The 144,179-nt window shown below is 35.5% G+C and overlaps 4 protein-coding genes across 7 annotated transcripts; 1 reads left to right on the forward strand and 3 right to left on the reverse strand.

The window, feature by feature from the left end:
• Positions 1–5,335: 5,335 nt before the first annotated feature.
• On the reverse strand, positions 5,336–71,658 carry LOC109179003 (receptor-like protein 12). 3 transcript variants are annotated; one of them, XM_019328563.1, is made up of 13 exons: positions 71,246–71,658; positions 70,958–71,104; positions 69,425–69,508; positions 69,247–69,321; positions 67,722–67,862; positions 67,468–67,533; positions 65,892–66,032; positions 14,875–14,940; positions 9,811–9,951; positions 9,587–9,652; positions 8,980–9,132; positions 8,722–8,871; positions 5,336–7,575 (listed from the first exon to the last, which is right to left on the reverse strand). In XM_019328563.1, the coding sequence occupies exons 1-13, from the start codon at positions 71,604–71,606 to the stop codon at positions 5,369–5,371; spliced, it is 3,798 nt and encodes a 1,265-aa protein (XP_019184108.1). In that variant the 5' UTR covers positions 71,607–71,658; the 3' UTR covers positions 5,336–5,368. The 3 variants fall into 3 exon arrangements, with proteins under 3 accessions (XP_019184108.1, XP_019184109.1, XP_019184110.1); XM_019328564.1 differs by lacking the exons at positions 5,336–7,575; positions 8,722–8,871; positions 8,980–9,132; ... (1 more) ...; positions 9,811–9,951; positions 14,875–14,940 and adding exons at positions 55,685–58,007; positions 59,316–59,465; positions 59,572–59,723; ... (1 more) ...; positions 60,614–60,754; positions 65,706–65,771; XM_019328565.1 differs by lacking the exons at positions 5,336–7,575; positions 8,722–8,871; positions 8,980–9,132; ... (1 more) ...; positions 9,811–9,951; positions 14,875–14,940 and adding exons at positions 55,685–58,007; positions 59,316–59,465; positions 59,572–59,721; positions 65,706–65,771.
• Positions 17,078–18,522, reverse strand: LOC109179006 (polygalacturonase inhibitor-like). The gene is made up of 4 exons (XM_019328568.1): positions 18,315–18,522; positions 17,811–18,005; positions 17,511–17,710; positions 17,078–17,172 (listed from the first exon to the last, which is right to left on the reverse strand). Exons 1-4 carry the CDS (start codon positions 18,490–18,492, stop codon positions 17,140–17,142), a joined length of 606 nt encoding a protein of 201 aa, XP_019184113.1. The 5' UTR covers positions 18,493–18,522; the 3' UTR covers positions 17,078–17,139.
• On the forward strand, positions 45,470–48,915 carry LOC109179004 (probable LRR receptor-like serine/threonine-protein kinase At3g47570). Of its 2 annotated transcripts, none has more exons than XM_019328566.1 (2): positions 45,470–48,181; positions 48,323–48,915. In XM_019328566.1, exons 1-2 carry the CDS (start codon positions 45,661–45,663, stop codon positions 48,739–48,741), a joined length of 2,940 nt encoding a protein of 979 aa, XP_019184111.1. In that variant the 5' UTR covers positions 45,470–45,660; the 3' UTR covers positions 48,742–48,915. The 2 variants fall into 2 exon arrangements, with proteins under 2 accessions (XP_019184111.1, XP_019184112.1); XM_019328567.1 differs by having other exon boundaries at positions 48,329–48,915.
• A 57,464-nt stretch (positions 71,659–129,122) lies between the features above and the next one.
• On the reverse strand, positions 129,123–131,771 carry LOC109178921 (heat shock factor-binding protein 1-like). The gene is made up of 5 exons (XM_019328471.1): positions 131,640–131,771; positions 130,479–130,529; positions 130,256–130,279; positions 130,112–130,154; positions 129,123–129,513 (listed from the first exon to the last, which is right to left on the reverse strand). The coding sequence occupies exons 1-5, from the start codon at positions 131,640–131,642 to the stop codon at positions 129,371–129,373; spliced, it is 264 nt and encodes an 87-aa protein (XP_019184016.1). The 5' UTR covers positions 131,643–131,771; the 3' UTR covers positions 129,123–129,370.
• Between the last annotated feature and the right edge of the window lie 12,408 nt (positions 131,772–144,179).

A 144,179-nucleotide genomic window follows, 5' to 3' on the forward strand; every position in this document is an offset into this window, starting at 1 on the left:
AGTACCTTATCTAGTCTCTCCTCCAACCATTGATCCGTTCCACTATATTTTTCCCATGTGAACTGATACCCCCTCATAGGTAACTGACGCAATCCACACTCATCCACAGCTTCACTGAAACCCCGGAGAAAGTTATCTGGATGTGGATTGGTTCCCCTTTTCTCATGCTGGAATAAAAGATCATTAAAATCTCCTATTACAACCCACGGAAGCGGAGATTTCCCCACCAAAGATTTAAGCAACTCCCACGAATCTCGCCTTTGACTACTCTTAGGGAAGCCATAGAAACACGTCATGCGCCATGTCTCTCCTGATGTCATTCGGACCTCTATATCCACATGGTTTTTCGAATAGCCCAGAAGTGTAGCTGTATTATTCTTCCTCCATAACAAAGCCAGTCCCCCACCATTCCTCACACTATCCACATAGAACAAGCCTTCAAAACCTATCCTCACACGGAGCCTCTCCGCATGATCTCGTTTCACCATTGTTTACATCAGAAATACAAAGTCAGGCTTTTTACCAGACACAAGGTCCACAATCTCTCGAACTGTACGTGGATTGCCCAAGCCACGACAGTTCCAACTTATCGTACTCATGATGATGGGCGGGACTGGGCTCCAGTTCCCGCCGCTCGCAAGTTTTTTGACACATCGGTCATTGCCACATCCTCTCCTTCACCCTCAACTCCCCGGCGGCGCTTGACATTTGCCACCACTCCCTCCACCCTCTCCCCAACCCCTATTCTACCCTCCCTTATCTCCCCCTCTTCCCGCCCCCCTGTACTGCCACCTTCCACACCCTCCCCCGCCTCCTCCCTCACCCTTGGTTTCGGTTTCCCCCCAACCGGCACTAGCCAATTTTCCCCCACCGCCCTTGGCGCCCCCCTACTCCCCCCCGCCCGTAACCCTAGAAACGGGTGCTTCTCAACCGGTGTCGGCCTCTCACGTGCTTTCAGACAGAACATGTGAACATGACCCAACATCCCACAAAACGAACAATGTTTGTGCAGACGTTCATACCGAAAAGTTATCCAACTTACCGACTTATCCCGTTTCACCAACTTCATGCCACGCCTCAACGGCTTCCCAACCGCAATAGCTACACGGATTCGGTAGAATGTAAGCCATGGTGCCCCCGTGAACCTCTCATCATGTTTCACAAACTTGCCTATAAAATTCCCAGCCTGCTCAAGTACTGTATCCGACGTATATCCCATCGGCAATCCATGCAACTGAACCCATATATCAATTGAATTCGGCTCCACCTCCCCCGGTACTGCTCCGGCCACTACCTTGCGGCAAACCAAGGTATTATTCTCGAAACCCCATGGACCCCCATCCAAGACGTAATCTATGTCCGTCTTATGATAAAAGACAAACAAGAAAAGTCCCGGTTGAATCTCCGTAACCTGCACCCCCCTCACCGGTTGCCATACGGATGCCATAACTTGCTTCATAAATTCCAATTTTACCAGCTTCGTAGTTAGGAACCTGCCCACAACAGCCCATGTCTCCTCATCATCAACGTGGAGTTCACCGACTCCTTCCCCCACCGGCACGAACTCATCCTCCAAATCAAACCCCTCCCACTGTGCTGTCAACCGTTCGACGTCGCTGTTCTCCTCCGCCATGCCTGTCGCGCTCCGTCTGCCTTGCTTCACGTCAGAAAGCAGCTAGCGCTCCTTGTCACAGAAAACCGACTACACTTGCCGTAGATAACGATCGGAAAAGGCGCAAGAAAACTAGGTTCCCCTAGAGAAAGCCGAAACCCTAGTTTTACCCTAGAGAGAGAACGACTTCAGTTCCCCTTTTACAGGGTGTTTGGTTGGAGGGATTTTAAATTTCCTTCCCACTTAATTCCCACCTAATTCCAAAGGCCATTAAATTCCGTAGTTTGGTTGGAGGGAATTGCAATTCCATGGAATTGCAATTCCCCCATTTTCATGGAATTAAAATCCCATGTCCCCCCTGGGATTTTAATTCCTGGGAAAAAAAGATAGTGATGAGTCAAAATTACCCCTTCATTTTTTAACCTAAAATTAATGTATAACAACAATAATGGACATTTTTGACTTTATACTACTTATTCCCTTTCAATTCCCATGTATACCAAACATTGGAATTGAAATTCCCAGTAATTCTATTCCTGTCAACCAAACACTGGAATTTAAATTCCACTTTATTCCCAGTAATTCAACTCCCATGGAATTACAATTCCTTTCCCACATAATTCCCCCCCCCCCCCCTCCCCCCCCCCCCCTCCAACCAAACGCCCTATTAAAGTGGGAGAAGTCAAGTTACATATGTATGTACTTACCCTTTTTTTCTTTTTCTTTTTCTTTTTTTTTTGAAATGATACTTACCCCGTTGTTGTTTAAGAAGGATATGAAACTAACAGTTTTACCCTTCATTTTAACACTCACTTAACACCAAAGCTAACAAATGACTATTTTAGTTTAAAATTCAATAGTTGGAAGATCATTTTGGATGCAATTAAAAGTCAAGGAACCAATTTGAGAAAAGACCATAGTCGGAGGACCATTTTGATAATTAACTCTATTTGAAAATGATAATTTTACTCTTAAAATAATTCACTTGCTCGAAATTTTTTCATTGGTAGCTGTAATTTAGGAATGTGACAATGATTTAAAAGACGTGGGACCAAATCTAGAAATTTGAATAGTCGGGGACCAAATGTGTCAATGATTTAAAAGTCATGGGACCAAATCTAAAAATTTTAATAGTCAAACACCAAATGTTGAAATGAACTCATACTCGTGCGACCAAAAGTATAAATAACTCAAAAGACTAAAATATTCTCGTATTTAACTTCATTTAAATAGGTTTGTTACCGGTAGACAAAAAATGATCATGTCGCAATAATATTATGATCAACGGCGGATGTTCTGAAAAATGATTAAAATGAAACAACACCTATAAAATTACGGAAAAAATGAAATTAACTTTATTTTAGAATTTAAAAAATAAATAAATAAATTTACAAAAAAATCTCACGAATAGAGCTGTCAAACCGGGCTTTGCACGATGGGCCGGGCCATCTCACCCCTACTTAGGTAGGGGTGAGTTTTGAAAATAGCAGCCCCTCAAGGAGTGGGCTTTTTTGAAATAAATAAAGAAAAAATAACACTTTTTCCCCTTGAATTATATACTTATAGCACTTTTTCTTCCTAAATTATTCAAGTGGACGTTTTTTCCCCTGAAATGTTAAACGGACACATTTACCCTAAAATAAATATTTCATTTATTTTTCTTCTCCAACAAATTATGACCACTTGATTCAAACCGAACAGACATTATAACAACCAAACCGAAATATTCCAATTAGAATTTAGAAGTGAAACCCGATATTTAGAGTTTATTAAAATCGCGAACCAGAACAGTCGGTTCATGTTCCGAACTGAAAAAATACATTTATTGTTGAATTTAGACTATTTTAAAATAAAGACGGTTCAAAATCGCCAACCGGATCTGGAACCGCCGGTTTACGGTTCAGGATCCAGTTTTTTTGATTCATAATTTTAATAAACTGAAATCCAAATATTGGGTTCTGATCTGAATCATAACCGAAAACTTTCAATTCGATTGATATAGTGTTCGGTTCAGTTCAAACCGAACCGTGGTCATCCCTACGTATACACGATAATTTGTTGGAGAAGAAAAATAAATAAAATGTTTTTACTTTAAGGGTAGAAATGTCAATTTAATATATCAATGGGGAAAATCGTCACTTTTAGAATAATTGAGAGGGCTAATGTGCTTACATGAATAATTCAGGGGGTAAAAGCGCTATAAGTATATAATTCAGGGGGAAAAAGTGACACACACACACACACACATAATATTCTATTGTCCGAGAAAATTGTGTTTGGCGCAGTCGGAAAAATAAATTTACAAAAAAATACATCTTGAACTCCTTTTTTCTTGAAATTGTTTTTGAAGAACCTACACTTATATAACTTGATATTCATAAAAAGTTTGTGTTGAAAACATGTTCCAGTAATTACAGAAATTCAGTTAAGTTCTTGGCTGTGTGTTGTCCAGAAAAATTCGGTCTAACGCAGTTTAAGGGAAAAATTCGAGACTTGGATTGATATGAAAATTTTTGTGTATGTTCTAGATTTGCTGAACTTTATATTTGGAGAAAATTGTATCAAAATTCGTTACCAAATATTTCCATAAATTTTCACAATCTAGGTAAACAATTTCTAAATTTTCTGCCAGTTCTAGTTTCTTGTATATATATAATATTTTATAAAATTTAACTATAACCTAATAAGTAATAATCATAACCCTAGTTTAATATGCTGTTATCAATCACTTTGTGTTGGATAGTATTTTTGCCCTTATATAAGTGAACATGATCTCGTTATGATTTATTCACTCTCAGTAGAGCTGTCAATACGGGCTGGCGGGGGACAAAAAGTCCGTTCCTTGGCGGGCTTGTTTTTAGCTTTTGTACACTCTAAAAATAATTAAAATAACTTGTTACATAAAGACATAGCTCATCAAACATTTTTTGCATAGCTATAAAACGAACCCAATGAAACATAGCTTGAAATTGTTTTTGGAGAACCTACACTTATATAACTTGATATCCATAAAAAGTTTGGGTTGAAAACATGTCCAGTAATCACAAAAAGTTTCGTTAAGTTCTTGGATGTGCGCTGTCCAGGAAAATTCGGTCTAACGCGGTTTAAGGGAAAAATCCGAGACTTGGATTGATATGAAATTTTTTGTGTATGTTCTAGACTTGCTGAGCTTCATATCTGGAAAAAATTGTATCAAAATTCGTTACCAAATACTTCCATAAAATTCCACAATTTAGGTCAAAAAATTTTGAATTTTTTGCAAGTTCCAGTTTCTTGTATATATATATATATATATATATATATATATATATATATATATATATATATATATAATATTTTATAAAATCTAACTATAACCTAATAAGTAATAACCATAAACCCTAGTTTAATGTTTTAAAATTTTATACTATGGACTTTATAATTATTGTTTGTATTATGTAGTGTCTAATGTTTGATGAACTATGTCTTATGTTAGTTATGTAACAAGTTATGTTAATTATTTTTAGAGTTTACAAAAGGTAAAACTTAAAAAAGTATCAAACTAACAACTTAGATGTTAAGGAAAAAAAAATAGCGGGGGCCGCCTAGCCCGTGGGGCGGGCTAGGCTAGTAAAACCCAGGCCCGTCAAGGAGCGGGCTTTTTGGCTTGCTAGCACGTATGAACAGCTCTACTCACGAATGCATCTAAGGAAAATAAGAGTCATTTTCTAAGAGTGAATAAATCAGATCATGTTCACTTATATAAGGGCAAATATACTATCCAACACAAAGTGATCGATAACAGGACATTGCATAGAACCCAATGAAACTAAACAAAGCCCTCCTCCAATATGGATTTATGCACAGTACTACTACCACTGTTAGCAACATAATTGTGTAGGATATGAGAAAACTAATGTAGAATGATTCCAAGTCCATGAAATTTTCTTCATCATTGTCATTGTCGAGTAACAACACCTGTGGGGACAAATCATTCTGGGTGCAAAGGGTGCTGAGTGGAGAACCACAAAGGAGAGCATTTCCTTCATAACTGCTTTCATCAAAGGTTGCAAATTGAGCTTTACGATCTGGAATGGGACCGCTTAAATTGTTGTGAGCTACACTGAAAACTTCCAAACAATTGAGTTCAACTAATTGAGCAGGAATTCTCCCCATTAACATGTTGTAGGAAAGATCCAAGCTCTCGACATTCGCAAGTCCAGATAAAGTAGTTGGGATTGCTCCGGTGAGATTGTTGTGTGAAAGGTTCAAAGCATGAACTTCGCTTAAGTTTCCAAGACCAAGGGGAATGCTCCCGATCAATTGATTGCAAGATAGATCAATACCCGTCATCAAATCCAACACGATCCCCTTAAAAAAACGCGGTTGCAACTTTGTAGTAAATTCTGCCATGACGTGATCATCCACAAAGAAATCCGCGCCATCAAATAATCTATCTAAAGGAAGGTGAAATGCCTTTGCCAGTTTGCTTGAGTAGTAAAAGTAAGACATTTCTGTTTGGGTCATTGGCTGTTCTAGTAATATACTAGTAATAGATTTGCTGTCAAAATACTTAGCTATAGCCATTTCACCCAAACAATGAGGGATTGATCCACCAAGATTATTGTAAGAGAGATCTAGAATGCTTAGTTTGCTCAATTGGCATAGTTGGTCAGGGATAATGCCTTCAAAATAATTTCCCTTAAGGAGAAGAATGCTTAGTACACCAAGGCTACCAATCCATTCTGGAATTCTTCCGGTAAAGTTGTTGTCACTGAGGTCCAGTGTCACCAGAGAAAAATTATCATCAAATGCATGTGTGAGTTGACCTCCAAACCAATTTTTGCTTAGATGAAGATGTCTTAACATTGAAGGGTTGAATAAGCAAGCCGGAATTGAGCCCGATAGCCTGTTGTTTGACAAATCCAAGAGCTCAATTCTATTTGACTCGCAAAGCTCTATAGGAATTGGACCTTGAAGCTGATTGTTGGACATGGAAAGATGGGCAAGACTTGTCATATTACCTAGCCACTTTGGAACTTCCCCATACAAATGGTTGTTGCTAAGGTCTAGGGCAATTAGAGAAGAAGAAAAAGAGATGGTAGAGAGACACCCCACAAAATTGTTGTGGTCAAGTTGCATGAATGTCAATTGGTATGTATTTAAAGCCACCCCTGAAAATATTTGTCCTTGGAACTTGTTATTGGACAGTTTCAAATGGATTAAAGAGAGACAACCAGTTGCTAATTTCTTTGGCAATTCCCCTGTCAAGTTGTTGTTAGACAAATCCAGATATGCTAAGGATTTGAGGTCACCAAAACTAGAAGGTAAGCTACCAACAAGGTTATTCCAAGACATGTTTAGTGTAACTATGTTTGGAAAAACAATATTAATGTCTTTTGGGGTTTCTCCACCTAAATTGTTCTCAGAGATATCAATAGTGTCCATGTGGAAATTAGGGTTTTGTGGAAACTTGAGGTCTCCTTTAAAAACATTGCCACCCATGTAAAAGCCTTCTAGTTTTGTGTTATTTTCCAACAACCAAATGGGAAAATCACCTCCAACATTATTATGTGACAGATCAAGAATCCTTAACTGATTTTGGTAAAGTAGAAAGCTTGGTATTCTAGGATATCCTACACAGTTTGATAGACTAAGAAACTCAAGTTGAAATGATGGAACAGTGTTTTTTAAACTAGATTCCAAAATCGCTTCATTGTTGCTAGCAAGTATGACTTTGAGATTTGAGTGATTGCTAAATGACTCAAAAGAAATGGGGAGTTGGAAGTGGTTATATGAAATAGCTAAATATTCAAGTGAGGTTAATCTAGACAAGGGGGAGACTGCTATGTTGCCGGAGAATTGATTAGAGGAAAAATCAATCAACCGAAGAGTAGTCAAGTTTCCAAGACATGGGGGAAGCACACCTTCCAACTCATTGCTACTAAGGCTTAACTCTTGAAGGTTTTTAAGCTCACACCAACCTGCAAAGAGTGTTTATATATAAATAAATATCTTACTCGTATAATTTTGAGACACTTGAATTAACTAAATTAATTACAAGGCATAGTCATTGAGAAACAAAATATATATATATATATATATATATATATATATATATATATATATATATATATATATATATATATATATATATATATTGTTGGGTTGGGTTTCCCTCCTATGTGAAAAACAGTCCATGTTTGGACCAAGCCTTTTTTGTATCCACTCTATTTTTGTTGAGCCCTAATTATTATTATATTATATATAATAATAATATTTTAGGGAATATAAGAAGTTGGAGTGATGGAAGAGTAATGTTGCTCTTTAAAGCATGCATGTGAAAGGTTAAAAGAATTTATTTTCTTTATCCCTTCACATTCCCATTTTGGTAGTATAAAGACATTCTTCTCCAACACTACTACACACACATGATATTGATTCGGCAGTAGTGCAAGACAGTAGAGAGCAGTGAAACAAAGCCAAGTTTCTTTTGCTTCTTTTTGTCTCCTTGGCCAGTCTTGTGAGGACATTCTCCACTACTTTTAGCGGCACGACGGCAGCGTGTTCGGCGGTTTTGTCACACGTTTGATGGATTTGTCGTGAGGTTTGCCGAAGCTCTTGGGTGCTTTAATTTATTCATCAATACTTTTTGGAGGTCAGCTTGTTTGTTCCAGACATCTTTTGAGTATTCTCGTAGTATTTGTATTCTTTTTATCTCTTGTAGTAATTGAATATTTGAAGTACGAGATATTATTCGTTTTACGCTTGTGGAACATAATAGAAGTCTTTGGCCTAGAGTTGTTGTATTGTGATGATTTTTGGATGTTTGGCTCGGGTGGTAGCCAGAAACTTTGTACCCAAGATTTGTGATAGTGGAAACTTTGGTTGTGGTGGTCCGTGGTTTTTCCCCGTGATTTTGGGGTTTTCCACGTAAATCTGATGTCCCTTGCATTGTTATTTATTTTGGGCTATTGTGTTATCTCGTGTTTGTGGACCATGTCGGGGTCTGTGATTTTTAATGTCACAGAAAGTGGGATTTTTCCCAATATATATATATATATATATATATATATATATATATATATATATATATATATAAAGTGCAAAAGCATGTGAATGTTATATACCTTGATTAGGTAAGGTTCCTTTTAGTCCACATCCATAAAGTGAAATAACTTTGAGAGACATCATCCCTTGGATGTTGTTAAGAACATTTTTGTCAAGACCGTTAGAATCATCCAAGATCAGACTTTCCAATTTGCTCAGATTGTTCAAGTCTAAAAATTAATATAAACCATAGAATTAGTATTTACGGTTCCATGTATGTGGCAATTAATTAAAAGGCTTAAATGGGAAGGTAACAAGTAATTTAAAAATAAACTTACATTGAGTTTCAATTGGAAAGTCGTTTTGTTGAAAATAGAGGGTCTTGAGTGATGAGAAAAATGTTAAAGATTGTAGCAAATTGCTATAGTTGGAGGTTGATGTATCCATTTCATCTAGATGTAGCACTTGAAGATGGATTGCATTTGCACTGCCTGATTAGACATGATAATAATTCATCAATTCTACTCTTCCAGTAACATTCTCATTCATAAATAAGTACTATCAATATTCATCATCAATACAATGTTCATTGAATTTCTATTAAATAATAATCATAATAAATAATATTATGCTATGTTTGATAGAACTTATAGCTTATTTTAAACTACAAATAAACTATAAGCTATGTTTAGTCAAACATGAAGAATTTAAATTAATAATTTATTTTGAAATGCTATCTAAATAGCGTTTCAAATACAGTAAGCTAGTAGCTGTTAGTTTTTAACCTTTCAGCTTTAAACTAGCTTAGAGCATTAATCATGATTGATAAAGATGTTTGACTAATAAACTCTTAGCATATCATTTAGTACAACTAAATTATTGCATGAACCATATGAAATTAGAGACAACTACAATTTTTATTAATTAAGATTCATGTGAACATACCTATAGTGGTGATAAATGTGTCAACTCCAGTATAACTTAAATCCAATTCATTCAAAGCAAGTAGCTCTTAATAAAGTAATAGGAAAACAAGAAAAGAAAAGTGAGTAAACAAGAAAGATATAATATAAATTGACAAATTAAAAACATATTGGAAATAATTGATGGAGAAATGTGACGATAGTAAAGAAGGTATAACTTTAAAAATTGATTTGTTGCAAACTAACCATTTATTTGTACCGATCCATTTATAGCTTTATTTCCGGAGAGGTCTAAGAACTTGAGTGATGGAAATCGTTCAAGACTTGAAAATATGCTATTATTGAAGCCATTATTTCCAAAATGAAGAATTTCCAAATTTGGTAAGCCTGTCAAAGTATGTCAAAATCATTATCTTTATCTATCTCCTCATATATGTATATGCATTATATTAATTAACTTCCACTCATATATATAATACTAGTTTTTTACGCGCATTGCGATTGGGATAATGCCCAATGTTTTTCTTAAATAAGTATTTTTTTTTTAAGTATATCAAGACAAGATTATATTGGAATTGTTCATGCATAGATAATTGAATGTTAGATTTGCGTATTTAAATTGATAATTCTAAGTTTACAAATATGTAAGATAATATAGTCAAGATTGATTATAATTGTCAATAAAATAATTGTATGGGTATGGTTGAAACCAAATACGGGATATAAGGGAGAGCAAATAAAAATTAAAGCATAAAATATTAAATATATACTAATATTGTTTGAGGAGATTCCGGAAGTAGGAGCGTTATGCTGTGAGCACGTGCCCACCTTGCAAGGTGGGCACGGTTTCATATCCATAATTTATATACTGTAGATCCATAATTTCTATACTGTAGATCCATAATTTCTATACCGTAGATCCATAATTTAAATACAGTAGTAGATTCATAATTTCTATACTGCAGATTCATAATATCTGTACTGTAGATTCATAATTTCTGTACTGTAAATTCATAATTTCTAAACTGTATAGTTATCAATTATGAACATATAGTTCTCTGATTTGTGAAAACAGAGTTCAACAATTGGAATCTAAAGTATAAATTTTATGAATCTACAGTATAAAATTATGGATCTACAGTATAGAAATTATGAATATGGAACCGTGCCCACCTTGCAAGGTGGGCACGTGTTCACGGCATAATTTGCCGGATTTGTGGTTAGAGTTCTATTAAGACTTCAATATTAGAATTAGATTAATGTTGTAGTTATAATTATATATTAGACTTTAATATTAGAATTAGACTAACGGTGAATTAACGGTACTTAATGGAAAAGTTAACGGATCGAATAATCATATAATTAAGGATAAATTAGGAAATCTCAAGGAAAAATAAAATCTGAACAATCAGAACTATTCATTTGATTTAATAATTTGACGGTCATTTTTTCTACCCAATGTTTATAATTAAATAAATATTTGAAAGTATATCAATGCAAGATTATATATGAGAAGTTCAACATAACTAATTTAATGTCTAATTTGTTTATTTAAATATGTAATTCATAGTATATGAATACAATGTAATATAGGAGATTCATTATAATTGTTACTAAACTTTTTTTAAATAGTAACCAAGTATTTTTGTTGCAAAGGGTTTTAATATATTTAATGAATGCACATATATACAAGATCAATGAATGAATCAACGGTACCAATCATTTAGGTGTTTTGCTCAGTGTTCATTTAGTTCAACCATTATTGTTGAATACATTATTATGGATAAAGAAACACCTAATTTAAGGAATTTAGATGTAGTAAAATTTAAATTTTTTATAATTATAATATAACCCAAAGATATCGGACGATTGGTAAATATGATGTAACCCAAAGATCAAAATGCTAAAGAAAGTGTTTTGGTTATTTAACAGTTTGAAGCAACAATTTGTTCCAAACCACTGAAAATACAAACATTGAAATTTACAATATTTTCACTTAGCATTTTTGAGAATGATTTTCCCAAAACACATCTATATTTTTTTTAAAAAAATATTATTAAAACAATTATTATTATTATTATTATTATTATTATTATTATTATTATTATTATTATTATTATTATTATTATTATTATTATTATTATTATTATTATTATTATTATTATTATTATGCCCTTAGGTCATTTTAAATGTTAATTTAAACAGTTAATTTTTTAAATATCTTTTCACCAACCGTTGATATAATTCGCCGGTCAAATCCGCTAACGCTAACCGCTAACTGCTGATTGTCAAACAAGGACATTGCGAGGTAGTTTCTCACTTCAATTTGTTGTGTGATTTGAATACTCTCTTTGTCAACAAATCTCTCAAGTAGTTAATATAATTGGATTTATTAATTTAATTTTTAAAAATTTTTTCATGGTATTAATAAAATACTTGGTAAATAAATATGTAGCATTATTTTGTATTATAACTTTTATATTTAATTAAAAAATAATGCACAAAAAAATGATAATAGACAATGTAGTGAATATAATCAATTGATGAATTTGAATGTAAAGAATTTTTACATTGGAGAAAAATAAATACAATATAACTAATAAAATGATTTCTCTTAATTAATTTATTGATAATGAATAATTTTTTTTAATAAAGACATTGTAGGGACAATGTAGCGAATATAATCCATTGATGAATTTGAATTTTGAATATAAAGAATTTTTATATTGGAGAAAAATAATGACAATATAACTAATGAAATCATTTCTCTTATTTAATTGATTGATAATGAATAATTTTTTTTGAATAAAGACATTGTGGACACATAATTCTAAATTAAAGAATTGTATATGTATTATTTTTTGTTGTAGCTACTAAATTATTATTTTAATTTAATAAGAGTAAAATAGAATACTAATTATGCCAACTTTGATTGGGATGTGGTTCGAACCTAAGACCTTTCTTATCTTATTGAAATCAATGTGTAAGTTAACGGTGAACTAACAGAAATTAACGAAAAAGATAATATTTAACGAAAAAGTTAACGGATAATCATATTCATTAAGGATAAATTAAGAAATTTAAGGGAAAAATTAAAATCTGATCAATCTGAGCCATTCATTTGATTAAAAAATTTGACCGCCATTTTTTCTACCCATTATAGGCCTAACTCTCTTTGGCTCTTATTAGTATATATATATATATATATATATATATATATATATATATATATATATATATATATATATATATATATATATATAGTAGAATAGTAAATAATGCTTCCTCCCAAATGCTCTGTCTGGCCGGGGTGTGGGGGGCTCTTAGGGTTGGGGTTCAACCTTGGAAGAATATAATGCTTCCTCCCAAATGCTCTGGCCGGGGTGTGGGGGCCCTTAGGGTTGGGGTTCAACCTTAGAAGAATATAATGCTTATTGTAAAACAATAATAAACTATATTGCATTACAATTCCACATTTTTGAATTACTGTGTTGTTTTTTACTCAAATTAAATAATATTAATCGTGTTTGATAATGATATTTTTTTTCTTATTAAAAGCTTTAACTGATCGAGTAAATTGTACTTTGTAAATAAGAACATCAGGTTTTAGTATTTAGAAAAGTATAATCGTTTGTATATATATATATATATATATATATATATATATATATATATTGTAATTGCACAAGGTATATGTGTCCATTTTAATTTATAATTACCTGTGCACGCAAGCAAGCTTACCAACTTGTACAATTGCTTCATAAAATTCGTGAGCTAATATCCAATATAGTCATCGACTATAGTGATTTTATTCAATTTAGTTCTAAATGACTATTTGTGCTCAATTTAGTCATAGATTTTAATGATTTTACACAATTTAGTCATTTTGTTAAAAATTTTGTTAGCTTGCTGTTAGAAATAAGGTCTTAATGGTAATTTATCATCCGTATCCTATTTGGGTACGGTGATTCTTTCTTCTTCCCCTTATTAAGCAACATGCAGAAATGGAGATTTTCATTCCAAATCAACTTCAACACTAAATAACTAAATAAATATTTGTCTATAATTTTTTTAAATAGCTTTTTTAGTTGGATTTGGGCATGGTTGCAGTAGGCGCTAGGCGCTTATCGAGCGCCCGAACAGCGCCTAGCGTCTAGGCGGTCTAGGCGGGCGCCAAAAAAATAGTGGTAGACTTGCAGTTTGAAAATTTTAATGAGGTTGCTTTCAACATTTTTAATCAAATAACACATCCTAATAAATGAATTAATGATAATTCATAAGTCATAACATCAAAACAATGTTTTTCAAAAAAAAAAAAAAACATTAAAACAATATTAAAAATTAAAAATACTCAAATATGAAATACTCAAATACTTCAATCATCTAAAGATTCAAAGTATCAAACTAGTCTACAAGTGTATATATGTCATATTATATAAATGTATGTGCGCGCGCGCACGTGCGCGCACACACACACACACACACACACACACACACACACACACATATATAATAAAAAAAATAGGCCGAGCCGATCGGGTTAACTCGACCGAAATGGACGAGTTAACTCGACTAATTTAGACGCTAGGCGGCCAAATCGGCCGAGTTAGGCGCTTGGCGGACGCCTAGGTGGCCGGTAACCTAGGCGGGCGCCTAGAGGGGAAATCTCCACGGTCTAGAGGCGCCTAGACCGATTTTTACAACCCTGGATTTGGGTGCGAAGATTTGCATTTCTGCATGGATCTTAATAAGGGGAAGAAGAAAGAATCATCCCAAATGGGATGAAGGATGTGAAATTACCATTAGGACCTTATTTCTAACAGTCAATTAACAAAATTTTTAACAAAAAACTAAATTGTGTAAAACCATCAAAGTCGATGACTAAATTGAGCACAAAGGCTCTGTTTGGTAAAATATTAGCCTATCAGCCAATTTTGACTTATTTGACCACTATTAATTGTTTGACTTGGTTAAAAATTCAACCCCAAAATGTTAAAATTTAAAAAGCTGCTCAAAACAGCTTTTTCAATTAACTTTTTGAGAAAAGAAATTATACTAAACACCTTCCTACAATCAGGTAATATTATCTGCTAGTTATACTCTCTAATTAACTCAATCAACTAACAGTTAACAATCATTTACCAAACAGGGTCAAAAAGTCATTTAGGACTAATTTGAGTATAATCACTATAGTCACTATATTGAATATTAACTTTAAAATTCGTAGACATCTAAAATAGTTATTAATTGGAATTCATATATATATATATATATATATATATATATATATATATATATATATATGCGTACCTTTAGTAGCGACAAAGTTGTCAACTCCAGTGCCACTTAAATCCAATTCTTCTAAAGCAAGGAGCTCTTAAAGTTGTAGGAAAAAGAACAAAATAGAAAAGAGTAAACTAGAAAGATAAATATTGGCGTCATTGTAAGAAATCGAAAGCTGATATATTGCAAACTAACCATTTACTTGCACTGATCCATTTATGCCCTCATTACGAGAGAGATCTAAGAATCTGAGTGATGGAAGCTGCTTTAAACTTGTGAATATGCTTTTATTAAAGCCATTAACTGCTGCATGAAGAATTTCCAAATTTGATAGATCGACCTGCCAAAATACAGTATATCATTAACCAACACCCACTCATATATACTCTTTGTTAGTGAGTGTGATTAAACCACGAGATGTTTTGAATATGTCTTAAAAGGCATCTTTAAATTCGTATTATACCCGGACTAATTATCGTTCCCGTTCACACAGGGCAATGTTTGTTAGAGATTAACATATGCAATTCTTCTGTATTTCAAATACTGAATGGCTTTGATTGATAATTACTCCTCCTTGATCGATTTGAATTAAAATTAATTTTAAGCAAGAATTTTAATTTCAAACTTTTCCATTCTAACGGTCTAACCTTTTGAAACTATCTAGTTATACTATACCTATAATAATTTCAAAATTTTAATTTCATCACTAATCTAGGATTGAAAATGAAATTAACTCTAAAGATTATTTACCCACAGTTAACATATTATGTACATTCCGTTAATAAATTAAATTATGTACCTACTAGAATTAATATATTATGCATATACACTTAACATATTATGTACCTACAATTAACATATTATATATATGCAGCTAATACGCATTTAACATTTTATGTACATGCAATTAATAAATTATATATCTAATGTTAGCATATATATTATGTACCTTTAATTTATTTATAAGTACATAATTTATTAACTAAATGTACATAATATGTTAACTGCATGTGCATAATTTAAATGTCATTTCAGACCAGGACCCACAATGCAAGGTGGACTTTGGTTCATGGTATAATTTGTCATTCAGTGAGTGTATATACCAAGCAAATTATACTATGGATCGTAAAGTGAACTATGAATAAATGTTCATTTTTAATATATTAAAAGTTAATTTTTAATATTTTTAAGGTTCATTATTTGGTAGTATATCAAAAAGTAAACCTTAAAAAATGAATATTCAATATATTACAAATGAATCTTATGTTATTGAGTAATTTACTTTATAAAGTGAATCATAATCCATAATATAATGATTGGTATATACCGTGCATGGCCCAAAGATTCCGAATGTATTGCCTGTTATGTCAAGCTCCTTCAAATTGGTGAAATCATTTATACCTGCCCAAATAATTTTGCATTAAGACATTTAATATATAGCTACAATCAAGCACTTCTCGAGGAATTAAACTTGAAATTTACGTACTGAAAATTGATTGGACATTGCTCTCACTTATTCGGGTGCTTCGAAGTGATAATAACTCAAGCTTTTTCAAGCTTGAAAGTCTTTCATGACCTACGTTACAATAAAATTTATTAAATAATTATTGAAAACATTTATTATTCTTTACAAGAATAATATCTTATTCTATGAATTTACTAAATAGTTAAAAATTAATAATTTTATAATACTTTGTTGTAATTTTTTTTTTTGAAAGTGTATAATACTAATTAATTAACCCAACAGGGTAGCTCAAGTGGCAAATGAGCTCTCTTTGTGAGAGATAACCCGGGTTTAATTCCTACAAGTAATGATTCTCTCTGGGCCAGCTTTTGTTTCTCTCGGAGTGAATTGGGCAGACAGAGAAAGACCTGGACCATTAATTAAGCAATTGACTTATTTGGTACTTTTCAAATAATTGTGTACCTTGTTAACTAATTTTCAAAAACAATTTAATTAATTTGAAGAAATTTGATATCAATAAATTAAATAAAAAAGTTCTAGAATTATGTACTCCGTATCTTGCAACGTGGCACTATTTATACTAAGGCGGTTTTCTTAAAAAGATTTGTTTTTTCTTTTTAGGTTTTTTTTTTTTTTTTTAAATAAAAATAAAAAATCATTCCTTACCTTGACTTGACTAATCACATCACATATAAATGACATAAGAAAATTTCATAAAAAGACTTATGCAATACTGAAATGGAAAAAGAAAAATCTAATATAATGACAATCGTTATTTTATGAAGGGAATGTAGCAAAATTAGAAATTAAATATATAGGCATGAAACTCATAAAAATGCTACTTGATTAAAGAGACAAAAGTCATATTTGGTAAATGACAGTTAGCTGATAGTTGTTAGCTGATTGAGTTAATTATATGGTATAATTAATTAGCTGATAACATTAGCTTATTGTAAAAAGGTGTTTGGTAACTTAGCTGTTAGCGGATAGTTGTTTGGTATAATTTCTTTTATTAAAAAGTTAATTATATTGAAAAAGTTGTTTTGAACAGCTTTTTGAATTTTAGCATTTTGAAGTTACAAAAAAACTAATTAATTAAACACTTATATTGATTTTTTAACTAAGTCAAACAATTAATAGTAATCAAATAAGTCAAAATTGGCTGATAAGCTAACTATTTTACCAAACAGGGCCAAAAGATGATATTAATATGAACAAAAGTGTAACTAAAAATTGAAATCAGATTACGATTACCAAATCCATCTAAAGAATTGAGATCAAGATTGAGAGACTTAAGAGATTTGAGGTGACTGAGCGATAAAAGAACACTACGATTGAAGTTGTTCCCAGACAAATCTAGGACTTCCAGCTTACTTAATTCCGATAGTTTCTCAAATCCTGTACAGAGAACATACATCACAATTATATGCAATCATTTATTAAAATAATTATATATATACCCTATAATATTTTAAAAAGAATATAATATCAATCTCACCTTGATTCTCCACCCAACCAATCAAGCCATTCTGAGACAAGGAGAGAACCCTAAGCATTTTAAAAGGGAGGAAAAGAGAGGCATTGAAATGCCAATCACCTTGGATTTGTTGGACCCTAGTGTAATCAAGAGAGATTTGAACTACATGCTTTGTGGTAGTATCACAAATCACGTTTGACCACTCACAACAGTCAGGGCCGTATTTTAAATTTTGGTGGCCTGTTCTGGTAAATAAATGTGGCCCTACCAAAATCACAATTTTTAAAATTAATACATGCAAGTTTTGAACCTTTGACCTCCAAGTTAAAATACAATAAATACACATTTTTACCATCTCTTCATAGAACCTTTTAAGTTTAATTGAAAACTCTTAATTTTTATTTCTAAACTAGCTAGGTAAAAATTAAATATTGGACCTATAAAATTTGGGGCCCCTCTAAAATTGGGGGCCCTGTGCGATAGCCCAGCTTGCACAGCCTAAAATCCGGCCCTGACAACAGTCAGATCTATTATCATCTATCCATAATGGGAGAAGAAGAAGAGAATTTCCATTTGGATCGTTTAGGTTGGATTTAAGTTGCAAAAGTGCAAACCTTTCTTCTTCCCAACAACCATAGCAAAACCACCCGTTGGCTAGAAGTAGTGTGATGATGAGGAGGGAGCTAATCCAAAACTTGCCCATTTTGATAGACACTACAAAAGTAATCAATAATAATGTCATATGGGATATGATGGCCTTTAAAACAACAAATTAAATGGTTATTGAGAAAAGTCTTCGCAATTACGCATTATTTTCCATTGTTGACGGCTAGTACGTGAAGACCTTTAATTTAGCTTATTCGGAAGTATGTTCGAGTTACGTTGCTAATAATTAATGATGGAAAGGGATGGGATGAATGCTCTTTCCCGTTTGGTCGTAATAATTAAGACTTTAGGTCGAATTCATTTTCTATCAAAAATTGGCACAACTTTGATATTCTTCTCTCAAAAGGTTGAATAATCCCCAACCCTAAGAGCCCCACATTCCGACTCGACAAAGCATGTGAGAGGATGTAAATCAAGGTGACTCGAACAATTTTGATATTCTAAGCATATTTAATGCATACGGTGTCCGATTGGAATGATTCAAGATTCGTTATAAAGTTAAAGAAATTTTGCTACAATTTTCATATATGTTTTGAGCTTGTTAAGCAGATTCACATTGCATGATGATCAAAAGTTGGTTCAAAGTTATTATCTATGCAACCAACTTGGACATCGATTATTTCACTAAGTGGGTGGAGGACTGGAGGCCGAGCCATTGACCACGATTACTGAGTATCAGTGTCGACGATTTCTTTGAAAGAAAGTGATTTGTCGTTTTGGGCTCCCTGAGCATAAAGTCAGCGATAACGGTCGATAGTTCGATTGCCAACTTTTCGCCGAGTTCTGTCAGCGGCATAGGATCCGTCACACCAAGATGTCGGTTGCTTACCCCCAAGCCAACGGGCAAGTAGAAAACATAGATCGCACCATTGTGGATGGTATTCGAAAGAAGCTCGAGGATTTCGGCGGAAAGTGGGCTAACGAGTTGGAACGTGTGTTGTGGGCATATTGGACCACACAGAGACGGGCCACGGGTGAGAGTCCTTTCTCGCTGGCCTACGGTTTTGAAGCGAAGATCCCGTTGGAAGTCGTGGAGCCTACGCACCGAGTCATCCACTACTCGGATGGGGAGAATGAGGAAAACCTTCAGATTGAAAATAATTTTTTAGAAGAAAGAAGGGAGGTGGCACATGCAAGGATGGTCGAGTATCAACAATTCGTCAAGCGATATCGGGACAAATGGACTCGGATTCGACAGTTCCAGATAGGAGACCTGGTCTTGAGGGATATGCAAGCTAGCCGACCGACCGAAGGAGGCAAGTTCGCCATCAAATGAGAAGGCCCGTAGCAGTTATCCAGGTCGGCACTTATAAGCTAGAGACGTTGGAGGGAAGGCTCATCGATCAGACTTGGAACGCGGTTCATTTAAAGAAATACACTAGTAAAAGGTTAGACCCCCAATGTACTCCCGCTCCTTTTTGAAGAATCTTAAATGAAAGATATCGCGTGTTTACTTTAAGCATTGTCGACTCCTCGGTAAGAAGACCAGAGGGTCATCTAAAAAAAAAAAAAAAATAAAAAAGAAAGGGTTCGAACCCTTAGGAAATTCTAGAAAAGTCGTCGCCGAGAGTTGCCAGGCCCGCAGAAGGGGCTGATTGGCACAAAACGCGAATCTCAGGCGTTAACTGCAGGGTTGGCTAACGCGCCATAGGCAGGGAGTCGGCCCACATATAGTAACCAAGGGGTCGGCTAACACGCGATGAGCGCTGAGTTGGCTGACACGTAATCAGCGAAGGGTCGCTCAGTAGGTCGAACGAGGTTCACCGCGAATCCGGAGGAGGGGGTGAGGGGTAGCTCAGGACGAGCGCCGCCCATATCAGTACTAGAAAGTGAGGGACCAGTTGATGGGGTGCGGGCCCAATGGGCTAGAAGCCCAAAAAAGAATGGACCTACAGGATGGGCTCGCCGTAATAGGCCCAAAAGGGATAAGAGGAAATCTACACTGTGGGCCGTGGGCAGGCCCTGAGGAAAGCGCGACTGAGTGAAGAGCCAAGTTTAGGGAGTCGGCACCAACAAGAGTCGGCCCAGCCAGTGACCGTTGCTGCTTAAAGGCCCGCCATTAATGCGAGTCAATCCAGCCGTTGGGAAGGCCATGTAACGGCAACCCAACGACTCTTAGCCCTTTATCTTCCCATTATTGCACATTTAAATTAAATTTGTATTTAATCGTTAGGGGGTAGTCAGCTATAAAACGGGGGGCCCTCCCAAGTGTAGGAGGCAGCATAGCTCACAGAATACAAGAGGAATATTCAGAAATTATAGTGGAAAGTAGCCTATCTTGCTAGTTGCCTTTCTATTTTTCAAGAGATTTTACATAAGCGTATTTGACGGTGAATCCGCCAACCAACGGTTGTGTTGGACCTCCGTGGGCTCAAAAATCCTAAAACCAACAAATTCATTTACAAGTATTGAGCCATTGAATTCTGTAAGACGTTCTAAATTTTAATAGATTTGTAATATAATGATGTATTGGCCTCCCATGGCCTATCTCTGCTCCTGATCCAGAGTGAAGTCGTCCATTTATTCGGTGTTAGGCCGTCCGACCTATACGATTCCAGAGTTGAGGCCCTCATCTTGTTAAGACGTTCATCAATTCTTTTTCTCAATCAGTCTGCCTTAGCTGCCAGATTTCATTAGACTTCTTCTCATGCTAAGGTAGCAACCTGGCTGGGTTGTCCCGTGGACAATAATTTTTAATTGAAAGTAATATGATGTTTATTTTCTAAAAGTAGTAGGTGTACTATAGTTTTCAAATATTAAATTACAACATTTTTTTAAAAGAAGTAGGTGTATTATAGTTTTAAATGACCTGATATTAAATTTTTCATTGAATTCGTAAACCAACTTGAGCTGAAGCAACTAGTAAGTGCTAGTGTAATCGACTCAACCTGAAAATGATGCCATTGATTTTTTCTAACATGAGTCCTATTGAATTTTTCTAACATATATATGGGTCGGATCAATGACCGAAATGTGTAGATGGGCAAGAGAAATTCCAAAAATATGTGCTGGACTTTTTTTTGGACAAAAATATGTAAAATTCAGTTACCACTTGCGTTTTTGGAGTTGTCCCGGGTGTTTTTTTTTTTTTTTTTTCATTATTTACGTAAAACGCAAAGACGACTTGCGTTTTTCGTATTGTATACGTTAAACGCATCTGCCAAATGCGTTTTCATGTGACGTATAGAATACGTTAAAACGCATTTGGGAGATGCGTTTTACGTATAATCCTAAAAAATACGTAAAACGCAACTCCGAAATGCGTTTTTTACCATTATCTTCTTGCCCTTAGACATCAATGAAGCTCGTCGTCGCAACTATCTCGTGAACCTTGACTCACAAATGGTGTACAAGATAATCTCCGACGACGTCAACGCCGGCCACGTTTACGTGAAGAGCGGCCCTCAAATCATGCTGGGTTTCGCTGCCACGGTCTACGAACACCAAGTTTCCAATGTGGAATGTTCGTCTCACTCGGCGTTGCCGGCGACCCAGATTTCGACTTGGGCCGCCGCGCCGGAGGTGTACAATGGTGGGAATGGGAATCAGGCTGCAGACATTTGGCTGTTGGGGATCACCGCCCTGGAATTGGCTTATGGGGGAATCAGAGTTCTGAATCGAGAAGCACTTGAGGTTCTGATCAGGGGAATAATTAAAACCAAAAGGCTTCCCAAGAATTACCAGTTATTAGAAGAAGGACAGAAAAGAGGGAAAGAAAGACGACGAAAAGGGCAAGAAGATAATGGTAAAAAAAGGTGAGAGAGGAGAGGATTAGTGGGTTGAAGTGGTCCACCTTCAAATCACACTTGCGTTTTACCTATTCAAACCAAAAACGCATGTGCTAATTGCGTTTTGTGGTTCTAGCGGTTCTTCGCGGTCGCCGGAAAGTGCCGGTACAAAAAATCCAAAAAACGCAATTTACTTTTGCGTTTTCGGTATAATACGTAAAACGCAAAAGTAAGTTGCGTTTTTGCCTATACCGTATCCCCTAGAAAACGCATTTAGGTAATGCGTTTTACGTATACGAATACGTAAACGCAACTACCTCTTGCGTTTTACGAAAATACCGGAAAAAAAAAATGCCCGGACACAACCAAAAACGCAACTCCCAAAGGAATTTTGCATATTATTGTCAAAAAAAAAAAACGCCACACACTTTGGGAATTTCACGCTGTTGACCACACATTTCGGTCATTTATCCTATATGGGTCCTATTGAATTTTTCTAACATATATATGGGTCCTATTGAATTTTTCTAACATATATATGGGTCCTATTGATTTTTTCTAACATATGGGTCCTAGGTAATAAATTAATATCTAACTGAGAGTAGCACGACAAGGATTTCATGAAAACCCACTTTTAATCACATAAATCGCTGTTTTACAATGTAACAAAGAAGAAAAGTAATTAATAGATCGATTATTGATAATCGATCCATGTTCTATATCTACACCTATATCTATTTCTACAAACTTAATAAAAGCCAATAAAGTTAGATCTCTAATGGCAATTAAAAAAATATTGGTGTAATTATTTGTTAAAATTAATGATTCATATTATTTTAATTTTAATATTTTTTTATTATTTTTCTATTTTACCCTACATTATATCATTTAACTTTCTAAATACCTCTGCATTACGTCATGTAAACTTTATTAACTTTCTATTGGAGGTTCATAATATTCATTCTATATGTTCATAAAAATAAAGCTTAATGTACATAATATTTGTTCTATATGTCCATAAACATAAACATTAATGTTCATAAACACTAAACTAAATATATATCATATGTATTTACATTCACTCTATAGTAGTTTCATAAAGTTCATAAAAACAAAGTTTAATGTATATAAATATTACTATATACGCATCATGTTTAATAACATTCATCTCGTACTATGTTCATAATATTTAGAAAAATTTCACGTTTGGTCCCTTGACTATTATACATGAATCAGATTTGGTCCTTGACTATTAAAATTTTCTAATTATGTGCATGACTATGTGATTTGTATCATATTTGGTATTGTCGTTCAATTTCCCAGGTAATTATTGCCTGAAGTGCTGCATTTACTATTCCGGAATGACCACTTCTGGAATGAGCACTGCATGCATTTATTTATTCCGGAAGGAGCACTTCCGACAATATATAGTTGGCCAAAAAATCGGTTCTGGTGCGGGTGAACGCCTCAGGTGCGGTTGTGTGGTTTAATCTGAGTCATTCATCTCGCTTAAATCAACGTCCAAGATTACCAAAGTTAAAAAAAAATAAAAAAATAAAAAAAAAATAAAAAAATAAAAAAACTTACGGTAGCAATTTTGTAATTTTTGCATCTAGGTCAAAATTAAGGTGAGTGGTTTTGTGATTAATGTGCGTAAGGTGCGTGAGATTTGTGGTTAAGGTGCGTGAGTTTGTGCTTAATGTGAGTAGTTGTTAAAACTTAAAGTGTGGGCTTTTGTGCTTAAGGTGCGTGAGAATTGTTTTTAATATATGCGTGGAGTTTGTGCTTAATGTGCGTGGGTTTGTGCTTAAGGTGCGTGGGGTTAGTGATTAATGTCAGTAGTTGATAAAACTTAAAGTGTGGGCTTTTGTGCTTAAGGTGCGTGAGATTTGTTCTTAATATTCGTGGAGTTTGTGCTTAATGTGCGTGGGGTTTGTGTTTAAGGTGCGTGGGGTTAGTGATTAAGGTCTGTGAGTTAATACTTAAAGTGCGTCAGTTTAATGCTTAATGTGTGTGAGGTTTGTACTTAATGTGCGTGGATTTTGTACTTAATGTGCGTGGGTTTGTGCTTAATGTGAGACATTTTAAAATCTTAAATGTGTGAGTTTTGTGCTCAATGTGCTTTGTTCTGTGCTTAATGTGCATGGATTTTGTACTTAAGGTGAGTGATTTGTGTTCTTAAGGTGCTTTGTTTGTGTACTTAAGGTGCGTGCTGATTTGTGTATTTAAGGTGCGCCATGTTAATGCTTAAGGTGCGTCCAACCGCACAACCGCACGGGAAGCATCAACCGCACCTGAACCCTTCCATATATATATATATATATATATATATATATATATATATATATATATATATATATATATATATATATATATATATATATATATATATATACTAGTTTTTTACGCGCATTGCGCGATTGGAATAATGCCCAATGTTTTTTTTTTAAATAAGTACTTTAAAGTATATCAATGCAAGATTATATTGGAATTGTTCACGCATAGATAATTTAATGTTGAATTTGCCTATTTAAATAGGTAATACTAAGTTTGCAAATGCAAGATAATATAGTCAAGATTGATTATAATTGTCAATAAAATAATTGTATAGGTATGGTTAAAACCAAATACAGACATAATGGAGAGCAAATAAAAATTAGGGTATAAAATATTAAATATATACTAATATTGAAGTGCTAACTGCTGATTGCCAAACAAGAACATTGTCAAGTAGTTAATATGTTTGGTTTAATTATATTTTTTTTATTTTTTTATTTTTTAAAAACAATTATTATTATTATTATTATTATTATTATTATTATTATTATTATTATTATTATTATTATTATTATTATTATTATTATTATTATTATTATTATTATTATTATTATTATTATTATTATTATTATTATGTATACCCTTAGGTCATTATACATGTTAATCTAAATAGCTAATTTTTTCAAATATCTTTTTATCAACCGTTGATATAATTCGCTGGTCAAATATGCTAATATAATTCGTTAACGCTAACCGCTAACTGCTAATTGTCAAACAAGAACATTGTGAGATAGTTCTCACTTTAATTTGTTGCGTGATTTGAATACTCTCTTTGTCAACAAATCCATCAAGTAGTTAATATGATTGGCTTTATTTATTTTATTTATTTTATTTTTTCATGGTATTAATAAAATACTTGGTTAATAAATATATAGCATTATTTTGTATTATAACTTTGATATTTAATTAAAAAAATAGTGCACAACAAACATAATAGACAATGTAATGAATATAATCAATTGATGAATTTGAATGTAATATTTACATTGGAGAGAAATAAAGACAATATAACTAATAAAATTTCTCCTCTTAATTAATTTATTGATAATGAATATTTTTTTTTTTTAATAAAGACATTGTAGAGACAATGTAGTGAATAGAATCAATTGATAAATTTGAATGTAAAGAATTTTTATATTGGAGAAAAATAAAGACAATATAACTAATGAAATTATTTCTCTTATTTAATTTATTTAATTTATTGGTTCTTTGTGTTTCAGTAGGTTGAGAAAGTATATGAACAGATACTACAATGTAATAGAACCAGTAGCTTTCAAAAAAAAAAAAATAAATTTGTTTGAATAAAGACATTGTAGACACATAATTCTAAATTAAATAAATGCATATGTATTATTTTTTGTTGTAGCTACTAAATTATTATTTTTAATTTAATAAGAGTAAAATAGAGTACTAATTATGCCAACTTTGATTGGAATGGGGTTCGAACCTAAGACCTTTCTTATTGAAATTAATAAGTTAACGGTGAACTAACAGAAATTAACGAAAAAGATAATATTTAACGGAAAAGTTAACGGATAATCATATTCATTAAGGATAAATTAGTAAATTTTAAGGAAAAATTAAAATCTGATCAATCTGAGCCATTCATTTGATTAAAAAATTTGACCGTCATTTTTTCTACCCATTATAGGCCTAACTCTCTTGGTCTCTTATTAGTATATATATATATATATATATATATATATATATATATATATATATATATATATATATACTGGTTCAAATGCATCACACAGTATTCAAAAATGCACCACAATAGAATGCACCAATGCACCACAAAAAAAATAAAAAAAAAAATAAAAATTGTACCACATCTAATAGTACATTTCTGTGTAGAGCATTTATATGTACCTATATGGGAGTGATCACACGGGAAACACAGTTATATATTATGTGTGTCGAATTTTACTGCAGTGATTCTTAATTGAAAGTAAAGCGACTAATTTTTGTAAAAGGTTGTAGCGTTGTAGGTGACTTGTAGTCTTCGAATGACCTATGTTCAGCAACCGGGCGAGGAATACTGTTGAGCGGGAGCGAATAAGTAGGGATGGGTCCATAAATTTTTTCGAGTGAAGACGAAACATGAAAACGAATGAGATAATTTGAAAAATAAATAAATAAATTACCCAAGAAATATAGGTATAAATATTGTTGAATAGGGGTGAAAAATAAAACACATCAAAATTTTATAAAAATATTCATAACAAAATATTTGAAACATAATTAATTTGATAAAATAATTTAAATAGAGAACACATTATAATGTACACGTCTCATTATTAATATAAAAGAATGTTGTGTGTGTGTGTGTGTGTCAAAGCCATTAAAGGAGCAAAAAGAAACTTGAAACTGACAACAGAGGATTTGAAACCTAAATCTTCATTGTAACCAAACATGTGCATGCTTTGCTAACTAATCTAACTTACTTCTTGTTAACATTCATACTAATATTCAAACTTACACTACTTGAAATTATGGAATTTCTGACCACCTGAAAGTGATCTTAAATCAATTCGAAAGCAAAAAATGGTCAGAAATAGCTATAAAGATTTTTCCGGACACTAAAAGTGGTCGGAACAAGACCTTCGACTTGATTTAAGATCATTTTCAGGTGGCTAGAAATTCCTTAATTTTCAGCAATGTTGTACTATATATACATATATACATACAAAAATTATATATATATAAGGTGGGGATGGGGTGGAGGTGGAGGAAGGGGTAGGGGGCAACTGTCCCCTACCCCTTTGGCTCTGTCCCGCCTATATTAAATGTTCATTTAGTTTCCCAACTAATTTTGAGCTAATTTTTCGGTGGAAATAAATAAATTAAAAATATAATGTAATTGATTTTTACGAAACAACATGTCCCTCGCCTCACAATGACTAGACAAAAAATGCTACTCATTATTTATTTTGATTTTTTCAGTACGATTGAGCCATTTGATTGGAAAAAGTTTATAAGAGTAGTCTCATTTGGTGATGCTTTTATGGATTTTTTTTGTAAGTTAAGTAGGAGAGAGGAGGAACTGAGGAAGGACGTAGAAAAAAAAAAAAGGAATAGAAAAAAATTTCTGACATAAAAAGAAAAAAAAAAATTTACACGCTCAACCAACGTTGGCGCGTGCACGTACTGGGCGCAAGAGTTGTTACACACACGCAACTCTACACAATAACATTCCCCCTCCCCCCAAAAGTCGATCCCACTAAAAAACATGATATGTAAAAGAAAAAACTTAGCAAAAACCCCCTTTCTCATTAGATAAAAACGCAGTGACCCACCATTGATTTTTATTATGAAAAAAACAACTAATGGTGATACTTTAATGTTAGTTTTTTATTATTCATCAACTTGCTACCTATATATACTCAACTTATTGAGTTGTAGAGATTGAGCTGATCTGATGATGAAGATGTACCACGGGAAAATCCTCTCATCCACTTCTAAAGGAGCTGTCACTGGCCTATAAATATAGGACTAAAAATAAAATTAACTCTACTCTTTTGCACTAGTATAAAACTTACGTACTTGTAGTATAAGACTTATATGCACTTGAAACTCTTTGCTTTAGTGGTATAAACCTATGCGCTTATAATATTAAACTTAATACTCTTGTAGTATATAAAATTTTTGCACTTCAAAGTTAAAGAAAATTACAGAAAATGTCACAATTTTTTTTTTTTTTAATAATTTCCTTCCATTCTAAGCGTTGATTTGGACCAGATCAATTCCATAAAGTCCATTGGCGCCTCTTTTGTAGTATTACTTTTAATTGGAAGTAAAGCTATTAATTTTTTGTAAAAAGTTGTAGGTGTACGTACTGTAATCTTCCGGCAAATTATATCGTGCACCGCGGTGCAGCTTCTAAATGACGTCGTTTTGTTTAATGAAAAGAAACGGTATCCGTTTCGCGCCATTCCGCAAAAAAAAAAAAAAAAAATTAACTCTGTTATTCAGTTTCATTTTGTATACACTGCAGTTTCAGTTCAACACAACTACAGTTTCATTTCAATATAACAACAGTTTCATTTCAATATAACTACAGTTTCATTCGATATTTAATTTATACACTCAAATAAGTGAAAATGTTATTTAATTTTATTTTATATACACTATAGTTTCATTAAAACACAAATACATGATCATTTCGATATAACTATAGCTTCATTGCACAATATACACTTAAATATGTGAAATGTTATTCAGTTTTATTTTATATATACTACAGTTTCATTTCAACACAACTACAGTATCATTTTGATATAACTACAGTTTCGCTGGGTAGTATACATTCAAATATGTGAAATTGTTATTCAGTTTCATTTTGTATACATTGCAGTTTCATTTCATTCAAATATGTGAAATTGTTATTCAGTTTCATTTCAACACAATTACAGTTTCATTTCATTTCAATTGCAGTTTCACTTGATAATATAAAAATAATACGTGAGGCAGTGTCAGTTTAGATACACTGTAGTTTCAGTTGGTAATTAGTACACTAAACATACGCGCTCCGTTAACTGTAACGGCACGTCGTTTCTTTACTTAAAGAAATAACGCCGTTTTTTATCGCGGTGCACATGCACCCGGTCCACAGTATAATTGATGTACTCTTCCAATGACCTATATATTGATATTAGAATATTCATTTTAGCTCCCAACCAATTTTGAGCTGATTTATCGGTGGTAATAAATAAGTAAATTGAAAATATAATGGAACTGATATTTACGAAACAACATGTCCCTGGCCTCCCGTGTTGTAAAAATCTCATCTAGGCAGTAATTAATCGAGACCTAGGCAATAGACCGGCTGCCTAGGCATATCACCATAATTAGTGGATTAGGCAGACCCGCCCGACCCAATGAGTACATTGAGCTGGAACTGCCGTAGCTTGGGTAATCCACGGACAGTTCGGGAAATTGAGGACATAGTGTCCCGCAAGAAACCCGATTTTGTATTTCTGATGGAAACTAAGGTTAACCGAGATCATGCAGAGCGACTTCGGATTAAGCTTGGTTTCGAAGGCCTTTTTAATGTGGATAACACTGGATTGAGTGGAGGACTGGCATTGTTATGGAGAACGAATGATACTGCAAGAATAATTGGTTATTCTAATAATCACATAGATGTTGAGGTGAGTGTGCCAGGTTTTGATAAGTGGAGGATGACTGGTTTCTATGGCTTCCCGAAGCGTCCGCAGAGAAGGGAGTCGTGGGACCTTATTCGGTCATTGGCAAGTAGATCGGATCTGCCATGGGTAATCATTGGAGATTTTAATGATTTCTTATATCAGTATGAGAAACGAGGAAGAAATCCCCATCCAGACAGCTTGCTACGGGGCTTTGGAGAAACTATTGAGGAGTGTGGTTTGACACAATTACCAATGTCTGGATATCCCTATACTTGGGAGAAGGGAAAAGGCACGCCAAACTGGATAGAGGAACGATTGGATAAGGTTTTGGCTACTCGAACCTGGAGAGAGTTGGTGGCTTATGCAAATGTGCAGAATATATTAACCCGGAAATCAGATCATTCTTTCCTTTTCCTTGGGATTCTCAATCTTCGGGAAAGGAGGGGTGTTCTGAGAAGAGGTTTTCGTTTTGAGATGACATGGCTACATGATGAGGGGTGTAGGGAAGTGGTGGAAAAATCCTGGGGCGAAGGAAGAAGTAGGGGGTTGCAGGAGTGTGTCACTCTATGTGGTGATCGGTTAACACGCTGGGGTGGAGACCGATTCCATAAATTTGGTGAGAAAATATTGAACTTGCGTAAGGAACAGTTGCGCCTTAGGGGGTGTACGGATCTGGTATCCCTAGCCGGGTTTCGGAGACTAGATGAATGTTTGGCTCGTATTGAATTACAGGAGGATACGTACTGGAGACAGAGGGCCAAACAGCATTGGCTCAAGGATGCAGATGCAAACACCAGGTTTTACCACAGGTATGCTTCTCATCGAAAGAAAAAGAATGCTATTACTAAAGTTATGAATAATGATGGGGATTGGATTGAGGGGGATGCCATGAGGAATGTAATCTTGGATTATTATCGTGGTATTTTTAACTCGAGTTCTCCTACTGTTAATGATGATTTCTTTGGGAGTATACAATCACGTGTAACAGGCACACAGAATGAGAGTTTATTGCGCCCATTTGAAGAGAGTGAGGTTAAATCTGCATTGTTTTCAATGTATCCTGATAAAGCACCAGGCCCGGATGGTATGAACCCTGGGTTTTATCAGCACTTTTGGGATGTAGTGGGTACTGATGTTTCTTCTTATATTATGAATTGTCTGAATACTTGCTCAATGCCTGATAAATTGAATGAAACAAACATTATTTTGATCCCCAAGAAGAAAACCCCGGAAATGGTTTCTGATTATAGGCCAATTGCTTTGAGTAATGTCGTTTACAGAGTTATGGCGAAGATGATTACAGCCAGGATGAAACCACTAATGGAGAATATTATATCTGAGTCCCAGAGTGCATTTATATCTGGAAGGCTAATTACAGATAATATCTTGATAGCTGCGGAAGTTGGCCATTATTTGAACAGGAAGCAATGTGGACTAACAGGTTGGGGGGCTTTAAAGCTGGATATGGCTAAGGCTTACGACCGTATGGAATGGTCTTTTTTGCAAAAGATGCTAAGGGCACTGGGATTTGATGAAATATGGATAGAGTTATTGATGATGTGTGTAACCACTGTGTCTTACAGTGTACTGGTAAATGGTTCAAGGACTGATCAAATAACCCCGACTCGTGGTTTAAGGCAAGGTGATCCCCTGTTGCCTTATTTGTTCATTATTTGTTCTTTTAATAACCTATCTTAGTTCGTTTTATAACCCCGACTCTTATGTTCGTTTTATCCTATGTAATCTTTTTGGACACTTGGGTTGCTTCTTTTAATAACCTATCTTAGTTCTTTTTAAATAGTTGAGTTGTTTTGCCAAATAATAGCCAAAGGGAGAGTTTGTTAGTGTTTTTATGTTCAAAAACCCCATATTATAATTGGCAATATTATTATGGCATACTAAGATAGGTTTAGAGTCTGTCCGGTTGGGTCTACAGTTTACTGATCAAGCAGAAGCAACGACAGAAGAACTGACACTGAAGATCTGATTTAGTGAAGCTGTTTCCTTAAGAGTCTTACGCGGTATTATCAGCTCAGTATGGAAAGACGATCAACGTATCTTCAAAGAAGGTAATGGACCTAATCTGCTGAGATTACATTCCTCTTTTATAGTCCTACCTTCTACAATCAAAGATCTTTTATGGAGAGTGTTTATAGAAGGATCTATAAGTACCAGTTCTTTAAGGGAACTAGGGTTACACCAAAATAAGAAGAAGAAACACTCCATATCAGCTTGATGAGTCTAGATCTTTGATTGTTATACACCTTCTCAATACAACTTGTTCATGGTGATTAAGATGATGAACTTGAGAAGAGTTACTGCTGCTTAAACGAAAGGACACTAAGATCACACTGTTGTGGGAACAACATTATAGAGCGTCACTGAAGTGGACTGCATCAGAGCTGGCTCTCCAAGTGAAGGGATTTCATTGGACTTCTGTATGCATGGCTCTCCATCTTCAACAATCCACTAAACCTGTGTAGACTGGGTATGTACCTTGTGTGGGGCACTTGGGTAAGATTATTGTATATCTACCTTTGTACATTGGATTATGACTTAGTGGATTGGACGCCTATGTGATCGTCCCCCAGACGTAGATACACACTGTATCGAACTGGGTAAACATTGTGAGTGTTCGTTCTGTGTGTTTGTTTATTTTTCTCTGATGTTCGCTCCATGATCTATCATTACTAAGTAGGTGCTTAACTGAATCTATCAGTATTCTAAGTCAGCAAACTATTTCTGATAATTTTCGTAAAATGAGGAAATGCAAAATTACATGTGGTATCAGAGCTTTTAAGTCTACATAGTGACTTGATCCGAAGGGCTATCTTATTTTTGCATTCTCTATGTTTTTGTGGAAGTCTGTCTGTGTGTTCGTTGGCTGGTTGTTGATTTCAGGATGGACGCAAGTATCAAACCACCAGAACTAGATGGTCACAACTACTCTTTCTGGAAGGCTCGTATGGAGATATATCTTCAAGCACAAGGAACCAGGGTTTATCGCACCATCCTAACTGGGTGGAGTCGACCTACTACTCCGAATGCACAAGGAGTTGCTGAAGAAAAACCCATAGAGACTTGGACAGAAGATGAAATGAATTCCTCTGATCTGAACAACAAAGCACTAAACTCAATTGTTGGATCGCTACATGAATCTGTTTTTACGCTTGTTACAGGGGTAAAAGAGGCTAAACGGGTATGGGAGATTCTTGAAACCAGATATGAAGGAACCAGTGATGTCAAACAGTCAAAGTTGCAAATGGTTCTATCAGAATTCGAAGCTCTCAGAATGACTGAAGACGAAACCATTTCTACCTTCCATAGTAGGGTTCAGAACTTGATGAACCGAGCCTCAATTCTTGGGGAACCATTCACTGATGAGAGAGTGGTCAAAAAGATTCTCAGATCCTACCTAAACGTTTTCGAATGAAAGTAACGGCTATTCAGGAACACACAGGTTGGGAAAAGAAGACTGTCGGAGAACTCATGGGAAGCTTGCACACATATGAACTGGAAGTTCTTGCTGATGATGATGTTGGAAGCAACAAGAAAGGAAAGTCTGTAGCTTTTGTGGCTGAAGCTGATCGAGATTCTGACACAGACGACATAGATGATGAAGCCCTAGCTCTCCTAACCAAAAACTTCAAGAAAATCTTAAAAGGGTTCAACAGAAAGGGTCAAGGTCAGTCTACAAGAACACAATACAAAGGCAACAACCCTTCATATCAAAAGGTTGAAACAGCACCCCTCTCATAGAACAATCAATCTCAGACTGGGCGATCGAGACAAAACAGAAATAGTACTACAGACACAGGAAAACCCCTCAATCGGTCAGTGCAGTGTAGGGAATGTGAAGGATACGGTCACATACAGGCTGAATGTGCAACATATCTGAAAAGGAAAAAGGCTATGTCTGTAGCTACTCTTAGTGATGATGAGGAGGAAAATTCAAATGATCAATCAGATGATAATGTAGGAAACTTTGTAGCGTTCTTCACTGCCACAAACATTCAATCAGACGGAGATCAATCAGATGGAGAATCATACATATCAACAGATGATTTTGAAGAAAGATATATTCAACTTGAGGCAGAATTTAATTTGCAAAACTTGTCGCTAGCTGGGAACAACTTGTGAAAGTAAATAAAAATCTGAATGACGATCTAAAGCAAAAAGATGATCTTATAAAGAAACTGAATGCTGAATTGGTCATAAAAGAAGATCTCATCACTCAGATACGGTCCAGAGAAGGAAAATTAATCAAGGAGTTGGAGAGCTTGAAGAAAAATATACAGATGATGGACACCACATCTACCTTAGATAAAATTCTAGACTCTGGAAGAAACCCTAATAATAAAAAGGGTCTGGGATTTGAGCAAGGAGAATCTTCGAACAACACACCAAAGTTCATCAAAGAGGGAATGTCTAAAACCACAGCATATCACAGGTATGAACAAGGACAGTCATCTCAGTCAGTACAAATCAAGGAAGGGAGATACGGTACGAACACTGACCAGGACAAATCAACTTATGAATCTCATTATTCGAGATTCAAAAATAAGATTGTCAAAGTTAAATATTATACTCCCATTTGTCACTACTGTCACACAAAAGGTCATACGCGTCCCGAATGCTATTTTTTTTACAGAGATCAAAGGAAGGAAAAATATCAGAATAAGACTATTACACCTTTCACTAGACAGGTTTGGGTCAGAAAGTCAGAAGTTATCTGTTATCCCACCATTGTTCTAACTGCATCTACAACTGATGCTAGATGGTATTTCGACAGTGGTTGTTCCAGACATATGACAGGAAACATTAAATGTCTGATGGCTGTTCAACCTAGCAGTGGAGCTGTAACTTTTGGAGATGGACAAAAGGGTAAAATTGTTGGGAAAGGAGTCCTAAATGTTCCAGGTTTACCTCAGTTAGAAGAAGTCTTGCTAGTCAGTGGATTAAAAGCGAATCTTATTAGCATCAGTCAGTTATGTGATCAAAATTGGAATGTATGCTTCGATCGTAACTGCTGCAGAGTGAGTGACAAAGCAAATCAACTTGTCATGGAAGGAACTCGGTCTTCAGACAACTGTTATGTTTTGACAAATGAAACTGCTTGTCACCTATCCAAATCTGATGAATCAAAACTCTGGCATAGACGACTGGGTCACATAAATTTCAGAGATATGGATAAGTTGATAAAACTTGAAGCAGTAAAAGGTGTACCGAAGATCAGAATTGATCCAGGGAAAATTTGTGGCGCATGTGCTATTGGGAAACAAATCAGAACTCCACACAAAGCAGTAAGAGGTATCACCACTGAGAAATGTCTAGATCTTGTTCATATAGATCTTATGGGGCCAACACAGACTGAAAGCATTGGAGGAAAGAAATATATATTTGTGTGTGTAGACGATTTCTCCCGATACAGCTGGGTTTACTTTCTGAAAGAAAAGACAGAAGCCTTCAAGGCCTTCAAGACTCTGTGCATAAGAGTTCAGAAGGAAAAAGATGAGTCTATTATAAAAGTTCAGAGATTGAGAAGTGATCATGGAAAGGAATTTGAGAACTCACTATATTCAGACTTCTGCTCTGAGCATGGTATCTCACATGAGTTCTCAGCTCCTAGAACTGCTCAACAGAATGGAGTGGTGGAAAGAAAGAACCGAACGCTACAGGAAATGGCTAGAGTTATGTTACATGCCTCACATATGCCACAACGTTTCTGGGCTGAAGCTGTACACACAGCATGTCATATAAATAGGGTCTACCTTAGGCCAGGGACGACGAAAACTCCATATGAGATCTGGAAGGGAAAGAAGCCAAATCTGAAATACTTTCATGTGTTTGGGACAAAGTGCTATGTGCTGGCTGACAGAGAACAAAGAGGGAAGTTTGAACCCAAAAGTGATGAAAGCATCTTTCTTGGATACTCTCCGAACAGTCGTGCCTACAGAGTCTACAACAAGAGGACTCAGTCTGTGATGGAGTCAGTAAATGTGGTTGTCGATGACAATCCAGAAGAACCAGTGGACTCAACAGTGATAGAGTCACCTCTACGTGATTCAGATGCAAGTAATAGCAACAGTCAGCTCAAACCACAAGATTCATCAGATGAAGATCAAGAAAGTTCGGAACAAGAGATAGATCTCATGAATGATGTTGGTAAAGACAAACCCACCAGAACTCAGAAAAACCATCCATCAGATAACATTATTGGAGATCTGTCAGATGGAATGAAAACCAGAAGCAGAATAAGAAATAATCTGACAGAAATATCTGGGTCTTACTGCTATACCTCAAAGATAGAACCAAAAAATGTCAAAGAAGCTCTACAGGATGATCTGTGGATCAGTGCAATGCAGGAGGAGCTACATCAGTTTGAGCGGAATCATGTCTGGAATCTTGTACCAAGACCTGATGGTGTCAACGTAATAGGAACAAAGTGGATCTTTAAAAATAAAACTAATGAAGCAGGGAATATAGCCAGAAACAAAGCTCGGTTGGTGGCTCAAGGTTATACACAGATTGAAGGGGTTGACTATGACGAGACATTTCCTTCTGTAGCTAGACTTGAGTCAATTAGAATCTTGCTGGCTGTCGCTTGCATTTTGGGATTTACATTATATCAGATGGATGTCAAGACAGCGTTTCTAAATGGGTATCTCCATGAAGATATCTATGTGGCTCAACCTAAAGGTTTTGAAGATCCAGAACGTCCTTCGTATGTCTATAAGCTTCGAAAAGCTCTCTATGGCCTTAAACAAGCTCCACGGGCCTGGTATGAACGTCTGACACAGTATTTGCTCCAGCACGGATATAAACGCGGAAGTGTTGACAAAACACTGTTTGTCAAATCGACAGGAAGTCATGTAACCATCGCTCAAATCTATGTTGATGACATTGTGTTTGGATCAACCTTGCAGAAATACACTGATGAATTAGTACAAGTCATGGAGAAAGAATTTGAAATGTCCATGGTTGGTCAACTGACGTATTTCCTAGGTCTACAAGTCAAGCAAAGTTCTGAAGGATACTTCATTTCACAAGAAAAGTATGCTAAGAATCTTGTCAAAAATTTTGATTTGGAATCATGTAAACCATCCGGAACACCGATCTCCACTTCTACAAAAGTATCGAAAGATGAAACTGGTATATCAGTGGATAACACAGTCTATCGTAGCTTGATAGGCAGTCTGTTGTATCTAACAGCCAGTCGACCATACATAATGTTCAGTGTTGGAATCTGTGTAAGGTATCAATCTGACCCAAAGGAATCACATCTGATAGCAGCAAAACGCATTCTGAAATACGTGAAAGGAACGATACAGTATGGACTCTGGTATTCCAAGGATAGTGAATTGAATCTGGTTGCATATTGTGATGCTGATTGGGCAGGGAATGTTGATGATCGGAAAAGTACTTCTGGAGGATGCTTCTTTGTTGGGAAGAACTTAGTATCCTGGTTAAGTAAGAAACAGAACTCTATCTCACTAAGCACTGCAGAGGCAGAATACATAGCCGCAGGTGGTTGCTGTACTCAGTTGGTTTGGATGAAACAGATGTTTCTGGATTATGGTCTTACACAAGGAACAATGACACTCTTTTGTGACAATGTCAGTGCTATTAACATCTCCAAGAATCCTGTTCAACATTCCAGAACGAAGCATATTGACATCAGGCATCACTACATCAGAGACCTGGTTGAATCCAAGGAAATTGAGTTGGAATACATTCAGACTGACAAACAACTGGCGGACATTCTGACTAAGCCACTGGATGCTAATCGTTTTGAAATTCTCAGATCTGCTCTGGGAATTTGCAGAATTGACTGACTAAAGCAGTAGGTCCGTCAGAGAGGCGTTGGTTTAATACGGGTCAGTGTTATGACTTTGAATTTCCTTAAAGACTCTTCTTTTTTTATGTTAAGAAGATCATCTAAGCTTTTTCGTCTCAAAAGATATCTGAAAAGATCTCTATGTTTTTTGAATTTCAAATTCCCTTGGGTTCCGTTTCCTTCCTAAAAAGGAGATGTACCGTTGTGTCCATCAATCACTTCTGCATGATATTTTGACTTGCCGCATTAATTAGGGTTCATCACCCTTAAGACTATATGATACCGGGTCAAGAAGAAAGAAATCACCTCAGCTCTCATCTCTCCACTTCCCGTGCTTGTCTGCTATCGGTGCTCTATTCTTCTCCTCGCACTTAATCTTAAATGGCGGACCCCGTAAGAAACATCATCATTAAGCTTGGAAGCAAGGTACATCCTCCGGCGGCAGCCCTCAAACACATTCAGACGCTTCTACAGTTGGCTATGAAGAAGAAGCTCAAGCTTGATCCTCTGCTTCGCGACGAGATTTTGGTGATTGTGATGACCAACTATTTGGAGTTTTATGCTGAATGGTCGGCAGATGATGTAACTGAACTTCTTGTTTTGGTCGCCGAAGCCAGTGATGACGTCTCTCCAGTGTTTATTCCAGAACCCTTCGATGGAAATCGGGTCGGGGCATTCCTTCAATTTTTTGCTCAACGTGCCCTACAATCTGTTGAAGAAGCCCGACGTCGAGAGGAGTCCCAAGCTCTGTATCTTGAAGCTGCTAAGAGAGAAGCAACACACAGACAGGAGATTCTTCGACAACGGGTAAATGATTCTGAAACTCCTATTGAAATTTCTCCTGATAGACCTGTTGATTCTTTTATTCCATCGTCTGTGTCTGTTTTGCCTGAAAATCAATCTGCTTTGGGTTCCGAGAAGTCCCCTGTGAATGTTGATCTTCTATCTTTGCCTGTGACTAATTTTGCTGATGAAAAATCTGATGCGTTGCATGTGTCTGATGAGAAAACAAAGTCTTCTGATGAGCCAAATCCACTGAGTCTGGTTGTTTATGCTTCTGAGAATATTACTCTGCCTCCGTCTGAAACTGTTAATGTCTCTAAAGAGTCTTGTCCTGCTGTTGATCCTCCTGCCTTACCTACAACTGTTAAACCTGTTGATTTATCAAGTCCCCACAAGTCTGAGAAAACAGGTGGAGTTCCTGTTTACACTGCAACATCTTTAGGAGAAAGCCTGGAACATGTGCGACATTTTGCTGGGTTACCATCTGCTTCGATCCCTCAACCTTATCGAGTGATACACCCTTCCGAATCCTCCAGTGAAGATGATAAGATACTGGCTGAGGTGTATGGATCCCAAGCACCTTCCTCTGCTGCCCCTACTGTTGAGGGAACTGCTCATCCTGATTCCACAAATTTCCGAATTCGAGAGATATCAAATATTGTTGGGAGCTCATCTGCAAATGTTTCTGAGTCTAGTCACTCGGTCTCTCCTGTTCAGTCCCCATCCAGAGAAACAAGACGGACAAAAAGGAAGAATGTTCCAACCAAGGTTGTTGTTGAAACCAGTGCTGATAATGTTGATGTGGATCAGCCCGTGAAGAAGAGAAAATCGAGTGAGATTGCTAAGCCTGAAGGAGACCCTCCTATCCACCAAGTTTTCAAGACTCTACGTTCCTCTGTTAAGCAACAAGGAACCACTGCTGCTCAAGCTACTTCTGCACCAGCCCCCTCTGCCAGAAAAGGGAAACCTACTACAAGGTCAAGAGGTCGAAGTGTAACTCCGGAGGTTCCACCTATTGAAGGAATTGATACTACTGTTTACAAACCTCAGTTTGTATCACCTGCTGCACAAACAAAATGGGCCACTATGGTCAGAAGGGAGCTGATTGTTCAAAGAACTGTGGATGAAAATCAACTGAACTCCGTTTGTGATATTCTGCCCTTGCTGAATGAAGTTGGTCTTTTGAAAACTGTTACAGATGTTTGCCCTTACTCCAAGCTGCTCACATATGAGTTCTATTGCAATCTCAGTGATGAGATTGACAGTCTCACAGGGCCACGACCGATGCAAATCTTCATCAGAGGGAAGTGGTATGATTTTGGGCCAGATGTAATAAATAAATACTATGGCTTGCCTACAGTGCAAGAAGAAGCTGTTACTGAATGGGACGTGGTGGCCAAAACTCTTACCGGTGGACATACTACATCTTGGCCTACAGGAGATAAGGACTATTTGCTGAGCTCGCATCTCACGTCTAGATATGTCATTCTACATCGCCTGGCTCTGCATAACTGGCTTCCATCAGCTCATTTCAACACAGTTGGTAAGCTTCTGGCAGGGTTCCTATTTAGAATTGGAACTAAGATGCAGTGTGATCTGGGCAAATGGATTTTTTATCATGTTCTAACTCTGATTCATCCCCGGGAACAGAAGGTAAGACTACCGTTTCCAAATCTGATTTTTGGCATCCTTACCTCTCAGGGTCTTAAGCCTATGCCCAGCAAAGTAATCAGCCCGACGCTGCTGTATACTATTGATAAACGTCTTCTCTCTGGAGATCATATTAAGGATGTCGTTCCTGTGACTGCCCCATCCAATTCGGAACCTGATGCTGTGAATGATGAGTCTCCTCATGCTAAAGATGAGAAGCTTTCCGAACAATTGAAGGCGCGAGTTGCCGATCTTGAGACGGTGCACGGCATCATTGCCAAGCAACTGACTGGTGCGCGCACTGAGCTAGCTACTGTTCTTCTCCGCATGAGCTTGTCTGATACTGCTGCTGCTGCTGAGGATCCTGTGAAGTCTGACTGTGGCTCTCCCTCAAATGCTTAATCTTTGGCTACCATTGGCAAAAAGGGGGAGTAGTAAACTCAGGGGGAGTTTTTTTTGTGATCGAGTACCTTCTGGCCCTGGCTGGGCGTTATGTTTTGATATTGTTTGTTTTTGTTTTTAGACTTCTTTGGATCTTATGTTCGTTTTATCCTATGTAATCTTTTTGGACACTTGGGTTGCTTCTTTTAATAACCTATCTTAGTTCTTTTTAAATAGTTGAGTTGTTTTGCCAAATAATAGCCAAAGGGAGAGTTTGTTAGTGTTTTTATGTTCAAAAACCCCATATTATAATTGGCAATATTATTATGGCATACTAAGATAGGTTTAGAGTCTGTCCGGTTGGGTCTACAGTTTACTGATCAAGCAGAAGCAACGACAGAAGAACTGACACTGAAGATCTGATTTAGTGAAGCTGTTTCCTTAAGAGTCTTACGCGGTATTATCTGCTCAGTATGGAAAGACGATCAGCGTATCTTCAAAGAAGGTAATGGACCTAATCTGATGAGATTACATTCCTCTTTTATAGTCCTACCTTCTACAATCAAAGATCTTTTATGGAGAGTGTTTATAGAAGGATCTATAAGTACCAGTTCTTTAAGGGAACTAGGGTTACGCCAAAATAAGAAGAAGAAACACTCCATATCAGCTTGATGAGTCTAGATCTTTGATTGTTATACACCTTCTCAATATAACTTGTTCATGGTGATTAAGATGATGAACTTGAGAAGAGTTACTGCTGCTTAAACGAAAGGACACTAAGATCACACTGTTGTGGGAACAACATTATAGAGCGTCACTGAAGTGGACTGCATCAGAGCTGGCTCTCCAAGTGAAGGGATTTCATTGGACTTCTGTATGCATGGCTCTCCATCTTCAACAATCCACTAAACCTGTGTAGACTGGGTATGTACCTTGTGTGGGGCACTTGGGTAAGATTATTGTATATCTACCTTTGTACATTGGATTATGACTTAGTGGATTGGACGCCTATGTGATCGTCCCCCAGACGTAGATACACACTGTATCGAACTGGGTAAACATTGTGAGTGTTCGTTCTGTGTGTTTGTTTATTTTTCTCTGATGTTCGCTCCATGATCTATCATTACTAAGTAGGTGCTTAACTGAATCTATCAGTATTCTAAGTCAGCAAACTATTTCTGATAATTTTCGTAAAATGAGGAAATGCAAAATTACAGTGCTGAAGGGCTTTCAATATTATTAAAACAGGCACATGCAAAGGGAGAGATACATGGCTGTAGAGTGGCTAGAGGAGCTCCCTCCATTACCCACTTATCCTTTGCTAATGATAGTCTGCTTTTTTTCAAAGCAAATATTCAAGAGGCGGGTGTGGTTAAACGTTGTTTGTCGGAATATGAAAAGATGTCTGGCCAGGCAGTTAACTATCACAAATCGAATATTTGTTATAGAAAAAATACACGAGGTGAAATAAGGGAGGAGATTGCCGGTATATTGGGAGTTGTGCAGGCTCAGAATTTTGGAAAGTATTTGGGGCTTCCATCATTTGTGGGCAGGAATAGAAAAGTGGCGTTCTCTTATATTGAAGATAAGATAAGGCAGAGGATTAACTCGTGGAATAAGAAACTTTTGTCACAAGCAGGAAAAGAAGTTTTAATGAAAAGTGTGGCTCAGTCTATGCCTACCTTTTCGATGAGCGTTTTTCTACTCCCTACGACTCTGTGCACTGCTATTGAGTGAACCATGAATCGATACTGGTGGAGATCGAGAGATGACCAGGGTATTCATTGGAGAGCTTGGGATAAACTGTGTATCCCAAAAGAATATGGAGGATTGGGATTCAAAGAGTTGCGAGCCTTTAACCTTGCAATGTTGGGCAAGCAAGCGTGGCGCTTTCTGACACAGCCACAATCATTGGTTTCAAGAGTTTATAAAGCCAGGTACTATCCCACTAATTCTTTCTATGAAGCATGCTTGGGAAATAACCCAAGTTTTTGTTGGCGAAGTATTATGGCGGCACAAGATTTGATTTGTGGAGGGGTTAGGCGCAGGATTGGGGATAGCAAATCAACTTTGATTTGGGACCATCCATGGTTGCAAGATGTGATTCAGCCGAAAATATTAACAGAAAAACCACCCCAATTGGCACAGGCAAAGGTGATGGGACTGATGGATCAATAGATAGGAACCTGGGATCAGGATATTCTAACTGATATTTTTGACCCTGAGGATGTAGAGCGAATTTTAAAAATACCTGTGTCACCAGATTATGAGGATTTGTGGTATTGGTATGGGGACCCAAAAGGAGAATATTCGGTTAAAAGTGGCTATAGAACAATAGTAGGTAACTACACCCAACCGGTTGGGACCTTTGATAAATGGAAAGTATTATGGAAGCTTAAAGCCCCCCAAAGTGGAAAACATTTTTGTGGAGAGCTCTAAATGATATTTTGCCCACTACAAAGAACCTACTTATAAAGAGAGTTGATATTGATCCAACATGTGCCATGTGTGGGATTGGGCATGAAGATATTGTGCATTCTTTGATCACATGTGATTATTCGACAAACATTTGGGCACAATCCCACCTTCCAATCCCCAATAGTGTCACAAATATTTTCAGTGATTGGTTTAATGATTTGATGAATATTTTAGATAATGATGGAATTATTTATGCAGTGTCACTTTTATATTATATTTGGCGTGCAAGGAATGGGGTTGTATGGGATGCGACCTTGCCCAGACCTCGGAAGATAATTGCAATGGCATCATCAGCTGTGAATGCTTGGAAAGTAGCCCATCCCGGTCTGCGTCCGCCGGCCACCTCCGCGGCATCAAGCAGCCGGACTGCTCCCGTGGTGGACAGCCACACTGCTACGGCGGTCCCTTCGGCAACAACCAATACTATTGCTGTGCCGACTACACCACAGCTGCCAACGCCGAACATGGTACACCAAGCCACGCAAAACATGAGGGATCAATGTTACTTCGATGCGGCGTACGACCCACAGACAAACAAAGCAGCGGTGGGAGCCATTATTCTAAATTGGCAAGGACATTATGTTTCGGCTATGACTGCCCCTATGATAGACTGTTTTTCGCCCCTAATGGCGGAGGCCTTTGCGTGCAAGGAAGTTTTGTCGTGGCTAAGAAGTCGCGAAATAAAGTCTATTGAGCTCTTCACGGATTGTTTGGTGCTTCAACAATATTTATCATCTATGACACACTCGTCAAGATCGTACTTGGGTTATGCCATTGATAGTTGCAGGACTAGTATATTATCTTTTGATTATTGTTTACTTCATTATGTTCCTAGACTAGATAATTATTTAGTTCATACTCTAGCATCTACTGCAATTACTCAGTCAACTAGTATGTACTCGGACTATGATCCACCAGCATCTATTTCTGCATATTTTGAATAAATGCCGTACAGGCTCCTTTCAATAAAAAACTAGGTCGTCTAAGCGTCGTCTAGGCCTTCTAGGCACCGACTAGATCGCCTAATCAGGCGATCGATTAGCTATTATTTTTCCTTTCTTTTTTAAGTGTTTCACTCAAAATAATATTATTTTTTAGATAAAATAATCCTAAATTGCTCAAAATTTAGATGCTTTTTAAGTTAATATTTAATATTTTAATATTAACTATTAAAATATTAAATAGTTTATAATTATAAACTCTTCAAAAATTTTAAAAATTAAAAAATAAATAATAAATAAAATAAAAATATGCAGGCACCCAATTAATCACTAGGCGCCTTGGAGGGTCTAGTAGTTTTTCAACCAGTCGTTATATCATAGATCGCGGTGCACGTAAAAAACAGTGTCGTTTCTTTAAATAAAGAAACGGCATGCCGTTATAGTTAACGGAGTCTGTTTGTTTGGTGTATTAAACACCAACTGAAACTACAGTATATCTAAACTGACACTGCAGTTACATCAAAATGATACTTTAGTTATAGTGAAATGAAACTGCAGTGTATATAAAATGAAACTGAATAACATTTCACATATTTGAGTGTATATTGTACAATGAAGCTGTAATTATATCAAAATGATCATGTAGTTGTGTTTTAATGAAACTATAGTGTATATAAAATAAAATTAAATAACATTTTCACATATTTGAGTCTATAAATATCGAATGAAACTATAGTTATATCGAAATGAAACTGTAGTTGTGTTGAACTGAAACTGCAGTGTATACAAAATGACACTGAATAGCAGAGTTACTTTTTGCGAAAGGGTGCGAAACGACGAAAAACAAACACCGTTTCTTTTTATTTAATAAAAGGACGCGCGGTGCATGATTGATCATGCACCGTGGTGCATGATATAATTTGTAGGGATGGCAATGGGTCGGGTGTGGGTCGGGGAGGGCTACATCCATCACCCGACCCATCTTATATTTTCTCCACCCACCCCCACCTCCAACACGCATTAGGTGGACTTTTTCAAAATCCACCCCCACCCCCACCGGGTGCGGGTGCCCACTACGGATACCCACCACTTATCATCTTATTATGTTTTTTAAAAAATAATATTTAAATTACTTACACATAATAAAATAATAAAATTCATTAGTGATACTAAAACATTAAATAATACAAATATTTAAATATAATAACTAAATTGTTAATTTTTAAAAATAAACTTAGTAGTTTACATATAAAAAATAGTAAAAAGATATACGAAGTTATATAAACTTTTATAAATAACTACATACTAGTACTTATTTTACTATTATATATATACACAGACATGGTGGGTCGGCTGGGATTCTAGGCGGGTTTTGTATATAGAACCCGAATCCAACCAGACCCACCGCGAGTTTACTTTTTTAATACCCACCCCTGACCCATCACTCACCATCACCCAAAAAAACTCAATCCATGCGGGGTGGATTCGGGTGGATATCCACGGGGCGGATTGAAATGGCCATCCCTAATTAATTTGCCTTTTTCAACCATGTTGGCCACTTGGCCTCACAAGTCACAATTGAGTGGAAAAGCTGACTCTCTAATCCAGTGTTAGTTTATGATTATTCATCAACCTTGCTGGCTTATATAAACCCAGGCCAACTTATTGAGTTGTAGAGATTGAGCTGATCTGATGATGAAGATGAACCATAGGAAAACCCTCCCATCATCATCATCTGCATTCTTTTCTTTTCATCATCTTCTGTTTTGCCTAATAATTTGTAGTGTAACCTTTCCCATTATTCCTTCTGTATTGGCTACTCACTTCTCAAATGAAACTGATAAACTTGCCCTTTTCGATTTCAAACACCATATTACTTATGATCCACAGGGAGTATTACTCAACTCGTGGAATGAGTGGATGTATCATTGTGGGTGGCAAGGAGTGAGTTGCGGTCATCGACACCAACGAGTTGTGGCTTTGAGGCTTCCTGAGATGGGTTTGGGCGGAACCATATCTCCTCATATTGGAAATCTCACATTCCTCCGGGTTGTTCATCTTGGTGGGAATCGGCTGTACGGTGAGATTCCCAGACAAATTGGTGGTTTGCTTCGACTAAGATACCTCAACCTGTCTGTGAATACATTGACAGGAGAACTAGCTGCTCTTAATCTTAGCAACTGTCTACAACTCAGGCAACTCCAGTTATCAAAAAATGGCCTCCATGGGAAGCTCCCTACAGAGCTAGCTGATTTGAAGAAGCTACAAATCCTTTCTCTCAACACAAACCAGTTGACAGGTGGGATTCCTCCGGCATTTGGGAATCTTTCATCGCTTCAAGTGCTGCGCTTGGAATATAATCATTTGGAGGGAAGTATTCCGCATGAGATTACACATTGTTGGGGTTTAAATATGCTTTCACTTGGAGCCAACAATTTCACTGGTACACTATCTTCTGCTTTCTTCAATATGACTTCACTTACAGATTTTTCAGTAACGGAAAACTCACTTCATGGGACCATTCCAAGCAACATAGGAAACATCATGCCCAATTTGGTAAGATTCTATTTTGGTCTAAACAAATTCCATGGAACCATTCCTACTTCGTTTCCCAATGCGTCTAAGCTTCAATATCTTGAGGTATCAAGAAACTACCTTGTAGGCAAAGTTCCAGATAATATTGGAAAGTTAAAGGATCTTATTTATTTGAATCTTGAGAGCAATCTTCTTGGTAGCACTGGTCCCCCTCCCCTTGATGACTTGACCTTTATAAGCTCTCTCTCAAATTGTAGTAATTTGAGTGTGTTTTCTATTCATGATAATAAATTTGAAGGTAAATTGCCAAACACCATAGCTAATCTCTCATCCAAACTCCTTCATATGTTTCTAGGAGGGAATAATTTATTTGGAACAATACCAATGTCAATAAAAAATCTTGTTAGCTTGACCGCTTTAGCCCTTGGAGAGAACCTCTTGTCAGGTGTTATTCCCAGTGAGATAGGTTACTTGCAAAAATTACAACTTTTGAGTTTAGAACAAAACCAATTCTCGGGAGAAATACCATATACTCTGTATAATCTCACCTCTTTAGCAATACTTGATATTCGTTATAACAATTTAGATGGCAATATACCTTCAGATATAGAAAACTTTAGGAATTTAGATGTATTGCTCTTGTCCAATAACAAATTCAGTGGAACCATTCCTCAACAAGTTTTTGATTTGCCCTCTTTGTCTAAATACCTTGACCTCTCTGGTAATTCATTCATTGGCCCATTGTCTCCTGCCGTTGGAAAATTGAAAACATTAAATGCATTAGACATCTCTGGGAACAAATTGTCTGGCAAAATTCCAGAAACAATTGGGGATTGTTTGAGCCTTGAATACCTTTATATGAATGCTAATCTCTTTGATGGAAAAATCCCACATTCTTTGGTTTCCCTAAAGAGTAGTAAGGTTTTAGATATCTCAACCAACAAGTTGACTGGAGAGATACCGAGTGGAATCCAACACCTCCCTCTCTTGCAATATTTGAATCTTTCTTTCAATGATCTAGAAGGTGAGGTGCCAACAATTGGAGTTTTTGCCAAGGCAAACAGTGTATCACTGGTTGGAAACAAAAAACTTTGTGGTGGTATACCTGAGCTAAATCTACCTCGGTGTCCTGTCATAAAAAGAAAACATAAAAAGTTTCAAAAGCTTAAGATTGTTATCTTCACATGTGTTAGCGTGGCGGCGGCTCTGGTGTTTGCATCCTTTATTGTTTTTCTATCACTGCGCCGAAGGAAAAACAAATTGAAGGATTCTTCTGAGCTATCCGGTATTGAAAAGCTACCCAAGATTGCTTATAGTGATCTGCACCAAGCTACAAATGGCTTCGCTGACACAAATTTGATTGGTTCCGGTAGTTTTGGCTTTGTTTACAAGGGAACTTTTGAGCAAGGTGTGAAACAGATAGTTGCAGTAAAGGTACTTGACCTCTTAAAGAATGGTGCAACAAAGAGCTTCCTTGCAGAATGTAAAGTTTTAAGGAGGATACGCCACCGAAATCTTGTTCCAATTTTGACTTGCTGCTCAAGTTGTGATTTCGCAGGCAATGAATTCAAAGCTCTTGTTTATAAGTTTATGGAAAATGCGGACCTTGATATGTGGTTGCATACAAGTTCTGTTGACGATGCAAGGACAAATGTTCTAAGTGCTCTTCAAAGGCTAAACATTGCAATTGATGTAGCTTCTGCATTGCATTATCTCCATGAGGATTGTGACCCAACAGTCATTCATTGTGATCTAAAACCGAGTAACATTCTCCTCGACAAAGATTTAACTGCTCATGTTGGAGATTTTGGGATATCAAGGCTTTACTCATGTACAATTGAAGATTTAAATGGAGAACAGACTAGTACGGTAGGATTAAAGGGATCTGTTGGTTACATCCCACCAGGTAAGGATATTATCAATAAAACCATCAAATTTATGTATTGTATCCTCCTCTGTTTAAGAAGTTATTTCCCGAGCTATATTTTAAAAGATTCTGACCTATTCATTCCTATGTTTGATTTGTTTTTCTTCTCAAATGATTTCCATCTAGAATATGGGATAGGAGCAATGGCATCAACTTTTGGAGATGTATACAGCTTCGGAATCCTTTTGTTGGAAATGTTCACTGGAAGAAGACCCACAGATAATTTATTTAGTAGTGAATATAATAGTGTTTATGAGTATGTTGAGGCAGCTTTACCACAACAAGTGTTGAAGATTGTAGACCCATTCCTTGTAGCAAGCATAGAAAACAAAGATGGATTAAGAGCGGACGAACGGTTGGACAATGATGATGATGATGATATGGTGGAAATTAAAGAGAGCAAGATCCACAGCTTCTTCCGCTCCATCTTCATAATTGGGCTCACTTGTGCTTCTAGATCACCAATGGATCGCATGCATATGAATGATGTGAACAGGGAACTACACAAGATTAAGAAAGCTTTCTTGGCGTATCTATAAGCAAGAATGCCGGGTCAAGCGACATTACAACATCTCCCACGGTGATCGAACTAGCTAGCTAGAAGTTTATAAGAAAAGTTTGTTAGTTGTTCAAGTTGCATAATTTATGTTTCTCTACACTTCATCATTTGATATAAAAGTTGTCTTGGTTTCTTTGATGTTTGTTAATGAAGGCCGGGGAACAAGTACAGTTGTAAATATTATGTGTTCTTATATATTAAGTGTTGTGCTTTGGTTTAAATTTTGTTTATTTATTGCAACATATGATGTTTATTTAAAGCATGCAGTAAGACTTTAAATACAGCAGACTTCTGCATAGAAGTTTAAAAGTATGTAGTTGTTGTTGTCCAACAGCAAACCTATATAAACAGCAAAGCAAGACCAACAACAAAGAATTGCTAACACTGCACCAAAGATTTCTACAAGTACCAGAAGATGGTATAAAAAAGAGTGAATTCCATTTTTGGTCCTAATGTTATTGGGGTCATTCCAATTTTAGTCCACCATAATTATTTTTGTCACATTACGCCCACTGTCATGTTATCATTATCATTCCACTTTTAGTCCTCCGTTATATTGACTGTTTCTTGACTGTCTAATCTAGGGGTATTTTTGTCATTTGATGTTATGTTCTTCTTCTTCTGTTGACTATAACTGTACAACCAGGGAGCTCCTAAATACCAATGGTGGAAGTGCCTTCGCCATCCAGAATTAGACCCCGTTTAATGCTTGGTAGCTCAAATTACTGTTGATCCCCATCTGAATTGCCCAAAAGTAGGTAGCGGCGTTGAGAACCGTAGGAGGCAGCTTGTTCGGCAGCTCGAACCCCGAATCCATCTTCTTCCTCATCTTTACCAGCCTGTTGGAGATGGCGGTTCCCACCAGCTTCTCTCTGGGCTTACCAAATTATCAAACAAAAGTTGAAATAATAGGGTTCAATACCAGAATGGTGTTTGGTAAATTAGTTGTTAGCTTGTTTGGTATAATTTTCTTTCTCAAAAAACTAATTGAAAAAGTTGTTTTGAACAACTTTTTTATTTTTAGCATTTTAGAGTTACAAAAAGCTAATTGCAAAATAATTTTTTTATTTTTATCATTTTATATTGATTTTTTAACCAAATCAAAAAGTTAATAGTGATCAAATAAGTTAAAGTTGACCTATAGACTAGCTATTTTACCAAACAGGGCCATAGAAATACAAGAACATGAGATAAGAATTTACAAAGCAATCAAGCAATCTTACTTCATGTATTCTTCAAAGTCATGATCTAGTAATTCTAAAGACTTCAAGCGCTTCAAGCTGATCCAGTTTCATTTAAGAGTCTTTTAGTTGGAGGAAGAATCAACGTAACTTTGGATTAATAGTCATTGTACATATCTCTACATGTGATTGTAGAAAGAGGGAGAGTAGCAAACTCGTGGAGTGTTGTAAGCACTTAACAAATTTTGAGCTAATTTTTCTATCAAAGCACGAGTTTAGAATCACTTGTAATTATTTGTGTGGTCTACAAGATTACTAGTGAATTTTCTCATAGTAGAAAAAGAAAAGAGTAAAGTATAAAGTTAAACCATTTTCAAACCACAATAAATTACTTGTCTCTATTAGTACAGTTAATATTATAGAGTTAATAGTGTATGTGGTGTAGACTTATTCACCACAGTCTTAGCCTATTGTATAGGAACTTCCTAGTTGTTATATATCGTGTAAACTCTATTTGTTGGTTATTGAATTTACAACTGAATTCCCTAAACTCATCTGGTATCAGTTGGCCGCTTTTTTTTTTTTTTTTCTCTCTCTCTCTCTCTCCTTCTCACCGTCGACAATGTCGACCTTCGGCTCCGAGAGAACCCTCATGGCAACCACCACACCAACGCCGACTACCCCTACCTCCCTCAATGCCGCCCACCATTTCGTCTCACTGAAACTAACCTCCCGCAACTACCTCTTCTAGAGAACCCAAATAGTGCCATTCCTCCGAGGCCAAGGGTTGATCGGCTACATTGATGGCGCTACGCCATGTCCGCAGCCGATTCTTCAGGCCTCCACCGATGATGCCTCCGATGAAGCTGCGTCATCCACCGTCAATCCGGCGTATGGTGCATGGGTCCAACAGGACCAATCTATTTTATCACTCCTCATCTCCTCCTTATCGAAGGAGGTGATGTACTTAGCCGTAGGACAGACAACATCCCGGGGAGTGTGGCTTACCGTCTAGACTGCTCTCGGATCATCAACACGCGTGCGGTGCCTCAATTTGTTGGGGTAGTTCCAATCCCTGCGTCAAGGCGACATGACGCCATCCGAGTATCTTGGCCAAGCTCAGCTGCTAGTGGAAAACCTAGCGCTCGCCGGCCGTCCGATGTCACTGGAGGAGCAGAACCTCTATGTTTTTAAAGGATTACGCCCGGAGTTCCGAGCAATGGCCGCCACTCTCGCCATCTCAAGTAATGCGGTCTCTATTCCCAGTTATCCGATTACCTGCAGGCCCAACAATTTATCCACTCCAATGAGTATCCCACGGGGGTGGCGGTGTTACCGACTGGATCGCCGACGGTAATGTACACCGGAAGGGGCCATGGGCATTCTGGAAATGGAGGCGGTGGCCGTCACCATCGCGACGGACAGGGACGTGGTGGACAGTGAGGCCGCGGTGGCCAAGGCCGCAGTCGTGGAGCACCGCACTGTCAAATCTGTCGCTCGCAAGGTCACACCGTCGTTTACTGTTACCGGCGCTACTCCGATCAGTCATCGGTTCAGGCGAACGTTGCTGTTGCTAGAGATGCCGCGACGGAAACAGCAGCTTGGTACCCGGACACCCGGGCTTCGTCACACGCTCTGTCGGACGCCGAGATGCTCGGCCAGTTCGAGGAGTACACTGGCTTGGACGTCTTCCGTGTGGGTAATGGCACCGGTCTAGGTATTTCCCGTGTTGGTCATGCTATCATTCGGTTTGTGTCTAAATTGTTATGAGTGTCCAATATTTTACATGTTCCAGATTTGTCGGTATCATTATTATCTGTTAATAAATTTGCGAGTAAAGACATTTTTAGTCCTAGACTTATACTGGCTTGGACAATTTTAGTCCTTTATAAAAAATTTGCCATTTTATGGATAGAGTTATTGTGGCGAGGACATTTTTGGTCCTCCGTCTATATTTCTGTTAGATAACCATCTGAGAGAGGGGTAATTACGTCAATTTAGGCTATCTCCTTCTATCTATTAAATCTATGTGTGTTTTGTTTTCTTCTCGGTCATAATTCGAAGGAGTCGGAGAGTCCAAGTTGCAGTTGTACGAGAAATTGCCGGAGAATTGAAGCCGCCAAACAGGTTATTAATCAAAAAATTATATTATAAATTTGAAAATTCCCTATTTAATCTCTCTAGTTCTCTGATTTCTCGATCTCGTCTCCATTTTCCCATTTTTCCGACTATGAGAGAAATACTCTAGCTCTGGTTTCTTTCATTTCTCTCATCATCTCTCTAGTTCTCTAATTTCTCTCTGGTTTTCCGATTACTCCAGCTGGATGACCAGAGACTGGTGGTTACAATTAGTGACAAATAACGCAATTGGGCGAAGTGGGCTACTGACGGTCGTCCTACTGCTGCGAACCATCGACCATCGACCATGGACCAAGCTGTGACCACCGTCCATCACTCCATCAAAGGTAATCTTATTCGACCATCGACCAAGCTGTGACCACCGTCCATCACTCCATCAAAGGTAATCTTATTGCCAGCATCCATCGTCATTGATGCTCCCTGCGCATGCTTCAAATTGGGTTTCAATTGAATCTGTCTTCTCTGCGAATTAGGTCTTCCAATGGTTGGATTTGCTTCGCATTTGGTCTTCCACTTGTAGGATTGGAGTTTAATTTCGGTTATTTGTTTTTGCCACCCCTTAATTTCGGGTTCAATTTATGCTTTAACATGGGTTTCTTTGTCTTTGTATGTGCGATCAAATTGCAATATTTTTTTGTTTTTTTTTTTGTTTTAATTACTTCACGGTGTCATTGTGTTTAGGGACATGATCTATTCAGCTTGTAGTATGTATTTACGGATTTGTTGTTTCTGCCAATTTTGTAGATGAAAGAAGCAGACTTTCAGTTGATTAGGCCATGATTCCTTAAATATCCATATTTATTACTTCATTTGCAGTATATTATAAAGACTTGATAATTATTAATGGACACTTCATGTATTAAGAAGATGCAATTAAAATATTTTTCATTCATCTGTTAAAGATCCATTCTAACTTTCCATGCATGAATTGACTCTTTTTCTTTTCTGAAATTTGTTCCAATTTCAACTATTGGATTTGGATGAACATTTGCAGTTAGGGAGGAAGGCTCTATTCTTTAAGTTGTGCTGAGTCTGTTAAGGTTGATATGATTTTGAATGGTTTGGTGTAAGCTGGGCAGAGCATTTCGTAGTGCAAAACTACAAATAAATGAGGGTCAGAGTAAAGGCATGGTTAGGGGACCAAAATCGTCCATCTCAGAATAAAGAGATAGCCTAAATTGACGTAATTGCCCCTCTCTCATACGGTTATCTAACAGAAATATAGACGGAGGACCAAAAATGTCATCGCCACAATAACTCTTGTCCATAAAATGGCAAATTTTTTTTATAAAGGACTAAAATTGTCCAAGCCGCTATAAGTCTAGGACCAAAAATGTCTTTTACACTAAATTTGCTAACGATAATAATTGTTTCTTTGAGTTTCACCCAAATTACTTTGTTGTGAAGGATTTCCTCACCAAAACAACTCTTCTTAAGGGACCTAGCTCCGGGGGGTTGTACACCTTGTCAGTTCCACGGTCTCATTTCGCTTTCATAACAGCCCGGGCGTGTTCTGAAGTTTGGCATCGCTGGTTAGGACATCCACACAGTTGGGTTCTCCAACGTGTCATGCGTAACTGTCCGGTTGCACCAAATAATTCGAGTGTCTCGGCTATATGTCCATCTTGCCAGCTTGGAAAATCCTCCAGATTTCCTTTAGATAGGGTAGCTCGTTCTAGTAATAACGTATTAGATCATTTGTATACGGATATTTAGGGTCCGCGCCCGTTGTTTCTGCCGAGGTTTTTCGTTACTTTGTGCTTTTCGTATATGATCATACCCGTTATTGTTGGTATTATCCTCTACGTCTCAAAACTGACATCCATAAGGTTTTTGAGATTTTCTGGACTATGGTAAAACGGTTGTTTTCACGTTTTATCAAGTCCATTCAATCTGATTTAGGTGGCGAATATCGCCATTTGCATGCTGTCTTTAATTCTCTTGGAATTGTGCATAGGCAATCCTATGCCTATACACATGACAAAACGGTCGGGTAGAGCGACGCCATCGACACATTATTGAGACTGGGGTAGCTCTATTAGCCAAAGAGTTGACTCTGCATTAATTGACACACTTTTGAGCTGACTTGCGTCTACATTCAAAATCAAGGATCTCGAGTTACCAAACTTCTTTCTTGGCATTGAAACCATAGCTGCAGGTGATGGCATAATTCTGTTTCAGCGTCGTTACATGAATGATTTGTTAAACCGAGCAGGTATGATCGACTGCAAACCACTTGCCACTCCCGCCTCGGTAACACAAGCAGTGACCCACACCACCGAGCCATATGACAACCCAACTCAATACAGGCATTTGGCTGGTGCGTTATAGTATCTCACTATCACCAAGCCAGACCTATCTTATGCAGTAAATCGCCTCTGTCAGTTCATGCACACTCCGACTGAAGAACACTGGGGCCTTCTCAAACGGGTTCTACGGTATGTCAAGGGCACATTAGATCTTGGCTTACGTCTATCTCCGTCGTCGTTATTAGCGATTCATGCATTCTCCGCTTCGAATTGGGCTGGGTGCCCCGTTGACCGGAAGTCAACCAATGGATATGCAGTTTTCTTAGGCACTAATTTGGTTTCTTGGGTCTCCAGAAAGCAGCGGACAGTGGCTCGCTCTTCGACTACAAAGATTTCACCGACGTTTCCGCCGAGGTCACTTGGGTCGTTTCACTCCTACGAGAATTGGGCCTACACTCAGGTACACCGGCCATGCTATGGTGTGACAATCTGGGTGCTACCTATCTCTATGCCAATCCAGTGTTTCACGCCAGAACTAAGCATGTTGAAGTTGATTACCATTTTGCACGCGACAAGGTGTCCTCCGGTGATTTTCAGGTTAATTTTGTCTCGACGAAGGATCAGCTGGCTGACATCTTCACCAAACCACTGCCTGCTACGCGGTTTGGTGCCCTGAGAACCAAGCTCAACGTTGTTGCTATCGAACCTTGTGCTTGATGGGGGAGTGGGTATTAGTACTGTTAATATTATAGAGTTAGTGTATGTGGTGTAGACTTATTCATCACAGCCTTAGCGTATTGTATAGGAACCTCCTAGTTGTTGTATATCGTGTAAACTCTATCTGTTGGTTATTGAATTCCCAATTGAATTCCCTAAACTCATCGTCTCTTGTTCACTCCCTTGATGCACTTTAGTTCTTGCTTTTAACTATTTTTTTTTTATTCTTACAATAATGTGCTATTAAACCTTTTCCATTCTGCATTAAACTTTAATAAAGTTTTCTTAACTATATTGTTATGATATCAACATAACCTTTCCAAGTATTGTTAAGAGATTAACTTTTATAGTCAAACATTCAAGTTTGGTTTACTTATATAGTCAAAGAATTTCTAAAAGAGTTAATTTCCAAAATGGTCCTCCGAGTATGGTATTTTCTCAAATTGGTCCCTTGATTTTTAATTTTTTTAAAGTGATCCTCCAATTTTTAAATTTTAAGTCAAAATAGTCCTCCGTTAGTTTTGGCGTTAAGTTGGTGCTGAATGTCAAAACTGATGCAAATTTAAGGCGTGTAACACTGACGGTAAGTCCACAATTTCTTATTGTCTTGTTTCAGATCTCATATAATAATAAGAAAAAAGATTAACAAAAGCTCATATTAAAGTAAATCGTACAGTGATAATGTTTACATAAATACTTAGCATTCTTAATTTGAAATTAAGAAAAAACTATCCAATGCAAAGTGATAACAGGATATATTGCTTAAAACCCAATGATACCAAACAAGGTTCTCCTCCAATATGGATTTATGCACAATACAGCAATCACAGTTAGCAACATAACTATGTAAGATACCACAAAGCTGATGTAGAATGATTCCAAGTCCATGAAATTGCTTTCTTCTTTGCCATTGTCCTTGTCGGGTAACAACACTTGTGGGGCCGGGGGCGGTTCATTATTGTGGGTGCAAAGGTTGCTAAGTGGAGGTCCACAAAGGAGAGCATTTCCTTCATAACTGCTGTTATCAAATGTTGCAAATTGAGCTTTACTCTCTGGAATGGGACCACTCAAATTGTTGTGTGCTACAATGAAGATCTCTAAAAAATTGAGTTTAACAAGTTGAGCCGGGATTCTCCCATTTAACATGTTGTAGGATAGATCCAAACTCTCGACCTTCACAAGACCTGATAAGGTTGTCGGGATGGGTCCAGTGAGATTGTTGTGCGAAAAGTTCAAAGCACGGATTTCACTTAAGTTCCCAAGATTTAGAGGAATGTTGCCACTTAGTTGATTGCAAGATAAATCAACTGCTGACATGTATTGCAACACGATTCCCTTATAAGAATGTGATAGCAGCTTGGAAGTAAATTCTGCTGTGACATGACCATCGGTTAAGGGATAAAAATCATCATAAATCACAGCCAATGGAAGGTGAAATGTGGTTGCCAATTTGGTTGTTTTCAAGTACGACAATATTGCCCAAGTCATAGGACTGCTTGCTACTTCAATAGTAGAAGCTTTATTAAAATCGAAAAAAAGCATAGCCAATGTCATCTTATCCAAACAACCAGGAATTGAACCGCTAAGATTGTTGTAAGAGAGATCTAGCATACTCAGTTCACTCAATTGGCATAATTGACTTGGGATAATCCCTTCAAAATAATTCCCTTGAAGGAGGAGAATGTTTAGTTCTCTAAGCTTGCTAATCCATTTTGGAATTCTCCCTCTAAATTTGTTGTTTCTGAGGTCTAGTGTCACTAGGGAAGGCATATTAAAAAACGCACGAGTGAGTTGACCTCCAAACAAATTTTTTCTTAGATGAAGATGTTTCAACCCTTCAGGGTTGAAGCAAGATGGAATCGAGCCTGATAACCGATTCTCTGACATATCCAATAGCTTAATGCCATCTAACTTGCAAAGCTCTATAGGAATTGGGCCTTCAAGTAGATTATTAGACAGGGAAAGAACAATGAGGTTTACCATATTGCCTAAACACTTGGGAAGTTCCCCATACAAATGGTTGTTACTGAGGTCTAGTGCTTGTAGAGTGACAAAAATGGTAGAAAGATTATCAGGTATCGTGCCCACAAAGTTGTTGTTGTCGAGTTGCAAGACCGACAAGTGATATGTATTTAAAGCTCCTGGAAATATGATTTGCCCTTGGAAACTGTTGTTTGACAGTTTCAAATACTGTAAAGACAAACAAGAAGTAGCTAATTCCTTTGGTAATTCCCCCGTCAAGTTGTTGTTAGACAAATCCAAATATGCTAAGGAATTAAGGCCACAAAAACTGGATGGTAAGCTGCCAACAAGATTGTTCCAAGACATGTTTAGTACAACAATGTTTGGAAAGACAATATTTATATCTTTTGGGATTTGTCCACTTATGTTGTTCATAGAGATATCCACTGTCCCAATGTGGATATTAGGTTTCTGAGGAAATTTGAGGTCTCCATTAAAAACATTGCCACCCATATAAAACCCTTCTAGTTTTGTGTTGTTCTCCAACAACCAAACCGGAAAATCACCTCCAACATTATTATGTGACAGATCAAGGATTCTTAACTCATTTTGATGAAGCAGAAAGCTTGGTAATCTAGGATGATATTGTCCTACACAGTTGGATAGACTAAAAAATTCTAGTTTGTAGGATGGGAAAATGTTTTTTACACTGGTTTCCGAAATCACTTCATTGTTGGCAGCAAGAATGAATTTGAGATTAGAGTGATTGCTAAAGGACTCAAAAGAAAAGGGGACTTGGAAGTGGTTATTTGAAATAGTTAAAGATTCAAGTGAGGTTAGTTTATATAAGGGGGAGATGGCTATGTTCCCATAGAATTGATTAGTGGATAGGTCAATCAATCGAATAGAAGTCAAGTTTCCTAAACAAGAGGGAAGCATTCCATTCAACTCATTTTTACTCAGCCTTAACTCTTGAAGGTTTTTAAGCTCACACCAACCTGCAAAAAGTGTTAATATAATATTTTTATTTTAATATATATTATAGTCAAATATATATCTTATAACTTTGAGTCATACTTAGTGTGTGTTTGGTTCATGGGTTTACACAATATGAATGAGAATCAAAATCATAGTTAGTGTTTAGTTGACAACTTTTTAAACACAACTATGTGATTTGATTACCCGGCCCTTCAATTAAAATTTAAAAACTTCATACTTTAATTAAAAAAGGTATCATTCTATTTTATTGGTAATATGATTTTTAAGTTTGGATTATTAGTGCTTTTATATTTTTGTTTTGATTCTTTTTGTTCATATTGGTGTTTTGGATGTTATTATATTAGGATCAATTGACCAAGACTATGTGTTCTAATGGTATCCGGGTTAGACTTCCATTTGGAAGGTTATAAGTTCGAGCCTTAGTGGAGGTGTTTATTGGTTCTTTGTGTTGTAATAATAGAGCCAACAACATTAAAAAATATTAGGATCAATTGCCTTAATTTTTTGTTTTTGTATTTTTAAAACCTTTATTTCCATTATAGGGTCATAGATATATAACCAAACATCAATATTGTTAATTATTCCAATTCCACCCTACCACCAAATTCGCAAATTATGCCGTGGAAACGTGTTCACCATGCTTTGTGAACACGTTCCAAAACGGCGTCGTTTTTACGGAAAAAAAATTAGTTAATGTGCTGTTAACGGCGTTTTGCATTCTATGTTCAGATTATGAATTTACATTTATTGAATTATGAATTTTCTGTTATGAGATTATGAATTTACAGTTATGTAATTATGAATTTTCTGTCAATTCATAATCTCATAACAGAAAATTCATAATTTCTTAACTGCACATTCATAAATCCATGCCTGCACATTCATAATTTATGAGTGTTGAAGAAGCTTGCGCGAAGAGGAAGTGAAACCGCGAAATGTGAAAATGAAGAAGAAAAGTCACGATGTTAATTAAAAAAAAAAAAAGATTGGTGGAAGATAACGGTGCCACTTACGAGCACCGTTACCGTTTGGGACCGTACGTGTTCACCATGGATAGTGAACACAGTTCCATAGTATAACGATTGCACCAAATTAAACATGCAAAATGTTTTCACCAAAACTCATACCATTATCAAGTATTTGATTCCCATTCCAATTTCGATTCCCATATAGGAACCAAACACATCCTTACTAAGTTAACTAAAAGGCATGTTGTATACATACCTTGATTAGGTAAGTCTCCAATAAGAAAAGGAAAAAAAATTTACTCGGGTAAGTGGAAAAGCTTGAGAATGTTGTTTACATACCTTGATTAGGTAAGTCTCCACTGAGTCCACATTCAGAAAGTGAAATAACTTTGAGAGACAACAACCCTCCAATGTTGTTAAGGATATTTTTGTCAACATGATTGGTACCATCCAAGATAAGATTTTCTAATTTGCTCAGATTTTTCCAGTCTACAAATAATTAATATAAACCATAAGTTATTTGAGACTTGATGACACCATAAATAATTAAAACACATAAAGGAATTGAAAATTAAAAAGTAACAAGTAAACTTGCCATGAGTGTCTAGAAAGCTGTTATACTGAAAATAAAGGGTCTTGAGTGACGAGAAAACTGTTAAAGATGGTAGCAAATTGCTGAAGTTGGAGATTGATGCATCTAGCTGATCTAGATGCAACACTTGAAGATGGCTTACATTTGCAATGCCTGATAATAAATTATTATTTCAAATTAGACATCACAATTGATCAATTCTCACTACAACAAAACATTAAAATAACTATATATTTAGTAATGGATTAAATAATTATGGCTTAAATACTTATGAATTTCAACGTTTTACTTACAAAAATTCGTTGCTAAATTAACTACTTATGGATTATTCCAATAATTTACTTACAAATTTTTCATTAACAAATTTATTTTTTCTTAAGAAAATGTTATTTACCCTTACATATGTCGCTCACGAACTAGCTATTCCCTGATGTGACAAGTTTTAATAGGTTTAATTTATTTAATTTTCTTGTTTTTCTTTTTAATTTTAAATTTCAACCAATTAAAACTTGTCACATCAAGAAATGACAAATTTGTGATCCAGTGATAATGTAGGGGTATCTAGTCCTTTTTCTTATATATACATAATTATAATTTTAAAGTAAATTCTACTAAAGTTATATTATATTATTCATATATATGATAATCAATTTTTAATGTAATAAATATTATCAATTGCAGTTGATAACGATGTTTAATTTGAGTAAACTCCTAGCACTGGAGTTATACTATAAATGAATGCATGCATTCACCATGAAATTCATAGACATAACTAAAATATTTATTAATTAAGATTTATATAATTATACCTTTATTTAGTGGTCACAAAGTTGTCAACTCCCGTATAACTTAGATCCAATTCTTGCAAATTCGTCAAACCATGTAGCTCTTAAAGTAATAAGAAAAGAAGAAAATAAAAGTGGAGTATTTAAAAAAAAAAAAAAAAAAGTGGAGTGAAAGATAAACAATATATTACTATACGACAAGTATTGCAAATAATAGGGAAATGTGATGATAGTAAAGAGGGTAGAAATTGTAAACTAACCATTCACTTGTATTGATCCTTTTATAGCTTCATTAACAGAGAGATCTAAGAACCTGAGCGATGGAAGCTGTTTAAGACTTGAGAATATACTAGTATTAAAGTGATTTTGTCGTAAATGAAGAATTTTCAAATTTGGTAGGCCTGTCAAAATATATCAAAACCGAAATATTAGATCATATATATATAATGTTTATTTTAAGGTAAAAATTGTGTAACATCGTCTCACCGTGAGCGGGTCGGGTCAAGATGAAAAATGTAATACTTATACGTACAAATATATATAATACTAATTAGGAATAAAATGCTTATTATTATGTGGGAGCATGTAATACTTTTACATTTTTATTTAAAAGTATTACATTTTTTCTCACAAGTATTATATTTTTCGTTATAAGTAACAAACACTCGACAACATTATTTATTACGAAAAATGTAATACTTTTGATGGATCAAAATATAAAAATATTACATTTTCCCATATAATTAACAAACATTTTATTCTTGATTAGTATTACATTTAAACATATAAGTATGACATTTGCGCATATAAGTATGACATTTGCATGTTGATCTCATCCCGACCTGACTTATCTTACAGATAAGGATTCGTAAGACGGTCTCACAAGTGTAACCCTTATTTAAAGGACTTAAGAGTTAATTTCATTTTTGGTCCTACTGTTATAGGATGAATTTCAATTTTAGTCCACCATTATTTGTCTTGCCACATTGCAACCACTCTTATTATAAGTGTTCCACTTTTGGTCCACCGTTAAAAATTCTGTCTCCCAGCCATGTAATCTAGGGGTATTTTCGTCATTCTATTTTTAAGCTTCTCCTCCACGCTTTCTTCCCATCTGAGACCATGTTTGACTAAGAAAATTAGACTATTAAACCTAAAAGTGTTGAGCACAGAGAATGCATGCAAATAGATCAAACTGGCTTATGATTTTGCCGGCAAGTATTGATGGCTGAGATAGTGACGGCGCCGCCGTGATGACCGGCGGCCTGCAGCTGTCCGACGACCGGCCAGCCGCAGGACTTTGGAATTTCTCCAGATTGTACAAAAAATGTCGGCTTTCCATAGAATGATCAGAATCTCCAAACTGGAGAGAAGAATTTACAGAAAATACAAACTTGGGGGAAATGCTAATGAGGCTCCGATTGGGACTGGAATTTCAGATCAGATCAGGAACTTCATATACAATTGCGACTGGAACAAATCTGATAGTAACGCAAGGTGTGGATCGAGAGACGATTGCGACGAATGTTGGTGGGAGGCGATTGCTGGCGACACTGTTGCCTTCATACGCGGAGGTTTTGCGAAATCAAAGTTGCAAAGGACAGAGACTTGCGACTGGAAATCAAGGTACTAATTCTGGTAATCCTGATTCGATTTCACAGAAGAAACACGAAGGCAAACCTGTTGTAGCGATTAATGACTGGAAACCGCCGCCGCCGCCCCAGCTATTCCCACTGCCAAAGGCTCCATCGTCGTATCCCCCATCAAAGAAAAGGGAAAAAGACTAGAATGTGTAGAAATGGTTGAGAATTAGCCAAAATGTGTGCTGACTCTTTTTTTGACAGAAATATGCAAAACTCTATTGCGAGTTGCGTTTTTGAAGGTATTTAATCCGTATTTTTTTTCGTTAAATACGTAAAACGCAACTGGTAGTTGTGTTTTACGTATTGAATACGAAAAATGCATCTCCCAGTTGCGTTTTCACAATACGTATGGAATACGTTAAAACGCAATTGGGAGATGCGTTTTACGTATTATACTTTTAAATACGTAAAACGAGGATTGGGTGTTGAACGAAGGAATGGAGCAAGAAATCGGATTGAAGTAAGTGGAGAACGAAAAGGGTAAGAGTTTCACGGTGGTGTCTTGATCGTCGTGTAAAACCATCGGCGTCGACGGGCCAATGTTGAACGCCGCCGTGGCGGCGGCGTTGTTGCCGATTACTGGGTCGGCGGGGAAGAAGATAGTGGGCGTGTTGTTGTTTTTCTATTCGCCGGGTTTTTGATCAGCCGTGGCGGCGGGAGCTGACGTAATGGCGGCGGCGGCGGTAGGGTTGGGCGGCGTCTTGAGGCGCTTGTTTTTCCGGCTGCCGCCGACGGGGACGTTACGCAAGGTGCCCCCTTCCGTCCAGTGGCGCTTGCAGCCTTTACAGAAATGTCGAGGCTGGGACTTGTTATAGTTGTTGTAGTAACATAACTTGGTATTCGCCGAAGCACACCTCGGACACTTCAAAGGCTGCACCGCCTTTTGCGGCGGCTGTACGGCCGCCGGGAGATCCAACCTCGTACTCCCGCCTGTTGGGAGATTATCCCACTCAATAATCCCAGGTTGATGATCCCCGCCGGAAACCTGCTTAGTACTCAACCCCATACCAAGCTATTTCAATTCTGATCTTCAATTCGATCAATTCTCGCCGGCCTTCAAATTCGCCGGAAACGGCCAGTACAAAAAAATGACAAAAACGCAACTTCGTTTTGCGTTTTACGTATAATACGTAAATCGCAAACACAAGTTGCGTTTTGGGGGATACAGTATGCGCTGTAAAACGCAAGAGCGTATTGCGTTTTACGTATCGTATTCGTAAAACGCAACTGACTCTTGCGTTTTACAGAAATACATGAAAAATACTAAATACTCCAAAAACGCAACTCCGAAAGGAGTTTTGCATATTGTTGTCAACAAAAAAAATACGACACATTTTGAGAATTTCGCCTTGTTGACCGCACATTCTAGTCTTTTCCCCCAAAGAAAAATCCCAACTCCTCGCCGTCGTCATCCTAACGCGCCTTGTTTTGCGGGAAAGTCTCCGAGGCGCCGTTCTGATTCGAGTTGTTCTCACCAGCAGTGGAGCCACGTCGTCCGTAGGGGAGAACACCGTTGAAATCTGGACGAAGCCGGAGGCGGAGGACGGTAGTGATTGCTGATCATCAGAGAGAGACATGACATTGTTTGAGGTGAAACCATGCTGGCATTCAGAAGGAATTTCAAGCTGTGGGTGGAGGCCACCGCCGTTATCACATCAGAAAACACAAAAATTTCCATTGATTTGGGATCCGAACCCCGAATTATTGAACAAACTAGGGCTTCGAAGGAAAGGAATTGGTGATTTTCGTATGGAATTTCGCAAGGAAAGGGATAAGAAACCAGTTAAAAGAGTAAAAAGAAGCTAACACATGAATTGACGCAATTGTCCTTGGATTTCACGGTTATCAGATGGAAAAGTTAATGGTGGACCAAAAGTGAAACATTTAAAATAAGAGTGGTTGCAATGTGGGAAGACAAATAATAATGGTAGCCGGAAAATGAAATTCACTCAGAACATAATTAAACTATTGCTGCAAAGTACTTTCAACACGAATAGCCAAGCCAAACAACAAAATCATCATCATCAACAACAACAAGTCAACAACAACAACAGCAACAACAAATAGACAATATGGTTAACTTGTTGATGTATGGTTAAGTATGTAAATTGAACAAATTGATATTAGGTTTTGTTGATGTATGGTTAAGTATGTAAATTGAACAAATTGATATTAGGTTTTGATAATGTTAACTTGTATTATTAATTAGTATCAAATTGTGAGATTTATTACTTTTATTACTTGTTTCATTATAAATATTAGATTCTACATATTTTGCTGTGGTTGTGGTGCGCGCAATAATTGAACAGGTTTTGGTTGTGGTTGTGAGAAATTGAGCAGGTTTTGGTTGTGGTTGTGGTTGTGAGTAATTTGAGCAGGTTTTTGGGTATAAATGGACAAATAAACTGTATATTACAAAAAAAAAAAAAAAAAAAAAAAAAAAAAAAAAAAACAACATCGGCTAATTAGTACTAGCCGACGTTGTACGTTGTATATATTTTTTTTAAAAAATAAATACAGTTTACAACGTCGGCTAATACCAATTAACCGACGTTGTATATTATTTTTTAAAAAAATAAAATACCTACAACGTCAGCTAATTGGTATTAGCCGACGTTGTATAGTATATATAAAAAAAAAAAAAAATACCTACAACGTCGGCTAATTGGTATTAGCCGACGTTGTATAGTATACAAAAAAAAAAAAATAACTACAACGTCGGCTAATTGTTATTAGCCAACGTTGTATACTATTTAAAAAAAAAATGTTACAATGTCGGCTAATACCAATTAGCCGACGTTGTAGGTATTTATTAATTAAATTAAAAAATATATATAACGTCGGCTATTTAAATAGCCGACATTATATATAATATATACAACGTCGCCCAGAACAACTTCGGAGCTTAGCCGACGTTAAAAGCCTGCTGTGTAGTAGTGTTTAACCAAGAAAACAGTTTCTTTTGTATTTGAAAATGCAAAGTTATTGGAGTGCACATAAAGAGATCCAACATATATACTGGTGAAAATCTGAAGATTAGACAAAAAAAAAAAAAAAAAAAAAAAAAAAAAAGAAAGAAAGAGCCAAATGACTAATATTATTTTTTCCAATTAAAAGCTACTAATGAGTTAGTTTTACTTTGTAAATAAGAACATTTGTATTTATTTATTTATTTTTATTTAGAAAACTATACTTGTGTTTTTTTTTTTTTTTTTTCCCTCTAGAAACAAGTCTTTTAGTGAGACTTCTTATTTATTAGGTCAATCCCGCACATATTCCATATTTGTTTTGTTTTATTATTAGCAATCATTTTTGTAATCATTCATATATGTAGGCTCGAACCTCATGGTGGGGACTTAGATTTTTTGTGCTAAAAATATTTAAGAAAGTATAGAATAAATACTATCTTGTAAAGAATCATGAGTATTTAAAAAAAAAAAAAAGTCATTCAATCGAAGACAAATTCAAAAATATCGTTAACTGGGGGCGAAAGCAAAATTAAACTGAACACACATATATATATAATGAGGTGGGGAGGGAGAAGTGGGGCAAGTACCGCCATTGCCTCCCTCTGGATCCACTTCTGATTCCGTAAACATGTTACTATACACTTATCATATACCAACTATTTGTACAATTGCATCATAAAATTCATAGACACATGCAGCTAAAAATTTTATTAATTGAATTGAAACTCATATAACCATACCTTTAGTGGTGACAAAGCTACTAATCCCATTCCCAGTTAAATCCAATTCTTCCAAAGCAGGTAGCTCTTAAAGTAATAAAAAAGAACAAAATAAAAGTGGGTGAAAAAAAAAAAAAAAAACTAAACAAAGAGAGAGAGAGAGAGGGGCTAGGGTAGAAATAGGAAATTGATATATTGAAAACTAACCATTTACTTGTATCGATCCATTTATGGCGTTATTGAAAGAGAGGTCTAAGAATCTGAGCGATGGATGATGTTTAAGACTTGAGAATATGCTATTATTAAAGCCACTATTTCCTAAATGAAGAATTTCCAAATTTGGTAGGCCTGTCAAATTAAACTATATCAAAAATAGCATCTATTTCCTCATATATAATAACTAGTATTTATATGGGCGATGCGTAAAATTATGCGCCAACATTGATGTTATAATAATGTTAAAATTCTTATTACATTAAAATAATTTAAAAGTAATAAATAAATAACACAAACTCTATAATCTATATAATATTAAAACAATTAATCATTAACTCTTTTTTTTTTTTTTTTGAAAACATTAATCATTAACTTAATTGTTGTGTTTATATTAAGAAGATTTAATTTTTTTTTATTACATATATATTTGATCTATATGTCTTTCTTATAAAGATATGTTTGTCTAGATAAATATGTAAATGATACTCCATATATATAGTAAAATATATTTAGTTTAAGAGTTAATTTCATTTTTTGTCCTAGATTTATATGTGACAGTCCACTTTTAGTTTTTTTTTTTTTTATCAGAACATCCCCTTTTGGTTTTAGTATTATTATGACATGACCAATTTTATGTTTATTTTTTTGAAAAAAAAAAATCATAATTAAAGAGCGAAATGTCCATGTATTTAACGAAATTTCAATGATTTTGATAGAGGACCAAAATTGGTCATCTCACAATAATACTTGGACCAAAAATGAATGTTCTAATAAAAAATGACTAAAAGTATATTGATACCTATAAATCTAGGACCAAAAATGGAATTAACTCTTTAGTTTAATATAGTACAGAGTATTTAGCTAAGTAAACTATTTTGGTAAGCTAAGTAAACTATTTTGGTAAGCACAATACTACAATTAGATAAATGTGTTTAGTATTTAATACTTAACTAACATAATCATGTCAAGAACCTTATGCTTAGATGTCATGTAGTGATTTTTCTCATGTGGAAAGTCACGAGATTGAACCTTAGTAGAGGTGTTGTTGACTCTGTTTTGATTGAAAAATAAAATTACAATAATTTTAACATGTGGTACAATTTGCCAAGCACCTTGTACTTAAATGGCATGATTTTCACATATGGAAAGTATAGATGAAGAATACAGACATAATTCAGTAGTAACATAACTTGCATTAGCTCATTATTAATTAAGATATACATACAGTTATACACAAGCAATTTACTTCTTTACTATCAAGTGCATTTAATTTATTTTCTTTACTATAAATTGTTCATATTTTATTATTTTTTAGATGAGTTAATTTCATTTTTTGTCCTAAATTTATATGTGACAGTCCAATTTTAATCATTTTTTATTAGAACATGCATTTTTAGTCCTAGTATTATTGTGAATGACTATTTTTTATCCTCTATCAACAAATACAAGAGCATTTTAATCTTCAATTATTAACTTTTTCAAAAAAAAATAAACATAAAAATATAATGAGTCAACCTATTTTGTATAGGACAAAAAATGTAATTAACTCAACCTCATATAACCATACCTTGATTGGTGACAATGTTGTCAACTCCGGTACCCATTAAATACAGCTCTATCAAGGCAGGTAGCTCTTAAAGCAATCACAAAAGAAGAAAATAAAAGTGAGTGAACAAGAAAGATGTAATATATATATATATATATATATATATATATATATATATATATATATATATATATATATATAGTGACAAATATTGAAAATAATGGGGAAATGTGATGATAGTAAAAGAGGGTATATAGGAATTGTAAATAATTGACCATTCATCTCCACTGATCCTTTTATGGCTTCATTGTCCGAGAGATCTAAAAACTTGAGTGGTGGGAATTGTTTAAGACTTGAGAATATGCTATTATCGAAGCGATTAGAATATGCCTTCAACATTTTCAAATTTAATAGCCCTGCCAAATGGAAGTACAAAAAAAAAAACCAACATCTAGTCATATATAATAATTTTTTTTTAGTGATAGACCAGAGTCTACATTGCAATGTAGACATCGATTCAAAATAACTTTCAGGTTATGTGTCTGCAGTTAACATATTTTGTACCTGCAGTCATGGTTGCAGTAGGCACTAGGCGCTAGTCGAGCGCCCGGGTAGTGCCTATGCGGGCGCCAAAAAAAATAAAAAAAATAATAATGACAGACTTGTAGTTTGACAATTTTAATGAGGCTGTTTTCAACATTCAATCAAATAACACATCCAAAATAAATGAAATAATGATAAATCAGTCATAACATCATAATAATATTAAAAACAATAATTACTGAAAGACGACATCGGACGAAATCGGTCAAAATTAGGCGAAATCGATCAAAATCGGACGAAATCGACCGAGTTGGCCAACTCGGCCGATTTTAATGGCCGACTACACTCAAAAACGGCACAGCATGGCGGCGCCTAGCGCCTAGGCCGAGTTTTACAACCATGCCTGCAGTTAACCATTTATGTGCCTGCAAATAAATTGAAGTCACATAACATGTTAATACAGACATATAAAATGGTAACTGCAAACACATAATATGTTAACTGCAGACTGTGTCTATTGTTAACATATTTTGTACTTGTAAATAACAGTTTATGTGTCTATAGTTATCATTATGTGTCTATAATTAACATATTTATGTACTTTTAATTTATTTACAAACACAAATAGTTAATTGTAAGTACAAAATATAACAACTATAAACACATAATTTTTAGACTAAGTTAGGGTTCACAATGCAAGATGGACCATGATCCATGATATAACAAACTAAAAGTTGATATTCATTTTCTCCAAACTCCTCGGCAAATTATGCTGTGCATCCGTATGCACCATGCATGGTGCATACGGATGCAAAAACGACGTCGTTTTATTAAAAACGCACGTCTCCCCTTAAAAAAAATCAGGTTCGATTCCCAGCAACAACATATGAACTAAAATTCCAGAATCGATGAACTATAATTCCATAATCGATGAACCAAAATTCCAGAATCTAATCTATGAACTAAAAATTCCAGAATGAATGAACTAAAATTCCAGAATCTATGAACTACAATTCCAGAATCGATGAACTACAATTTCAGAATCGATGAACTAGAATTCCAGAATAAATGAACTAAAATTTCATAATCTATGAACTAAAATTCCAGAACGAATGAACAACATAATGTTGTTGCTAGGAATCGAACCTGATTTTTTTTTTTTAAGAAGAGACGCGCGTTTTTAATAAAACGACGTCGTTTTTGCATCCGTATGCACCACCGATGCATAACATAACTACTCAAACTCCTCATATATACCTTGCATGGGCCCAAAGCTTTGGAATGTATTCTGTGATATGTCTAGCACCTTTAAATTGGTGAAATCATTTATACCTGTTCAAATAAAGTTGCCTAGATAAGTTGAATGTTTGTATTATACATTTCATAGCTATAAAATGAAATACTTTTCGAGAAATTGAATTTCAGATTAACGTACTACAAACTGATTCAAAATCACTTATTCCAATGCCATCAAGAGATAGGAATTCAAGTCTTTTCAAATTTGAAAGTCGTTCGTGACCTACATCAGAAGAAAATTTATTAAATAGTTTTCTTTATATATATATATATATATATATATATATATATATATATATATATATATATATATATATATATATATATAAAGCATAATATTATAATGCTCCGAGATATACTCTATAGGTTAATCAAATAAGAAAAATGTCATAAAAGAGTTATGCAATAATCACATACATGCAAACAAAAAAAAAAAAATCTAATAGAATAATGTTGTGACTATTTTTTAAAAGGAATGGAACAAGATTTTAAAGTTTGTGTGTGTGTGTGTGTATATATATATATATATATATATATATATATATATATATATATATATATATATATATATATATATATAGAGGGAGAGAGAGAGAGAGAGACATAGGGGTCGTTTACTTCATTTTTCTGTTTTTCCATTTTCAGTTTTCATTTCTCCATTTCTCCAGTTTTCCTTCTCCATTCTTCCAGTTTTCCATTTCTCCAATTTTCTAATTTTCATCTCCTATCCCTCTAGTTTTTTATTTCTCTAATTTTTTAATTTCATTAAATTAAATACAATCATTACATATAAACATTTGTACATTTCTACAACAGAGATAATAATGACAATAATGATGATGATGATGATGATGATGATGATATAATAATAATAATAATAGTAACAATAATAATAATAATAATAATAATAATAATAATAATAATAATAATAATAATAATAATAATAATAAAGCAATAAAAACTGAAGAGAAGAGCCAAACCATCGAGGAAGAGGAAGAGGAATAATAATAATAATAATAATAATAATAATAATAATAATAATAATAAAAGTAATAAAAAACTGAAGAGGCAGCGCCAACTAGGAATAATAATAATAATAATAATGATATAATAATAATAATGATATAATAATAATAATAATAATAATAATAATAATAATAATAATAATAATAATAATAATAATAATAATAATAATAATAATAACTACTGAAGTGGAGGAATTAAAAATGGAACCGAAGAGGAAGAATAAAAAAAAGAAGAGGAAAAGAAATTGATGAGGAATAAAAAATAAAGAGGAAATAAGAAACAAAGGAATGCACCCAAGCCAAGATTCGAACACTGGACTTCAGGGTTAATATACACTATTCACGTGCATTTTTTCCAATCCTCTAAATGGAGAACTCAAAATTTCCTTTCTCCAAAATCATATAGAAACGGAAGAATGGAGATAGAAAAGGCATTTGGAAGAAGAAATTTAGTAAACAACTTCTCCAATTTTTATTTTTTTCATTCTCAATTTCTCCATTTTTCTGGAAAATCCTCCATTTTTCCAAGTTAGTAAACGACCCCATAAAAATTTTATAAATATGCTACTTGATTTTAAAAAAAAAAAGGTGAGAAATTTGAAAAAAAGATGTATAATTGAAATTGAAATTGATCATATTATGATTACTTGATCGGCCTTCTAGATGATTATGGCCAAGATTGAGAGTTTTAATAGATGTGAGGTGACTGAGCCATGAAAGAACACTATGATTGAAATTGTTCCCCCACAAATTTAGAACCTCCAGGTTACTCAGTTCTGATAGTTTCTCAAACCCTGCATGTAGAACATCACAATTATATTATGTGTAATTAATCATATATAAATAAAATATTGTAGTTAATATTATTGATCATATCCTGTGCAATATTTTTTTTAAAGATGAGAAAAAATAAAAAATAATTAATCAAACGTAACCTTGATTTTGGACCCATCCAACCAAGCCATTGGATGCCAAGGAAAGAGCCCTAAGCATTTTAAAAGGAAGGAAAAGAGAGGCATTAAAATGCCAATCACTTTGGACTAGCTTCCAAGTCTCAGTGGATTCTAGAGAGATTTGTACCACATGCTTTGTGGTAGTGTTACACACCACGTTTGGCCATTCACAAGTAGATTTATCATCCTCCCTCCATAATGGAAGGGAATTTCCATTTGGATAATTTACGCTGGATTTGAGCTGCAAAAGTGCAAACCTTTCTTCATCCAAACAACCATTGCAAAACCACCAGTTTGGTAGAACTAGTATGATGATGAGGGAGCTAATCCAAAACTTTACCATTTTGATGACACTACAAGATCAGAGTAGTCAATAGTGTATGTTGTGTGTTGAGATGTGTCCGATATGATGGTGGCCTTTAAACTTTAAAAGAAGGGGGAAAACGCGTGTTTTTCCATTGTTCATTAATTAATTGTCAAGTGGAAGACCATGACTTGGAAAACTCATATGCTGCATGTGTGAAATTTGTACTAGGTCAAACATACACTATATATGCCATTCATCTAATAAATTTTAGGAAAATATTTGGTGTACTCTCATTTTATACTCCCAACTTATACTTCCTTTCACATGCTTTATATGTAAACACTTTTTGAGGATCCACGTAATGAAAATAACCAATCCTGATTTCCACCTCAGGGACTATAAATGAGGGAGTAGAATTTGGGAGTCTATGTAGTAGAACTTTAAATTTTAACTCATGTCATTAAACCTTGAATTCACGCACATAACCGCTTTTTAAAATTTAATTAAGGTGCGTGTTTTTTTTTTAAGTGCGTGGTTTTTCTACTATGTGCTTAAGGTGCGCCGTCAGTTGTTGAAACTTAAGTGCGTCGGTCTAAAACTTTAGGTGTGTGATTTTCCTTCTTAAGAAGCGTGGTTTGTGTGCTTAAGATGCGTCAGTTGTTGAAATTTAAGGTGCGTCGGCCTAAAGCTTTAGGTGCGTTGTTTTCCTTCTTAAGGTGCATCTGTTTAAAGCTTTAATTAGGTGTTTTATTTTCCTCCTTAAGGTGCTTTGTTTTCCTTCTTAAGATGCATTGTTTTCCTTCTTAAGGTCTCATTTTGACAGTTTTTTTTTCACTCAACAGTACATTGGTGTTTTTTCAGTTTTGGTTCCAAAGTTCAAAATGACCTGATCCAAGTTTTGGTTTTTTCAATTATCTAATTGAAAAGGAAAAAAAATATTATAGCAATATAATAACCCATAGTAGAATTGTTATCTTTGGAGTAAACCTGAAGAAGATGGATGCATTAATTGAGGATGCACAGTTTTTTTTTTTTTTTTTAATTTCATTAATTTGAGTCATTGATCTAGATTTGATCAACGGTTCAGATTTAACCTCATCTTTCACCTGAGAGCATCTTCGCACCAGAACTCATCCTTATGTGTGTGTGTAGCCCATTAATTTATGTTTTTATTTTCTCTCAGTCAATCGTTATATGGTGGGCCATGACTCACACATATGTGTGGATTGGTGATACACCACATATATGTATATTATTAAATGAATTTGTATGTAGTAGAATTAAAATGATACTTTAGTATTGTTATAATGAACCTATAGTGTGTATAAAATGAAACTGATTAGCAGCGCTCATATATATATATATATATATATATGTGTGTGTGTGTGTGTGTGTGTGTGTGTGTGTGTGTCTTAGGAAAATAATATATGTGGCTCAAATTTATTGTAGAAGACCCACTCAACATGTAATGCATTTGTTGTTGCCGTAACTTTCTTCCTACGTAGCATGTCTGTACATGTTCTTCTACTTCGTGCCACTTAATTCTCTTCTTTTTGATTAGTATAAATAGCTTGTTTAGCTTTGTAATTAATGCATCAATTTGCATTCATTCATTAGCAATTTATTTTGCTTTCTTTTCTCCTCACGTAGAGTAGTACATATACATATATATATATATATATATATATATATATATATATATATATATATATATATATATATATATATATATATTTGCTTTGTATTCTCTATTTAGAGAGTAATATATATATTTTATAATCTCCCAAATTAGCTATTGTCTTATTCTGTTATTTACATATTTTCCCTATTATTTAACTTCTATAATTCTCAATTTTTTATTCTTCGCTTCCGCATTATTCCGCTTTATTCCTAACAAGTGGTATCAGAGCGGTTTAATTGAGAGTTATTTTCAAAGATGTCGACTGTTACTAAGTTCGATATCGAGAAGTTCGACGGGAAAATTAGCTTTTCTATCTGGAAGGTTCAAATGGAAGCCGTTCTAACCCAGAACGGTTTGAAGAAAGCGCTAGCTGGAAAGAAGAAGAAACCGGCTACAATGACAGATGAAACTTGGGAAGATTTGGATGACAATGCATGTTCAATCGTTCTTTTGTGCCTGTCTAAAGAGGTTCTACGTGAGGTAGTAAGTGAGACGACTACGTCAGATTTATGGTCCTTACATGGTCAAAACTCTGGCGAACACGCTACGCCTGAAGGAGCGTCTGTACACAATCCGTATGACGGAAGGTACTTCTATTAAATCTCACTTGGATGAATTCAATTTTATTTTATTGGACTTGGAGAATATCGATGTCATAATTGAAGATGAAGATCGTGCTGTTTTATTGCTTGTCTCTCTCCCTAATCATACAAGCATTTCAAAGAAATTATGCTATATGGTAATAGTAGTGATACCCTTACTTTCGACAATGTTAAGTCAAACCTATTGTCCAAAGAAAATTTTGACTTTGAAATTAAGTCTGAGGACAAAGGTGAAGGCTTGACTGTAAGGGGTGTAACACCCCGTGTTACGGTCTCTAACCCAAACTAATTATTTAATTGCTTACCATTAAAAGATAATTGAATTCCCTTAATTAATTGAGAAGGGTCCACCATGGATCATGGACCCTTATCCCTAAACCAAACCCTTAGTCCTATAAGGAATAGAATAAGCGAATCCCTATCTTTCAGACCTTAGTTAGGACTCTTAAATATATATAAGGACATAGGAGGCACCTAGAAATCACACCACAATAGATTCCACCACACAAGAATTCTCAAGAATTCCCCTATCACCAAACATAGGAGAAATCACGAAGAGGAGATCTTAGAGAAAGAACCTTAGTAGCCAAGGATTCTAATTAAGGCTGAGAGGTAACCCATGTCTCAACAAAACCTATTTTCCTTGCTATAATCTCCTTCATTGGCTCCTTTGATATGTGATTCTGTGTTTGCGTCTTGATAAGGCTTTTCCTGAGATTGATATGATGATTATGAGATAATCTTGATGTTTAAGAGATGATCTTGATGTTTATGTGTTGATCTTGATGCTTATGTGATAATCTTGATGTTCTTGTTTCTAAGATAAACTATATAAATGATCTTGTGTTTTAATTGACTAGAGCCCTAGGGTTAAAACGTGGATTTCGTATTGTGTTATTCTTGGTATGTTTGGGTGGGATTTTGTATGTTCGGGTGTTGAGTCTTGACATGTTTAGGAGTTGTGTTAAGATGTATTTGATGTGATCCTTGATTTTAATCCATTACTTGATTACGTGGTGTCGTTGTTGTGTTTAAATGTGTCTAGACATGATTTCGGGTTCCACGAGGGATCCCAGGACCGAGTTATTACATAGGAGCCAGTGGGGGTAGGTGGGGGCAGGGGTACCCGCCACCTACCCGCTTCCCAAACACCGCCTGGCAGCGGGCAGCCGGCGGGCAGGCGACTACCCGCCAGGCACCCGCTACCTCGTGACTCGCCACCGGCGGGTGGCCCTCCACCCGCCGGCCACCCGCTGGAATTTCGGTGTGGATTGTGGTGTTTTTCCCCGTTTAATGTTTCCCCGTGTCCCATTGTGTCCTGTTGTACCCCGTTTGTCGTATGTGAGTCTAGTTTGATGTATCGGGTTCAATTCTTAGGATAAAAGGGTCTTGTATATTGCATGCTAGTCGAATTGGTACCCCGTTGGCCTAGGAGGAAGGTACATGACTCCTTAGGCGTGTCTCTAGTAGTTTAATGTGGTTGACCACGCATAAGTAATATTAGGATAAGTGTTCCCCAATGATTCCCCCCTCCTTATGTGTTAATGTGGGTTGCATGTGCTAGGCTATGTGTTATTCGTGCATGATACCCCAATTGGTTGCGGTAAATTGGCTATACAGGCAGTTGGATGAGTTGAGAACCATCGGCTGTTAACCCGACCGGTTGCGATCGGTCGACTATACAGGCAGTTGGATGGGTTGAGAACCATCGGCTGTTATATATATATATATATATATATATATATATATATATATATATATATATATATATATATATATATATATATATATATATAGCGTTGCGGTCCATGATCTGGTTGCGATCAAACGTTATAAATGAGCTGCGGTTCACCAATTGGTTGCGATAAATCTCCTTGTGCTGCGGTACTAGCAAGGTGCTTCACGGTCGTATCAGAGCTATATGCGCTGACCCTCATGTATTGGCATGCGATTGGTCATGCGACATCACCAAATGTGTTTACGTGTTTTAATACTATTATGATTGATATGAAATAGTCTTGTGACCTTAGGGTGCATGCTAGTATCTTTATATGTGTGATTAATTCTGTTGAATGTGCCTACCCTTGCTTGATTGAGTCTATTCTCGGTTTTAATTAGAGTTTCATAAGTATATATATATTCCGGCTTCAAAATGGTTTTCCATATATATATATATATATATATATATATATATATATATATATATATATATATATATATATATATATATATATATATATATATATATATAGGGAGGGCTTCAAGTGAGAACTCATGTTTAGGTAGGAACATAAGAACTAATCTAAGCCTTTGAATTCCATCCAATCAATGGTTTTTATTAATTAATTAGTAATAAGGAGACCATTAGTATAAGTAATTTCAAGGGATACTAGGGTAATTTTCAGCACCCAATAATTAATAATTAATATTGTATTTGAAATTATCCCAAGAATATAGGAGAAGTAGATGATTCAGGACTCTATTCTTTTTCCTATTCCGCGAACGACACCACTGCGACAGGGACCTCTCCAACCAACGCATGTGAATCTCTACCAAACGTGTGCATCCTGAAGCAGCCAACGACGTGGACAAATTGATTTTCCCCGGTCGGAATAATGGCAACAGAATACCATGACAATAAGTTCCATATTTGAATACGTATCCATGGGTGTGTTCATAATTTAAATTCATAGAGTGTGTAATCATGCACTAATAGGCCAGTTTAAATCCCATAACAATGTGTGGAATCGCATGCGGCAACAGTAATGTTCATGCCCTCCCCAACTGTGTTCGGCCTACTAAACGGCACCCCCTACAATGCTGAAGTGCACACACTAGCCTCGGCATATGTGATTGTGTGCACCCACGTTTACGGGGCAGTGCACATACGGCACAAACAACACAATCTAAGTGCACACCCCAATGTTAACCGTATTTTCATACACACACTAATTCTGCATATAATGGCACACAGTGTGCCACCAAAGTGCACAAGCCCTCCTGCCACATCCACCTAGTTCATATGGGGTAATGAGTGTACCGCACAAGCCACAGGACCCTGTGTACATTCACACATCCCCTTCTCTGTAGTCGTGAATTTCGTGTGTGCACTTATGGGGTAATGAATGTGCCATAATGGCCAAGGAAGCCTTGAGCTCTTGCACCTCGATTGGTCCTAATGTTTTTAGAGCTTAAAACTCTTCTTTGGTGGTTATTTGAGAACTTCAAAACTCTCCTTTTGGTATCCATTTCTCCTATACGCTACTATGGGCATTTTGAAAATATGAGAAGTTTGGTTAATTGATTACGAAATGTTTTTCTCATGTGGTGTGCACTTTCATGAAAATGGTTGTGCCATAACGGTTGGAAAGACGAAACTAAAGTTGGTGTGCCCCTAAGTTATACTGTGTGTGCCAAAATGTACAGTGGTACTGACAGATTGTAGCCTCAAAAACTAGGATGAGGTGATGCACTATGGTGTGCACTTGAGTTTCCTTATGTGTGCCATACTGGCCGTGTTGAGTTTCTGGACGAAAAGGCATACAAGAAATTGGTGTGCATCTGCGTTAAACCATATGTGCCATAATGTGTAATATCAATTGGACCATGTTCTCGCGTGCACTTATGTTGATCTCGGTGAGCCATAATGTGTAAAATTATTCTAGTCTTGTACTGGCATGCACTTATGTTGTTCGTTGAGTGCCATACTGCCATTATATATTAAGATTGTAATAGATTGAATACACGTAAACCATGATGATTTTATACACTTCTTTGTTCACTTGCAAAAGAATGATGTAGTCATAACGTAGAATATGAGCGTGCCATAACATACAGAAAGGGCAACACTTATGTGGATCTCTGTGCGCCATAATGTGTAGAACTAATTTGACCTTGAACTGGCGTGCACTTCTGTTGATCTATATATGCTATTATGTGCACAAATTCAAATAGATCGAATACATGCAAACCATGCATGATGATGTTTTACACTTCTGTGTGCACTTGGATCAAGATGACGGTGCCATAACATAGAACATGAGAGTGCCATAACGTACGCAAGGAGCGTTTGGATGAACAAATGAAAAACAAATTAAAAGTGTAATCAACCAAGGATTAGCTATCAAATATCATAATCAGAATACATAAATTTACCCAAGTGAACTAAAGTAAAGTACTGATCAACTAGCTCCAAATGAGCACACGTAGCTACGAATGATCTTGAAATGAGCACATGTAGCCAACATTGATAATCCGTCTCATAGTATTCAATTGCGCTACGGATGTTCTTGGCTAAGTCATGCTAGAGGCCTCCTACGCCGAGCATAACCACCATCCATAGCTTGCTTCCCTGATTGCCCACCAACCTCAACATGAGGTTGCTCCCCTGAACAATACATTACAACAATAACTCAAAATAAGCAAACAAAGCCTAAACCAGGCTGATGTGACAAACTAGGGTGTGCACATAGGTTAGTCTATGTGTGCCATAACGTGCATAATTAATTTGTGTATGAAAAATGAAAACACTGTTATCAGATTCAAATACAGGAAAATATCAAGCATCAAAATTAATAATCTCTCTAAGGAATTATGTCGAACACATTATGGGTATTTGAAACATAGCATACCCCCTTCCCAAATCTGATGCTTTAATTCACCAAAGCCTATATTAAGAAAATTAATAGTCACCCACTACTTGTAAAAACACCAACAGCCGCCATAGATTCCGGCCACAAACAAGACCAAAACCCCTACACAACTATCCATTAACAAAACCGAATAGCACAATGAAATTCAAACCACAACAAAAAAAAAAAAAAAAAAAGCAAATAACCCTAAGAAGCAAAAATCGAAAGGGAAACATATGAAAAAAAAACAAGAAAAAAAAATCTGCCATTACCGCCGGCCACAAGCAACATCGACACCATACACATCTACACACCCACAACCGAATAGCGCATGGAATGCATTAAAATGCAAAGGAAAACTTTAAAAAAAAAAAAAAAAAAAAAAAAAAAAACCAACCTCAAACGGACGCCCTTGTGGCCAAACAAGAGCGTTTGGAATTCCGGCCATCTACCTGAGTACAGAAGCAATGAAACGATCGAGAGGATAGCGGGAATGGTCCGCAGCAGTCGAGCAATCCAAGGAGTCCGAATGAATTTGAAACTAGCGACTATCTGAGAGAGAAGACCGAGAATAACGCTGAAACACCACACGCCTTGTTAAAAACCTAAACTACCCCTAATTACCTTTAATAAAATTGTTCCGCGTAAAATAACATTAAATAACTTATTAAGACTACTAAAAATATGGACCATTGATTAATCAAAGATAAAAGGCTAAGATTAGTTCCTAAGTTCTCACCTAAAGATGGGTTCTTATATGATTCTAATTCTATATATATATATATATATATATATATATATATATATATATATATATATATATATATATATATATGTATGTATGTATGTATGCATGTATGTATATACACGCATGTATGTATGTATGCATGTATGTATATGCATGCATGTATATATATATATATATATATATATATATATATATATATATATATGTATGTATGTATGTATGTATGTATGTATGTATGTATGTATGTATGTATGTATGTATGCATGTATGTATAACATTCTTTTATATTAACAATGAGATGTGTAATTTGTAATTTTTTCTATTCTAATTATTTAACCATATTAATTATGTTTCATATTATATTATGAATAATTTTATAAAGTTGTGATGTGTTTTATTTTTCGCCCATATCCAACAATATTTATGGCTATATACTTTTACATGTTTTATTTTTTTCAAACTATCTCTTTTGTTTTAATGTTTGGCCCATACTGAAAAAAAATTTCTAGCTCTGATCTTCCCCTGGGCCTGGGGAAGGATGAGTTAGGCAACTGCATTCGTAAATTCAAGCGACTGGGCTTAATACTGGCTTCTTCTACAGATTATTCAATAAGATACATCCCATCCCTTGTGGTATTATTACTCTACTCTTAAACGAATGTTGGATCACATGCACATAAATAATGAATATTAATTTCTCTATAAACTTTTCAACAATTTTTTAACCAAATATGTAGCATTGTGTTGTGTTGTTAGTCATTATTTTATGCATGATTAAATGAAAACAGGTCAACATAGCTGAGCGGGACAACACTGAATTTAACCATGCATATTGGCAATTATTATTAGAGGAAGAAGGGCAAAAGGGTATTTTGTAATCATCCTAAATCCATTGTAACTGCCATCTAAGTATATAAAGATGGCAGTTTCCTTTCTGTTGAAGTTAAGTTCATTTTTCCAACCAACACACGTAATGCAGTGACACAACTCTCTTCCTTTTATCTTTTACGCTTCTCGTATTATCAGAGCCACGGTATGGCTCCTATGTCGTCGCCGTCTGCGGCGCCGACGAGGTCAATCAAGGAGGACATATTGAAATGCCGGTTAACCAATCGCCTATCAGCCAATCGGTGACTCCACCAGCTCCAAAAATGATTCCGCAGCGGAATCTGCGCCTTCACAAAGCTAGAGAAACTACAATACAGAGGATCTGGAAAATCCTCTCCACTTCAGTTCAAACGACAATCCGAGCCTCATTCTTGTGAGTCCTTCGCTGATTGGTAGCTCCAATTACAAATAGTTGTGCATTTCCATGAAAATAGCCTTGGAAGTGAAGAATAAGTGGTGTATAGTTAATGGTAGCCTCACTGCGCCGAACAGAGAAAGCAATCAATACTCAATTTGGAGACGATGCAACCTCATGGTGTGTTTATGGATCTTCAAGTCAGTGCATTCCTCAATCGCGCGCACAAAGTATCATGCATTTGGATAAAACCAGTGATGTATGGGATGATATCATAAGAAGGTTCGCACAATGCCACGCTTAGAGGATCTCAGCCCTATAAAATGATACTACAACTTGAAACAACGTAACCGGCCTGCCAGTGAGTGATCACTACACAAAATGTAGAGTAATGTGGGAAGAAATGAATACTTTAAGGCCGTTGCCAGTATGTAAATGCATTCCCAGGTGCTCATGCGATCTTGTCAACAAGATTAGAGAGGAGCGTCACCTTTGCCGGAGGTTTACATAGTCTATGTTATGGCAGAGAAAGTGACAGATCAACATGGCCAATCTGACGCAAGTAATCTTGAGATCAATCACGCCAATGTGTTGGAAAATAGTCGCAACGTCAACGCGCGATCTGGAAGCCGAAGTATTTTTCTCAGCTCTGATTTCTGGCAGAAGTATTTTTCTCAGCTCTCATTTCTGGTAGAAGTATTTTCTCAGCTCTGATTTCTGGCGGAAGTATTTTTCTCAACTCTGATTTCTGGCAGAGTATTTTTCTCAGCTCTGATTTCTGGCAGAAGTATTTACTCAGCTCTGATTTTTGACAGAAGTATTTTCTCAGCTCTGATTTCTTACAGAAGTATTTTCTCAGCTCTGATTTCTTACAGAAGTATTTTCTCAGCTCTAATTTCTTACAAAAGTATTTTCTCAGCTCTGATCAATATGCTTGGCTTCCAACTTTCAGTATGTCATTGTTTAACATATTAAACTTCAACAATTAATCAGGTATTGATGATTTGATGGTATAATATGAAAAGGACTAATTGATTTGTTGGAGGTTGCTTAGGGATTTCTGTTTACAGTTTTTTGAATGGTGTGTCGTCCTTTCACTCATTGCAGTCTTTCTTCCAAGATCGCAATGTTCCAGGGAAATGCAATATCTGCAAAGCACTATTCGACCGCGTGAGTACCCTGACAAAGCATGCAGTTTAAGTTACTTACTGTTCAGTAATCATAAAAATGTGAGTATGATTTTAAAAGAATTGTATATAATTGCTGGGAGTGCAAAGCAAAGGCAGAGACAGAAACAAAAGCAAAAGCTGCTGCAGCTGCAGCTAAGGAAAAGGAGAAAAATGAAGATACGGTAAGAAAAACGATAATATATATAGTTTTGCCATTTCCTATGCAAAACCCTACTTATATAATTTTTAACAACGGTCCTATTTGTAGAGTTTTTGAATGGAAGTTAGTTGCTTGATCTGTGTTTGCTAGTTCTATATGTGATGAGAAGATATATTTGGGGAAAGATGAAAAGATATATTATTATTATTATTATTATTATTATTATTATTATTACTATTATTATTATTATTATTATTACATTTTCACACCCTCACTCACTCAGTCACTTTTTCTCTTTCGCTCACTTTCTGTTTTTCTCTTTCACTCATAGAAGTCACTTTCTCTATTCCGAGATCGCATGACAAACAATCGCATAGGATATCCGAGCTCTCGATATACCCGGCAGAAGTATTTTCTTTTTCACTCAATCGCATTGCAAACAATCACATTAGTAAACCTAGCTAATTGCATATATCCCAGATTGTTTTTTCTCTCCTTACCTTTCTGTTCTCGGCCCTTTACTCTAACAGTTTTCATATAATTGTATCACTGATATATATCATCTCAGGATGCACGAAATTATTGTTGCAGAGGGAGATCGAAATCTCCTTGTGCAGCATGACTGATGATTCAGGTTGGACGCCGCTACACTATGCTATAAGATACATGCATAATGAAGTTGCCAGAATGATTTTTGCCGAAAACAGTTGTTCAGCTTATGTACAAAGGTGGTACACGGAGTCCGGTATTTCATATAGCAGCAAGCTATGGCAATGTTCAAATGATGAAATACATTTCAAAAAGCTTCCCAGATTGTTGGATGATGCTTAATAGCAAATTAAATCCCAAAATGTCCTTCACGAAGCAGTGTTGGGAAATAGATTGAATGCAATACAATTTGTTTTGAAGTATCCCAAACTGAACCACCTTATTGAGGGTAAAGATGAGGATGGCAATACACCGTTGGCCATGCTTTCTATTTCTAAGTCCAAACCTTGGAAGCGTATTGCTATGCAGGGTCTTCTATGGAAACATTTGGTCAGAAAGTGGGCAGTAAATAAACTTTACTACTTCTATATCATTATTTTATGCATGCCATATATATATACATAGCAGAGCTAAGAAAATACTTCTACCAGAAATATTTTTCTGAGAGAAGTATTTTTCTGGCAGAAGTATTTTTCTCAACTCTGATTTCTGGCAGAAGTATTTTTCTCAGCTCTGATTTCTGGTAGAAATACTTTTTCTCAACTCTGATTTCTGGCAGAAGTATTTTTCTCAGCTCTGATTTCTGGCAGAAGTATTTTTCTCAGCTCTCATTTCTGGCACAAGTATTTTCTCAGGTCTGATTTCTGGCGGAAGTATTTTTCTAAACTCTGATTTCTGGCAGAGTATTTTTCTCAACTCTGATTTCTGGCAGAAGTATTTACTCCGCTCTGATTTTTGAAAGAAGTATTTTCTCAGCTCTGATTTCTTACAGAAGTATTTTCTCAGCTCTGATTTCTTACAGAAGTATTTTCTCAGCTCTGATTTCTTACAGAAGTATTTTCTCAGCTCTAATTTCTTACAAAAGTATTTTCTCAGCTCTGATTTCTTACAAAAGTGTTTTCTCAGCTCTGATTTCTTACAGAAGTATTTTCTCAGCTCTGATTTCTAGCTCTGATCAATATGCTTGGCTTCCAACTTTCAGTATGTCATTGTTTAACATATTAAACTTCAACAATTAATCAGGTATTGATGATTTGATGGTATAATATTAAAAGGACTAATTGATTTGTTGAGAGGTTGCTTAGGGATTTCTGTTTACAATTTTTTGAATGGTGTGTCATCCTTTCACTCATTGCAGTCTTTCTTCCAAGATCGCAATGTTCCAGGGAAATGCAATATCTGCAAAGCACTATTCGACCGCGTGAGTACCCTGACAAAGCATGCAGTATAAGTTACTTACTGTTCAGTAATCATAAAAATGTGAGTCTAGTTTTAAAAGAATTGTATATAATTGCAGGGAGTGCAAAGCAAAGGCAGAGGCAGAAGCAAAAGCAAAAGCTGTTGCAGCTGCAGCTAAGGAAAAGGAGAAAAACGACGATGCGGCTAAGAAAAACGATAATATATATAGTTTTACCATTTCCCGTGGAAAGCCCTATTTATGATTTCTGCTTATAATTTTCAACAACGGTCCTATTTGTAGAGTTTTTGAATGGAAGTTAGTTGCTTGATCTATGTTTGCTAGTTCTATATGAGATGAGAAGATATATTTGGGGTAAGATGAGAAGATATATTATTATTATTATTATTATTATTATTATTATTATTATTATTATTATTATTATTATTATTATTATTATTATTATTATTATTATTATTATTATTATTATTTTCACACCCTTACTCACTCAGTCACTTTTTCTCTTTCGAGATCGCATGGCAAACAATCGCATAGGATTTCCGAGATCTCGATATACCCGGCAGAAGTATTTTCTCTTTCACTCAATCGCATTGCAAACAATCACATTAGTAAACCTAGCTAATTGCATATATCCCAGATTGTTTTTTCTCTCATTACCTTTCTGTTCTCGGCCTTTTACTCTAACAGTTTTCATATAATTGTATCACTGATATATATGATGCACGAAATTATTGTTGCAGAGGGAGTGTTAGGAATATATTGTAATAGATTTTGATATGCCAAATTGTATTTTAGAATCCCCAATTTTATTTGTTAAGTCTAGGCGTGTCATAGACCATGAAAGGAAAATTAACAAATATGAAGAAAGGGAAAAATACGAAGAAGAAGATGTATGCATATGATATATATACTAAAATAAGCCCACACGCCCAACTCAAAGAAGAAGTCATACTGATGAATCTCATACGAAGAAACGAGAAACAAACGAAATTTCATGAAGTTATCTTGAAGATCAAGCATCTATGGAAAGAAAGAAGTACATTAAAAAGAATGCTATAATGACCAATAATCTGTACATGCGAGATGGATGAAAGCTTGATGTACAAACCAGGAGCTGAGTTTTCAAAACTAAAAAGGAGATGAAGTAGGAGCTGAGGTTTCAAAACTAAAAAAGGATATGAAAACTAAAAATGAGATGAAGTAGGAGCTGAGGTTTCAAAAGAGGTTTCGAAATCAATTCAAGAGAAGTAGGAGCTGAGGTTTCAAAAGAGGTTTCGAAATCAATTCAAGAGAAGTAGGAGCTGAAGATTGAAAAGTGGTTTCGAAATTAATTAAATAATAGAACTTGGAGCTGAAGTAAGAGATGCGGTTAGAGCTGAATTAAGAGATGCAGTTTGCAAGTCAAAGATGAAGTTAGAGATGCAGTATGAGATGAAGTTTCATCAAGCTATATATAGTAAGAGCTGAAGTTAGAGCTGAAGTTTCAAAAACTATATATAGTAAGAGCTGAAGTTAGAGCAGAAGTTTCAAAGGCTATATATAATAAGAGCTGAAGTTTCAAAAGCTATATATAGTAAGAGCTGAAGTTGGAGATGAAATTTCAATCAAGGATTGAATTCTCACCATCAATATGAGACCCAGATCAAGAGATCTCATTGGCCGAAACACTTCATCAGTAGCCATACAGTGAGAATAAAATACACAGAAGATGAAAGTCCCAGAAGGCTTGATCTACACCAGAATTATTTTAAGAAGCCTTCACGTGAAGACAAGATCTGCATCAGAAATATTATAAGTCTCTTCACATGGACCAAGAGCTAAGCAACGGCCAAAACATCAGAGATATTATTTTTAATATGATATTCTGAGAAAGCTACAGATCTTCTACAAAAGGCTACAGGAATTCAAATCTGAGATTTGGAATTCAAATTTGAGATCTACAATTCAAATTTGAGATTGTCTTTTTGCAACGGACAACCTCTCAAGACCAGCTATAAAAGGATGAAGAATGAAGCAGCTCAACTAACTTCCAACGAGCCAAAAATGTGAGATCATACGAATCCAATCTGCTTGAAAAAGCTTACAAGTGAGAATATATTCAAAGTGAGAAAAACACTCAGAGCTCAAAGAGAAAATATTCAAGAGTGTTTAATTCTTCATCATTGAGAGACTTGCTGCATATTGAAGATCCGTTCAAGAAGTCTCAAAGTTGGAAAGTCAGTGAAACTTGTTTTTCTACAAACAAGTGAATCAACAGTGTTGGAGAACACTGGACGTGATTAGTGCGGGCTTTGTGATCAAAGCACTAGATCACGGGATACGTCGAAGACGGGGGGAAAGTAGCACGGAGTTGTGAAATCCTGGATTGTCACACGGAGCTGTGAGATCCGAAACAGCAGTGTCGGAGGCACTGGGCGTGATTGGTGTGGGCTTGGTGATCAAAGCACCAGATCACGGGATACGCCGACCGGATCGTGGAAGACGGGGGGAAAGTAGCATGGAGCTGTGAAATCCTGGAAAGTAGCACGGAGCTGTGAAATCCGAAGCAGCAGTGTTGGAGGCACTGGGCGTGATTAGTGTGGCCTTAGTGATCAAAGCACTAGATCACGGAAATTCATTGTATCTAGGAACCAAGAAGCGGTGGATATAGTGAATTGCTCTTGGACGATAAGAGCAAGTGGAGTAGGGGGATTACATCACCTCCGAACCACTATAAATTGCCTTGTGCCATTTACTGCTTTATTTACTTACTGCTTATCACGTTGATATACTTGACACAATCACACAACTCGTATTTATTTATTCCGCTGCGTACAAGACTCTAACAATCTAGTTAAGAGTCTTGATCTCTCTGTTGCCTTAGCAATTGTTGTATTCGCGAAAAATTTTAAAAGTCTATTCACCCCCCCCCCCCCCCCTCTAGACTTTTACCACACCCGTTTGGGACCAACAATTGGTATCAGAGCAAGTTGTCTATTTGGGTCAATTTGTTTCAAAGCAAGTTGGCTATTTGGGTCAACCTTGTTTCTGACTGCTAGACAGATCCATTTTACCAGTGTGTGATTAGATTATATTATTCTTTTCCCACGTGAAAATGAATAAAGATTTGGCACAGAATTTATTATTCTCACTTGATAAATTTGATGATTAGAAAGTTCGTATGAAGGTTCATTTATCGGCCTTACACGATGAAATGTGGGAAGTTATTTCTAATGGACCGATTGAAATATTGAAAGTCAATACGGCATTTCTTCTATCATCCGATGCTCAACAATATGTACCAAAGCCGAAACCGGAATGGTCATCAGACGATAGAAAAAGAAATAATCTTGACAACATTGCAAAAGATATTCTATTCAAAACCGTTGATGATACAATATTCCCAAAAATTCGAAAATGCACAACCGCGAAAGAAATTTGGGATACTCTCATCAAGATCGGTGAAGGCGATGAACAAGAAAAAGACAACAAGCTCACGATAGCTATGAAGAAGTTCGAAGATTTCAAAATGCTATCAAGTGAAAGCATTGTTGATATGGAAGCAAGAATGATCAAAATTCTTGGAGAGATTAATGATCTTGGCAAAGAGATTAGCCAAAAAGAAATTAATCTCAAAATTCTACAAGGCTTACCATCCGCATGAGACATGAAGGTTACGGCTATGCGAGATCACCAAGATCTAAGAACGTTGTCAACCGTCAAATTGTTTAGTGATCTTAAAGCATATGAGCTCGAAATGAAGGCCAAAAATGATGAAGATTATGAAGTTCGAAATCCTTCTCTATTGGCCGAACAACCGTCAACCTCCAGGTCAGTAGATAATATTGACTTTATGACTGATGAACAATTTGTTCTTTTTGTTAAAAAGTTCAGGAAATTCGTGCGAAAAGGAGACAACAAATATTCATCACGAAGAAATCAAAATTTCTTTCGTGGAAACCAAAATGTCGCATGGAAGCCGAATGAAGAAAAAGTTAATGAAATGAACGATCTATGCTACAACTACCGCAAACCCGGACATTTTAAAATAAATTGTCCGCATCCGATCGTTAGCAAATATCAAGGCAAAAACGTTGAATCTACACCGAATAAATTCGATAACAAAGATCGAAGATTCAAACGTGACAAAAGAAAGGCGCTTGTTAACATGAGTCCGACGAATCGTCATCAAGCGATGAAAGCTCAAGTTCAGAAAATGATAGAGCGCTAGTATGCAAATCAAATGAGTTGAGTACAAGTGAAGATTGTCTAATGGCTCTTGGAGCGGAGGAAGAAGAGGATACTTGGTACATCGATAGTGGCTGCTCCCGCCACATGACAAGAAATAAATCATATCTAGTAAATTTGAAGAAAATCGATGGACCAAAAGTGATTTTTGGAGGAAATCAAAATTATGGAATTACCAAAGGAGTTGGTACGATTGAAAGAAATGGAATAAAAATTGAAGATGTATCGTACGTAGAAGGATTGAAGTTCAAGTTGCTGAGTACTAGTCAATTTTGTGATAAAGGCTATCTTGTGGAATTTTCCAAAGATAAGTGCCTAATCAAAAATGAAACAACAAAGGAAGTAGTACTCACTGGAGCAAGGAAGAAAAATATGTACGTGCTACCAAAGCTATTGAAGCATCTACAAAATGAGAAGGATATGAAAATATCAAAAATCCGAACCAATCGTGGAACCGAGTTCGTGAATAGCATGATTCAATCATTTTGCGATGTACAAGGAATTTCTCATCAATTATCTGCCGCAAGAACGCCGCAACAAAATGGCGTAGCCGAAAGAAGAAACCGGACACTCAAAGAAGCCGCACGAGTGATGATCAATGCATCCGGTCTCCCAAAAAGATATTGGGGGAAGCTATCAACACTACTTGCTACACACAAAATAGAAGCATGATTCACAAGCAGTACAAGAAGACGCCATATGAATTATACAAAGGGAGAAAACCAAATATTAATTATTTTCATATTTTTGGATGCAAATGTTTTATTCATATTAATGATAAATTGCATCTAAAAGCTTTCGATGAGCGTGCAGATGAAGGAATTTTTCTAGGATATTCGACTACCAGCAAAGCATTCAGAATATTAAACAAAAGAACAATGGTGGTTGAAGAGTCCATACTGTTAGGAATATAGCGGAATAATGCAGAAGCGAAGAATCAAAAATTGAGAATTATAGAAGTTAAATAATAGGAAAAATATATAAATGACAAAGAATATAATAAAAGGGAAAATAATATATATATATATATATATATATATATATATATATATATATATATATATATATATATATATATATATATATATATATATATATATATATATATATATATATATATTATAACTCAAAAAGAGAATAAGAAAGAAAATATATATATGCTACGTAAGGAATGGATAAAGATGAATTCAAAATTGATGGTGTGAAATACTACTCCAAAGGCGCAAGAACATGTTGGAATATGTACACGCATGATGCCAACATCGGATAAATGGTCCATGTTTAATTTGAGCCACATAATTATGTCTAACAATCTCCAACTTGGATCAAATTTATCGTGGAAATTAACAACGTGAACAGCCGACTAAATTCAAACACTGCTTGAACTTAGCAACAGGAAGCGCCTCAGAATAGCAGGATGGATTACCATCAATCTCCTATGTGACTGAAAGAGCATAAGCAACCATGTTGGTTTCATCATCACTAGCATACCTAGCAAGTTTTTTGATTGTCCTCCTAGGACGATCCATAGCAATGGAATACTCTCGTAGTGGCTCGACGAGAGGTGTCGTGCTAGTAGACGCATCATCTTTAGTATTACCATCAGTGGTAGTAATATTGTCAATAGGCCTTAACTCAAACTCCACATTTTCACCAGTACTCTGCGTCTCACCTGTACTGGGAACTTTTCCAAAAGAAAGTAGTGCATTTTCGTCAAAAGTGATATCACGACTCAGAATGATTTTCTGAGAATCAGGAGACCATAGACGATACCCTTTTGACTTAGAGGCATAACCAAGGAAAATGCATTTGACAGCTCTCGGGTTTAATTTACCCGTACTGGAATGAGCATATGCAGGACATCCAAAAACTCTTAAGATAGAGTAGTCAACAGGATTACCTGACCAAACTTCCTCTGGAATTTTGAAATCAAGGGATGAATGTGGAGATCTATTTACCAAATAGCAAGTAGTAGAAACGGCCTCGGCCCAAAAATCACGCCGTTTCCATAACCCAGCATTAGAGAGCATACAACGAGCTCTTTCCAATAATGTCCTGTTTAGACGTTCGGCAACACCATTTTGCTGGGGTTTACCAGGCAAGGTCTTGTGCCTGGCGATTCCATTTGCCGCACAGAAGTCATTGAAATCTGACTCACAGAATTCCAAGCCATTGTCTGTCCTGAGCTTCTTGACCTTTTTCCATGTCTGAGTCTCAACAAGTATTTTCCACTTTTTTAAAATAGGAAAAGCCTGATTTTTGTGTTTCAAGAAATAGACCCAGACCTTACGATAAAAGTCATCAATAATAGACATGAAATATCTACAGCCTCCCATAGATTGGAATTTAGTCGGTCCCCATAAATCGGAATGTATATATTCCAATACATCTTTAGTACGGTGTGTAGTAGTAGAGAAACTAGCCCTCTTTTGTTTCCCAAAAACACAATGCTCACAGAATTGTAATTTACCCGTACCTGAATCACCAAGGAGACCTTTCTTGCTCAGGAGATGCATGCCTTTCTCACTCATATGCCCCAGACGCATATGCCATAATTGAGTGAGATCCGCATCAGACATTGATGAGGATACCGCAACTGAACCTGTCACAGTACTGCCATGCAAGACGTACAAGCTTCCAGAACGAGAAGCTTTCATGAGAACAAGAGAGCTTTTTATGACCTTCAGAACTCCACCTTCAGCTATGTACTTGCACCCCAGAGATTCCAAGGTGCCCAAGGATATCAGATTGCGTTTCAAATCAGGAATGTACCGAACATTGGTAAGAGTCCTGACAACATTATCATGAGTTTTAATCTGAACAATTCCAATTCCACTAACCTTGCATTGGGTATCATTACCCATCAAGACATCTCCACCATCAACCGGTTCCAGAGAGGCGAACCAGTCTTTGTGAGGACACATGTGGAATGTACAACCAGAGTCCAGAATCCACTCAGTTTTGCTCTGTTTGTCACCGGAGCTAACAGATAACATAACATCGCCTTCTGAATCACTTTCAACAACACTAGCTTCTGCAGACTTCTTTTCTCTCTCTTGCTTGTTTTTCAACTTGAAGCATTCAGTCACATCGTGACCCTGCTTCTTGCAGTACTTACAGGATTTGTTGAACTTACGTCCTTTGGACTTGGATCTAGATTTTTTATTGCTACTCTCTATTTCAAGTGAACGACCCCTTACAGTCAAGCCTTCACCTTTGTCCTCAGATTTAATTTCAAAGTCAAACTTTTCTTTGGACAATAGGCTTGACTTAACTTTGTCAAAAGTAAGGGTATCACTATTATTACCATACAGCATAATTTCTTTGAAATGCTTGTATGATTTAGGGAGAGAGACAAGCAATAAAACAGCACGATCCTCATCGTCAATTACGACATCAATATTTTCCAAGTCCAGTAAAATAGAATTAAATTCATCCAAATGAGATTTAATCGAAGTACCTTCCGTCATACGGATTGTGTACAGGCGCAAATTGTTCGCCAGAGATTTGGTCATATAAAGTGAATCCAGCTCAGACCATAAATCTAACGTAGTCTTCTCACTCACCACCTCACGTAGAACCTCTTTAGACAGGCACAATTGAATGGTTGAACGTGCCTTGTCATCCAAATCTTCCCAATCTTCCCAATCTTCATCTGTCATTGCAGTCGGTTTCTTCTTCTTCCCAGCTAGCGCTTTCTTCAAACCGTTTTGGGTTAGAACGGCTTCCATCTGAACCTTCCAGATAGAGAAGCTAATTTTCCCGTCGAACTTCTCGATATCGAACTTAGTGACAGTCGACATCTTTGAAAATAACTCTCAATTAAACCGCTTTGATACCACTTGTTAGGAATATAGCGGAATAATGCGGAAGCGAAGAATCAAAAATTGAGAATTATAGAAGTTAAATAATAGGGAAAATATATAAATGACAAAGAATATAATAAAAGGGAAAATATAATATAATATATATATATATATATATATATATATATATATATATATATATATATATATATATATATATATATATATATATATATATATTATAACTCAAAAAGAGAATAAGAAAGAAAATATATATATGCTACGTAAGGAATGGATAAAGATGAATTCAAAATTGGTGGTGTGAAATACAACTCCAAACAACCCTATTTAAACACTCAAATGAAGCTAATTAAGCGCCATGCAGAGGATGAGAGCAAAAGGCGCAAGAACATGTTGGAATATGTACGCGCATGACGCCAACATCGGATAAATGGTCCATGTTTAATTTGAGCCACATAATTATGTCTAACACATACACGTGGTGTTTGATGAAAAATCACACGTCAAAAATGTTGCACTGGACGTGGAGGACATGCAAAATGGTAACAGGTGTCAAATTGATTTTAGTGATATTAATGATACGTGTGAAGATGTTTTGCAGGGTTTGGATGAGCTGGAAACCAATTCTGTAGAAAATCCCATCTCTCATCCAGTAAGTGCAAGTGACACAATTAATTATAATATTAATAGAGATGAGATTGGAGATCCAATTGGAGAACCAATTAGAGATGAGGTTGTAGATCCAGTTGAAGAACCAATTAGAGATGAGGTTGAAAATCAAGCTGGAGACCAATGAATTAATGCAGAAATTCGAACAGATCCCTCCAATTCTCAACCAGCAAACCCATCCTGTATCATGCACCCATTTGAACTAGATTTAAGATGGCTCAAAAATCACCCTCCAGATTTAGTCACTGGAAATGTACGCGATGGCGTGAAGACAAGATCCTCAACCATGGAAGCATTGTTCACGTGTTATTTATCACAAATCGAACCAAAGGAAGTGGACAAAGCTTTAAATGATCCGAGTTGGATTGACGCCATGCAAGAGGAGCTTGATCAATTCAAACGGAGTGACATTTGGGAACTTGTTCCAAGACCATGTGATCATAATGTTGTAGGAACAAAATGGGTCTTCCGGAACAAAGCAAACGAAGATGGCGTAATTGTTAGGAATAAAGCAAGGCTCGTTGCAAAGGGATATTCGCAAGAAGAAGGAATAGATTTTGATGAAACCCTTGCACCCGTAGCAAGACTTGAAGCAATAAGAATTTTCCTAGCTTATGCCGCACACAAGGACTTCACCGTCTACCAAATAGATGTCAAGAGCGCATTCTTGAACGGATTACTTGAAGAAGAAGTTTATGTCGAACAACCCACAGGTTTTGAGGTAAAAGGCGAAGGTGACAAAGTCTACAAACTTAAAAAGGCATTGTATGGGTTAAAACAAGCACCAAGAGCTTGGTATGACACCTTGTCAATGTTCTTGATAAGCTGTGGATTCACCAAAGGCCAAGTTGACAAAACTCTCTTTAGAATTCAAGATGGTTAACATATTTTATTAGTGCAAATATATGTTGATGATATTATATTTTGAAGCACTAACAATTCTTTGTGTGAGAAGTTTTCAAAGCTTATGCAGAAAAGATTTGAAATGAGCATGATGGGTGAACTAAATTACTTCTTGGGCTTACAAGTTAAACAAATGAAAGAAGGAATTTTCATCAATCAAGCCAAGTACACCCGCGACTTGATCAAGAAGTTTGGCCTTGATGGGAAATCATCGATCAAAATTCCTATGAGTACATCATTGAGGCTAGACAAGGACGAAGATGGAAAAGATGTCGATCAAACGAAATATAGAGGAATGATTGGTTCACTTCTATATCTCACTGCAAGCCGGCCGGACATATCTTATGTTGTGGGAGTGTGTGCGAGATTCCAAGCAAATCCAAAAGAAAGCCACCTCACCGCAACAAAGAAGATCATAAGATATTTAAAAGGAATGATCAACGTAGGATTGTGGTATCCTAAAGGTACAGATTTTACTCTAACGCGTTTTTCAGATGCGGATTTTGCAGGTTGTAAAATAGACAGAAAAAGCACTTCCGGGACATGCCAATTCTTGGGGGAAAGGCTTGTTTCTTGGTTTAGCAAAAAGCAAAATTCCATCGCAACTAGTACCGCCGAGGCCGAATACGTTGCTGCAGGGAGTTGTTGTGCTCAAATATTGTGGATGAAGCAACAATTGAAGGATTATGGAGTAAATTGTGATGACGTTAGTATTTATTGTGATAATACTAGTGCAATTGCGATTACTCACAATCCGGTGCTTCACTCAAGAACCAAACATATCGACATTCAACATCACTTCATAAGGGATCATGTTGAAAAGAAAGATCTAAAAATCGAGTATATCCCTACGGAGAACCAAGTTGCAGACATTCTCACAAAGCCTTTATGCGAAACGGGATATGCTACCTTAAGGCATGAATTGGGAATGATCGAATTGAGCTAAGTATCACTGGACCTAATTTCCTTATCTTAATTGATACATGTGCTCAATTTAATTTATTTAGTATTGTTTGTTCATGACTTTGTTTGAAAATTACGTGAATAATTTTGCAATATGTGTTATCTATTTGTTTATATATTTGCATGTGTTATTTTACGTGTGTTTATGTGCCATGCAAAATTAATTTGAAAAATATGCAATTTTCGGAATTTTTGAGGTTAATCGCATGATGGTTTAAATCGTTACTTGAAATGCAAGTAAATCTTTCGTACATGTGTATTAATCTTCTTGAATGATTTATTTACATGCCTAATTGCTCTTAAGTTGATTTTAAATTATTTGTGGCATAATAAATATTTGTTACATAAATTGCATGTGTTATATGTGTTTAATTATTGTTTGTGTTGTTTTGGAAATTGCCATACGAAAAAGGTCTTTCAAAATTGGTATCAAGTTATTTTTGGTTTCTAAAATTTGTTTTTGGGAAGAAGTTACAAAATTTATTTATTTACCAAAATTTGTGTTGTTTATATATGTATTACCGTGTATGCGTGTATATATATATAAATATATAAATGTGATTGTTTCCTAATTGTTTTTGGTAACTAAATCCCAAAAGACATTTGATACCACCAAAGTGTTTAAATTTATTATTTTTATCGTATGATTGTTATTTTATTTAAAGAAAATTCAATTTCTGAAAGATGGAGATATTTTATCTGATTTTATTTTGTGAGAGAACTAACCTATTTGTTCGAGAATCCACCTCCTAAAAACGTCTCTCCAACCTAATCTCCTCTCAAATCCTAAACCTCCTCTCCTACTCAATCTCCACCTTATGTGTCCCTTCAGAAATCAATTACGTGCTTAAAAGATTTCTAAGAAACTGTGAGCATTAAATGCCGCTGTCTAAGTAATGATTGCATTCTCTCTCTCTCCTGACTCACCCTCACCAAAAAGACACATCTATCCTTAAAGAGTCACATCTGGAACCCTTACACAAAGGACTTAATCGTCCATACCCTCTCCCTCTCTCGTCTAACCGAGAAAAACCCTCTAAAACCCCCTCTCATTCAAAACTCTTCATCTTCCCTACCAAAAGAAAATCTCAGATCACTCAAAAAGCCTAAAATTCTCTCTCAACCGAATCAAGCATCATCCCTGTCGATCACAATGACGCAAGCAGAACAACCCAAGGATCTAACCGTGCTTGTGAAACAACTCACGGTGGGAATGGTTCTCAACGAAGAATATTTCATGAATGGAGCTCAAGACAAAGTTCTAGCAGCGAAGATCATCCAAGCCTTGAAAGCCAAAACATCAGAGATATTATTTTTAATATGATCTTCTGAGAAAGCTACAGATCTTCTGCAAAAGGCTACAGGAATTCAAATCTGAGATTTGGAATTCAAATTTGAGATCTACAATTCAAATTTGAGATTGTCTTTTTGCAACGGACAACCTCTCAAGACCAGCTATAAAAGGATGAAGAATGAAGCAGCTCAACTAACTTCCAACGAGCCAAAAATGTGAGATCATACGAATCCAATCTGCTTGAAAAAGCTTACAAGTGAGAATATATTCAAAGTGAGAAAAACACTCAGAGCTCAAAGAGAAAATATTCAAGAGTGTTTAATTCTTCATCATTGAGAGACTTGCTGCATATTGAAGATCCGTTCAAGAAGTCTCAAAGTTGGAAAGTCAGTGAAACTTGTTTTTCTACAAACAAGTGAATCAACAGTGTTGGAGAACACTGGACGTGATTAGTGCGGGCTTTGTGATCAAAGCACTAGATCACGGGATACGTCGAAGACGGGGGGAAAGTAGCACGGAGTTGTGAAATCCTGGATTGTCACACGGAGCTGTGAGATCCGAAACAGCAGTGTCGGAGGCACTGGGCGTGATTGGTGTGGGCTTGGTGATCAAAGCACCAGATCACGGGATACGTCGACCGGATCGTGGAAGACAGGGGGAAAGTAGCACGGAGCTGTGAAATCCTGGAAAGTAGCACGGAGCTGTGAAATCCGAAGCAGCAGTGTTGGAGGCACTGGGCGTGATTAGTGTGGGGTTAGTGATCAAAGCACTAGATCACGGAAATTCATTGTATCTAGGAACCAAGAAGTGGTGGATATAGTGAATTGCTCTTGGACGATAAGAGCAAGTGGAGTAGGGGGATTACATCACCTTCGAACCACTATAAATTGCCTTGTGTCATTTACTACTTTATTTACTTACTGCTTATCACATTGATATTGTTACGTACAGAAATTTAGTACACAACGGAAGAAACCTTTCGAGCAGGCTTCTGGCTCCTAACCGTATTCGAGTCACGGCAAACTCCAATTTCACACTTCGAGCGTGTGTGGGCTCCAAGAAGAATAGACTTGAATAGTAGAATAACAATATATTTCCTCTGAATGGTCACCAATGTTACGTACTGAAATTTAGTACGCAACGGAAGAAACCTTTCGAGCAGGCTTCTGGCTCCAATCCGTATTCGAGTTACGGTATCTCCAAAAGTAAAACAATATAATGAAAGAGTATGAAGAACTCTTCAATATAATTGACTAGAATAACAATATATTTCCTCTGAATGGTTCCCCGTATTCATATACAATGGACCTATTTATACTAAATTACTAACACATATAATAATTAAGTTACTACAATTATTCTAACTATACAAGGTAATAATATATTCTAATATACATAATTTCCTTATACTAATATTTAGTCAATTATCCTCTAATTACATATATTCATTCCTTGTAGATCATCCCCTAATTAAACCACCAATTATTTCTTTCCTTTGTTGCGTATCAGATATACTTGACACAATCACACAACTCGTATTTATTTATTCCGCTGCGTACAAGACTCTAACAATCTAGTTAAGAGACTTGATCTCTCTGTTGCCTTAGCAATTGTTGCATTCGCGAAAAAGTTTAAAAGTCTATTCACCCCCCCCCCCCCCGCCCTCTAGACTTTTACCACACCCCTTTGGGACCAACAGGGAGATCGAGATCTCCTTGTGCAGCATGACTGATGATTCAAGTTGGACGCCGCTACACTATGCTATAAGATACATGCATAATGAAGTTGCTAGAATGATTTTTGCCGAAAACAGTTGTTCAGCTTATGTGCAAAGGTGGTACATGGAGTCCGGTATTTCATATAGCAGCAAGATATGGCAATGTTCAAATGATGAAATACTTTTCATAAAGCTTTCCAGATTGTTGGATGATGCTTAATAGCAAATTAAATCCCAAAATGTCCTTCATGAAGCAGTCTTGGGAAATAGATTGAATGCAATACAATTTGTTTTGAAGTATCCCAAACTGAACCACCTTATTGAGGGTAAAGATGAGGATGGCAATACACCGTTGGCCATGCTTTCTATTTCTAAGTGCAAATTTTGGAAGCGTATTGCTATGCAGGGTCTTCTATGGAAACATTTGGTCAGAAAGTGGGCAGTAAATACATTGTACTACTTCTATATCATTATTTTATGCATGCCATATATATATATATAGCAGAGCTGAGAAAATACTTCTACCAGAAGTATTTTTCTGGCAGAAGTATTTTTCTCAGCTCTGATTTCTAACAGAAGTATTTTTCTCAGCTCTGATTTCTGGTAGAAGTATTTTTCTCAACTCTGATTTCTGGCAGAAGTATTTTTCTCAGCTCTCATTTCTGGCATAAGTATTTTCACAGCTCTGATTTATGGCGGAAGTATTTTTCTCAACTCTGATTTCTGGAAGAGTATTTTTCTCACCTCTGATTTCTGGCAGAAGTATTTACTCAGCTCTGATTTCTGGCAGAAGTATTTACTCAGCTCTGATTTTGACAGAAGTATTTTCTCAGCTCTGATTTCTTACAGAAGTATTTTCTCAGCTCTGATTTCTTACAGAAGTATTTTCTCAGCTCTGATTTCTAGCTCTGATCAATATGCTTGGCTTCCAACTTTCAGTATGTCATTGTTTAACATATTAAACTTCAACAATTAATCAGGTATTGATGATTTGATGGTATAATATGAAAAGGACTAATTGATTTGTTGAGAGGTTGCTTAGGGATTTCTGTTTACAGTTTTTTTGAGTGGTGTGCCGTCCTTTCACTCATTGCAGTCTTTCTTCCAAGATTGCAATGTTCCAGGGAAATGCAATATCTGCAAAGCACTATTCGACCGCGTGAGCACCTTGACAAAGCATGCAGTTTAAGTTACTTAATGTTCAGTAATCATAAAAATGTGAGTATGGTTTTAAAAGAATTGTATATAATTGCAAGGAGTGCAAAGCAAAGGCAGAGGCAGAAGCAAAAGCAAAAGCTGCGGCAGCTGCAACTAAAGAAAAGGAGAAAATAGATGATGCGGCTAAGAAAAACGATAATATATATAGTTTTGCCATTTCCTGTGGAAAACCCTACTTATGATTTCTGCTTATAATTTTTAACAACAGTCCTATTTGTAGAGTTTTTGAATGGAAGTTAGTTGCTTGATCTATGTTTGCTAGTTCTATATTAGATGAGAAGAAATATATGGTGTGCCATCCTTTCACTCATTGCATTCTTTCTTCCGAAATCGCTTGGCAAACAATCGCATTGGATTTTCGAGATCTCGATATACCCGGCAGAGGTATTTTCTCTTTCACTCAATCGCATTGCAAACAATCACATTAGTGAACCTAGCTAATTGCATATATCCCAGATTGTTTTTTCTCTCCTTACCTTTCTTTTCTCGGCCATTTACTCTAACAGTTTTCATATAATTGTATCACTGATATATATATCCATCTCAGGATGCACGAAATTAGTGTTGCAGAGGGAGATCGAGATCTCCTTATGCAGCATGACTGATGATTCAGGTTGGACGCCGCTACACTATGCTATAAGATACGGGCATAATGAAGCTGCTAGAATGATTCTTGCCGAAAACAGTTGTTCAGCTTATGTGCAAAGGTGGTACATGGAGTCCGGTATTTCATATAGCAGCAAGCTATGGCAATGTTCAAATGATGAAATACATTTCAAAGAGCTTCCCAGATTATTGGATGATGCTTAATAGCAAATCCCAAAATGTAAGCAGTCTTGAGAAATAGATTGAATGCATTACGATTTGTTTTGAAGTATCCCAAACTGAACCACCTTATTGAGGGTAAAGATGAGGATGGCAATACACCATTGGCCATGTTTTATATTTCTAAGTGCAAACCTTGGAAGCGTATTGCTATGCAGGGTCTTCTGTGAAAGCATTTTGTCAGAAAGTGGGCAGTAAGTACACTTTACTACTTCTATATCATTATTTTATGCATGTCATATATATATATATATATATATATATATATATATATATATATATATATATATATATATATATACTAGTTTTTTTAAGCGTTTTGCGCGAATGGGATAATGTCCAATGATTATTTTTAAATAAGTATTTCAGAGTATATCAACGCAATATTATATCGGAGATGTTCATGAATATGTAAATAAATATTGAATTTGTTTATTTAAATCGGTAATTCAAAATATATAAATGCAAGATAATATTTATTGAATTTTCTAATCGATATTTGGTAGTGGTAGTTTTTCCCTACATGTTTAATGCATTGTGAGATGTGTGTCGTAGGTTATCATATGAAAGTATTGAACAAAATATTAATATTTATTATATTTGTATAAAATACTTGGTAAATAAATATATATAATGTATTTTGTATTATAACTTTGATATTTAATTACAAGATAATGTAAAAAGAAGACAATGGACAATGCAGTGAATATAATAAATTGATAAATTTGAATGTAATGAATCTTTGAATTGTAAAAAATATAGATAATATAACTAATGAAATTTTATCTATTTTTAAATTTTTTATAATGAATAATTTTTTTTAAATAAAGGCATTATAGACTTCTAATTCTAAATTAATTAAATGCATATGTATTATTTTTTGTTGTAGCTACTACTTTATTTTAGTTTAATAAGAGTAATAAAGTGGCGTATATACTTTTCATCAACAATAATGCAATCATTGATTTTTTTTAAAAAAAAATACATACAAAAAATATTAATGCAAAAGTATAATTGAAATATTAAGTTTTTTTCTGATCTAAATAATCAAAAGAATATTAAGTTTTTTCTGATCAAATGATTTTTAAAGTTCTTGATTTATAATCTTTGATGCTTAACTTTGAATGTTATGTATTTAGTCAGACTAATTATTTGAACAAAGTTTATGTTAAATTTTATATTATATACTAGTTTTTTACGCGCATTGCGCGATTGGGATAATGCCCAATGTATTTTTTTTTTTAAATAAGTACTTTAAAGTATATTAAGGCAGGATTATATTGAAATTGTTCATGCATAGAACTCCGACCCGACAGAGCATTGTGGGAAGTTGTAAATCACGGTGACTCAATGGTTCAGCAGACAGGGCCAAATGCTGATACGCACAAGGAATCTGCCCACTTTGGACATGATTCCCGCACTGCCGCTGCCGAGGTTCAAACCTTGGTCTCTTCTCCCAAATACTACCCACTAAACCATTGAGCTAAGCCCGTGCGGGTTAAATAGATAATTCTAAGTTTACAAATGCAAGATAATATAATCAAGATTGATTATAATTGTCAATAAAATAATTATATAGGTATGGTTGAAACCAAATACGGGACATAAGGGAAAACAAATAAAAATTAGGGCATAAAATATTAAATATATACTAATATTGTTTGAGGAGATTCCGACATTAGGATTTGTGGTTAAGTTCTATTAAGACTTTAATTTAATATTAGAATTAGATTAATGGTGTAGTTATAATTCTATATTAGACTTTAATATTAGAATTAGACTAACGGTGAATTAACCGAAAAGTTAAATGGATAATCATATAATTAAGGATAAATTATAAAATCTTAAAAGAAAAAAATTAAAACCTGAACAATATGAACCATTCATTTGATTTAATAATTTGGCGGTCATTTTTTCTACCCAATGTTAATAATTAAATAAATTCGCTGGTCAAATCCGCTAGTATAATCCGCTAACGCTAACCGCTAACGCTAACCGCTAACTACTGATTGTCAAACAAGGACATTGCGAGGTAGTTCTCACTTCAATTTGTTGTGTGATTTGAATACTCTCTTTGTCACAAAATCTCTCAAGTAGTTAATATTGTTGGCTTTATTAATTATATTTTTTTTAATTTTTTCATGGTATTAATAAAATACTTCGTAAATAAATATATAGCATTATTTTGTATTATAACTTTGATATTTAATTAGAAAAATAGTGCGCAAAAAAGATAATAGATAATGTAGTGAATATAATCAATTGATGAATTTGAATGTAAAAATTTTTACATTTGAGAAAAATAAAAACAATATAACTAATGAAAATATTTATTTTAATTAATTTATTGATAATTAATAAATTTTTTTCACTGAATAAAGACATTGTAAGGATAATGTAGCGAATATAATCAATTAATAAATTTGAATATAAAGAATTTTTATATTGAAGAAAAATAAAGACAATATAACTAATAAAATTATTTCTCTTATTTAATTTATTGATAATGAATAATTTTTTTTTAATAAAGACATTGTGGACACATAATTCTAAATTAAAGAAATGCATATGTATTATTTTTCGTTGTAACTACTAAATTATTATTTATATAATTTAATAAGAGTAAAATAGAGTACTAATTATGCCAACTTTGATTGAGATGAGGTTCGAACCTAAGACCTTTTTTTTTATTGAAATCAATGAGTAAGTTAACGGTGAACTAACGACAATTCTTAAAATTTTAACGGAATTAGTAACGATGTGTGGGTATTTTAGAAAATTCTAGTGTAAAATTTAAATCTGATCAATCTGAGCCATTCATTTGATTAAAATCTGTGACCGCCATTTTTTCTACCCATTATAGGCCTAACTCTCTAGGTTTTGTGTAAAAAAGGATACGCTCTTTCTCCTGCTGCCTAGAATGCAGGTTCCAAAGCTTTCACGTTAACTGACATTGTCTAAATACTGGGGTTTTCCAACAATGACGAGTACTCCATCAAGTATTAGATATCTATACAAATCAACAACAAATAATATGATAAAGGAAACATGGAATGGTAAGGGAAAATGGAAGAAAAGAAGAAGAAGACATTGATAGTAAAGCATGAATTTAGGTATAGTTGAAAGAAAATCATAAATTAGCGTCAGCTAAAAGAATGCAATACTTATTCTTGTTTTGGATCAAATGATTTAGAATCTCTATAAAAGTGAATTAAGGAAGCAATAGCAATAATGAAATTGAAGCCAATAGGGGTCTTTACTAGTAACTGATAATGTATTTGTAATAAACCATACTTAGATCAACCACAACACCCAAGTTATCCAAATTGGTAACAAAGACATACTCCTTGCCCTGCAATCAGTTTTAATTGATAATAACTTGAGAAAACAATCTACAAGTGAAAAGTTTCAAAAATTTATTCTGAGAACAGAATATAAGGCCATGAAAAATTTACAAACCTTTGAAAATAGGGCATCAAGCTTTCCACTGTTCATCAATGCAGGACCTGGTGGGTACCTAAACACATTCAAATCACATCACAATTAAGGAATGTAAGATTCAAAGACAATAAAAAATAAAACATAAACAGTAGCATTGGACATGGATCAACAATAAGCAAATAGGAGTTATCAAAATATCTAAAAAGGCCAAATAATCAACCACATAGATAGATAATCTATGATGCATGGAATTTCCCAACAAATCAACATATCAAGTTTTTGTCCTGCTGCCTGGAACTTTCACGTTAACTGACATTGTCTAAATACTAAGGTTTTCCAACAATGACAAGTACTCCTTCAAGTATTATAGATATCTATACAAATCAACAACAAATATGATAAGGAAGCATGGAAATTGGTAAGGAAAAAAAAAAAAAAAAACCAGACAACATTGATAGTAAAGCATGAATTTAGGTATACTTGAAAGAAAATCATAAATTAGTGACAGCTAAAACAAAAATAATGGATTGAACCAATTATAACACAAAGAAAGGGAGCAAACATACAATTTTCTAAAAATTAAAACTCCGAAAAACAAGCAAAGATTTGATTTTTATAATGCAGATTCAATTTTTATGAAATTTACAGGTAAAAATTCAATTCTATGAACAATATAATAATTTTTTAAAATCAAAAAAATTCAAATCATCCAGAATCGAAGAAGAAAAGCAAAGGGAGCTATAACACAATTTTTAAAAAATTAAAAACTCCTAAAAGCAAGCAAAGATTTGATTTTTATGAACGCAGATTCAATTTTTATGAAACTTACAGGTAGAAATTCGATTCTATGAACAATATAATAATTTTTTAAAATTAAAAAAATTCAAATCAATCGGAATCGAAAAATCAAAGCAAAGCAAAGGGGGCAAACACACAATTTTTAAAAAATTAAAAACTCCTAAAAGCAAGCAAAGATTTGATTTTTATGAACGCAGATTCAATTTTTATGAAACTTACAGGTAGAAATTCGATTCTATGAACAATATAATAATTTTTTAAAATTAAACAAATTCAAATCAATCGGAATTGAAGAAGCAAAGCAAAGCAAAGGGGGCAAACACACAATTTTTTAAAAATTAAGGAATAAGGGTCAAATAAGCCACCCAACTGCACACCAACATGCAATTAGGTCATCCAACTCAAAAATAATGCAATTGGGTCCTTGAACAACAAAAACTTATGCAATTTGACCCAAAATTTACTTGTTTACCTGAATAAAAGGTTACTAATTTAAAAATAATTTTTAATCAAAATAAACATTTAAAATAAAATAAATAAATAAATAAATAAAACTGCCGGAGACGAAGAAGTCTTCGTCTCCGGCGGGTCGCTTCGTCTCCTGGCTGGAGATGAAGTTACCTTCGACGTCTCCAGCCATGGAGACGAAGGGACCTTCGTCCCCAGGCCATGGAGGCGAAGGTCTCTTCGTCTCCAAAGCCGGAGACGAAGGTACTCCATAGCCGACGATGAAGGTACCTTCGTCTCCAACCATGGAGACGAAGAGCTGGGGACGAAGGTCCCTTCGTCTCCATGGCCGGAGACGACAAAGGTAACTTCGTCTCCGGCCAGGAGACGAAGGGACCCGCCGGAGACGAAGACTTCTTCATCTCCGGCGGTTTTTTTTAAATTTTTTTTATTTTAAATATTTATTTTAATTAAAATTATTGTAAAAAAATTATTTTTAAATTTAGTAACCTCCTATTTAGGTGTACAAGTAATTTTGAGTCAAATTGCATAAGTTTGTATTGTTCAGGGACCCAATTGCATTCTTTTTGAGTTGGATGACCTAATTGCATGTTAGTGTGCAGTTGAGTGGCTTATTGGACCCTTATTCCAAAAATTAAAAACTCCGAAAAGCAAGCAAAGACTTGATTTTTATGAACAGATTCAATTTTTATGAAATTTACAGGTAGAAATTCGATTCTATGAAAAATATAAGAATTTTTTAAAATCAAACAAATTCAAATCAATCGGAATCCAAGAAGCAAAGCAAAGGGAGCAAACACACAATTTTTAAAAAATTAAAAACTCCGAAAAGCAAGCAAAGATTTGATTTTTATGAACGCATATTCAATTTTTATGAAATTTACAGGTAGAAATTCGATTTTATGAACAATATAATAATTTTTTTAAATCAAACAAATTCAGTTGACCTCAGGTGCATGAATCGGGATCGGATCCGGAAGTAAAAATGGTAGATCCATCTCTCCCCTTGCAACGCAGATATGCAGAAAGCGCACAGAGGAATGAAGCGTCGATTTCGGCAGAGAGGGAGGGGAAGGAAGAGGCGTGTACGCGAGAGAGAGGGAGAGAGAGGGGGAGAGAGGGATGGGAAGAGTCAGAACTATGAACTGGAGTCAAAACTAGATTTGGTTAGATATGAATCATATAATAGGGTTTTTTCTGGAGTCATTACCCCGAGGAGGAACCATTTTCATATTGGATTCCAAATAGGAACAGATTTTAAATTTAGGCGAAACAATGAATAAAGCATAAAAAGGATTTTTGTTTGTCTTGTTATTTTTTAAAAAAGTCAAAGCCATTTTCCGTGTGATATTTGTGATTAATATTTGTGATTAATAATGATTTTGTATTGATTTACCAATAACTAATGGATAATGTAACAATGATTACTAATTATTGATTTATGAAAAATTACAGCGGAAGATTTTTTTTTATTCATTATTCATACATTGAAATTATCTCATTAACTCAGTTAAGCGATGAATTTCGTCGTACTCATTTCATAAATACGATGTGGGAATGACCATGGATAAATCTTCTCAATGTTACACCACTGTATTATTTCTTTTTGGTAGACGAATTGTCTTTTCAAAATTGATTCGAAAATTTTATAAATCGTGGTGTCTATTCTCAAAAATTTAACAAATCTGTAGTGTATAGTGTATCTAAAGATTTATCGAATATAAAGATGTGTTCAAAGGTTTTGTGAGAAAAGCTGACCCATAACACAGTTAGACAAGACTAAAGCTTCCCTACTCGCAGGTTGCAAGATTCCATACTCTGCACACACGGTATTGAATTCAATTTTCAATGTTCAACATAACATGTCATTTGAAATGCCTTGTTATACCTTGAAAATAAAGTTACAAAATAACAAGTCGTTTAAAATGCCTTGTTACATAACTTTCATATATTTTTTTTCTTTTTATTTTTCAATCGAATTTTTAAATTTTTTTCAGGTGCCGAATTAATGAAATAACATTACGAAGTATTGATTTTAAAAAATTGTCAATTATTTCATTCAAAATCCGTGTTTTTTATATGAAAGTTAAGAAAAAGAAAGTTGAAATATAAAATTTTTTATATATAATATTTATGTAAAATCTGTTACAAAATAATGTATACAAACTTAGGTCCTATTGGTTATACAAAGTTGGACATTCTGAGAAAGTATGTGTTCGAGCTTGACAGTATTTACATCTCCCTGTCATCCTAGTAGAAGTTCCAAAGTCCATTTCATTTGGAAAGCGACGTGTTTGTTGTTGTCCTGGATGAGTAGGACGCCTCGCAGAAAGTGGTGGAAGACATGTCAAAGGAATTGTCCACTGGATATTTGTGTCTAGTGGAAAGAAATTACTTTCATAGCACCTTTTGTAGTTATCGATAGAGTACACATTAGACACGAACGAGTCATAGTGTTCCCTACGATACTTACACACTGCAATGACATGTGAACATGGTAATCCATCACTCCTCCACCTTCCGCATTTACACGTACGGTTCTGTAAGTGAACTTCGACATTTGGTGCTGAACCTTGGGAGACGTTTCCTGTGGCAAGAGCAACAGAGTACAAACCAATGGTGTCATTAAATGTTTGAACGGTTGCATTGTTCGCCTGTTGTTCTCTACTTTGTAGCTCGTTGCCAATAATCGGTGGCCAGCGCAAACTAACATCTTGCATCCTTTGGCCCGCGGTACGTCTGTCGGCAAACATAGCGACTAACTTGTTGAAAGTAAGCGTTGCTATTGCCGTCACTAATTAGACTACGTATGTCAAATAGTGAATTTTTCAGCTTTGACAGTTCTTTTGCCACATTTTTATATACTTCCTATCCAATATGTTCTTCTACATTGACAGGAAAAATGTTTGTCTATGTAATGAGAACCATGATCCAAACTCCTCGTGTATGTAATTAAGTCACAATGAGACCAATGATCCAAACTCCTCAAGGACCTCAACCCATTGCTGCCCCTTCAGGTAGATTTTTTTTAGCAAACTTTGTTTTAAATATTGTAATAGTGCAATTGACATCAATGACATATTACATGATTATTTTTAATGATTGTAATTCTTATTTTACATGATTATATTTGCCTTCCTCTTATTTTATCTTCTATAGTAATTCTTTCAACTCTTTATAAAATTTTGCATTTTATCATCAGTAAGTGCAAGTAAGAATGGTTCAGATAGCTCCCAGATGGAGTTTGAAGCAAAATCTGCTAGGGATGGTGCATGGTGAGTGTTTTTAATAATTAACTCTTAGATTTTTATTTTAGTTTTGTATGTGACTTTGTGGTTTATCAAGTATGGTTCTTATTTACTGATGCAATGTCCTTACTTTCTAGGTATGATGTGTCAGCTTTTCTGTCACGTAGATCTATGGAAACTGGTGATCCGATAATTAGCCATATCTTACAGGTCTTAATTATTTCTCTTTGCATTTCAGATGCTACAATTTCCTATCATTTGCCAACATAGGATGAGTGTTTTCTGTTCTGGACATTATGAATGATTTTGTAGACCTTTGCAACTTCATCATATGCCTCTTGTGATTGATAGAGTATACTGCAATTAGTCATTCAGCTGCACTACATTTAATTCTTGCTCATATGTGTAGATATTAGATATTCTGCCATTCTGGTTTTTTGTAACAATATACACTGTTTAGACTTGGTTCGTTGAATTGTTTTTTGTAGTATTATGACTTGGATGATATATGATTCGATTAGAATTGGTCATGGAAGTATTTAGACTTGTTATTTTGAACTTTAGCTTGTGCAAAATTATGTAACTACACTTGGCCATGGTGAATGGATAAATTGATTTTTTATATGATTAAACTTTAAGCAGGTTAAAAACCGTTGAGACAATGGTTAAAAACCGTTGTCTATTTTACAATAGACAACAGTTTGAATTTGTTGTCTTTTCTACAAAAGACAACAGTTTATGGGCGTGACTTTTAACAACAGCGATTTCAACAACACACAATAGACAACAGTTTATTTTTTTTTTTTGAAAATAGACAACAGTTTATAATTGTTGTCTTTTAAAGAAAAGACAACAATTAAAAACTGTTGTCTATGTGCATCACTTTTAACAATACCGGTTTCAACAACATTGAATAGACAACGGGTCAAAAACTGTTGTCTTTGAAAGAAACGACAACGGTTTAAAACTGTTGTCTATGTACGTGACTTTTAACAACACCGGTTTCAACAACACTCAATAGACAACGGTTCTTAAACCGTTGCCTTTTCTAGAAAAGACAATGGTTAAAAATCGTTGTCTATGTTCGTGACTTTTAACAACACCGGTTTCAACAACACTTAATAGACAACGGTTAAAAAACCATTGTTGTTTATAGAAAAGACAACGGTTAAAAACCATTGTCTGTGTGCGTGACTTTTAACAACACCTGTTTCAGCAACACTTAATAGACAACAGTTAAAAAACCGTTGTCTATGCACGGGACTTACAACAACACCGGCTTCAACAACATAAATTTTACCCCTACGACAAAACCGTTGTCTATGTGCATTTTTCTTGTAGTGTTTGTTTTGCAGATAATATGGCAAAAAGTAACAAAAGTATTTTTCGGCCACCTACTCCTTCACGTTTTCTGTGGCTTGTATATTTTCATGGGAAGAAATATAATACTCAAACCTTTTATGACATTGAAAGAGACAGTTATGAGGTCAAGAAAATACCTGATTTGTTTAGAAAATATGTTGGGGAAAACTATTGGGGATGGACTGTGATGGTAGATATCTATATCAAATCCACTCTTTTCTTATTAAACATTTCTTCCATGGAAAAGATAAAGTTGCCACCATGGAAATTTGAAACATTCATGTATTTTGTTCTTACATTGCCTCCAAGTGACCCAAAAAGCGTAGTTGCATTCTTCCAAACAGAAAAATCATCAGTTATGTTTTGTCATCCTGGTGAGAAGGTTTGGAGAAAGTGGGAGTTTGATGATGATGATCATGCTTATGATGGCGTTATTAGTTGTGAGGGGAAGATTTATTGCTTTACCTTTAAGAAAATGAAGGTGTTGGATGTTGATGGACACAAAATGAGACAATCACGAGTTGAGAAGATTAAAAGGCCTACATTGGATGTTCCTGGGGCAATAAGCTTTTCCCCTTACTATATTGAATCTTTGGGTGAGATTTTTGTTGTTATCATCTCACTCTATAGCGAGATTATATTCAAAATTCGAGACATATTTGTATACAAATTGGATTTTGAAAAGGCCAAATGGATAAGAGTAAATAACTTAGGTGCCCAGAGAGTATTTTTCATCAGTGGCAAAACCACCTCTATGTCATGCTCAAGCATTGGATCATCAGGTCGTGTTAAGGAAAATTCAATCTACATCATTCCTATTTCTTCCAATGAAAATGAAAAGATGAGCATATACATTTATGATATGAAAGAGAAGACTATCACAACACGAAAATTTTGTTCAAATGTTGTTTACAATGTTAGTCGAGATTGGATGATGTGAAATCTTTATTAGTGAACTTATTATTTTGTTTAAATAAACAGTAAGATATTTCTTGTGAAAGGGTTATGCCATTTTCATTATAGTATTGTCTCAATTAGTAATAATTATGTATTTTATTTTACCCTTTGGCTCGGAGATGAGAGCTAATGGTTTCCGAAAATCGCTCTCTCAGATGAATTAGTGGCTGGGGGAAGAGGCTCCTTGAGTAGTGGGGGTGGGGGTGGGGGTGGGTGGGGGATTTAGTACCAATAGTACAACACGGAATTACGAAATATCTAACGGGCGACTATGCTCTCTATTGTTGTGACACCCCGAAAATTATTCTAATTCCAAAACAAACTTCTACGAATATTTTTCATAGTAGAGAATTAATTCTTTAATTGAAAAGTCAACTCCCCTATTTTAAATAATCCTAGACTAATAATTACTGAAATAACGCAATTCGGAGTGAGATCTCCTACGTTTGTCCAATCCACTAGATGTTCACCAAGGTGTTAGGCAATCAACCACTACAACCAACTACAACCTTCACAACACCTAACTCAGGATTGGGACGTGCATGCCATCTTCTACTTCAGGTGTTGATGCTGAACCAAATTCAATCTGACTGTTCCAGGAATCCCACTTTAGAACAATAAAATAATTTGATAAGGAATTGTAGTGTATGAAGATTTTCCTCTTAATAACAGTATAGAAATCCGTGAGATTGAATGTGAGGGAAGCCTTTCCTTTTATATTTATTCCACTTCAACCAACTTTTCCAAATTAAAGCCAACCACTCATTTTTAATAAAACACAACCATAATAAATAATTAATCCAACTAACTTCACCCAAATTAAAGCTAACAACTCCCTTTTAAAATAGCACAACCATACTTATTACTTTATACTCCCCCTTTTTTGTCAAAACATCATTGTGGGAGGACTAGCGACCTGACGGAGTGCCCGAACGGGAAGAGTCAAAAGAAGCATCGTCATCATCATCACCCGCCGAATCAGAAACGAAAACAATCCTCATACTTGCTTGCCTACTCCCCCTTAATTTATAATTTCTCCCTCATATCCAATCGTTCATCATATTGATCAATATCAATTACCATACACCAAGAAGATAAAGCTTTATAAGCAATCCCATCCAGCAAAAATTATTCCACATAAATAATCTCAGCAAGAAGATAATCCAAGAATAATCCAAATAAGATGATGACAAAATGAGACCTCAGAGGATATGATGAGCCAAATAATATGATAACGTTAAAATAAAAATAGAATGGAGAGAAAAGAGAGAAAAGGGGAATATCTTATTCATTTATCTCATTATATCCTTATACATCATATATATAATCTATACAAATTGACTGTTACAACAGTTACAAATCAAGTAATCAATGCCATAATAATGTCCATAAATATGAATTTATAACACTCCTCCTTGGACATTATTTGTCCACGACTTTGCCTCGTTAAAAACTTGCTAGGAAAACCCTGTGGGAAAAACCTAGACAAGAAAAGAGTACAACAGAAAATGTATTCATGCCTCATAAAAAAATCAATAGGAAAACCAAATGGGAAAAACCTAGTTGAAGAAAAGAGTACATGATATATGTAAAAACATATATTGTATTGGGTGCCTCATTAAAAACCTTAACTTGAGAAAACCATGTGGGAAAAACTTAGTTAAGGGAAAAAGAGTACAACCAAAAGCCTTCAGGGCACAATCTGCATAATCTTCAGGATTTTTGGGGTTTGTCCATTTAAGCAATTATTTTGCAACATTTCCCCGTTTACATTATTATATCATAGTCATGCCTCGTTAAAAACCACACTAGAAAAACCCAATGGGAGAAAACTAGTGAGGAAAAGAGTACATGATATTTATGTATTTATGTGTTGCAAATAGTGCGCAACTGTTAGTCTTTTATGACTTAATCTTTAGGATTTTACGTCCAATCTTCTGGATTGATTCGAGTAAATTTTATACCCGTCTCCCCCTGAAGATAACAATCTTCAAGTTCTACATGATAAAATAAAGTCATTGCTTCAAAATGTGTAGAGAAGGGATATGATACAATTTTCAGTTTTGTCATTAGAATTTATTATCTCGTCATATTCATGCCTCGTTAAAAACCTCACTAGAAAAATCCAATGGGAAAAAAAAAACTAGTTGAGAAAAAGAGTGCATGAAGTATGTGTATTCTTCTTTTAGATTAGCTGCCTCATTAAAAACCTTAGGTTTAAGGAAAAAACCCCGTGGGAAAAAAACTTAACTAAGAAAAAAGAGTACAACCATTAGTCATCAATCTTCAGGATTGATTCATGTAAAATTATACTCCCCTTCAAGATAAAAATCTTGATGTCCTATACATTAAATTTCCAAAATGTATAGAGGAATTTTTGTAAATAAATATGTACAATTGTCAATGGAATGAATATACTTTATAATAATCTCGTGACTCTTCTGGAGCTCACCATAATATCTTAGTCAAAAGATTTCATTATATACAATTTTTTCATTTGAGCGACACAATCTTTATAAAAGGACAATGGGGGTAAATATAGTACAACCAGTTTTGGGACTTGGCATTATGGGGATACAAAAATAATAGCTAGTATCCAAGTAGCCCATTATATATTGATTTGTATAAGTATCTTAATCAAAATCAAATATTGGCTAACTGGTGTATATAAAAAAATTCTTCAAGAAAAAACTCGATCTTCAAGCCGAGATAATACTTATAGCTTTCACAATCTTTTTATTTCAAAATCTCCGTCTTTATACATGGGCTGACATCATCAAGCTCTTTATAGGTACTCCTTGGTGTACCTATAAATTTTACTAGGTTTTTCGTTATCTGGACGAACGTCTGCAGGACATAATTGTTCAATGCTATTTCAAGAGTGACAATGTTTATTTACTAAATCTAGTGTAATGATTCTTATCTCTTACACCGATAGATCTCCTACACTTCTGATGTCAAGGAGTATCGGTAGATATATTTGGTCCAAATTGGGGAAGGTATATGTGACCTAGTCACTCTTTTTATGATCAATATGATCAATAGATATATTTGGCAGATTATTTGCTAATATCGCAAATAATTATCTTCTGAACCTCCAGTTCAGTCTAACTAGTACATGGATTTAAATAATGAAGATATTTTCATTCTATTAAATTTCTTGGCATTCTATTAAATTTGAACTCTTATATCCCCCTAATGCCAAGAAACGATCTTCATTAATTAAGTATGCAGTCAGCGTATCTATTATCCCCTATAGTGAGCTCTAGGTATTTAAAAAACAGACAGAGATTTATAGCCCACGGAGATACGCTGAGGTGGTGATACAATAAAATGAACTGCATACTAAAAATAGAAACACAGATTGGGAAATGTTTAATTCTACCATGTACTATGTGTATGGGGGAATAGTTACGATATGCAATGAGTCAGATTTGAATTAATACAAATATCCCCAAAAATAGATAATTTGGTAATTTCTTATTCACACATGCTTAGAAATTCCAATATCTGACTCATTATGTTTGTCCTAAGGGACCCAATTGTTCATGCCATAATTTAAAAAAAAAAATGGGTCTTTAAAATTTTAAAAGAATCGCAACATATAAATACTCAAAAGTATATGCAATCATATATGTCCAAATAGAGAAAACATACATATTAATTAAATGAGATTATACGAGTACACAACCATCTTAAATAGGTTAAACGCCATATAGATGTATAGATGGTGAGATCATTCAGGATCTCAAAAATTCATTTTCTCAATTTATGATGAGGCATCATCATCAAATATTCACAATTTGTTTGCTTTAGGCAAACCAACATGATGTGATTCACTTTTGGCTATCAATCACATAGCATTTTTGCAGAGTAACATAACATTAAAAAAAAATAGAACTTGCAGACTTCATTCATGAATCATTAGTCATCCAAAAATCAATCTCATTAGAGGTCTTCCAGACCTTATTAGATAAATAGCCCAATGACCAAACACATTGTCAAGTAGGGAAGATTTAAAACTCAAAGAGTATATTTTCACAAAAGTTAAGTGTTGTTGTCTTTTAAAAAAAAACGACGACACTCAAAGCACTTAGTATAATTTTGTCATGTACTACGTACTACTGGAGTACTATGTGACTATCATAGATGACAATGTTTAAAATAATTTTGGTCATGTACTTCTACTGGAGTACAACGAATTCGTGTACCATCTGAAAGATAACATCCGGGAGGTAATATTAGGGGAGGTAATATTAGGGAAGTAAAAACCAAGTAGTAAAATCTGGAAAGTGAACTTCGAGAAGTAAAATTCAATAATTAACTTTCCAGATAACCAAGAATTAATTGTTCGGATCATGCATTGTATGCATTGGGGGATCATAATAATTTATAATTTATATATTATAGACTCATGGTAATCCTTCAGGGATTGACTTAGGGTCTATGGATCCTTTCCGATCAAATATTCATAATAGAGGGCTTACGACAAAGGGTGACAATAAAAACTAGTGCTCTTAGTGTTTACCTTCTGGGCAAAACTATATTAAAAATTAGGCACTATCATCTTGTTTAAATACTAAAATTTGAGATTTATTTCAATGTCAAAGACTCATGTGAAACAATGCTATAATAAATTACCGCAACCAATAAACTTTGAATTTGGACAAATAACAATTGACTTTTTAATATCAGTACCAAGTCAATTTTACATTTGGGGAATTTGTCCTGGTGCTATTATCATATATCAGTGCAACAAATTTGCCTTCTGGGCAAAGCTATATTCAATATTTATGCTATATATCACAATATTTAGACTCATATCAACTAATCGATATCACAAGATCAAATTAAGGTTTAGCAACGACAGGTGCAACCTAGCAATGAAAACCATATTGAGAATTCAATTCATGCTATTGTCTCACTTATAAGTTGCGTGATAAATCACAATAGCTATGGCCTATAGCAAATAATTAATTGCCAATAAGAGAAATAACAAATTCTCTTCTATGAGCCTAATCAAGAGATTATAGGCTAAATATTGTCAATTAAAGATATGCATATTCAATATGCGATATAATTGTTCCTTATGTCTTGGACACCTAAATCTCAAATAACTCATGCACATCCACTTTAAACAAAGAGTATCATGTGTGGTACACAATGCACGACAAGAGAGATTCTATTAATTCATAAATTAGAAAATAAAATGAGAGAAGTACCGTTCGCCAAAGGATAACGAGCACATATTCGCTGCCGGGCCCATTCATTCCTATTTCGGGGAGTCAAAAATAGAACTTTTCCAAGCAAGCTCTTATTTTATATCATAGTTTCATACAGATATGAAAACATCACAAAATAGCAAGATATACAAGCTGAAATCGGCGAAAATTTTCAGAATTTTGACTTGGATTGCAGAATTTTCTGGGGAAAAACGGTAACACATTTTGGCACAAAATTTTTCAGATATGTAGTTTAGCAAGTCTAGAACGTACATAAAAACTTTTATGTCAATCCAAGGTCTAGAAGTATTTTTCCCAAAAATATTTCCAACATTGCGCCAGGCAAAAAAATAACTGGCAGCACACTGCCAGAACTTTACATAGTTTTTCTGGAACAACCAAAGCATATTTTTAAGAAAATTTTTTCACATGGATCAAATACCACAAGTCTAAGTTCTCCAGAAAAAAATTCAGGCAAAAAGGAGTTCAACAAGTATTTTTCACGAATTTAATTTTCAAGCTGCGCCGATCAGAATTTTTCAGGCATGCCTCAAATTTTATGCAAATAAATTCAACACTCAAGAGGTGCATTGTAAAAGCTTTGGTAGGCATGTAGCCCAATGCATTAAAGACATGGAAGCCATTGAAAAAGTTTGATCCACCACCACACTTCATATTCCAACAAAGCAACAACAATTACTAATATAATCAATTAATAGCTTACTTATGTTATAAATATTATACTTATTATGGACATTATTATATAGTATTGTAACGTTTGTAACGGTTATGTAATTATCTCTCATTATTGCTTTTGTTAATTACCTTGTATGTATATATACTTCATACTTGTTGTATAGAGGTGAGATGGATGAATATGAGATTCCCCTTTTTTTTCTCTATTCTATTTTTACTTTCCAACACGTTATCAGCAGTGATGCTCTATCCAACGATTATCGATCGGAGACGTTACGGAGATGTTCGGTGAAAAGCGGTCGGTCGGCACCGTTCCAATAGATGGAGTGAGCAGCGGAGGCACCACTCCAGCCCATTCCCCGACGAGAGGTCACCGAACCGCCTCGACCTCTCCGCCCTAGGATCAGCCGGCGATCCAAGGCCTCAGCCGTCGCGCCGATCGATCTTCGCGGCCATCACCGATCGGAAACCCAGACGGTTGATCGACGATCGGACCGGCGACATCACTCCTCTGCCTTCGCAAGGCCTCAACGTCTCTCAGCAACATGATCGCAACCCCCATTTTCAAGATCGGCGGTCAGTTGCAATCAATCGCGTCGCGATTCAGATTTCGTCCTCGGCGGCTTCTTGCGGTGATGCATGGACAATCTGAGGCTCTGATTGGGGCCGGGGCGGGTTCACGATCCTTCCCTGATGCTCAGTTTGTTGATCCCCGATGATCCTTCCTTGATGCTCTGTTTGTTTATCGGCGATGAATTCCCGGCGATCGAACGTTTCTGACCAAGGAGTTGGTAGTGGCGTTGACCATGGAGTTGATCCCTCAAACTGGAAAGGTTGCTTCTGTAAACGGGAGACTCCGGCTGCAGCACAACAAACAATCATCTATATGATCAAGAGCTAAGTACCCTACTCATATATATATTGTGTATATATTGCTGCTATGTTCATATATATGATCGAAATGGGTAAACTATTTGCTTACTGCATGCACCTCGTTTTGGTGTTTCTTTAAATTAAAAGAGATCTTGTTTATGACGGTTCATAAACTGATATGATTGTGTGTGCAAGTAAAAGTGAAGAATGTAGTCAATTATGGCATGTTCTGTGCTTTCAAAATGCTGAAAATTTTCTTTTCATGTGGTAAAACACAAAATGACAACATGGAATTACCACTGGTTACATGGATCACAGTCTTGAATTTCACTTGCATGCTCTTACACCCTATTATAAAATTATGCCGTTTTGAATTTTTTGTATCCCCTTAAACAGTAGTAGTAATTCTTTGGAGAAATAGACCAAATGAGTTTAAAAGCTTTCCAACTCTATGAGTTACTGCTTCTAATAGACCTGCTGTCCATGATATGGGCTGGGTACATCTTTGTGTGATTTCATAGTAAATGAGTTGAATGAATTACAGAGCACCCAAGATTCTGATTAATTATTTGGTCAATGCTAATGAACTTGATCTACATTAAAATGTCTACCATTTCATTATTTTAGCTTTATTTGAAGAAAGTTAATATGTGGTGACATTTGCGGTATTTGGTTTACTTCTTTCATATGTTGGGGTTCTCAGAAGTTCACCTCATTTACTGGAATTTCTTTTGAGTTTAGCAAAATATTGGATTGTTTGGTTTGTTTTGCACTTACTTTGTAGTATTTGTGATCCTCCATATAGAAGTCAGATTTCCAATTGGAGTGTTGCCCTATAAATTGGTGTTGAGCTGTTTGCATTTGCTGAAAATGATTATAGCTTTTCATATTTCAGAATTTTATTGTGATCACTAATGCATGCCTGAAAATTCCGAGATTGCCAATTTCAGCATCTTGAGATTGCCTTATAATTTGCTTGTTTTATCCTGAATGCATGTGCATAATTTGCTCGTTTTGTAAAATAACAGAGTACTGATGCCCAGAAGGCACAAGCACTCAGTTTGCCTGAAGCTAACACGTCTCAATATATTCATGCCTCAGAATGAAACTTGTTGGACCAAGTCTAACTGTTGCTCCAGTTGAATCTGAGTTGGAGTTTGATTATAGTATTTGGAGAATGAAACTTGAAGATGATTTGATCTTATTGCATGTTCCCGGGTTTTCTTTCTTAAAAGAAAAGAAAAAAAAAACGCTCTGCTCTAATTGAACTAGTTGGCTGTATGTATAAGATATATGCGGTTTTGTTTTATTCTTGCAATGATAACTGACTGGCACAACTTTTACGAAGCATCACAATATTTGTTGTGCACTGATAACATTGAATTTGGTGAGGTGATAATTGCTTTGTGGTTGCCGTATATATTTCAATCTGCACAACGTTATGCAAGATTGCTCTTTGCTATTTCTATGATCATAGTCACCATGTTTTAAGCTCATGAGCAAGTTTTATATGAATTCTGAGAATATTCTATTTGACCATAATGTATGGCCTTATTAGTGTACTCTTTAATTTGGGTTAACAAAGAGTTTATAGCATTCTGTTAAATTGCATGCCTGTAAGTTGGTCGGCCGGGCTCATTCTAGAACTCAATGAAACTATGAATTTGGTATTAAGAGTGATTATAAATTATTTTCTATGGGGCTTTTAAAATGTTAATGGATTATTTGTTATAGGTCATAAAGATTAAGATTTATTAATATTCTGTGTTTAAATCTTAATGGGAGATAGCCCGGAAGGCACGTCAAAGCCACTGCTTATTATATGACTGTCCCTGAAGGATTATCTTGATCAACAAGTGATTATAGCCAAAATTCTAAACATAGCATTGCCCAGAAGGCAACAAGTCATAGCACAAATTAGAAATAACAGCACTAGGGCGGTTTCCCCAATATAAAATTGGCTTTGTATTGTTTTAAAAGTTAATTGATGGTGCTAATTTGCTATAGAAATTATTTCACATGAGTCTTGGGCATTAGAATGAATCGTAAATCGGAGTATTTAAACAAAATGATAGTGTCTAATTTTTTTTAATATAGTTTTACCCCGAAGGTAAATCAAGAGCACTAATTTTATCAGTCACCCGTTATCTTGCCTTAAGCCCTCGATAATAGATATTTGATCTAAAAGGATATATAGACCCTAAGTGAATCCCTGAAGGATATTTGGTGTATGCGGGTCTCATTGTCAATGGTCGTATTGTACTCCAGTAGTAGTACATGACAAAATTATGCGGGACTCATGAATGAAGTTTGCAACTTCTATTTCTAATGCTATATGCTACTCTCCGAAAGTCAAAATTGACTCACATCATGCTGGTTTGCCTGAAGCAAACAAATTGTGAATATTTTTTTTACACATAGTAATCACTACCTGAAAATTCTGACCGGCGCAGTTTGAAAATTAAATTCGTGAAAAATAATTTTTGAACTCCTTTTGGCATGAATTTTTTTCTGGAGAACCTAGACTCGTGATATTTGATGTCTGTAAAAATATTTTGTTAAAAATATGCTTTGGTTATTCCAGAAAAATTTGTAAAGTTTTGGCAGTGTGCTGCCAATTATTTTTCTGCCTGGAGCAATGTTGTGAAAAATTTCAGGAAAAATACTTCTACACCTTGGATTGGCATGAAAATTTTCGTGTACGTTCTAGACCTGCTGAACTACATATCTGTAAAATTTGGGGTCAAAATGTGTTACTGTTTTTTCCCAGAAAATTCTGCAATCCAGGTCAAAATTCTGAAAATTTTGTGCCGTTTTCAGCTTGTATATCTTGCTATTTTATGATGTTTTCATGCTTATATGAAACTATGAAATAAAATGAGAGCTTGCTTGGAAAAGTGCTATTTTTGACTCCCCGAAATAGGAATAAATGGGCCCGGCAGCGAACATGTGCTCATTATTCTTCGGCGAACGGTACTTCTCTCATTTTTCTAATTTATGAATTAATAAACAATATCTCTTGTCATGTCATGCCTTGTGTGTACCAAACATGATACTCTTTATTTAATGGATGTGCATGACTCAATTAAGAGTTTGGTGTCCAAGACATAAGGGACAATTATATCACATGCTATTGCATGCTTCTCTTTAATTGACAATTTTCGCATATAATCTCTTGATTAGGCTCATATAAGAGCTTTTGTTATTTCTTGTTGGCAATTAATTATTTGCTATAGGCCATAGCTATTGAGATTCATCACCCAACTTATAAGTGTGGCAATATCATGAATTCTCAATATGGTTAGGTTGCACCTGTCGTTGCTAAACCTTAGCTTGCATGTGATAACAATTAAAGGCTATGACATGTTTATAGTGCTAGTTTCTGCTATAGAAACTCTTTGACATGAGATTTGGGCATATGATATTTAACTTTATAGCCCGCATTTTTCTATATTTATTTGCCCAGAAGGTACATTAAGGACTTTAATTCTATGAGTCACTCTTTAGTATGAAACTTGACAATAAATTCTTGACCAAAAATGGTCCACCTATCCCATCAATCCCTGAAGGATTGCTATGACGTTACTATGAGTCAAGTTCCTTTTACCCAAGTCTAACTCAATGCATATCACAAATCAATCCCTCAAGGATTGCTATACCCCCCCCCCCCCCCCCCTTTTCACCTAGTACGTGGTTTCAGAAGTAACATTTCCTTATCTGCGTTATTTTATTTGCGCAGTCTATTTTATATCACCACCACAACGTACCTCTAAAAGGGCTATCAAAGAAACCATCGTCTATTGATTAAATACCGAAAGCCCATGATAGGGGATCAATACATATAATTGGGTACGTTGACTGCATTGCTAATGAAGATTGTTTCTCGGCATTAGGGGGAGATAATATACTACTCCGTAGTTTTTTTTGGAATGCCAAGAAATTTCATAAGAATAAAAACATCTTCATTATTTAAATCCATGTACTAGTTAGATTGAACTGGAAGTTCAAAAGATAATCTATTTGCGATTTTAGCAAATAATCTGCCAAATACATCTATTGATCATAATGATCATAAAAGAAGTGACTAGGTTCTATATCCTTGGACCAAACATATCTATCGATACTCCTTGACACTAGAAGTGTAGGAGATCTATCGGTGAAAGAGATATGGATCATAATACTAGATCTAGTAAAGAAATATTGTCACTCTTGAAATAGCTTGAACAATTATGTCCTGCAGACGTTCGTCCAGATGACGAAAAACCCTAGTAAAAAATTTATAGGTGCACCAAACAAACGTAATACTAGGGATGCGGAACGACCAGATCAAAATATCTTTGGGAAATGTTTAGAATCTGGTTGTTTTAGAAATTGCCATTACTTTTACAAATATGGGAGTTTTACAAAAAGGTTATAGTTGTCGACAATACAATTGCCATTACAAATTGCTCGTTATATGATAATCTGGATCCAGAGTTAGGCACCAGAAGTGTCATGACTATTTAATATATAAAGGAGCAATTAAGGCATAGCTCGACTCACTAAAATGAATAAATTCTCTTTATAACAATACACCATTAAGCGTTAACCCTGAAGGTTACAAATGGGTGTGTACATGAAAGAGAATAAGAATAACAAGGTGATAAGATATGAAGTGAGTTTGTAGCCTACGGGTTCACGCAGAGACCCTTAATTGATTTTAATCAAATATACTCCCCGACGGTAAATGGCATTAAGTTCCGCTACATAATACAATTGGTAGAATAATAAATTTAGATATGCAATTAAATTTATTTTGAGAAATCCTGGATGGATTCATAATTCTCGAAATAAGGATTTATTTAAGTATTATTATGAGTCATTATTTACTCTTTAAAGGGTTGCGAATGGAGTTAATATCCTCATTGAAGGAATAATATGTACCATTGTGTGCTCGATAAAGGGTTGATAATGAACTTATTTATTATTTATTATCTCAGTCAAGATTGATGGTGTAAACATCAATGAAATATATAAAGAGCTTGATAATGTCTGAGACTTTTGAAATAAAAAACTTGTGAAAGCTATAAGTATTATCTCGACTTGAAGATCGAGTTTTTCTTTGAAGATTTCTTTTATATACGCCAGTCAGCGGTCAGCCTACATCTAAAGGTTTTTTTTATAAGTGTCATGTTTTTATCAAACTAAAGGTTGCCTAATAATCTTTTGAAGCAGATAAGGAACCTTTTTGGACTCGAAGTCCCTTACTTCATTATCGTTGGAGCACCATTATAGAACCAGAAGTTCCATAATCGCAACATATTTGCGATAAAATTGCTAGCAAAATCTAGTGCTCCCCTACAACTGAAGTACTTGAATAATGATTAACATATCCTCCGGTATCTTCGAGATACAAAGACATGACATTTATGTAAGAAACCATGATACGGTTTTAATAGGCTACTTGGGTACTGGCTGTTTTGTTTGATCCCCACAATGCCAAGTCCAAACTGGTTATACAATGAATTTCCCTAAATGTTCAAATGAGGACAATAACACTTGTGTTGCACAAATGTTATATGAGCTCTAGAAGAGGCATAAGATTATTGTACACTACTCTAGTGACAATCCAGAAGATTTGTCTAATCCATCTCTTCAAATTTTGAAATATATGTAAAACTTGAAGATTGTTATCTCCAGGGGGAGACGGGAAATACATTTACTTGAATCAATCTGGAATATTGAACGTAAAATCCTGAAGATTAAGTCATAAAAGACTAACAGTTGCGCACTATTTGCAACGCATAAAAACAAAAATATCATGTACTCTTTTCCTCACTAGTTTTCTCCCATTGGGTTTTTCTAGTGTGGTTTTTAACGAGGCATGAGTATGATATAATGATGTAAAAGAGGAAATGTTGCAAAATAATTGCTTAAATGGACAAACCCCAAAATTCTGAAGATTATGCGGTTTGCGCCCTGAAGGCTTATGGTTGTACTCTTTTTTCCTTAACTAAGTTTTTCCCACAGGGTTTTCTTAAGTTAAGGTTTTTAATGAGGCGACCAAATACAATATATGTTTTTACATATATCATGTACTCTTTTTCTTCAACTAGGTTTTTCCCACGTGGTTTTCCTAGTGAAGTTTTTAATGAGGCATGAATATATGTTCTACTGTACTATTATCTTGTCTAGGTTTTTCCCACGGGGTTTTCCTAGCAAGTTTTTGACGAGACAAGACCGTGATCAAATAATGTCCAAGGGGGAGTGTTATAAATATTATACTTATTATGGACATTATTATATAGTATTGTAACGTTTGTAACGGTTATGTAATTATCTCTCATTATTGCTTTTGTTAATTACCTTGTATGTATATATACTTCATACTTGTTGTATAGAGGTGAGATGGATGAATATGAGATTTCCCTTTTTTTTCTCTATTCTATTTTTACTTTCCAACAACTTAAACATAAACAAGTAATGAGAGTTTATGAAAGAAAGCTATACAAAATCTGCATACTTCAAGATGCAAATGATACAAATATAAGTAGTATGCCAAGGCAATTCGTGCCTTAGACCATTTTGAAAAACATAATAGTTTCTACTGGCAAGTGGATTAGGGACACTGAAGAAACCATTGCTACACTACCAACATTTAGATATGCAACTATATGGTTGAATATTGCCAACATTTGGAGGAACTATTTTCTTTAGGAAAAATTCATCCACTAGTTTGGCTAACAAATAAGACGAGAAAAATTGATACCGCCACTTAAAAAAATAAAAGGCATATCATATCCATATCAGGAAGAATCCAAAACTAAGCATGCAACAGCAATTTAATAAGCTTAAGGTTTGCATGCCATACCCAGGCACAATTGGGAGAACCCCCGGGAAACTGAATTAACACTTTAAGATGAGGGGATGAAACCTGGAAGATTTGTAGGTCAGTCCATGAAACCTTAAGCGCTTACGATTCCACAACAACAACAAGCTTGTCCCAAAAAGTATTATATAAATTTCAAGGGGTTCATGGTATGTTTTCATCAAAAAAATCAATGTTGATCCATTAGACTGTGTTCCAACGCGTGGGTTTCGATCCGCAGCGTACGAAGCCGTTTAGCAGTTACAATCGTCAAAACATGTATTTCATGTGATTGAGATGCAGACAGATTGAATAGTCATAGAAACAGATAAACCAACAATTTCAAAAATATTCATATATAGATGAATCTAAAACCCTATGACTTAAAAAGTCAGAAATTGGAATGTTTAACCTGGGGGTTTCCATTGTTGGTGTGTCAATAGAGCTCCAGTATGCCTCATCATCTCGGTCACTCACCATTCATCGTCTCTCACGAACGATCGGACGTCGCAGTCCGAGACCAGATTGGCCTTCTCTTCTCGGCGATCCAAACAAGACTTGATTGGTCTTCGCAGCTGGCAATTGGCCTTCGACGAACGGAGGTCTCCGGGAGTCAATGTGCCGCCGGTCGCTTTCTACCAAACATCTCCGTAACGTCTCCGATAATCATTGGGTAGAGCATCACTGCTGATAACGTGTTAAAATAAAAACAGAATGGAGAGAAAAGAGAAAAGGGGAATCTCTTATTCATTTATCTCATTATATCCTTATACATCATATATATATAATCTATACAAATTGACTGTTACAACAGTTACAAATCAAGTAATCAATGCCATAATAATGTCCATAAATATGAATTTATAACAATAACCCAAAAAGATAATCCAAAAGCCGATATAAACTGCAGTAAGAGAATCCATATATATAACCAAGAAAACCAATATAGCCGGGAAAACCAGTTATCAATAAATACACAAATTGTATTTATTCATATGAGATTACCAAAAGAGTTCCCACTCAAAATGTACATCGTGATTGTTTTCTTTGCTAAATTTTCTTTTTTTGCTTGAAGCTGTAATTGAGACTCCATAATAATTTCTTTGCTTTGTCTGAACCTGCACAAGCTAAATAGAAACGAGAGTCCTAGAACCAGGCACATGCTGTTGGAAAAAATAGCTTAAATGGCATAAAATTGCATGTTAAGTGGCTATTTTGTGGTACAATTATCAGTGGGGTCCACTTCCAATTTGGGTCGGGTCAAAGTGGATTCGGATTCTTCATAGTGAGATGAAGAGATTGATATATTGTACGCTCAAAACGGATAATGGGTGAATGAGATATTGATTCTCAAAGTAGACCCATTTGAGTTGGAAAATGAAGGGAAAAAGTGAGCTTTTGTCCCACATTGCTTTGGAATGAAGATTTTCCCCCCTTATATACAAGAGCTCTTTTAAAGCTTGTAGAATTGTATAGCATAGAGGTTCTCTCGCGCGAGGGGGGTGCAAATCAAATTTCAACTAGACGAGATTGAAAAAAGCTTGATTCAAACCCGAGCTTGGTAAATTATGCCAAACTTCGGTATCATTTTCCAACCGATATAGTCACTTGCCTCGGTTGGTCGGTATCATTTTCCAACCGATATAGTCACTTGCCTCGGTTGGTCGAAACCGAGAGCACCACTCTCGTGCTACAAGAGAGCACGAGAGGTTGTGGTGCACCGAGAGCACAACTCTCGTGCAACAGAGACCATGAGAGGTGCAAGGGCCGAAACTGGGTAAGGTCGAAAGTTGAGACCGAACCCTGTACGCCAACGGTCTGGAACCCGAAAGTTCTGACTATTATGGGGATTGAATTCATCTGTTACGGAATTAATATCCTATTAACTCCAATTTTGAATTCTGAATTCAATTCTCAGGTAGTGGCCTACTGTTATAGCTGTTGGAAGGCAGCTTTAATGTCATTTTTAATTGCCATAATAAAGGCTATTGGCTCCTTCAACCCTATATAAGAGAGGGTAGAGGCAGTAGAGTTTCACACACAGAAAAATAGAACACGAAAGTTCAATTTTTAGCCTCAAAACCTCTCTGCTTCTACTCCTTCTTTAGCCTATTGTGTTCATAACCGTGTCTTGCTCGCCGGATTCCTTGTTTGAGTGCTCAAACATTGAATCACTAGCATGTTTTATCCTGGGAAGCCTAGGCCACAACGCTCCTAGCATCTTTGGGAGGTGGCAAATAAGGTTTTAAGGAAAGAGTGCTCACTTGACTCTTGCAAATACCCAACACCAAACATGAGCCTTTTTCTTCATCTTTTCTTCCCTTACCGTTCGGTTGTTCGGTATATTACCGAACCAAACTAGTTCGGTTCGGTACGGTACGGTTCGATTCGAGAAAACTAAACCGAATTGCCCACTCCTAAAGTTAATTATCAAAATGATCCCCTGACTATAGCGGAATTATCAATTTGGTCCCAAGTTAACAGTTGATTAACGGTCAAACTAACAGAGGACCAAATTGATTAAAATTTTTAAAGTTGAGGGACTTAATTGGTTTAAAAAATAATCAAGGACTAAATTGGTAATTTTGCTATAGTCAAGGGACCATTTTGGTAATTAATTCGTCCTAAACCATTAAAACTGGTTGAAACCAAAAAAATAACAAAAGAAAAACATGAAGAGACAAAAATGCCCTTACTAAAAATAGAAAAAATCATGAGAATGACTAAAAGTATCCAAAAACGATAGTCTAGGATGTAAAATGACAAAAATGGTAGTCTGGGACTAAATTTGGAATTGCCACTAAAGACAAGGGGCCTCTGGTGGAATTAACTCCAAGAAAAATCATTATAAGATGTCAAATGAGCCTATTGGATAGGTAGTATTTGGACGTCATTGCATTTTTTTGATAGTTTAATTAGGGCAGAAGGGTCAAATAAATCCATGTACTAACATTGATTGTTCATCTAGCACCATTAATTAAAATATAGTCCATCTAGGCCATTATATTTTCAATTATTTTTCATCTAACATTTTTAGCAAGTTTCTAACAAGTAACCAATCTAATTTGTTTACATGGAAAAATAAAATAAAAAACAAAATGCTAACATGTTATTTTTTCGTCGAATTAGCTTGCTGTTTTGTCACTTTTTTTATGTAGAATAATTCTTCTTTTTTTTTTTTACGTATTTTCGGGTTATGTTGATTATTTATATGGCTTGAAAGATTCTAACTCCTCCTCTGTTGCGAGTGTTGAGTGTGAAAACACGTAAGGGTATTCTAAGCGGAATGTATCCATGATGTTGTTTGCCAAATGTATATTTTTGTCGTGGAGGGGGTACCCCATCGCCTTCAAAAACATGGTCACTCCCCCCTCCCCCCTCAAAAAAATTGTGTATTAGTAAACTGATTTTTCTTTACAAAATCACATAAGGCTCCGTTTGGAAAGCAGGAAAATGACTTCTGGCAAATGTTTTCTGGAAAATGACTCTGAAAAATGAGTCATTTTCCAGAAAACATTTTTCTTTCCGGTGTTTGGCTACACAACGAAAAACTGTCTTTTTATGTTTGGTTCATTTTCCATAAAATGAGCAGGAAAATGAACAGAATTGTATACTTCATTTTACAACTCAAATGGGTCTGCTTTGAGAATTTAATTTTCCATTCACTCATTATCCATTTTGAAAGTATAATATATTATAAATTTGGCGGGTTAGGGCCACAAAAAAAGTCCCGCGAAATAGAGGGCCTAATGGGCCTAGCCCTCTAAGACCCGCAACCCATGCGGGCTAACTCGCACGGGCTACGGGCCAACCCGCAGGCTAGGCCCTAATAACACACACACACACACACATTTAAAAATATAATTTTTAAAAAATTTTAAATACGAAAAATATTTATAGATTTTACTCTTTGTAGGCTTTACTTATTTTTTTAATTGCGAATAAAAAAGTCCACGGTCCGGCCCACGGCGCCCGTAAACCTGTGCGGGGCAAACTATGGTTGCATGAACCCTAGCCCACGGGTTTGGTGGGCCGGCCTGCAAAAGCCCGCTAGAAATTAGGCCAGACAAATTTTGCATATGCATACCTTGGAAAATGACTTTCAAAAAAAAAAAAAAAAAAAAAAAACTCATTTTTTTTCAAAACATAACTATTTTCCATCTCATTTTCCCGAAACCTGAAAAACATTTTTCAGAAGTCATTTTTCGGGTTTCCAAACGCACCCCAAGTGATATATATACAATAAGGACTCAACACAGCTAGTCTTAGATGCTAACTTCATAGTGGTGAAGTCACCAGAAGCAAGAGTCTACATATGCAGCACAACTTCACAACAACACCAGTTCTAAGGTGACATATTTGTTGGCATCATCATACAATAAGCCTTTACTCATGCAACGGCGTAAGTTGATAACAGCAATACCTTGTGACAATTGGAATCCTATAAGCAACACGACTCTTACAAGCAAGGACTTTTGTCATGTGATGTATGGCTTGCATTAGCACAACAACACTTTTCAATATTGGAGGGTTTCAACAAACACTAGAGGTTGAGAGCAGCACGAGTTTGAGCATACAATAAAAGTGTTAATAGCAAGACTTCTATTGAGCAATATGTGGCTGATATAACTAAGCAAAAGGACTTCTCCACTAACATTCACTGTCTATTCCTTACTGCTTTTGGATCGTTGGCACATTATCCAAGGTGAATCATATCTTATCAACAAAGGTTCTTGAAAATTGCAAAAAAAAAAAAAAAAAAAAAAAAAAAAAAAAAACATATTTTATGGTCAAATTGCAAGCAACTATTGGACGCAATCTGCACATGTCAAATCTAAACACAATAATCTTTAATTTTTTTATTTTTTTTCTTTTTGTTTCTGTTTTGTTTTTCACATGTATCTCCTTTTTTTTTACATTTAATTTGTTTATTTTTATTGTTTTATTATTTTAATTTTATTTTTTTGTAAAATATCAAATTTAATATTTTTGAATTAAATTTTGAACGATTTAATTACAATTAAAATTTAAAATGATTAAAATAAAAAGAGTAACAACGAAAATTATTTAAATGTTTGTAATTATCATTTTAATTAAATATAGGTACGTTTATTTTAATTAATTTCATTACAATTATAAATTTATAATTCAAATAAATAAAGAAGTAATTAAAATAAAGGATAAAAAAAATGGTGGGTCCATAAAAAAATTAATAAAAAATTTCAAATTAATGTGGAGAAAGATTTTTGTGATTGAGTGATGAGATGGATGTTGAGACCCACAAAAAATTGGAGAAAAAAAACTCTAACTTATATGGATGCTCTTATTTGGAATTATTTTCTTTCAACCTTTGTGTTAAATTGTTGTACCTATTGAGAGGTCAAAATAGAGGAAGAGTAATAGGAGTTGTCTTTGAAAACCTATATTAATTAATTAGTGTTGGCTTTGTAATAAAACATTTGATCTTTCATTCACTGTAATTGTATCAAGGAAATATTACATCATCTTGAATCACTATAAAATCTTCAGTCTCATATCAGCACTTTAATTTCTATCTATCTACTCTCACACATTCATTCATTTCAACAAAACTCTTTGAAAAACCTATTTTCCATTGCATAATCTTTTGATCTTCACTATTTAGTTAAAAAGTCACCATTGCAACTGCACCACAGTGAGCACACAGATTACATTCCATTATTTAAATAAAAAAAAATAAAAAAAAATAAAAAAAATAAAACCAGGTTTGGGAGGTGGGGGGAGGGGTTGAGCAAGTGCTTAAACCAGAGCATGTGGTTTTAATTTTCACCTGATAGGCATAAATCTATAATTTTTATCAGGTTAAACAAATAATGCTAAACCACATGGATAGGCTTGAACAAGCTCCCAAGTATATTACACTACATATAGAGAATACAACAAATTCAAGAAAGACCAAATGGCATTTGGAGAATTTTCCTTGTGAAATCCGGTTCTAAAGAAAATATAATTAAGATGCTGAAATTCCAAGAGTTAACCCACTATAGCAAAATAATCTTATGGAAATCATACCAAACATGACAAAAGCCCGTCCAGCCATATCTAGATACTACAGTATGCATAGTTTTACGCTGAATCACTTTCCGACTTGGGCTCTTCCTTGGACTTCAATGCCACTGATGGTGATGGAGACCCGTCTTGACCCATTTCTGACCTCAGATCATTAATGCTCTGCTCCAATTCATCAATCCGATTGCCCATCTCATCAAGTGCAACATTGTCAAGGGCAAAATTTATTTTTACACAAAGCATAATTAAGGCACTCTTAAACATTCCCATGACAGTAAAAGAGACTACAAATTCATCATGACACCTTTCTTATCGCCATTGGCAGTTGCAACATATTCACTTAAAATTGATTTTGAACTAACAGTCCGTTTGGAAAGCAGGAAAATGAGTCATTTTCCAAAAAACATTTTCTTTTCCCGTGTTTGGTTGCATTTTGGAAAACTTGGTGTGTTTAGTTTATTTTCTGAAAAAAATGAGTAGAATTGTATGTTTAAACCCTTCCGCCAAATTTTGGCGGAGAATGACTTCCGCCAAATTTTGGCGGAAGTCATTTTCCACCAAAATGGCATCATTTTCCCCAGTCAACGGAAAATGTTTTCCGTTGACTGGATTTTCCTGTTGCATCCAAACATTGAAAACTCGGAAAACATTTTCCAGGTTTCCAAGCGGACCCTAAAGGAAATGCATGAAATAGTTGGTCTAAGAAAGAAATGCAAGAGTGCAAGAGGTATATATAAAAATAAAAAATAAAAAAAAAAGGTGATATAATATAAAAAGAAGGCAATGGAAAAAGGATATTTTTTGAAATGATAGATTCAGACATTGCCTGAAACCTACTTTGCTGCAATGAAAAGGAAAATCATTTAAAAACTGATAGATCTGTGAAACATTCAAATGATAGAATTAATCAAAGAAAAACCCTGGAGGAGCCCGAAAACTCACCATTTGTTGAAGAAGATTTTGTACCTGAAAGGGGTATGGAAAGAAAACATTCACCATGAACACAAGAATGTATACTAGAAATCTTAATACTTGAGGTCAGTATTCATTAAATCCATTTTCTATTGCTGATATTACAATTGGAAAATCCAAGTTTGCTTGTTAGACACCCTGGAGTATTTATCTCAAAGAAAGTGAAAATTAAATAGTTTATACGAAAACTTACAAATACAGTCATATCAGTGCTTTGTTTTGAACTATCTCCATCATGCCCATCCTGCCAAACGCCAATTTCAGCAGTTCAACAAAAGAATACACATATAACCAAACAGATTTGAGGCTAGAACACAAATTCGCTCCCACCGGAAAATATTCCAGGTAGAAAACTTCATCTGTGATTTCTTAAGCATCTTTACATTTTAATGACATTGATGCTGAAATAGAAATCTTCTCTATTTCAATTTAACTAGTATTACAATATGATTATACGCCCCTAGACTGTTATAGTTAGTACCTTCGTTGCACTCAATCATAATAGATATTGAGGTTAACGACTTAACGGAAACTTGTATCAATTAAGTTTATTTGTCATATACCCACTGGAAACTAAAACTCAAGAATGACAAAACTAGGAAATACAACTTAATTGTCTCAAGATATAGCAAAAATGAGGCATTACAAGTGTGAAAATCCTAATCACTTAGTAAATAAATATGAAAGGAGAAAAACAACACTTGATAAGTAAATATGAATATCAGAAAGGGCACATATTAACCTTGAAACAAGTTCTTAATAGAGAGGTTCTCATTCCTAAACTGCATGAAAATAATCATAATTCTCATCTCATAGACAACTAGCAAACATAGATGAAGCACAACTAACTTCAATTCAGAAACTCTACAAACAGGACCCTTGTTGAAAATTATAAGCTGAAATCATAAGTAAGGTTTTCCCAGGAAATGGCAAAGCTATATATATATATATATATATTATCTACCAAGCATCACACTCCACAGCCCATTAAAACTAAAGTCTGAAGCCATCTAAGACATCTCTCTTAGTTTATCCGACCACATCCCAGCTAATGTGAAAATTGTGTTCATCATTTCACTACAAATTCTTGTTTTATATCAATAAATTGGTAATAATTTTTCTCAATTATCTTTCTCTCCACCTCTCCAGCAATTCCTCAATACACAAACTGAAATATATAGCAGAAAATTAATCAAAACTTGAAAACTGTAATACATAGTCCAAAATCTAAAAGCAGCAGTTCAAACAGGCCGAATATAGTTCATAGGAAAATTATTAAGCCCTAAAAATCTCAAATAAAACTCAATTGATTTTATTTTCAGGACACAGACAAATAAAACCAAATCAGATTTACCATTAATTCCGATTGATTCTCGAAGCTTGGAGTCCGAATGAGGAGGTGATTTGATTTGCTTGTGGGTATAAATGTGTTGAGCGGAAGTACAAAGTGAGGGAGTGTGATTTTTTGTGAGGAATTTTTAATTTTTTATGATAATTTGAATTTTGAAATAATAAAATGGGTCCCCCAACTTTTGTAATTTCTGCTTATCACCCCTTTAACACTTTTAGAAATTTTGAATTGAATCCACAATAATTTTAGGTTAAAAAACCCCTTCAAAAAAAATAAAATGGTTAAATAGTCCCTTGAAATTTAAATGATATAACAATTAGGCCAACAATAGAATCACCTTCTGAGGATTCTTTTATGGTGACCGGTAATCGGTGCCGGTTGATGGTTAATTTATAGTCTGTCAGAGGGTTATTGAAATCTTAGTAATCTGTTATCACAGGTCACTATTCGATTTTTAAACTTCACTGCACTAAAAATAAAATGTTGATGGGTTAATTGTAACTTTAAACAATTTAAGGTCTAATTAATTTTTTGGGTAAAATTTGAGAGTGTATTTGACCATTTTCCCTATATAAAAAATGTATCTTATATTAGTGATTTGTCTTACTAGATGGACCAATGTTCATGATTATAGAGAATGTTGAACGTGTAATTGCTATGAAACTATGCGAGACTATATCACTTGAATTATATAATTAGAGATAAATTATTTATCACACCACTTGGATATTATTATCAGCTGCTTAGCCATAATGTTATAATCTCAGTTCTAAAGAAAGGTGAAGAGGGTAAATACCAAAAGCATTCTCTCAAATTCATAGCACGTATCTATACACAAACAAATATTAAAATAAAAGAAACATTTTGGCGCTGTTTGGTAGATGGTTATTGCTGATAGCTGTTAGTTGATTGGGTTAATTAGAGGGTATAATTAGTTGGTAACATTAGCTAATTGTAGAAATGTGTTTGGTAAATTAATTGTTAACTGATAGCTGTTTGGTATAATTTCTTTTCTCAAAAAGCTAATTGAAGAAGTAGCTTTTCGAATTTTAACATTTTGAAGTTACAAAAAGGCAATTAACCAAATACTTATATTGATTTTTTAACCAAGTCAAAGAGCTAATAGTGATTAAATAAGTCAAACTTGGCCTATAGACTAACTATTTTACCAAACATGACCTTTATAATTTCTTGTAGTATATTCAGAATGCATTGATCAAAATACAAATCTATAACTAGCTTGTGATTGATTTTCAAAAATAAAAAATACAGAATTGAGCACATGGTCTTTTTTGGAATGCTAGTGGCTCTATTACAATATAGTATCTCATATACTTTCAAATTGAGCACATGGTCTACTTTCACATTTATCAAGAAATTAGTATTTATATGTGTGATGTGTAAAAATAAGTGTCCAACAATGATGTTTAATGTTAAAAGTATGATTCTATTATAATAATTTAAAATATAATAAATAGATAATATAAACCACATACTCTGTATTATATTTAAATGATTAATTATTAACTTAGTTTTTAGGTTTATATTAAGAAGATTTAATTATTACTATTTTTTTATGATGTGACAAATATCGGGGTTGGATTAGTAGTTCCATGGTTTTGTGTCTAAACCCGAGTGAATATGACTACTCCTGTTAGTGATGAGATCAGTAAACAAAATAGGATGGTCGGAAGTGTCTAATGTGCGGGAGAAGTCCAAAGGTCCCTCACTCTAGCAATTAATGTGTCTTTTATAGGTAAGACATGGTGTACATGACGGGCTATTGGTATGTCTTACATTTGCTGAGTGTAGGTTGGGTGGTCATAACTATCATGTCAAGTGTTTAGATGAGACTGAAAAGGTGATGAGATGTGATATGAATGATTGTTCTGTCCAGTGAGTATCTTTGAATTAATTGGGGGGGGGGGGGGGGGGGGTGGGGGGGGGGGGGGGGGGGGCAAAAGGCTTAGCGACCAGTCATGTTAATGGACTTCCCGGTCAGGAGAGGTTAGTGCAAAATGGAGTCTACCGAATGTTTGTTCGGGTCGGGATATGGGGTTAACAGAGGTCGGAGATGGTCAGTTCTAACCGGTCTCATTCGAATACGTCTAGCCGTACTCATATATTCCCTATCAAATTACATATATATTTTAAGGATAATTATATTTTGGTTATTCAATTATATATACTTTGACCCACGTTTAACTCATAAGTTATGTATAAAGTGATGATTTTAGTCATTGAATGACTAAAAACCACAAGAAATAAACCAAACTATATTACTCATAATTGATTGGTTCAAATCAAAAAGACCAACAAGCAACTCCTATAAAAAGTCAAATTTAAAATTTTGTAGTTATTAAATCAATTCAGTGACTAAGGATGAGAGTTGCCCAAGTTACTTATATTTATATACGCTTTCAGTGATGATTTTTTGTTTTTTAATTACGTAATGTTCTTAATTTCTTATGCAGTTTCGGAACATATATTTATTTCAAAACATTGCATTTATTAGAATAAAAATGTAATTAAACGTTTAGTTAAATTAATTAAGAACATAGTTAATAAAAAAAAGAGTTAATACTCAAAATCGTCCTCGACTATAGTGGTTTTTCTCAATTTCGTCCTAAACGACTTTGGTGACCTAATATCGTCCCAGACTTTTGTGTTTCGCTCAATTTAGTCCTCCATTTGTTATTCCGTCAAATTGGTGTTAAATAAAGGGACAATTCAATAATGTCAATATTGATCTCTCTTTACTTTCAACTTGTGAAGTGCGAAATTCTTCTTTCTTGTACGAATTACACCCAGAATTACTCCCGGACCTGCAAATCAAATTGTATATTCGCAGTTTTAGGAGTAATTCTGGGAGTAATTCGTAAAAAAAAAAGGGATTTCGCGGTTCACATGTCTATGGGTAAAGAGATGCCAATATTAAAATTACTGAATTGTCTATTATTTAACACCAAATGGACAGAATAACAAATGAGGGACTAAATTGAGCAAAAACACAAAAGTCTGGGACTAAATTGAGCGAAACACAAAAGTCTGGGACGATATTAGGTCACCAAAGTCGTTTAGGACGAAATTGAGAAAAACCACTATAGTCGAGGACGATTTTGGGTATTAACTCTAAAAAAAAAACGTAAAATTTGGAAAAGCGGAGTCCAAATGTATAGTGGAATTATTTGCTTCAAATTTTCATGAAAGACTTTAATACCACTTGACCACTAAATGTAACCTTAAAATGTAATTAAGCCATTAAACCAAAAAAAAAAAAATACAATTAGTCCACTGAACACGGTAAAATCATGTAATTTCTTCCAAGTGACCTGCAGTAACAAGTTACCAACGGGTAATTAGTTAAGATTTAAAAAAAAAAAAAAAAAAAAAAGAACAGGATAATTAGCCAGGGCCACTGCCTTCATCCCTTCATTAAAAAAGAAAAAAAAAAAAAAAAACTTTGAAGAGATAAGGCAGCCAAATTGCATTTTTTTTTCCTTCAATGACCTAATTGCACTTTCAGATTACGTTTATTGCCCACTTTAAACCTTATTCCTTTTCTTTTTTCTTTTTTTGAGTAAATTCCACTAAAGATCATCTTAATTTGAGGCATTACCAATTTTGGTCTTCAACATACAAGCCTACCACCGAAACTATCACTAATAGTCATTCCTTGATTTTTTATTATTATTATTATTATTATTATTTTGTAAAAGTACAATGAAATTAGAGGGCAAAGTAGTAATATCCACTTTTCTTTCCATTCAATATAAGAAAAACCTTAAAATCAAAATCTACAAAGAAATTGAGAGAGGTCTTGTGTGAAATGGTCTACACAATGAGGAAAGTAATTTTTTGTCTGCCAACAAAATCACATATTCTAGGAAAATGTAAGCATATTTTCCTTTATATCAACAATTAAAGAAATTTTTACACACTTTTTTTTTTTTCATAATTATGAAGATTTAGTAGAGTTAAGATATTATATCTACCATTTTTTACCAAGTACAATAAAAAAAAAAATTCAAAATTATGAGCTAATGTTTAGAGTTTACAATTAGGCAATTTCATAATTGTGAAAATAAACTGGTAAATTCTAACATTTGTTTTTAATTAACACAACTTAACTTAATACAAAAACAAAAATTATTCGTGATTGAAATATAAAAATACATTTTATAGTATTGGATATTATATTTAAGAGTGAATTCCTTTTTTGGTCCTAGACTTATAGTGACATAGACAATTTTAGTCCTCCATAAAAAATTTGGACAATTTATGGACACACTTATTGTGACTATGACAATTTTGATCCTCTGTCTGTATTCCTGTTAGATGACCATCTAAATGGGGGGTATTTGTGTCAATTCAGCTTAATCTCTTTTGATTCAACATTTTTGTCAATTCAGCTCAATCCAATTTTCTTCCCCAAATTGAGTTTCGTCGTCGAATCATAGCTCGTCTTCTCTCCCAATCCCTAACTCGGAAATGGGTTCCATCCACGCTCCCAGCGTCTACTCACCCATTTCCGACACTCTAAATCCAACAGCTCCGACGGCGGGGGACGATGCCTCGCATCCACACATCATCGAGATTGGCTTGGACTACTCGACCCATTCTTCTCCCTTGGACCCAGATTCTACCACCACTCCGGAGCTCATCAGCAGCGGGATCCATAGGCTCGATGATGTCATACACATTATCATTGTGTGACAATCTGCACCCGATTGCAGAAATAGAGTTGGGGGATTGACGAAAACTTCTTGCGGGAAGAGGTTCTGGAGGGACAAGAATGGAATTAGGGCTTTCGCGAAGGAGAAATCCATCTCTTTCGGGTCGGAGTCGGTGAAGCAATCCAGTTTGGCGATCGGTAGGCTTCTACGATGGTTCGCGACGCGACCCAGTCTTCGTCGCTATCGGCTTTTCCAGCGATTGAGTCCTTGCATGGAAGTTCGGAGGCCGTAGATAGAATTAGGGATGGGTCGCGACCTGCCCCCGTTGCTTAGTTGGTTGATTGGAACTCCCCAGGATTACGGGATTTGTTGGTGGAGTCAGGGATGTCTTCAGCGTTCACAAGTCTCTGGAAACGAAGGGGATAGTGGTGTGGGCCTCGGTGTGGTTGCGGTTGATGGTTTGCGTGGTCTTGAACATGTTCGACAACCGCTTCGCGAGACCTCCGTTCCAGTCACCAGTGTCTCTTTGGATTCTGGGTCGCGGTCTACCGGTGTCATGTGGACGCAGCCTATGGTGGCAGGGGATGGAGTGCATACGGCCAATGTGCCTCCATCGCTGCCTGCTCTGGTTGCTAACGGGAATGGTACGGTGTTCGCGAAGTCCGACCGTCATCTGGTGGCGGAAGTCTGGCCACTAGAAATGGGGCTCCGTCTTTTTTATTGGGGCAGGGTTTGCAACCGTTGAAATAACACAATTACCCCCTCTCATACGGCCTTGTAACGAAAATACAGATAGAGGACCAAAAATTATCCTCGTCACAATAAGTGTGTCCTTTAATTATCCAAACTTTTTATGCATGACTAAAATTATTCGTGCCACTATAAGTCTAGGACCGCAAAAGGAATTCACTCAATATTTAATATATCAAACTAATCCAACAATACCTATATAATATTATAATCCAAAATATAGAATATGCACATTTAGATCCATAAGTATGTTTATAATTATAGTACACTTTTTATGACTCATTTGCAAACATAATAAAAAATAAAAAAACATATGACTATTTGTAATAGTTTCTAATTATAATACTCGATTTGGTCTATCGACTATTAGGATTTCATCATTTTTATCATTGACTTCTAAACTTGCTCAATTTCATCTCAACTATGCAATTGTTAACCAAAATTATCCTAATCAAGTCTGTTTTTGTTTGGACAAAGGATTATTTTAGGTAAAATTGCATAGTTTGGGATGAAGTTGAGCAAGTTTGGAAGTCGATGACCAAGGTGGTAAAATTATAATAGTCGATGGACCAAAATAGGTATTAACTTCTTTAGAAAAGTTGGATGACTTATTGGGGTAGGCTTGTAAGTTCAGGACCATAGCTGGTAGCATCTCAAACTCAGAGGACTATTATTGGTAACTTTAAAGAAATTGGAGGACTTATTGTGATAGACTTGTAAGTTGAGGACCAAAGTTGATAATGCATCATACTTGGATGACCTTTAGTGGAATTACTCTTTTTTTATTTTTAAATACTCATTATCATTTTTAGCCCAAAGAATCGAACCCCCACAATAGAGTTTGATCATGTAACCACCGATTTGAATAGAGGTGTCATCACACTACATAGTAATTGACAACATTTTCATTTTTATTTCTCAATTACCAATTTGATATTTTATGACTTTTTAAGTTGACTGAGTTTGGCAAATAAATGATAGCTTATAGTTGATTGACCTAGTTGATAGTTGATTGAGATTGAGTAATTTGACCAGTTGATAGAATTAGCTAGTTGTAGAAATGTGTTTGGTAAATTAAATGTAAATTAATAGTTGATTAGTGATTACAAATAATAGTATGCGTGTTATGTTATTTTAACCTATAAGGTCATTTATAACAACAACAACAATATTATTATTATTAAAATAGAATTTTAAAAAAAAATTAATAAATAAATAAACACATCCACGTGCTTAGGGAGTCGGTGAATGCTAATCACATTTCTTCCTCATGGCTTCCTAAGTCTGTTGCTAACACCTTCATGGTACTAGGCAGCGGGCTTACGAGCCCCATCAATGAGCTCAAGCACTCCGTTGCCTAGTACCCTTAATGGCCCGTTTGGTTCACGGAATCAATTTGGAGGGAATAGAAATGTTATTCCATAAGGAATGGAATATGTAAGGAATAGAATAGAAATTGTATTCTGTTGTTTGATTCGCTCAAGGAATAGACATTGGGAACTGTATTCTAATGTTTGGTTGGTTAAGGAATAAGAATAGAATATATGTTTAAAAGACATAAATGCCCTTGTACAAAAATAATAATAATAATAATAATAATAATAATAATAATATTATTATTATTATTATTATTATTATTATTATTATTATTATTATTATTAGGCATCAATAATATTCAGAAGAAGCAATGATATGTAAATTATGAAACAAAATAGTAATGTAAATAACAAAATTTTTTTAAGAACATTTAACAATATTTAAAAGAAGCATAACATATGTTATTTTTAACAAAATACTCAAAACAATCCAATGAAAATTACAATGTTCATAAAATATAACTATGAAGAAGAATGATTAATTGATAGCAAGGAATCTTCTGATCCACGGTAGTCTTCGATCAGGATCAAGACTGAGAAAAAAAAAAAAGCTACTTTATTAGGATGATCAGTGAGCTTAAACGAAACAAGGTCTATTTCATCATTTGCCAATTCAAACCATCAACCTCTTTTAATGAACGTTCAAGCTTCTGAAACATATCCATATCACGATCATATTGAAGACCATCGGACAAATTCTTACCAACCTCTGACATTGTATTGCTTATTAGCTTCGCAGCATTGAGCATATTCTCAGCACATATTTCAATAGCTTCATCATGACTTCTCTTTCTCTTACGTGAATTACTTCTTTTTCTACCATCATTTTGTGGCTCAGGTTGTGTACTTGTTAAATCAATATCATCAACAAGCATATTTCTTGTTGGCCTTAACCCTCCTATAGTTTGTAACATTGCACACAACTTCACAAAAGCATGTCGATTCATCCTAAGTTGAGATATGCATTTTTCATCACACGAATACACAGTTCATAACATATATTCTCAAGACCCTAAAGTGTTAATTAAAAAAAAAAAAATACTGCTGCAGCTGCGGAACCCTCTGCGTCGCGGCAGTATATATTTATATATATACTGCTGCGGCGCGGCACTGTGCCGCAGCCGCAGCATGTGTGTGTGTGTGTGTGTGTGTGTGTGCGTGTATATATATATATATATATATATATATATATATATATATATATATATATATATATATATATATATATATATATATTAATAATTAATTTGTAAAAATTAAATTTCAAAAATGTATCTTTGTTTGAAGCTTTAATTTGATGTTGATGTAGATGATAGAAAGAATTGCAGATTGATGCAGAATGGCGGATGAAATTGTTTGATTGATGCAGAGTGGCGGATGAAATTGTTTGATTGATGCTGATTATGAAAAGAATCGGGGAAGGAATCGTAGATGGGGGAGAGAACGCAGAGAACGATAAAGGTTAAAATTGAAAAAAAAAAATCTATTCCTGACGGTTCAGGAATAAGTTAATACCAGGGGGCCCTGGTAATAGCTATTACCTTATTTGAGGTAATAGGGGCTATTACTAGGAATACTAAGCCTGGTAATAGACATGGTTACCAAACAAAGGAATAGGCTTGTTACTGGGAATGCTATGCCATTCCCTGCCTATTCCGTGAACCAAACGGGCCGTAAGAGAAAATGAGCATATTGGGATTGGCAAATGAGACTGATAAATTCATTTACACGGATCATTTTTATTTAATTACTGGGGTGTTTTGAAGAAAATAATTTTTTTTTTCAAAATGCTGATTGAAAACGCTACTCAAAACAATGTTTTGGAACAATACATTGCTCCAAAAAAATGACTAACCAAACACTTTTTTTGGTTTGTTAGATTGATCAAAACACTAAAATGACTTATTGTTCTTTACCAAATATCCCCTAAATTTAGTTCAAATATGAAAAAAAAAAAAAACAAAAAAAAAACTAAATGTATTTGTTTTACTAGAACAATTTAGATAGTGACATTATTTGAAATTTTTATAAAATTATAACCAAAGATATTTCAATGAGATTTTTGAAATTTTATAATGAAAGAATTGTTTTAATACATAGGACTCAAAATAAATGTATATAATATAAAGTAAGAAGAAAAAAATAACTATATTAATATCAAGACTATGTGGTCTAATGGTACTTGGGTTGGACTTTCATTTGGAAGATTATGAGTTTGAGTCTCAGTGGAGGCGTTATTGGTTCTTTGTGTTTTAATAGGTTGAGAAAGTATATGCATAGATACTGTAAAAAAAGTTTTAATAAGTTAAATATTTATTTTTAATACATTAAATATTTTTTTAAATGTTCATTGTCTATAATTTACAAATTTACTAATAAAAGCTAATAAAGTTAGGTTCTTAACGGGAAAAGTTTGTTGAAATGAATGATTCATATTATTTTGATTTTAGTATTTTCTTTTTTATTTTTTATACTTTATCATCTATTACGTCATTTATTTTTCTTAAATACCAATGCATTATGTAAGTGTAAACTTTAATAACGGAATATTCCATTAACTATATTTATTATTATTAACGTACTCATTGATTTTCATAAGGAAAGTTTTATGTTTGAACCCCATCACAATCAAAAGTGACATAATTGTTAAACATATAATATGAATATGTTGGAGTATATTAAAAAAATACAATATAAAATTTAATATTAACTTTGATCAATTAATTATAATCACGCATTAGACATTAATAAAACGGTACACATAATTTACAGTATATATTCAACACAGATGGAAAACTATGTCTATTATTATTGTGTTTTTTGGAAAAAGATGATTTAGTTATGTTTTTTAAGGTGCACTGAGCCAAAACACTAAAATTGCGTACATCAAAATACTAGATTAAATTAAGAATTCATTTATAGCGAAATTGACAACGAGATGAAACATGGATCACACCAATTACTAGGATTTTGTGTTACAAAAATTATGCTTGGTACTATCCAATTAGGGTGTTTTCCTCTAAAATCACTATTGCACTAGTATTCAACATATCATAGTTATGTATTTTTAAATATTTATGAAAAAAATTTAATCTTGCATTGATATACGTTAGCATACTTGATGGATATATTGGACCCGGAGCGAACCGACCCGGGGAGACGGACCCGAGAAGTCCACCGGCCCAGTCAAGTGGGCCGTGGCCGAGTCGGCCCAAGGCATCCCTCTTGTCAAAGCGGGCCGATCCAACTAACCCCGATCCTAGGGGTGCGGTTGGGGAGTTTTGAGCTGATATAAAAGGACTCCCTCTTGTCCTAACAAGGGGACTGATCACTACCTGATTATTACACAACAGATTCCTAAATTGCTATATTCTAGCATTATTGTCCTATTAAGTCTTGTAATAGCTTATTAGCGGCAATCAATACAAATATACGGTCCCCAGCGACCTACGGTCCCTGCGACCTTATTATATCTTTGCGTCCAATTATTTATCTCGTGCGTATACTTATCCGGGTTTAATAATTTGGGATACCCCCGGGGAATTAAATCCATCATTGGTGCTCTTGTTGAGAGCTGCTGTACCAGCTCAAGCGTATTCTACATCCAAGTGGTCTACCGCGACCAGCTACCATGACAAGGTCGAGATCCAACTCTCGACCACACCAACGGTTCCCGTGGCACTCAGCTCGCCGCAACCGAGAACGGCCCCAACGGGGCCCCCAGCCTCCAACCGGCCACTTCCACCAGGTCGGGGACTTGAGAGATCACTTCACCAACCATCGCAGCGGTGGGCTGCCAGCTTCCATCGCCCCTCCTCCAAATCTTGCCCCGCTACAGGAGGGGGCGGTTACCCTTTAGCAATCCTCCTCTACGACTTTGGCTCACCTCACAGAGGGTCCCCAAGGAGGTGCGCACGACGGTCTGGAGGCCACACAAAGGATGCCGACCCCGCCTCCACCTCCCTCAAGGGGCGCACCGGTCCAAGCACCCGGCTACCTCGGTCACTCAACACTCAAATCGAAGAGGATGTCAACTCACCCCGACCATCGGACACGCGGGGAGGGGGTGACATCCGCCACCATGGACTCGCCCACTGCCGAGCCGGTCCATGGTGGACTCGGCTAGGCCGAGTCCGGCACGTGCCGAGCTCGGCCATGCCGAGTCCACCAACCCCTAACGTACTACAAGCGGAGGAATTATGTCCCCGAAGGTCGCCAAGCCGCGGGCCCCGAGCTCCGCGGCGACGCGAGTAGGCCTCCCGAGATGAGAGGTCGGGAAACAAGTGGTCGAGCTCCAAGCACCAATCGTGACGAGGCCGAGCAGCTCCGTAAGCGAATGAACGAGCTCCTAGAGGGGATGGTCGCGCCCCAACAAGCTACCACCTTGTTGACCCACCCCGTTGAGGGGCTCCAAAGAGATGTCTGAACCCTCTTGCTTGGCCCCGACGTCTCTCGAGGGGTGCCTACATTTACCCCGGCCCTCCCAAGGGGGCGTGATAGGTCGAGCACCCGGCTCCCCCGAACCCCAGGAGCTCAAATATTGACATATGTTCCCCATGGTCGCGGTCGTTCGCGCCGGCCCCGACCTTGGCATTTCCCTAACGGTAGTACAGGGGGGACGCCCCCACTCACTACCTAACGGAAGAACATGTTATGGGTTACTTGCCCCTCGACAAGGACGAAGCCAAGCCGGTGGGGAGAACCTACATAGTCCCCCGTGATATACACTACAAGAAGTCCTCCAATGACACCTTGCTACATTAGGTGTCAGTCATAGAGGAGGTCCACAAAGGGACCTGCCCGGTCCACCGGGTCGTCCGTCCTCTCCAATGATGTTTCAAGAGGTCGTCTGTCCTCTTCAATGATGTTTCAAGAGGTCGTCCGTCCTCTCCAATGATGTTTCAAGAGGTCGCCCGTCCTCTCCAATGATGTTTCAAGAGGTCGCCCGTCCTCTCCAATGATGTTTCAAGAGGTCGCCCGTCCTTTCCAATGATGTTTCAAGAGGTCGCCCGTCCTCTCCAATGATGTTTCAAGAGGTCGCCCGTCCTCTCCAATGATGTTTCAAGAGGTCGTCCGTCCTCTCCAATGATGTTTCAAGAGGTTGTCCGTCCTCTCCAATGATGTTTCAAGAGGTCGTCCGTCCTCTCCAATGATGTTTCAAGAGGTCGTCCGTCCTCTTCAATGATGTTTCAAGATGTCGTCCGTCCTCTCCAATGATGTTTCAAGAGGTCGTCCGTCCTCTCCAATGATGTTTCAAGAGGTCGCCCGTCCTCTCCTACAACGTTTTAAGAGGTGGAGTGTCCCCTTCAACGATGTTTCAAGTCCCCCCGACGATGTTGTAAGAATCGAGTACTCACCCGACCTCCCCAAGCATACCCTAAGGGGGCACGAGGTCCGACCTCGCGTACCAACCCCGACGGAGGAGCTCGGTGGCTAAGTCCGGCAGGACTCGGCCCAAGCGGCTTGCGCACCCTAAGGGGGCACGAGGTCCGACCTCGCGTACCAACCCCGACGGGAGAGTCCGATGGCTTAGTCCGACAGGACTTAGCTCATGCGGATGGCGCACCCTAAGGGGGCACGAGGTCCGACCTCGCGTACCAACCCCGACGGAAGAGCCCGGTGGCTTAGTCCGGTAGGACTAGGCTCATGCGGCTAACGTACCCTAAGGGGGCACGAGGTCCGACCTCGCGTACCAACCCCGACGGAGGAGCCCGGTGGCTTAGTCTAGGAGGACTAGGCTC

The sequence above is a fragment of the Ipomoea nil genome, unplaced genomic scaffold (genome assembly GCF_001879475.1).
Source record: "Ipomoea nil cultivar Tokyo-kokei standard unplaced genomic scaffold, Asagao_1.1 scaffold0875, whole genome shotgun sequence".
NCBI lineage: Eukaryota > Viridiplantae > Streptophyta > Magnoliopsida > Solanales > Convolvulaceae > Ipomoea > Ipomoea nil.

Coding starts and splice junctions, on each gene's coding strand:
- LOC109179006 (XM_019328568.1), bottom strand. CDS start 18,492: ATGGGCAAGTTTTGGATTAGCTCCCTCCTCATCATCACACTACTTCTA. Junction 18,006..18,314: donor ATGGATAGATGATAATAGAT/CTGACTGTTGTC, acceptor TAAAATACGGCC/CTGACTGTTGTGAGTGGTCA. Junction 17,711..17,810: donor TGGTTGGGTGGAGAATCAAG/GTGAGATTGATA, acceptor TTCTCTGTACAG/GATTTGAGAAACTATCGGAA.
- LOC109179004 (XM_019328566.1), top strand. CDS start 45,661: ATGTATCATTGTGGGTGGCAAGGAGTGAGTTGCGGTCATCGACACCAA. Junction 48,182..48,322: donor TGTTGGTTACATCCCACCAG/GTAAGGATATTA, acceptor CAAATGATTTCC/ATCTAGAATATGGGATAGGA.
- LOC109179003 (XM_019328563.1), bottom strand. CDS start 71,606: ATGGTAAAGTTTTGGATTAGCTCCCTCATCATCATACTAGTTCTACCA. Junction 67,534..67,721: donor AGGATCAGTGGAGATGAATG/GTCAATTATTTA, acceptor GATTGCTTTAAG/AGCTACCTGCCTTGATAGAG. Junction 8,872..8,979: donor CTTTCCAATTGAAACTCAAT/GTAAGTTTATTT, acceptor ATTAATTTTTAG/ACTTGAACAATCTGAGCAAA.
- LOC109178921 (XM_019328471.1), bottom strand. Junction 130,155..130,255: donor AAAATCTTCTTCAACAAATG/GTGAGTTTTCGG, acceptor TTTTCATTGCAG/CAAAGTAGGTTTCAGGCAAT. Junction 129,514..130,111: donor TGAATCTATCATTTCAAAAA/ATATCCTTTTTC, acceptor ACAATGTTGCAC/TTGATGAGATGGGCAATCGG.